Raw genomic sequence first — 142,868 nt, 5'->3', positions numbered from 1 at the left:
CTCTAAAAGCAATGAATATTGTTATGAACACACTAAAACTCTGTGACTGATTAATTTAAAATAATGTCTTTGTTTCAGTGATTTAAATATGTAGTCATCTGGAATGATTACTTTATGAAGGCTTAAGAGTACAGTTAAAAAATAAAACAAGCGTATAAATACTGATTAAGAAAATGTAAAACAGAGAAGAGCTGCATCATGTATTCCATAATATTTAATGTTGTATTCGGCAGGACAGCTGACTTGCCCTTACTACAAAGATTTTTCAAATAAATCTTTGACAAACTTCAGGGTATATCAAAATACCTGAGACTGACATTTTTTATTCCTAAATTTAGTGCTTTTAATTAGGTACCTTCTGCATGTCCAGTCTTCACCTTCTGGCATGCAGTGGAAAACATGCTCCATTTTCTTTGGAAAAAAAACCCCCCACTCTTCTGCAATTTCTTTCTAATGTCATTTGCTTCTTTTGGGTTCAGGGATTTGGCTGGAAGGGGATGAGGAGGGAGTGGAGTGGAAGAGCGGAGGGAGACAGTGGGGAGGGGCGGGGCCTGGACAGAGTGGGGGAGGGGCCTGGGGTGGAGCAGGGGTGAAGTATGGGCGGGGCCACAGGCAGAAGAGGTGGGCTGGGGAGCTATCCTGGGAAAGTACCAGATTAAATCGGGGAAAGTATCAGATTTAAGATGGATTCCAGTATCATGTGACATGGTCACATGTCCTGTGAGACCCCCTAGTCTCCATTCCTCCAGGGCTGGCCCACACGTACCGGGAAGGTTTGCAAGTAAACAGAGCCATTTACAGGTGATTGATTCTGAAGCACCCTTAATGGCTTCCACGTAACATGTGCACATCAGTATACAAGTTTATATCTTATTCTCCTAACTCCAAACATAGAAATAATACATGCAAACAAATGGGATGAACACACTCAGTAGATCCTAAGCTTTGTAATGATACCTTACAAGAGACCTTTTGCGTAAAGCATATTTCAGAAACATCATAGTTACACTCATAAGCATATTTTCATAAAACATTATGGAGTGCAACGTCACGCGCACATTCTGCGTAGGGAGAGGGTACTGGGGTCTCTGTGGGGAACTGTGACTCTCCACCTCTGTGAGGCGGGCCGGGTGGCTCAGTATCCTTGCTGCCTCGTCCTTCTCCCCCCACCCACAGCTTGACTATGAACCACGGATAACTAATCTCTGGGAACGATTTTCCAACCAGTTATGCACCCACCTAAAAGTGGCTCCATCTAGGTTGTATTTGCCTAGTTTGTTTATGGGAAGTCTCAGAAGCCTTAGGGTTTGTCTACACTGGCAATTTACGGCGCTGAAACTTTCTTGCTCAGGGGTGTGAAAAAACACCCCCTGGAACACAGCAAGTTTCAGCGCTATAAAGCGCCAGTGAAGCAGTGCACCAGGTAGCTACGCCTCTCGTGGAGGTGGGTTTTTTAAAGTGCTGGGAGAACTCTCTCCCAGCGCTCTGCTGCGACTACACAAGCCGCGGTAAAGCGCCGCGATGGCAGCACTTTAGCATTGCCAGTGTAGACGAGCCCTTACTAAAGTCAAGAAATACCACATCTACCTTGTCACCACCATCCACAAGGCTTGTTACCCTGTCAAAGAAAGCTATTAGGCTGGCTTGACATGATTTATTCTTGACAAATCCATGCTGACTGTTATTTATCACCTTTTTATCTTCTAGGTGTTTGTAAACTGATTGCTTAATTATTTGCTCCATTATCTTTCCGGATACGGAAGTTAAGCTGACCGGTCTGTAATTCCCCGGGGTGTCCTTACTTCCCTTTATTTCCCATGTAGCATCTCAGCGCTCACTGGTGAGTCTCCCTTTGCTGTGTTACAGGAGAGTTATCCACTGACCTCGTCACCTACGTGGGACTGACCTTCTCCCTGCTGTGCCTCCTCCTCGCCATCCTCACCTTCCTCCTTTGCCGCTCCATCCGCAATGTCAGCACCTCCCTCCACCTGCAGCTCTGCCTCTGCCTCTTCCTGGCCGACCTGCTCTTCCTCACCACGGTGACCCGCACCCGCAGTCGGGTCTGTTACCCACTTTTATTCTTGGTTTAAAATTGAGCTGTGTCCAGATCCTCTGTCAGCATTTCTAAAGCTCCCCTCACTCCAGCAGCTTTTTATACCCTCAGCTGGATGGTAACATTTATTCCATGCTCTTTAGTCCCGCAGAAATAATTATTTACTCCCCTCCAAAAGAAATCTCTCTGGGTGAAACCAGTCCTTCCCTTTCCCTTGTGGGCTCCATCCTTCATCAGACAAAGGAACCTCGATTTCCAGGGTCACAGTCCCCTGCCTGTCCTCTCTCCCTCCACACTGATGGGCAGATGCAAGGCACCTATATCTTGAAGCAGATACAGAGAAGAGAACCTACACCCTCCAGGTCTCTCCCTATTATGAGGACCGGGAACTTGTTTATGTCCCTGCTCCCTATCCTAGGATTCCTCACAGTATCCAACAATTTCCACGATTCATTTGGGAACTACAACCCCCAGAAACCATCTTTGCTGAGTGGAGATCAGGACAAGCTTGGACTCTGAATGATTGAAAGGGCCAGCCAGCTTGCCCTTAGACAAGCCCTCGTAGACTGAAGAATGTATTTTCTCTTGGGAGAGAGCCGTAACTGGAGAGATGTGTTAATAAAGAGCCCTATATGATCCTCACAAAAGTCCCCCCACCTCCAAATTCAGTGTTTCCCTTCCCAGAAGCAGTGTCCCAGAGCTCTCTCTCGTCCTGCCCTCAGGTGGTGTGTGCTGTCATTGCTGGCTTCCTACACTACCTCTTCCTGGCCGGCTTCACCTGGATGTTCCTGGAGGGGCTGCACCTCTTCCTCACCGTCCGGAACCTGAAGGTCGTGAATTACACCAGCGCCAGCCGGTTCAAGAAGAGATTTATGTACCCGTTTGGCTACGGATTCCCAGCCCTGGTGGTGGCTATTTCTGCAGCAGTGAATCCTGGAGGCTACGGAACTTCCAACCAGTAAGTGCAGTGCCCATCCCGAAGGGGAGCTGGGATGTGGCTTCCATGTGGTTGTCTGGCTCATCCCAGGACTGACTTGAACCGAGATTTCCCTGCCTGGGAGCTGACTGTGACACTGACCTGCCCTGAGCGCTGTAGTTGAGTTGCCCACCTGTCAGACATCTACACTCCTCGCCCCACTGATGATGCGGAAGAACAAGCCAGAAAGATCCCAGCTTGACTTCCAGCTCCCAGGCTGGGTTTGTGGCATTGGTGGGTAGGAAACAAATGCACCTTCTTACTGTGGGCAAATCCCTGAGGATCCCCTCTCTCAAGTGAGCAACTCCACTAAAACAGGGCATGGCAGGTTCTAGACACCCCAGGCTAGATCCTCAGCTGGTGTAAATCAGGGTAGCTTCACTTCCTTCAGTGCAGCTAGGCACATATACATCCGCTGCATGTCTGGCCCTCCCTCAATACTGTGCTCATCCACCAGAAAGGGTCATTTGAGGAGGTGGAAGAGGAAGTGGAGGCTGAAAGCAGGAGCTGCTGAGGTAGATGGGGAGAGCTGTTAGCCTGCAGTCAGCAGGAGAGTCGGCCATGTCACAGGCTGGCTCAGATCCATCTTGCTTTCGAGAGCCAGCTGCCCTGTGACACCCTCTCTCTGCCCGCGGTGCTGAAAAAGGGTCATAATCCCATTAAAGTCACCTTCTTCTTGCTCCCTGCCTGTAGCTGCTGGCTCAGCCTGGAGAGAGGATTTCATTGGAGCTTCCTGGGACCAGTCTGTGCCATAATCCTGGTGGGTACCTCACAGAGCCATAGGGCCCCATTCTCCTCTCTCCTCTGCGACCCTGTGGAGTCCAGTGGAGCCAAGAGAGGAATATCTCCCAGAGAATTTAAGATGAAAGAGTCCTAGAAGATCCCATTTCATTCATCCCTCTTTGGCCAGTGCAGGATTTCCCAGTAACAGAATAGCCTACGTTCTATGGAGGCAGTCCGGGCGAATGGGTCGGGCACTGGGTTGCGAGTCAGGGGACCTGACTCTGCCACTGGCCTGCTGTGTTAACTTGGGAAGTAGCTTCCCCTTGCTGTACCTCTGTTTCTCCTCCCACCCTTTGTCTGTCTTGCCCACAGGCACCGAAAAAAATAGCGGATGCTCAGCACCCACTGGCAGCCAGCTCCCCACTGCCGGCGGCCGTGCCGATCAACTCCTCCCGCTCCATCCCAGTGCCTCCCGCAGTCAACTGTTCTGTGGTGTGCAGGACACGCGGTGGGGGAGGGGGCGGAACTGGGTTGGAAGAGGTGGGCTGAGGGTGGGAAGAGGCAGGTGTCACGGAGTCCCCGGGCGATGCTCTGGAACTGCTCCCTAAAAAGCCAGGCAGGACTCTGGGGAAGTCTCCTTTTTGGGAGCAGACTATCTTCAGGACACACAGCTCACACAGCTTCCACCTTCCTGGGTCTGACCTCAGAGCATTCAGCATCCTCTGCCCCTCCGTGCGCTTCCCACAGCGAGTCCACCCAGGCAGGGCTCCTGGAGAAGTCAGAGGGTCAACTCCGCAGTCAGACGTGACTCTCAGCCAGCCAGTAAAACAGAAGGTTTATTAGACGACTGGAACATCGTCTAACACAGAGCTTGTAGGTAGAGAGAACAGGACCCTTCAGCTGGGTTCATTTTGGGGGGCAGTGAGCCAGACAACCATGTCTGCACTTCACTCCATGTCCCCAGCCAGCCCCAAACTGAAACTCTCTCCAACCCCTCCTCCCCTGGGTTTTGTCCCTTTCCCGGGCCAGGAGGTCACCTGATCTCTTTGTCTCCAACCCTTTAGCTCTCACCTTGCAGGGGGGAAGGGCCCAGGCCATCAGGTGCCAGGAAACAGGGTGTTGGCCATTCTCTGTGTCCAGACCCCTGCACACACCTGCCCTCCAGGGCTCTTCAATGATCATACACCCTTATCCCACCATCTAGATACTTAAGAACTGCATAGGGGAAACTGAGGCACCCCCACAATATTCAGAGGAAACATTAAGAACAGTTCCACTTCGTCACATCTCTCCCCCCTTCGAGACCGAACTGAGTGGGGTCACTTTAGCCAGTGACCTGGGGAAGTTCGAACCCACCAACGTTCCCATAGACGCCCCAGCATCTCTTGGAGAAGGAGTGGGGTGGGGGCGGGGTGTGGGGTGGGGTGGGGTGGGCGGTTGAGTGGCCCAGAGGAAGCCAGTCCCTGTGGTCTTGCCTAGTTATTTTGCAAACAAATGCTCCAGGACAGGGGCTGCCCCTTTCTAGGTGTGAGAACAGAACCCAGTGCAGTCTCAGTTGGAGCCTCTGGGTGCTACCACAATATGATTAATATAATATGTCATTACTCATGCAATGCTGCCATGGAAGCAAGTGGGACCTCTGCCGGAATGAGGATAGTTTTGTCCCGTGCCTTGTACAGCCTGGCTGGTAAATAACCCAAGTGATGGGGGAAGGGAAGGTGGCTGCAGTGTGGGGAGTTTGGGGAAGGAAGGGAACATGTGTTGTAAGAGATAAAGGTAGCAAATGTCCTTGGAGATTCCTCCCCATCTCAGGCAGCGAGTTAAGAATTAATTTCAGTCTCAGAATTGAAGGGAATCCTCTATAGACAGGACCTAGAAGCTTTGGGCCAAATCACACAGCTCTAAATCTGGAATCAGTGGAGTCACTCCAGATTCAGATAAGAGCAGAATGTGGCCCTCTGGCTGTATGATCACATGTGATGCATTGCAGCCCTGCCTTTGCCAACTGTTCCCTGCATGGCCTGGGACCAAGATCTGGTAGCGAATGGTATATGACCCACCTTGACGAGCAGTCACTGGTCTGCAGCAGTCTGATCCCATAGGATTGTTCTGTGCCTCAGGCAGAGAGACTGGCCTTGGCTAGCATGTTTTACAAGGAATATTTCATGCTGTTTCCACAGATAAATTTAACATTTTTTATTGTAACCCTCTGGATCCTGAGAGACAAACTCTCCTCCCTTAATGAAGATGTGTCCACTCTCAAAGACACCAGGTAGGACAGCACTATATCTACTAGAACAGGGGTGGGCAAACTTTTAGGCTCGAGGGCCACGTCTGGGTGGGGAAATTGCATGCAGGGCCATGAAAGTAGGGCTGGGACAGAGGTTGGGGTGCGGGAGGGAGTGTGGGGTGTGGGAGGGGATTCGGTGTGCAGTAAGGGGTTCAGGGCAAGGGGTTGGGGTGGAGGAGGGTGTGAGGTGTATGATGGGGCTCAGGGCAGGGGGTTGGGGTGCAGGATGGAGTGCAGAGTGGGGGAAAGGGCTCAGGGCAGGGGTGCAGGGAGGGGTCCGGAGTGCGGGAGGGGGCTCAGGAAAGGGAGTCGAGATTTGGGTTACAGGAGGGGTTCGGGGTGCAGGCTCCGGCCCGGCGCCACTTACTAGGAGTGGCTCCGGGGTGGCAGCGGGGCTCAGGCAGGCTCCCTGCCTGCCTGCCCTGGCCCTGCATCGCTCCTGGAAGTGGCCGGCACCAAGTCCCTGCGGCCCCTGGAGGGGAGGGGACAGAGGGCACCATGCGCTGCCCTCGTCTGCGGGTACTTCCCCCAAAGCTCCCATTGGCCATGGTTCCTTGTTCCTGGCCAAGGGGAGCTGCAGGGGGGCAGGGGTAGAGGAGCGGTGTCGGCAGGTGAGGGCAGCGTGCGGAGCCCTCTCCTCTCCCCTTCCCCCAGGGGCTGCAGGGATGTGGTGCCGGCTGCTTCTGGGAGTGGTGCGGGGCCCACGGCACCACAGGGGTGACAATTCGCAGGCTGGATCCAAAGCCGTGATGAGCCAGATCTGGCTCGCGGGCCGTAGTTTGCCCACCCCTGTACTAGAAGGGTCCAGTGAGCCTCCTGTATGGGAATTCCTGTGGGATTCCCCACAGAGTGCTGCTAGAATACAGCTGAGCACATGCCACTGTAGGGTTTCCAGGTTATCTTGGTGACCTTCTGCTTGATGAGAGAGTAACAGTCTCACTGACCAAGGAGCTGATAAACCCTAACTCACATCAGCAGTCCCTTACTCATGAGTCCTAAAGTTGTCCATGGGACCATCTGCCAAAATAAGGACAATTTTGCATGAGTAAGGGTATGCTGGATCAGACCTTAAATTAGACACACCATAGCCAGGGTGGCAAAGGAAGGGTCAGGTTAGGAGAGAGGAGAGGTCTATGGCAGAAAAGGATCATCATGGGAATTACTTTTCTGCCATGTGTATCATCTTCGTCCCTGGATGGATTTTGAGATGACAGTTGCAGTCTGTTCCGAAGCCTGCTGAAGTCAGTGGAAGTATTGGTACGGAAGAGACTGCTAGATCAGAAAGGCTCTTGCAGTAAGTCCTGTGGCACATTCAGATTGTGGCATGCAAATTGTCTTTCAATTAGCTCATTTTGAAATCTGTTCGTTAGGGAGGAACAAGATCAGGGCCGCCAGCTGGGAGTGCTGGGTGGAGACATGAGAGGGGAAAAAGATTTTGGAACCAGTTCAGAATGTTGAGGCTTCAGAAAGCCATGGTGTTACTGCACGTGCGTAGTGCTGTGTAAGGAGAAATGCAAGTCTGTGCTGATAGTGAGAGCTGGGCCGTGTGCTACTTAGGGAGGAAACTCATCTCTTTTCCCTGTGGTTGTGGATACTGTCGAGGTAAAGTGCCATCCATTGAGGAGGAAGGCAAGTGTGGCTTACTGTTGCTCTGTAGCAACCCCTCTGTCTATCTATGGACCAACATAGATGGGTTCCCGAGAGCCCAATATCCTGTTCCCTCTTGATTGTCACATTGCCAGGGCCTGATGTGAAGGGATTAAAAACAAAACATGTGAAGAGATTAAAAATAAAACCGTAATGAGAGGTTGAACCATTGGCTTTGGAAGAGCCACCTGTGGGAGGTTAAGGTGTGTGTGTGGGGGGGGAGATGGTTGGGCACAATATTGTATTTTGGATTCATAGGCGTAAGTTGCCGTTGTGTTCATCTTGACAGTACCCCTAAGTCACAGTAAAGCGGGTGCCAGCTGTTTCGTCCCACACAGCCTGCAGGGAGCCTTCATCTTCCTGGTGCATTGTCTCCTCAATCGCCAGGTAACGCCCATGGTGTGTCATCAGCCACCCAGTGACTTCACGGGACTAGCAGTGGCCTATCTGAGGGTGTTAGTAACATGATGTAGTGACCATGTCCCTTATTCTCCAGGTGAGAGAGGAGTACAGGAGATGGATTAAAGGAACAAGAAAACCCAGCCCCACAACTCAAATGTTTAGTCCGTCTGTGTCCACTGTCACTACCAACACCAAGGTGGTAAGAGATCCTCTATTCTGTTCCAATACTAGCATCCAAAATCACCTCTCCAACCAACGATGTTTATCATACAGCTGGCTTTGCTGTGCCAGCGGGGCAGTTGCCGGTTCTTCATCCCAACTACATACAAAACCTGGAAGGGGAAGTGGGATTGGACAAAATCCTCTCTCTAATCCAAATCCAAAACTCCTACTGAATTCAAAGGCCACCCTAGTGTTTTAGCTGCTTGTGTCTCCCAGATTTAAAGGGCCAGATCCCAGGTCAGAGAGCAGTTATTTCTTAGGGAAAGCACAACATGTGGGGGAGTTGGGGGGTGGGAGGCGATTTGCAGAGGCCTCGCGTGCTGTGTGTGTGAGCTAGCTCTGCTGTTTCACTGTAATGCGTAAATAATAAAATAACCTGCTTATGGACCTTGGTTGGTTCTTTGGTTTGAGGGTTTGCTGTCAGGTTCTGCCTGTCCTGGAAACCTAGGGCCCAGTTCTAAAGCCTCTTTATGCCAATCTGGCTTAAAGGTGTAAAGGGACTTTAAAGTGGGCAGCAATGGCCCTGTGATTAGTCCTCCTGGGCAGGAATCCTTCCTGGCTGCTGTGGAACTGGCATAAAATCTCTCCATTAGCCCTGCTCCCAGCCCCTGGCATGGGGGTTGTGACTGGTGGGGTGGAGGTGCTGCTGAGGGCATGGCTGAAGCACACTGCTTCGTGGCTATTGTCTGCTTCCCAAGGCCCCGAAGGACCCTTGGAAATGCACGAGTTTACACCAGCTGAGGACCTGGCCTGTAACCGCGTTTCAGCTTCAGCGATGTCACTGCACCACTAAATGCTCTTGACGTTACCTGGCGATTGAGGAGACACTGCACCCAGGAAGATGAAGGCTCCCTGCAGGCTGTTGACGATGGGGACTGCTGGGCCGACTTGGAGGAGACCAAAGCTCCATGTGCAGCCCAGAAGGAAGAGCTGGGCAATAGCTTTAAAGGTCAGTAACCTGGATACAGGCAGATGGAGAGATCCCGTTACAATAACCCTATGGAGAGCAATTGGGTCAGGAGGATCTGGGCAGAGTGGCGTGGAGCTACCAGCCCCTGCTTCCTGTGTGGGACAGGGCTACTGTCAATGAGAACACATTGGGAATTTGTTCCCATGGATCCTAGATATGCTGTTCCCCTCCTGCAATCCCTCACACCCTCCGCATGCCAAGGACCTTCCAAACCAAGGCATTTGACCCACCAGGGTTGCTTTGTTGCCTTCTCAACTGTGGTCTCCGAGATTGGACACATCTGCGCCGAGGGAGGAGAGTCTGTTTCTCAAGATCCACTGGGTCGGGGTAAAGAACGTCGCATTTATCTGTGGAAACAGCTGAAAATATTTCTTATGAAACGTTTCATCCGGGGCCAATGACTTGAGCTGAGGCAGAGAACGATCCCAGGGGACAGATCTGAACACTGCAGAACCAGGGACCATTGATCCCCTCTTCTGTAATATCCTCTGGCAGCTCTCGGTCCCTCCCCATGCACAGAGCTGATGGCACAGCCAGGGCTGAGATGGATCAATGGGATCACAGAGGCCAGATTCTGCTTAGAGTTAAAAATGAAGTGACTCCAGCGGGCTCAGTTTACGCCAGTGTAACTGAGAGCAGGATCTGAGTCAGTTTCCAGCGCCTGTCTTTAGGCTCTTCCCTGCCACTTTCAGGCTGCAACTAATCTCCCCATCCCGGGCTCTGGGAAGAAACCGCATGGACTTTTGTCATCTTCACTCCACCCAATGTAGATCCTTTCCCCCACCAAACACTTGCATGGTGCAGCCCCTCCCTTCCTCATTCCTTGCATCAGTAACTGGATTAGACCAAACTCTTGCTGTCCTCAAGGTAAGCTCCCACTGGTTTCTGGGATTATGGCACAGACTGGACCCAGGAAGCTCCAATGACAGGCTCTCTACAGGCTGAGCCAGCAGGTACAGGCAGGGAGGAAGAAGAAGCGCATTATCCCAGCTGAGTGACATTAATATGAGTCTATTACCCCTTTTCAGCCACTGGAGCAGAGATGGGGTGTGACGGGTTGGGTCACAGAAACCCCTTTGGGAACTGCCACCTGATGTGCTGTGATTACCTCTGAGCTGGTTTTCCTTGGCATCTTGGGACTTCAATGCCTTGCTTGGTTGTGCCAGACACACTAGCCTGCTACAAACACAGACCCAGGTCCAAACCACATCCCCCAAAAGCTGCAGGCTTTACTGAAAACAGCTTAAGAAGTGCTCCTGTCTCCAACACCCAGATACCCAGTTCCCAATGGGATCGAAACCCCGAATAAATCCGTTTTACTCCGTACAAAGCTTATACAGGGTAAACTCATAAATTGTTCGCCCTCTGTAACACTGATAGAGAGAGATGCACAGCTGTATGCCCTCCCAAGTATTAATACATACTCTGGGTTAATTAATAAGTAAAAAGTGATTTTAGTAAATATAAAAAAGTAGGATTAAGTGGTTCCAAGTAATGACAGACAGAACAAAGTGAATTACCAAGCAAAATAAAACAGAAACTCACAAGTATAAGCCTAATACAGTAGGAAACTAAATGCAGGTAAATCTCACTCTCAGAGATGTTCCAATAAGCTTCTTTGACAGACTAGACTCCTTCCTAGTCTGGGTCCAGCAATCACTCATACCCCTGTAGTTACTGTCCTTTGTTCCAGTTTCTTTCAGGGTGGAGAAGCTCTCTCTTGAGCCAGATGAAGACAAAATGGAGGGGTTTCCAAGGGTCTTACATAGTCTCTTTTATGGGTGGAAACCCCTTGCGTTTTACTATGCAGAATCACAGCTACAAGATGGAGTTTTGGAGTCACATGGGCAAGTCACATGTCCACGCATGACTCAGTTCTTTACCGGCCGACACCATTGACTACATGTTAGTTTGAACGTTCCCAGGAAACTCAGCTGTGGATTGGCATCTTTCAGTGTTCGTTGTTAGTTAAGTACTCCTAATTAATAAGTAATTAATAAGTGGAATAAGTAATACAAGCAACAGCCGTGAAACCTGTTGGAACAGGAGATGATACCTCATTCTGGACATAGGGATGCTGAAGTTGAAGAAAGAGCCAGCCAGGTGCAGCTAACAGGGAATTTCAGAGAGCATAGCTGCAGAGCCTATGGTTGGAGTTAGAGGGACTTGGTGAGCTGTTCGGTGGTGGTTTGTCTCCATGTAGCTGGAATTTGGGGCCCCTGGAGATGTCGGGTGAGAGAAGTCTGTTCTTGTCTCTGTGGGGGGCAGAAGAACCACCAACATCTGGAAGCTGAAGCCAGACAAATTGAAACTGGAAATCAGACACCACAGCAAGAGCAATTAACCATTGGAACAAACTCCCAAGGGAAGTAGTGGATTCTCCACCCCATGCTGTCTTCAAATCCAGACCGACTGCCCTTCTGGAAGGCACCAGGCAATTTAGACAAACGCAAGTTATTGGGCTCAATTCACGGGGCCAGTTCTATGCAGAAGGTCAGACCAGATGATCCAATGGTTCCTTCTGGCCTTAAACTCTATGAGACACCCAATGACCAGTGAGACTGTGGCAGAAATGGGCATCGAACTCAGGAGTCCTGCCTAATCACTGGAGCAGGCTACCTCCCCGGTCTGAGGCCAGAGAAGCATTCCATCTTGGAAACATTAAGCTGCAGAAAGCCGAGGCGAAGACATGACTTCTCAGTGAAGACAAGCAGAGAAGTTGGTCAGGGAGGAGCTTTCCCTGGTGCTGGAGGATTCGGGAGCAGTATCAGGACTTGTCTACTCTGCAAGTTACTGTGCTGCAAGCAAGGTGGAGAATCTATGGCGCACCAGCTTGCTGAGCAATAACATCCCTTGCAGGCACTGCTGTAGCACGCTGAACTGCAGCAATGCTGACAGGGGATTTTACTGACCCGCAAGCTGGTACGCTGGAGATTCACAACCTGGCTTGCAGTGCAGCATCTTGCCATGTAGACAAACTCTCAGTTAGGTCGTATGAGCCTGAAAGTGGGAGTTGAGGGGAAATGTTATTCTGGTTCCCACCAAGGGAGATGCTCATCTCCAGCCTGGGGTTTAGCTGGCTAAGAATCCCCTCCCCTTTCCATTCATACCACAGAGGCCCTCTGCTGAGCCATCTCCCCTCGGAGCCCCCACCTCTGTGAGACAAGCAGAAATGAAGGCGTCTGCACAGTCCCATGGCCAACAGCCTGAGAACCACTGGCACAGTCAGCAAGGTCCCCACTAGTGCTGGAGCCAGAGACGAGGCTCCTGGCCTGGGGATCCACGGGGACAGAGCAAGAATAGAACCAGGACGGGGGTTTGGTGCCTGGGAATCGCTCTGTGCTGCAGTTTGGTCCCTGGGCATCTCCATCTCCTGGATGGTACCTTGTGTGGTTGCCATGGTGACTGTATCACAGGGAATGTCCATCGTCTCCTCCTGAGCTCTCAGCCTGAGGCCCCGCTGTCTGCACTGCAGTTCCCTGTGACACGCGAGTCTCAGTACCTTGTGGGAGGGGAGGGGGGAGAGGAAGTGACAGAGCTTCCCACACTGAAACCACTTCCCCAGGAATCTGTCCATTCTTGCCCAGATCCTTACCCCTCTCCCACTCTGCCTGGGGTGTGAAGGTTTTTGGGGTTCTTCCCTGTTGGGGAAGGGGATGGTTTGGGGCTCCCCCTCTCTGCCTCCCCTTGGCCCATCTCCACGTATCCCCTCCCCACTTGCTGGCTGTATCTCCCTGGGGGTTCTGCATCCCCTCTGCACTCACCCAGCTGGTGGAGTGGCGTTTGGGGTGGGGGCAGAATGGGGGGAGAAGTGCCTGGCTCAGCATAGCTGACCCTAGGGGCAGACTGCAAGTATTGCATTGAAAACCTCAGGCATTTTCTGATACACCTCAGGGCACTGGCTGGGCTGGATTAAAATTCCTGGGGCAGGGGGCAGTGCTGTTCTGTATCTGTTTTAAATGCACTGTATAATCTTCTATCCCCCAGCAGCTGAGAGCCAGATGGCCCCTTCACCTGTAGATCCTGTCCTCCCGTTCTGAGTCTTCATCTCTGGAGACCGGAGCAGAGTGGCCAGCATGGCCTGTTTCACGGCCTGCATCAGGAGCGTCACAGCCGATGCCACCTCTCCCTTGCTGGCACCGGCCCGGAGGGAGCTGCTGTTCAGGAGGGAGTCGAAAGGGCGAGTTGCTTCCTAGTGATGGGGCAAGACACACCTTGTGAGTGAGGAATCTGGGGGCTCCAGTGCCACATCCCGTGTGGGGACAGTGACGTTGCTTGGGGACACTGGGGGTCAGACTGGCCTTTCCCAGCTAGGGGTGCTGCACGCAGATGGACACTCACCACTAGAGCATGCATGCACACACATCCCCAGTGGAAGGCATAGATATTTTCTGAAGAGTATCTATCTGCACCTCTTCCTGCTGTGAGACCCCTACATGAACTAAGGGGTCACTGGGCTCTGGGGCACACCCAGGGCAGACCCTCTCACCTGTAATGGTAACGCCACACTCCACATGTGGATATGAAAATCTTTACAGTTGAATTCATGAAAGAGTAAAAACCCCACAGCTGCTGCTGCTCATCTCTCCCTGCAGAGAGACCCAGGGCAAAGGGTGAGTTCTGCAGGCACTGGAGGGCAGTGCAGAACTGAGGCAGGTGTCTCCTCATTGCCATTTGGCATAGACACATGCAGAGGCCTGATCCTGCCAACCCTAACTGTAGGCATAGAGCTTTTCAGGATTGGGCCCCAGCTATGAAAGGTACAAACAAAAAGGCAAGATTGGTGATTTGGCGTCACTGGAAGGGCAGAGTTAAGCTTGTTGGTGCCTGAGCTGTGCATTTCTGGCCTTTCTGATAAGTAGGTTTCCTTTCAGTTTAGTCGGGTCTGGCCCATGCTGAAGGACAATGGCTTTGGGGGTAAGGCACAGGACTGGTACTCAGGAGATCTGGGTTCAGCTCCTGGCTCTGATGTTGACTCTGGGTGCTCCTGGGCCGATCCCATAATCTCTCTGCACCTCAGTTTCCTCTTAAGCAAAGCATGGATAATCATCCTTCCTCTATTTGGTTTGCAAGCGCTTGAGGACAAGAAGTGTCTGTGACTCGCTCTTTGGAAGGGCCTAGCACAATGGGGAGCTGATCTTGGCTGGTGCTTCTAGGCACTACCGTAATACAAACACCAAAGCTTTTAGTCTCAACGTTTCTGTAGTGTTGGCAGAAACACTGAGCAAAACACCCAACAAATGAATGATCAGTTCAAAGGTACCTGCAGAGAGAAGTTCCTGCACCTCTCTAGGGTCCCCCTCTGTCTCCCCAGCTGCTCACCGCACCCAGCTCCAGACTGCTCCAGCCCCAGTTCCACCACTCGGTCTCTGCACTGCTGCTGCTCTGCCTCCAGCTCCCTGGGCTGCTTCTCTGGCCCCTCTGGCTCTGGTTGCTGCAGCTCTGCTCCCAGGACAAGTCTGCTCTGCAGGCTGCTTCTGTGACTCTGCTCCCAGCACTGACCTGCTTCGTGGGCTAATTTTCTGGCCCCTCTGGCTCTGGTTGCTGCAGCTCTCCTCCCAGGACAGGTCTGCTCTCTCTGGGCTGTGCCTCTGGCTTGGGGCTGCAGCTCTGCTCCCAGGACAGGGTCTGCTCTCTCTGGGCTGCTTTTCTGGTCCCTCTGGATCTGGCACAGCTCTGCTCCCCAGCTTACCTTGGGCCCCTGCTTTCTCCTTAGCTCGGCCCCACTCTGTCCGACCCAGGCAATTCCAGCTCACGAGGAGGATGGGACCTCCCTGGCCTCCTGACTCCCTGATTAGCCTGCTCGCCCTGTCATTCAGGCTGACCTGGAGCATTGGCCTCTCCCCATTGTTCCTGGGGACTGTCAGTCTCAGGGTCCTGATTCCCCATCAACCCTTCCCCCTTTTTAGTACTGGGAGCTAGCAACTAAAACACCCCCATTGAATGTTGGTAAGGGGGCAACAGTCCTCTTACACAAGCACAAAGACATTCCCTTTTATAGCCCAGCTGCACTGACCTGGGACATGGAACCCAGGTGTCCAGGGCCCTGAGAAGTCAGTTAGAAAGGACCCAGAGGGGCTTTCCGGTGAGCTGGAGACAGTGAAACCAGCTGGAAACCCGGGGAGGTGGAGCCAGTGCAGAGGGTTTGCACAGGAAGCAGGATGCCTGGGGGGACACGGCTTTGGGATTCAGGATCCTGGGCTCCCGGGCAGGTGTCAGCCTCTTTCTGCTGCTGCAGTTGGAGGGAGGGGGGTTGCAGGGTGTGATGGGATGAAATCCATGTTGATGAGTGACCCCGGTCGGAGCAGAGATCTCTCCAGTCTATCATGAGCCAACTCCTCAGGTCAGGAGTCTCTGTGGGGCTGGAGAACAGGGATGGGGACCTGAGGGGCTCTTCTTTTGCCCCATCACCTTGGATGGTGTCTGCTATCATCAGGTGCTAATGGACGCAGCATCACATTGGGCCCCATTCTTCTCTCACTGTTGATCTCAGCCAAGTCAATGGAAAGCAGAAGTGTCATGGCCTCACTCTCCCGAAAGCTCCTGAATCAAAAGGGTTGTGAAGTGATGCAAGAATAGTCACATCTGTTTTTTGCTATACTTGCCCAAGGCTAGCCCTACCCTGAGAGGGGCCAGTCACCTCCAGGAGGCACTGGTGAGCAACCTCAATTCCTTCTGAGTGAAGGAAACTCCGCGTTTCCCAGAGGACACTCAGAACCTCACAAACTTTCTAGCAAACACATGGAACTTGGAGTTTGGAGGAGTCTCATAGACTTTAAGGTCAGAAGGGACCATTATGATCATCTAATCTGATGACCTGCACAACGCAGGCCACAGAATCTCACCCATCCACTCCTGTAACAAACCTCTGACCTAACTTTGAGCTATTGAAGTCCTCAAATCATGGTTTAAAGACTTCAAGGTGCAGAGAATCCTCCAGCAAGTGACCCGTACTCCACACTGCAGAGGAAGGCGAAAACCCCCCAGGGCCTCTGCCAATCTGCTCTGGAGGAAAATTCTTTCCCGACCCCAAATATGGCTAAACCCTGAGCATGTGGGCAAGACTGAGCAGCCAGACACCCAGGAAAGAATTCTCTGTAGTAACTCGGATCCCACTCTATCCAGTGTCCCATCACAGGCCATTGGGCATATTTACCGCTAATAGTCAAACATCAATTAATTGCTAAATTAGGCTACCCCATCCTACCATCCCCTCCATAAATTTATCAAGCTTAGTCTTGAAGCCAGATATGTCTTTTGCCTCCACTGCTCCCCTTGGAAGGCTATTCCAGAACTTCACTCCTCTGATGGTTAGAAACCTTCATCTAATTTCAAGTCTAAACTTCCTGATGGCCAGTTATTCTTGTGTCCACATTGGTACTGAGCTTAAATAATTCCTCTCCCTCCCTGATATTTATCCCACTGATTTATAGAGAGCAATCATATCTCCCCTCAACCTTCTTTTGGTCAGGCTAAACAAGCCAAGCTCTTTGTGTCTCCTTTCATAAGACAGGTTTTCCATGCCTCGGATCATCTTAGTAGCCCTTCTCTGTACCTGTTCCAGTTTGAATTCATCCTTCTCAAACATGGGAGACCAGAACTGCACACAATATTCCAGATGAGGCCTCACCAGTGCCTTGTATAACGGTACTAACACCTCCTGATCTCTTCTGGAAATACGTCAACTGATGCATCCCAGGACCGCATTAGCTTTTTTCATGGCCACATCACATTGGCGACTCATAGTCATCCTGTGGTCAACCAATACTCCGAGGTTCTTCTCCTCCTCTGTTACTTCCAAGTGATGCGTCTCCAGTTTAGAACAAAAATTCTTGTTATTAATCTCTAAATGCATGACCTTGCACTTTTCACTATTAAATTTCATCCTATTACTATTAGTCCAGTTTACAAGGTCATCCAGATCTTCCTGTAGGATATCCCAGTCCCCCTCTGTATTGGCAATACCTCCCAGCTTTGTGTCATCCGCAAACTTTATTAGCACATTCCCACTTCTTGTGCCAAGGTCAGTAATAAAAAGATTAAATAAGATTGATCCCCAAACCGATCCCTGAGGATCTCCACTAGTAACTTCCTTCCAGCCTGACAGTTCACCTTTCAGTTTGACCCGTTGTAGTCTCCCCTTTAAACAGTTCCTTATCCACTTTTCAATTTTCATATTGATCCTCATCTTTTCCAGTATAGCTAATAATTCTCCATGTGGGACCGTATCAAATGCCTTACTGAAATTGAGGTGAATTAGATCCACTGCGTTTCCTTTGTCTAACAAATCTGTTACCTTCTGAAAGGAGAAGATCAGGTTGGTTTGGCACAATCTACCTTTTGTAAAACCATGTTGTATTTTGTCCTAATTACCATTGACCTCAATGTCCTTAACTACTTTCTCCTTCCAGGCACCTGGAAGTCAGTCTGTGCGCACATGGCTGGAATTCTAGCTGTGGTGGTCACACATCTGAAATAGTTGTCTTGATAAAAAAGCAGTTTAGTTTTACAAGCATGGAATCCTCTCCTGTTATTACCCAACATGCAGAAAAAACAAAGCAGCACCTAGAAACGGAGCAAACAGCCACTAAACCAATTCCTGCTCCAGGGCTGGCTACTTCACAAGGAGTAAGTACCACAGGCACTCACTCCCAACCAACAGGTGAGGGACTGAGCAGTGATCCCAGGTGTGAGTAGGAGCAGGGAGGCGATTTCACCTTTGCATATGGCATTGAGGAGGCACAAACTGGAATACTGCCTCCCATTCTGAGGTCCACATTTGGAAAAGGATGTTGAACAATTGGAAAGGGTGCAGAAAAGAGCTACAAAAATGATTGAAGAGCTGAAGAAATGCCTGACAGTGAGAGCTCAATCTGTTTAGCATATCAAAATGAAGATCAAGAGGGGAATTTGCCAGCTCCTGAGTCTTCAAATCCAGACTGGCTGCCTTTCTGGAAGATGCTTTACTCAAGCACCTCTTTCTGGGCTGAATAGAGGGTAACTGGATGAAATTCTATTGTCTGTGTTACACAGGAGAGGAGACTTGATGATCTAATGATCCTTTTTGGCCTTAAAATCTGTGACTCTGAACAATTCCTCTTGGCACAGACACACCAGAGAATCTAGGCCGGTGAATCTAAGGTTTCACTGTCAGGACAGTATCTCAGTTGGTGGAACATTCATATTGGAGGGACCAGAAGTAATTGTATATTACATCGACTTAGACCCTTCTGGACTCTCCTAATCCATCCCTGAATTCATCCCACTGACTTCATTCCACTCACTGGACAGAGTCCTGTCACCTCGGCTTCCCACGGCGACTCAGAGGCTATCAGGAAAGGACGAGCGCTGAGGCTTCTGAGCTTTGCAGATCCCTTATCTCAGAAAAACAACACAGGAAGCCAACCTGATGCACATCTTGTTACATGCCATCATATCAGCCAAAAGTATTGCAGACAGGAAAGAGCTATCTTCCCACCCTGCCTTGCTCACACTTCCTGCTGCCCCACCTCACCGCCCAGCCTGGGCACCTCATAATCATTTGCTTCCCCAAGTAACTTATTCCTCATGGGTGAAATTTACCACAGTGCAGAGGGCTCAGCACCATTTGAGTCCTGGCCTCAACGGAACGTACGTACTGCCCAGACTGAGCATTGCTTACCATCAGAATGGACTGAGATTTCAGTGTCTTGGTGTCTTTAACTATTCATCCTAAGGCAGTACAAATATAATGCTTAGGTCACTTATATACACTCTCCTAAACCCAGGAATACACTTTCTGGAACATAACATATCTTAATAAAAAGCCAGACCTTCATCCAGATGGCAGTGTGGCTCCTTATCAGTGAGAAGGTGTGGGTTCTAGCTCACATCTGCAACTGTCTCCTTCAAGAAGCAGATTGTCAATGCGCCAGATCCCCAGCTGGTGTAAACCAGCATCACTCCACTGGAGTCAACGGGGCCAGATCCCCAGCTGGTGTAAACCAGCATCACTCCATTGGAGTCAACAAGGCCAGATCCCCAGCTGGTGTAAATGGGCAAAGCTCCATTGGAGTCAACGGGGCCAGATCCCCAGCTGGTGTAAACCAGCATCGCTCCATTGGAGTCAATGGGGCCAGATCCCCAGCTGGTGTAAATGGGCAAAGCTCCATTGGAGTCAACACATCCATTCTCACCCTCTGAGGATCTGGCCCTGTATGATGAGCTTCCACACACTCGGGCGTAGGATCATGTCCAGAACTAGTGCAGGGATGAGATGGGGTGATTAACGAGAATGAGGAAGCTCTTGAAAAGTGTTCTATGTCTAACCTGGGGGAGTTAAACTCAGGCTCAGCACAGAGGCTGTTTGAGCCAAAACACTGAGCTGGTGTAGGAGACCAAGCCCAGACTGAAAGGGCTAGTGAGGCTCCCAGCATAGGCTGAGCTACACGTCCCCCACACAACGTGGACCATGCATTCTAACTGTCCCCGCGCCAGAGCAGTTCTTCCCCAGCAGCACTAGTGTTGTGGATGTTCGATGCAGTGGCTGGTTGTGTCGGGAGCACTGAGTGCACCCAGCTGATGAAAGGCTGGCGTTTCGGGGGGGGCTTGTGGGGCACGGAAGCTGTGGTAATGACACAGTGTGACTGTGCTGGAGAAGTTGGAGCCATGTCATGGGAACTGGCTGTGCTTTTTATTTCCTTTCTTTTGTGGGTTTCATTGTGAACGTGTTTCAATGTAACAGCCATGATGAAGTGAGCTGTAGCTCACAAAAGCTCATGCTCAAATAAATTGGTTAGTCTCTAAGGTGCCACAAGTACTCCTTTTCTTTTTGTGTTTCAATGTGTATCATTACAAAGCTTATAATCTACTGTGTGTTCATCCTATTTCTATGTATTATTCTTGTATCTAAAACTAGAAATATGAAGTATAATTCTGAATAATTCCAATGGGACTTCAAAGTGTGGGCCATTAATTATGGCTTGGAATCTTGATGGCTCCCATTAATTAGAACAATTGACTGTAGATGGCTCTGTTTACCTGCAAGCCTGGTGACATTGTAACTAGGTTGCATCCAGTTAAAGATGCAAACAGAACAAAGGGATCCCAGTCATGTGGAATCCCCTGCTTTTCACATAAGATGCCTGCTGGAACTAACAAGGTCTATACTGGGGGAAGGATTGGGCCCAGACTAAGAAGGAGTCTAGTCTGTGAAAGAAGCTTATTGGAACATCTCTGTGGGTGAGATTTACCTGTATTAAGGTTCTTAAATGTATTAGGCTTAGATTTGCATGTTTTGTTTTATTTTGTTTGGTCACTTACTTTGTTCTGTCTGTTATTACTTGAAACCACTTGCATCCTACTTTTTATACTTAATAAAATCACTTGTGTTTATTAATCTGTGCCTAGATGATCCTTGACCTCCACTCCATCCTCAGTGTTTAGATTTTTTCTTTGTTTTCTTCTTACTTATATGGCTATAGAACCTTTTACTATTGGTTTTAATTCCCTTTGCAAGGTCCAACTCTACTTGACTTTTAGCCTGTCTCACTTTATCCCTACATGTTCTGACCCCAATAAGGTAGCTTTCCTTGCTGATCCCTCCCATCTTCCACTCCCTGTATGCTTTCTGCTTTTTCTTAATCACCTCTCTGAGATGCTTGCTCATCCAGCTTGGTCTACAACTCCTGCCTGTGAATTTTTTCCCCGTTCTTGGGATGCAGGCTTCCGATAGCTTCTGCAGCTTTGATTTAAAGTAATCCCAGGCCTCCTCCTAGTTGCAGATTCATTTTTGTTAATCATTCCGTTCAGTTTGAACTGAATTAGCTCATGATCACTTGAACCAAGATTGTCCCCTACAACGATTTCTTCCATGGGGTCCTCACTACTCACCAAAACCAAATCTAAAATGGCATCCCCTCTAGTCAGTTCAGCAGCTACTTGATGAAGGAATCCATCAGCTATCGCATCTAGGAAAATCTGAGCCCTATTATTATTACTAGCACTTGTCCCCCAGTCTATATCTGGAAAGTTAAAGTCTCCCATGATCACTCAGTTTCCATTAGTATTTACTTCATTAAAAATATTAAAGAGGGCTCTATCCATATCCAAATTAGATCCCGGCGGTCTATAGCACACCCCAAATGCTATCCCAGGGGAGGCTCTAGTAGTTTTCTTCCCCCATGTAATTTTTGCCCAGAGTGACTCCGTCTTATCCATTCCTTTGCTTCTTATTGCTTTACATTCTACCTCATCATTGATATACAATGCTACAACTCCACCTTTATCTTACCTTTATTTCGATCTTTCCTAACAGCACATACCCTTCAATACCTGTAGTCCAGTCCTGACTACTATTCCACCATGTTTCTGTTATCCCTATAATATCTGGTTTCACTTCCTGAACCAGTAGATCTAGTTCCTCCATTTTGTTACTTAGGCTCCTCGCATTGGTGTACAAACATCTTAATTTTTGCCGTTTGGCCTCGCTCACATTCTGTACTCTATTAGGCACGGTCATTCTACAGCCAGTATAACCTATTAGACTGGTATCCACACTGCCCTTCCTCCTTATGCCCATTCTCCTACCCACGGCTGTATCCTTTCTTACTTCGTTTTCTTCCCCCTCAATGCTAAAATCCAGCATAGAGATTACCTGGACATCTCCCAACCATCTCCCCCAAATTCCTAGTTTAAAGCTGTCTTAATCAGTTGTCTCAGCCTCCATCCTCAAAGTCTATTTCCTTCCTTACTCAGATGAAGTCCATCCCAAGAGAACTGTCCTCTGTCCATGAATGCCTTCCTGTGGCCATACATCCCAAAGCCCTCCTTATAGCACCACTGCCTAATCCATCTGTTGATAGTCATAATCTTGTCACACCTTTGTTGCCCTTCTCTAGGAACAGTCAGAATCCCACTAAAGATCACCTGAGCCTCGATTTCCTTAAGCATCTTCCCCAGCCTAGCATAGTCTCTCTTAATACTCTTCTATTCTCTGGATCAGCTCTAGTTACAGGCCTGTCTATTCTTCTCAGTAGAGTCGATCACATAGACCTGCCTTTTCCTGGTGACGGTGCTATTCTCCAGTCTATCCCCTGTTCCCTCTGGCTGCAAGTTCTTCCCATTCCTATTCTCCCTTGTAATCCTCTTCAACCCATCCTGTATCCTCCTGGGGCTCATATTTGGTGTTGTCTCCATTGACTCTTCCCCTTTTCCTAGCCACTCTTCTCTTCTTTCTTCGCCCTTCCACCTTCAGTGACTACCTGCTGAGCCCCTTCTTCATTTTCCAACTCTGCAAACCTGTTCTTGAGCTCTATTTCTCCTTCACTAGCCCATCTTTTCCTCTGCCTGGTTCTTTTAGTCACATGCTTCCACTGACCACTTTCCTCACCCAGCAGTCTCCTCTCAGAATTCCTCAGTCCTGCTTCCATCTGCAAGTCTGAGCTTTTCCCTTCAGATACCTCATGTCTTTGCTCCATAATCTGCTCGAACTCCTTTCTAAACTCAACCAGACTTTCCACCTGCATCTCCAAACCTCAGATCTTTTCCTCCATCAGCTCTCTCAGATGGCATTTCATGCAGACAAAAACTCTTACCAGGTACTCCCTCCAGGACCATGTACATACCGCAGCTTCCCACATCCAGTCATCTTCATTGTGTCTTCCACTGCCTGGGTCACTCCCACTGCTGCTTCTGTGTCTGTCATCGCCTTCCTACCTAAATCCTGTTAATCTGGGAAACACAAACCACACCAAAACACCACCCCCCACAGCAAAAACAAACCCCAAACAAGCACCACAAACACAAACTACCCTTACAAACTCCCCCTGAAACTCCCCTGTTTACAGCTCTGTTTGCTGGCTCCCGTGCCGCTACAGGAGTCTGTATCTTTAAATATTCATGGTAAACAGGCCCAATGGCCTGTGAGGGGATGTTAGATGGGGTGGGATCCGAGTTACTGCAGAAAATTCTTTCCTGGGTATCTGGCTGGTGAATCTTGCCTATATGCTCAGGGTTCAGCTGATCGCCATATCTGGGGTCGGGAAGGAATTTTTCTCCAGGGCAGATTGGAAGGGGCCCTGGAGGTTTTTCGTCTTCCTCTGTAGCATGGGGCACGGGTGACTTGCTGAAGGATTCTCTGCTCCTTGAAGTCTTTAAACCATGATTTGAGGACTTCAATAGCTCAGACATAGGTGAGAGGTTTATCGCAGGAATGGGTAGGTGAGATTTTGTGGCCTGCGTAGTGCAGGAGGTCAGACTAGATGATCATAATGGTCCCTTCTGACCTTAGTATCGATGAATCTATGAATTAACCCAGAGTAAGTAATTAATGCCTGGGGGAGTAAACAGCTGTGCATATCTCTGTCAGTGTTATAGAGGGTGGACAATTTATGAGTTTACTCTGTATAAGCTTTATACAGATTAAAAACAGATTTATTTGGGGTTTGGATGCCATTGGGAGCTGGGTGTCTGGGTGCTGGAGACAGGAGCACTTCTTAAGCTATTTTCAGTTAAGTCTGCAGCTTTGGGGGCGTGGTTCAGACCCTGGGTCTGTGTTGCAGCAGGCTTGCATATCTGTCTCAACAAGGCAGGGTCATGAAGGCATACTGCGGCAAGGTGAGATACCATCTCATCAGCTGTGTGTTGGCAGTTTTCATGTTGCCCAACCACCCTAAGGGCTCATGATCGGTTATCAGAATGAAGGGTTTCCCAAAAAGATAGTATCTAAGGACCTCAATCACCCATTTGATGGTGAGGGTCTCCTTTTCTATAAATCGCATTGTGGCATTCTCTGGGGAAGAGCTTCCGGCTAATGTAGAGGACAGGGTGCTCCTCCCCATCCACCTCCTGGGACAAGACCGCCCCCAGCCCCACCTCCAAAGCATCCGTCTGGACCAGGAACTCTTGGTCAAAATTGGGGCTAAATAGTACAGGTTCCTGACACAGGCTCTCCTTGAAGGTTTGGAATGCCTCTTCGCATTCCACAGACCAATGTACTCGACGTGGGCTGTCCTTAGTTAAAAGAACCGTGATGGATGTGAACTGGGAGATGAAGCGTCAATAGTATCCTGCTACGCCCAAACACTGCTGTACCTGCCATTTTGTAGTTGGCACTGGGCAGGCCTGCAGGGCTTGAACTTTCCCTACGAGGGGCAGTACGAGGCCTCACCCTAGGGTATAACCCAGGTAGGTAGTTTCCTGCCATCCAATCCAACATTTCTTCGGGTTGGCCATGAGGCCTGCTTTCTGAATGGTCTGCAGGACAGCTGCTACCCAGGCTAAGTGTTCTTCCCAGTGGGGACTATTGATAACAATGTTGTCTAGGTAAGCAGCTGCTTAGGTATGCAGAGTCAGGAGGTGATCCATCATGCTCTGAAAGGGAGCCGGGGCCCCATGGAGGCCGAAGGGCATCCAGACAAATTGATACAGCCCCGTTCGGGTGGCGAACACTGTCTTCTCTCTGGAACACAAAGGTCCAGGGAGATCTGCCAATACCCTTTTGTGAGATCAAGTGTGGTGATGTAATTCACAGTTCCCAGATGGTCGAGGAGCTCATCAATCCGGGGCATTGGATAGGCGTCAAACATCGAGACTGCATTTACCTTCTGAAAGTCGATACGGAGGTGATGGCTCCCATCAGGTTTTGGGACCAGTACAATGGGGCTGCGCCACTCAATGACTCCCAATTCTACCATTGTTTGGACTTCCTTCTCCATGATCTCTTGCATCTGCCATGGGAGGGGGCGGGCCGCTTCCCGGACCACCTGTCCCGGGGTTGACTGGATTGTGTGCCGTACGATGGTGGTCTGGCCAGGCTGTGTGGTGCAAGTCTTCTGGAAGGCTTCCAGGAGGCACTGAGCTTCTTTCCGTTGATCAGCTGATATCGTGTCACCCAACTGGGGCTCCTCCATTTGTTCAACTCAGGCACTTGGGGCTGGTTCTGGTGGGTAGGGGGCGATGAGCAATCCTTCCCAGGCATGCCAGGGTTTCAAGAGGTTCATGTGGTACACCTGTTTCTTCTTCCGCCAGTGGTGCTGGTGAACCTCATAGGTGACAGGCCCTACCTGATGGACAATTTTGTATGGGCCTTGCCACCGGCCCAGGAGTTTTGACTCTTCTGATGGGAGGAGTAGAAGTACCTGGTCCCTGGGTGCAAAGCTTCTTGATCGGACCCCGTGGCTATAGCACCGCTCCTGGGTCCCTTGGGCCACCTGAAGATTTTCTCGGGAGTGGGTCCTGGCTCGGTCAAGCTGGTCTCACAATTGCAGTACATATTGGTGAATCCCCATGATAGATGAGGGGGTGTACTCCCAGGCCTCTCTCCTCAGATCCAATACCTCACGGGGCTGGTGTCCATACAAGAGTTCAAAGTGGGAGAACTTGGTGGATGACTGGGGTACTTCGTGGATGGCCAGGAGCAACGGTGGAACTAGCTAGTCCTACCGTCACAGTTCTTGAGGAGGAAACTTCCTCAGCATTGTCCTGAGCATTTTATTAAAGCGCTCGATGAGCCCATCCATCTGCGAATGGTATATAGACATTTGCAGCTTCCGAAGGCCGAGCAGGGCGTACACTTGACGGAGTAACTGGGATGTGAAATTGGTCCCCTGGTCAGTGAGGAGCTCTCTGGGAAAACGTTCACCAGCTCAGCCGCGATAGTGTGGGGCTGGAGTTCCACAGCGGGATGGGCTCAGGGAAGCCGGTGGCATAGTCCAGGACGACAAGGATATGATGGAACCCAGCCTTGATCTTGGACAGGGGCCTGATCAGGTCCGTGGCAACTCGCTCAAAGGGCACTGCCACCACAGGCAAGGGAACAAAGGGTCCCTTTGACACCCCAGGGTTGGTGGCCAACTGGCAGTCTGGCCATGAGTGGCAATAGTCCCTTACATCCCAGTGAACTCCCGGACAATAGAAGCGGGATAAGACCCAAGCCAGGGTCTTTTCTTGTCCCAGGTGGCCGGCCACAGGGATGTCGTGAGTGAGCTTCAGAACACTTCTCCTATGGCACTGGGGAACGACCAGCTGGGTCTGGACCTCCTGGGTCTGGGGGTCCCGCTCTACCCAAGAGAGGCGATCGGCTGTGAGCTCAAACTGTGGCAACTGTAGTGCTCTCTGGGGGTTTACTACAGTCCCATTGACGTGGGACACTTGGTTATAGGCATGTTCAAGGGTGGGGTCATCCCATTAGTCTTGAGGGAAGTCGGGTAGGGAGGTTCTCGGAGGGTGTTCCCCCCACTGGATCTGGGGGCCAGGTTTGGGTCCGGGACTCATCAGGGTTTTCTTCTCCCTGTTCCTCTTCCTCTGGTTCACGGTGTTGCTCTTAATTGGCCTCAAGATCCTGGTCTGCTACTACATCTTCCCCTAGAGCTGTCAGAGGAAGAGTCCCCCGAAGGCTGGCCTCCCAGAGAAGGTCATTAAAGCCCAGCCAGTTCCGGCCAAGAATGACGGGACAGGCAAGGGCGGGGGCCAACTCTACCATCATCTCCTCGGTCACCCCATTTATCGTTAAAAGTACCTGGACCCGTGGGTACACTTTATGTCTCCGTGACCATACTGGAGTCAAATCTCTCCGTCGGTCCTTTTTGGGTTCGGGATGACTCCCTGCCATATGAAGGTGTGCCCACATCCTGAATCCAGGAGGGCCGTGACTGGCTTGGGGCCTACTTCCACTGGCGTTGTCAGCTTCGGGGAGGATGGCTTGCGGGTCTGGGATTCCCTGGCGCAGACCTGGCCAAAGCTACAATCCATCTCAGGACATTAGTGCTGTAAGTGCCCGAAATGGCCACACGTGAAGCAGGGCCCCATGTCTGAGTGTGCTGGCAGAGACACTGCTTCTAGAGGTAGGCTCCGATGATAGTCTGGGCCCACCAGGCTCAAGGCTCCCCGAGAAGCGTGCCCTGTGGATGATTGGGTGGGGAGTTACAGGTGCGGTTCTCTGAGTTGCGGGCACCTGGGTGCTGCTCAGGTCTGGGTTCGGGTGTTTGGGTTGATACTGGCTGCCAACTAGACATCGAACCGTTGATCACTACCCATTGAGCCCGACAATCTAGCCAGCTTTCTATTCACCTTATAGTCCGTCCATACAATCCATACTTCTTTAACTTTCTGGCAAGAATACTGTATCAAAAGCTTTGCTAAGGTCAAGATATATCACATCCACTGCTTTCCCCATATCCACAGAGCCAGTTATCTCATCATAGAAGGCAATTAGGTTGGTCAGGCATGACTTGCCCTTGGTGAATCCATGTTGACGGTTCCTGGTCACTTTCCTCTCCTCCAAGTGCTTCAAAATGGATTCCTTGAGGACCTGCTCCATGATTTTGCTGGGGACTGAAGTGAGGCTGACCAGTCTGTAGTTCCCTGGGTTCTCTTTCTTCCCTTTTTAAAATATGGGCATTATATTTGCCTGTTTCCAATTGTCCGGGACCTCCCCCCATTAACCACAAATTTTCAAAGATAATGGCCAATGTCTCTGCAATCACATCAGCCAACTCCCTCAGCACTTTTGGAGCCATTAGATCTGGACCCATGGACTTGTGCATGTCCAGCTTTTCTAAATAGTCCTTAACCTGTTCTTTCACCACTGAGGGCTGCTCACCTTCTCCCCATACTGTGCTGCCCAGTGCAGCAGTCTGGGAGCTGACCTTGTCTGTGAAGACCGAGGCCAAAAAAACCCCCAAACCCAAACCCAAAACCAAAAAAAAAACAACCCAAAAAACCCGACAACCACATTGAGAACTTCTGCTTTTTCCACATCCTCTGTCACTAGGTTGCCTCCCCCATTCAGTAACGTTCCCTGACCACCTTCTTGTTGCTAACATACCTGTAGAAACCCTTCTTGTTACCCTTCACATCCCTGGCTCGCTGCAACTCCAATTGTATTTTAGCCTTCCTGATTACACCCCTGCATGCTCGAGCAATATTTTTATACTCCTCCCAAGTCATCTGTCCAAATATCCACTTCTTGTAAGCTTCCTTTATGTGTTTAAGCTCACCGAAGATTTCTCTGTTAAGCTAAACTGGTTGCCTGCCCTATTTGCTATTCTTACTGCACTTCGGGATGATTTGTTCCTGCCCCCTCAATAAGGCTTTTTTAAAATACAGCCAGCTCTCATGGACTCCTTGCCCCCACATATTAGCCTCCCAGGGGATATTGCCCATCAGTTCCCTAAGGGAGTTTAAGTCTGCTTTCCTGAAGTCCAGGGTCTGTATTTTGCTACTCTCCTTTCTTCCTTTTTTCAGGATCCTGAACTCAACCATCTCATGGTCACTGCTGCCCAGGTTGCCACCCACTTCTACTTCCCCTATCAATTCTTCACTGTTTGAAAGCAGCAGGTGAAAAGGAACATGGCTGCATGTCGGTTCTTCCAGCACTTGTACCAGGAAGTTGTCCCCAACACTCTCCAAAAACTTCCTGGATTGTCTGTGCACTGCTGTATTGCTCTCCCAGCAGATGTCGGGGTGATTGAAGTCCCCCATTAGAACCAGGGCCTGTGATCTGGAAACTTGTCATAGTTGTCTGAAGAAAGCCTCGTCTATCTCATCCTTCTGATCCGGTGGTCTATAGCACACGCCCACCACCACACCACTCTTGTTGCTCTAGCCTCTAAACTTAATGCAAAGACTCTCAACAGGCTTTTCTCCAGTTTTAAACTGGAGCTCTGAGCAATCACACTGCTTTCTTACGTACAATGCAAGTCCTCCACCTTTCCTCCCATACCTGTCCTTCCTGAACTGTTTATACCCATCCATGACAGCGCTCCAGTCATGTGAACTGCCCCACCAAGTTTCTGTTATTCCAACCACATCATAGTTCCTTGAGTGTGCCAGGACTTCCTATTCTTCCTGCTTGTTTCCCAGGCTTCTTGCGTTCATGTACATGCACCTAAGAAAACTAGCTGATTGCCCCTACTTTCTCAGTATGAATCAGGAGGCTTCCCATCATGTACACTCCTCCTTGTGTTTCGTCCTGGTATCCCACTCCTCCACTTACCTCTGGGCTCAGGTCACCATCCCCCGCTGAACCTAGTTTAAAGCCCTCCTCACTAGGTTAGCAAGCCTGCCTGCAAAGATGCTCTTCCCTTTCTTCGTTAGGTGGATCCCATCTCTTCCTAGCAATCCTTCTTCCCAGAACAACATCCCATGGTCTAAAAATCCAAAGTCCTGTCTCCGATACCACCTGCGTAACCACACATTCACCTCCACAATTTGACAGTCCCTACCTGGGCCTATTCCCCAGCCCCACCCCAGAGCCTGAACCCCCAGCCAAAGCCCTCAGCCCCCGACCCCAGCCCAGAACTCCTTCCTGCACCCCAAACCACTCATCCCTGGCCCCACCCCAGAGCTTTCATCTCCAGCTGGAGTTCCCACCCCTTCCTGCACCCAACCGCTTGGCCCAGCCTAGAGCTCCCTCCCGCACCCTGAACCCCTCATTTCTGGCCCCGTCCCAGAGCCGACACCCCCAGCTGGAGCCCTCACCCCCTCCTGCCCCCCAACTCCCTGCCCCAGCCTGGTGAAAATGAGCGAGTGAGTGAGGGTGGGGGAGAGCGAGCGACAGAGAGAGGGGGGATGGAGCGAATGAGAGGCAGGGCCTTGGAGAAGGGGCGGGACAGGGGCAGCGCCTCGGGGCAGGGGCAGGGCAGGGGATAGGGCTAGGGTGTTCGGTTTTGTGCTATTAGAACTTTGGCAGCCCTAACTACATACTATCAGTACCATTCTAAGGTGCCTGACGGGTTCTTTAAAATAGTTATACCAGCAAACCCTTCCTAGTGTAGACAAGGCCTTAGTTCCAATCAGTTAGATTTGCGCAAAACTTTTGAAGACAATGGGGTTGCTCCGGTGTCACTGAGGTAATTCAGATTTATACCAGTGTAAATAAGATCAGGAGAATTTCCAGTAAAAGCTGGATGTAAATGACAGGAGACTAAAGCCCAGACACTCTGTTTTTTCCATTCAGGTCTCATCCTCTGATATTGCTCTGGGGCATGGGTCTGAGGGGTTTTTCATTCTCCTAGCACTGCAAGTTTTGAGGATGAGACAGGGCTTTCCCTGTGTGCCCTTATTCATTTGGCCTCTGGTTACACAGGACCCTCCCATCCACTCCTCATTGCTCAGTGGGGGAGCACAAAGATTTCTATTAGGGATCAGGAAGACATCTTACCTCTAGTTGTCTTCTATGGGGAAAGAAGACCTTAAAACTCTTCTCTCCTTGTATTTTCAGGAGATGACTTAATGGGATGATTTAATTGGGGATTGGTCCTGCTTTGAGCAGGGGGTTGGACTAGATGACCTCCTGAGGTCCCTTCCAACCCTGGTATTCTATGATTCTATCATTCTATGACTGCTTGCCCACTCCCAAGTTTGCAGCTTCTGGTCTCCTGCACTACCCATACCATATGTCTTTGTGAGGAACATCTACTCGGCCAATACCCCTTCAAACCCTCCTGCCTGCACCCCTCTTTCTATGGGAGCATAGCTAGAAACACTCCCAGGTCCTGCTCCTGCTGCATATGGGTCCTGTGACATTCAGGGAATGTCTACACTGCATTCAGGAGATAAAAGCTAGCTTGAGTAACAATAGCAGTGTCGTCACTGCATTGGGTAGCTCTAATATGGACAGGGCAGTACAGAAAGAAAGTTTAAGGTGAATATTGGAGAATACCAGCAGACAATAGAGCTGGCTGACTTTTTTCAAAGTTTTGACAAAAATGCTGTCAAGGCTGATTCCACACTCTGGTACTTCAAGTGTGGAAGGTGGGGCCTGCTAGGATTTTAAAAATTAATACTTGCCACTCCACGCTTGTATTAAATTCCCAAAGTTACAGCTCCTCTCTGACCTTGGCTTGGTAAACACTTCCACCACGCAAATGCAAAACCCCTTTTGGAATCCAGGAAGACACACTTGGGAATTCCTTCCTGTGGGGTACCCTCAAGCCCTTTCACCTCCTCCCCCCTCTGTGAAGAGCTGAGAAAGAAAACAAAGGAAATTAGCTGTTGCTACCAGCTAATTAAACAACATATGCACAAACCTCTTAGGACACCAAAAATCCAACCCTGTTCTTTAAAACAGGTAAATAGTATTAAAAACAGAAAAGAAAGAAAAATGCATCTGTAATTTAGGCATTTGCTAGATTCCAAAAATTAAGCACCCAAACTAGCTTTCTTGAGGGTTCAGCTTAAAGGTTACAAGCAAACAAAAGCATCTGGGGTTAGCACAGAGGAGACCATTAGCCATAAGAAATAAACAGAAATAACCCTAATTGGGTCTTTCTAAACATTCCTGATCCACTTACACATTTTGGAGTTCCAAATAAGTAGTTCTAGGTATGATCTGATGATTTATGATCATACCTGGCTTAAAGCTTCTCATAGCATAACTGCTCCCTGTTCCCCTCTTTCCCAGAGCAATAACAACAGAGACATAAAGGGGAAGTTTTTTCCCCATTTGAAAAAGTTCTAGCCTTCCCATTGGCTCTTTTGGTCAGGTGCCCACTCCCGTTTCTTCACCTGGGGGACTTTGTTAACCCTTTACAGGTAAAGCAAGCAGAGAACAGCCACCAAAAGGGACTTTTTAGCTAATTGGCTGGCTGGGTGTCCATAAAAGAGAGCTCCCCCCCCCCCGCCCTTCATTTATCACAAATGCATTGAAACCGTAAACTTTAACCAAAAAAAGGAGTGGGGAAAGAATCAAGAACATTTTGAATTTCAACAAAAGGGGGACGGGGGAGAATGTAGGGAGGAAAAATGTCAAAGTTTTTATAGTTTTTGAGCAACTATGTAGCTGGCTGAAATTTTTTATATTTCAAAATTTCATTGAATAAGTACAGACAATTTTTCAACAATTTTGTTGTTGCATCTTCCCCACCCCACACAGCTTTAGTGGGAAGTGACTATCAAAATAGTAACTGTAGGGGACTTAGGCACCAGAATTTAAGAGTTTGAAATAAGACTGGGTGACTTAAGCAATCAATTAAAACAGCTTGAGAACTGAACATCGAATAAGTCATTCAGCAAAATTATTCCATGGATAATGTTGAACCATGACTATATTCAAGGGAATTGATTTCAGAGGGGTAGCGGTTTTAGTCTGTATCAGCAAAAACAACAAGGAGTCCTTGTGGCACCTTAGACACTAACAGATTTACTTCAACATAAGCTTTCGTGGGCTATAACCCACTTCATCAGGTGCATCAGATACATGAAAGCTTATGCCCAAATAAATGCATTAGTCCCTAAGGTGACACAAGGACTCCTTGTTGTTTTTATTCAAGGGAATTGCAATCCATTTGGGGGAAATTTTCAAACAGGCAAAGTTAATTTAGGGCCAGATTCTATAACTCATTTAGGCTCCCAAGCCCCTTCTCTCTTCCCAGGGGCAAAATGGGATCCTCCCTTCCCACCAGTTTTAAACCCCTCTTTCTGTGGCCTGCCGTCAATAGACGCCTGAGTCTGTTCGAAGGCATCAGCTAAAAGAGCCATCTCATCCACAGACTTGACATCTTCGTCCCATAGACACTGGTTTACTTCAGCCTTATATATGCTTAAGAAATGCTCTTGAGCAACAAGATCAAGCATTCCTTGAAAACTTGCCACCTCTTTACCCCTCACCCATTTCCCCAACAAATCTTTCATTTTGTTTACATATTCCCCATTACTCGTCCCAATATCCCTCTTAAGATTCCTAAATGTAACTCTATATGTTTCAGGGGTAATCTGAAATCTTCGCAAAACAGTATCTTTAAATTTACAGTAGTCTAAAGCATCTTCAATAGGCATTCCATTGAATACACTTCGAGCTTTACCAGTTAATTTCGCAATCAGGGTAGGAACTCTCTTATTATTTCATGTATTACACACAGCCTTTCAAAGGTAGTCAGATATTCAGCAATATCATCCTGTATGCAAGACATAAGAGTTCCCATTTGTGGATTTTTGGAGTGATGAGAGTTGTTGGGGTCGGGGGGTTCTGGTTCTGCTTCTCTAGCAGGTCCAGTTGGTGTTTTCGCTCTCTCTCTCTCTCCCTCTGTTCTCTTTCTTCCCACTCTCTTTCTCTTTCTTCCCTCTCTTTCTCTTTTTCTTCTATGGCCCTTCTGTGTGTAATCTCCTCTGCCTTCCTGGCTGCCTCTGCTTCCATAGTTTCCCTGGCTGCAGTTGCTTCTTTGAGCCTCATTTCTGCCTGCCACATTTGAAACTCGCAGTCCTTTGCCTTCTCTTCCGCTTCCAGTCTGGCCAGATCTAGTTTTTTAGCTGCCTCACTGGTAGTCATATTTCTGCTTTCTTGTGCTTATTTCCCTTTCCCGAAATAAACAAACAGAAAATAACAAAATTGTGACCTCCTCCTGACTGTTTTTAGCCAGTGCACTTAAGACTCAGTTAAAATCACAAATATCGGTGCTTAAAGTGTGAACTCTACTTGGAGTAACAAGCTGCACATACAACCCTGCTCTCTGCCCCACTGTGATGTTCCCCTCTGGTGTTATCTGGACCGGTGATCTGCTAGATCAGTCCAATTCTTTGACTCTAGGAGCCAGCCTTACCCTGCTCTGCTGTGAGAACCCCCACTCTTGGGCTGTTCACACACAGCCTCTGGCATATAAGCTGCTCCTTGGATTGTGCAACCGAATGACACTAGCCAATATCTCCGGTCCCAGACACAAACCTAGGAACCTCTGTCTTGCAGTGTCCAGTTATGCCTGCTGGACGCTGCAAGCTTATATAAATTCGTCAGTGCAACAAAGAAATTGATATGCACCAGGCTTGTTATTCCAAGGAGAGTCTCTGACATGCTTCAAACCAAACACACTGCTTCAGTAGAATAAACAAAGAGATTTATTAACTACAAAGATAGATTTTAAGTGATTATAAGTCAAAGCAAAACAAGTTGGATTTGGTCAAATGAAATAGAAACAAAACACATTCTAAGCTGATCTTAACACTTTCAGTGTCCTTACATATTTAGCTGCTGCTCACCATGGGCTGGCTGGTTGCCTTCAGCCAGGCTCTCCGCTTTGATCAGTGCTTCAGTCACTTGGTGGTGATGTCTGTAGATGGAGGTGGAAGAGAGAGGAAGACCATGGCAAACATCTCTCCCTTTTATCATGTTCTTTCTTCCCTCTTGGCTTTGCCCCCCTCTTTCAGACTCAGGTGAGCATTACCTCATCGCAGTCCCAAACTGACCAAAGGAAGTGGGGTGACTCACTCAAGAGTCCAACAGACCCTTTGTTGCTGCCTAGGCAAGTGTCCTTTGTTCCTTTGAGGCTGGGCTGGGTTTGTCCCATACATGCCCTGATGAGGTGTGAACTGCCCCTCTGCTCTTGGAGAGTTTTGCCTGGGCCTATTTTAAGCCATGAGGACACACTGTCATCCTCATAACTATATATATGAATTTACAGCCCATAACATTACTATACCATTACTGTAACAACAATTACTATAACATCACTATATAGCATCATGAGCCTTCCGAAGATTCCCAATATGACATACTTTGCATTGGATACCACACAGTCATATTATAAGGATGAACATGGAGGTGCAGGGTGTTCCCCCGAGGTACAGAACGTCACACCTCCCCCATTAGCTTACTGCAAGAGGGTTAGTCACTGACGAGCTCAAAGGTAGTTTGTGTTATTGTTCTCTTGGCACCCAGCCATCAAGGCCATCAGGCGGCGTGCCTCAGTTTCCTCATTCACACACAGCAAACCAGGTTTTTTATGGTTTCTCTGCTGTGATAAGCTTTAAACCTGTTTAGAGGTATTAATTGAAAAGTAGCATTATCATAAGGTTTAACATCCATGTCAAAATTTTTATCCTAAAACTTAACATTAATACCAAAATATTTATCTCAGATGTACGTTTACCAGTATCTTTATGATATCACACCCTCTTTTCAGGTAGCGTAGTGTAAGGTTAGTTTGTTCATTACTCATGCTGTCCTTTGACTCTCTCCAATGTAATCAGTCACTGGCTTTTCTTTCCCTCCAGCATTCCCCTCTGTGTGGGCTCTTAATATAATCATGTTTCTGGAATTTTGGTGCCTCAGAGTCTGGCAAGATAGGTGTTCAGGGGGATCCTGCACATTGGCTGGCCCTTTGGGGAGTGGTCTCCCAATCCCAGGACTGTACATAGGTAGAAAATCCAGCTCCCCTTTTGGGGTTAGCCAGTGTTTCCTCCTCCCAGCACTGAGTCCTTCCCTGCCCCCTAGTGGGCTGTGATCAGGGCTCTCTGGGCGAGGTGTGTTTACCCTTCGATCAGATTCACCTTCTCCCAGCAACCTTCCCGTAACTGCTCCCTGTCTCTCACCAGCCTGGGGGAAAACACCCCCTTCTCTGTCAGTTGGGTCATTTGTATTCTGGCAAACTACCCGCTGGCAATTTCCTGGTCCCAACTCCTCAGTTATCACAGGCATTGGAGCTGCATCTTGATTTAAAGAGACACGGTTACTTTCCAAAAACTTATCAGAAATAGCATCCTGAAGAACAGGGACCTGGATTGGGGTACCCTCCGCCACCCCTTTCTCTGTCCCTGAGAAGTCAGCTGTGTGACTGCTCCCCTCCAGGAGGCTCCTTGTCAAAACCTGGGTCACAGACTGAGTGCCTGGGTGCATAGATCCTGACCCAGCCACCCTCCTAGTGTCCTGGGCATCCTGCGCCGAGTGACTAGTGAGGAGACATTCCTGTACCCCCATTATTCCTTCCCCAGTTCCCTCCTCTGGGCCCTCTCCTAAGACACATTCTACTGTGGGTCATCAGCAGGGATTGTACCTAGAATCTTCTGCACTGAAAGCATGAGCCTTGTACCCTTTTAGCTAAGGGATATGCAGCATAAGGACTGTCTGATTCCCTGTTGGCCTGTGAGGGCACTGTGATGAAGCGGGACTGTTCTTAACGTTTCCTCTGAATATTGTGGGGGTGCCTCAGTTTCCCCTATGCAGTTCTTAAGTATCTAGGTGGTGGGATAAGGGTGTATGATCATTGCAGAGCCCTGGAGGGCAGGTGTGTGCAGGGTCTGGACACAGAGAATGGCCCACACCCTGTTTCCTGGCAACTGGTGGCCTGGGCCCTTCCCCCCTGCAAGGTGAGAGCTAAAGGGTCGGAGATAAAGAGATCAGGTGACCTCCTGGCCCGGGAAAGGGACAAAGCCCAGAGGAGGAGGGGGAGAGAGTTTCAGTTTGGGCCTGGCTGGGGACATGGAGTGAAGGGCAGACGTGGTTGTCTGGCTCACTGCACCCCAAAATGGACCCAGCTGAGGGGTCCTTGTTCTCTGCACCTACAAGCTCTGTTTAGATTATGTTCCTGTCGTCTAATAAACCTCTGTTTTACTGGTGGCTGAGAGTCACGTCTGACTGTGGAGTTGACCCTCTGGCTTCCCCAGGAGCCCCGCCTGGGCGGAGTCGCTGTGGGAAGCGCACGGAGGGGCAGAGGATGCTGAATGCTCCGAGGTCAGACCCAGGAAGGTGGAAGCTGTGTGAGCTGTGTGTCCTGAAGACAGTCTGCTCCCAGAAAGGAGACTTCCCCAGAGTCCTGACTGGTTTCGTAGAGAGCAGTTCCAGAGCATCGCCCGGGGACTCCGTGACAGGCACCTAGCACACTTCAGGGGTTGGGGAAGATAATAAATAATAAAGGGCCCGTCCCCTTAGTGGGATCAGCTGCTGACTTCCGTGAGGTGAACTTGGCCCATAGACTCTGTTTCCAGACACCAGAGATAAGGGGACTAAAGAGGAAGTTGCTGTGAGCGAGTTTGTGTCAGTTCTGCTTGTGGGTTTGTTTCGGGTTAATAAGGAAGGTGCCAGGGTCAGAATCCCAGAGCTTGTCTTCTGAGCAGCCATGGCACACCGAGGCTTCGCGTTTCCTCCAAGTAAGTAGAACCGAGTTAGTGATGACAGAGCCGTGGTGTATGGGAGAGTGTGGCAGGCAAGCCACTATCCGCTGAATAGCTGGGAGTAGCCAGCTGGCAACTTATTGGAGATGCCAGGGAGGGGAAGTTAGAAGGGTTCTGTCCTGAAATACTTCAGAGGTTCCCTGGCCTATCAGGGTACATCTACACAGCCTGTGGCAGGGACCCTCCAAGCCCACCTTGACAGACTCAGGCTTTTGCTACCATGATAAAAAGAGTGGTGTAGTCAGCACTTTTAAGTTGTGGTTTGGACCAGCTGAGGCCCATTCCTTTCCCCAGACTTCAGAGCCTGACCTCCAGTCCAAGCCACCCGCAACTTAGAAGCTCTGTGTACTCAGCTACTTTTAGCACAGGAGCCCGAGCCCGAGTCTGTCGAGCTGGGTTCTGAGCCCTGCTGCTGCAGTCTGCTGCGCGGTGTAGATGTACATTCTGTTACCAGCTGGGCTTCACAGGTGGACAGAGCAGCTGCAGCACCAACTCTTGGCTAAACAGATTAGCAAGATACATGCTCTCCTGCAAACTTATGGTGCATCTTGCCCCTCTCTAGGGCGTGTGTTTGTTTCCTTGCTGAGCATTGGACATGCTGACCCATGAGGAACAGATGGGAGAAGGTTATATCTGACAGAACCCAAATGACAAGGGCAAAGGGGGAAAGCCCTGTGTGGTGATTGTGTGAATTTTGGTAATGATTTATGATTCCTGTGCATGCTTCAGTTTCCCTCCGGCCTTTGCATTTCTGTGCATTGAGCGTAAAGGGATATGATGTGGTATTTGACTCAACAGTCTGGCTGGAGACAAGAGTCATTAACAAACTAAGTAAAGAAAATTTACACCTGTGAATGGAGGGTCTGGAAAAGACAGCGGAAACCCCAGTGGCCAGGACATTCACTCCTTGTGACCAACAGCTGAGAGGAAGGAGATTTCCTGGAGGCTTGCAGGGCAGCAAACCAAATGCACTGAGCGGGAGAACAAAGGGGAAAGGTGACAGGTGGCTGGGTTTAGAGCTGAGCTTTCAGAGACACAGGAAACACACCTGGAACTAAAGGAAAAGAAACGGTGAGAGAGCACCAAGATGGTTTGTTCCTACAGCAGCCTGACTCATGGGAGCCCTGGCATTGGTCAGCATGGCCCATGTCTTAACCTGTGCCTCTCTATGCTACAGTAAGGACTGTTGGATTCTGTAGCCCAGGTGGCTAATACATTCTTAGCTTGTTTTGAAAAGGCTGCCTGGCATTACTGAAAATACTCACTGAGAGCATTGTTCCCTGAAGGAGTAAAGAACAAACCTCGCACTGGAGTCTGGCTCTGCTGGTCTTACTACTGGGAGCCATGGAAAATGATGGGGATTGCTGGCACCCAAAGGCCTAGTTTTGGAGGCCACGGGTCTGCCCCTGTGGAACTGTGTAGATCCTTGGGGCCCAGCACACTACAGGGATCTCTCCAAAGGGACTGGTTACAGGCTGTGGCATAGACCAGACCCTGTGACTCCATGACACCCTGCCTCAGGCCATTGAGAAGCTACTCAGACTCCAGCCTCCCAGCTGCCTCCTACAGGGCATCAGAGGATGAGACTAGAATGGAAAAATCCAGTGTCTACCTTCCATTCTCCCCACATCAATGAGGTCCAATGCCCTGATCCTATTTCTGATCTCCTAAATCCCAGGATAAATTCAGGATTACGCCAATAAAAGTAAATCAATGGAGTCATTCCAAATTGACACCAGTGTAACTGAGATTAGGGTCAGACTCATACAAAGGTGCTTAGACTCCTTTATTTAGTAATGTCTCCCTGTGTTGTTTATTGCCATAGCTTAGATTTTAAACAAATTTTGTTCATCTTCTCTCAAGTGTTTTTCCTCCTTGGACTGTTCTGGTTTCTACCACCAGCAAGCGCCCAGATGACAAACAGAATTGGTAAATTCTCAGGTTAGTGAAACATAATGCCTTGTGTAACGTTTCTGTGCCCATAATAAGTGAGTATCATATAGAGTGTCTGCCATGAAGCTGGTATTGGCTTGGCAGCTCTCAGCAGCATTCTCTGGACTCTAATGTGGGGGTTCACTGCATCTGGGTCATTAGGCGCAGCGGAATGCCCAGAGGGGTGGGTCCACCTCAGGTTCTAAACAGACCCTGAAGGGAAAACCCAGAATTTTGAGAACAGGGAAGATTGGGTGTCAGGGATAATTCCTCCTTCTCTGTGTTCATTTATTCATTCACTCCCTCTTTCTCCCTCTGTCACTCCTTAGGGTATTCTAGTTTTAGTCTGCTCACACTCTGTCCCATGGTGGACAAGAACCTCTTTCTGCTTCCATGTCCCACAGAGAGGTCTTTTAATAGTGTCACTAGGCCATACTGAAAAGCCAGAGGTGGGCCCAGAAAGCGGTAGCTGGTGACTTCCTATACTGGACTGCAGTTCCTGGAAGTCTGTCAGAAAGGAGCGAGAGAGAATGAAGTAGCAGTAACTCTGGATCTGTCATTTTGGCAGCTTCCTCTTTAAGGAGCTGTGAGTATTACAGAATTGCAAATGAAAATTGGGAGGGATCCTGATCAATTTCATGTAGAAACTAGAAGCGCGGGGAAATTCTTATTGCCAAGAAGGCCAGTGGCACATTGGGCTGTATTAGTGGGAGCAGTGCCAGCAGATTGAGCGAAGTGATTATTCCCCTCTATTCAGCACTGTTGAGGCCACAGATAGAATCATAGAATATCAGGGTTGGAAGGGACCTCAGGAGGTCATCTAGTCCAACCTCCTGCTCAAAGCAGGACCAATCCCCAACTAAATCATCCCAGCCAAGGCTTTGTCAAGCCTGACCCTTAAAAATCTCTAAGGAAGGAGATTCCACCACCTCCCTAGGTAACGCATTGCAGTGCTTCACCATTCTCCTAGTGAAACAGTGTTTCCTAATATCCAACCTACACCTCCCCGACTGCAACCTGAGACCACTACTCCTCATTCTGTCATCTGGTACCACTGAGAACAGTCTAGATCCATCCTCTTTGGAACCCTCTTTCAGGTAGTTGAAAGCAAATCCCCCCTCGTTCTTCTCTTCTGTAGACTAAATAATCCCAGTTCCCTCAGCCTCTCCTCATAAATCACGTGCTCCAGCCCCCTAATCATCTTTGTTGCCCTCCGCTGGACTCTTTCCAATTTTTCGACATCCTTCTTGTAGTGTGGGGTCCAAAACTGGACACAGTACTCCAGATGAGGTCTCACCAATGCCGAATTGAGGGGAACGATTATGTCCCTCTATCTGCTGGCAGTGCTCCTACTTATACAGCCCAAAATGCTGTTAGCCTTCTTGGCAACAAGGGCACAATGTTGACTCGTATAAAGCTTCTCATCCACCGTAACCCCTCAGTTCTTTTCTGCAGAACTGCTTCCTAGCCGCTCAGGCCCTAGTCTGTAGCGGTGCATGGGATTCTTCCGTCCTAAGTGCAGGACTCTGCACTTTTCCTTGTTGAACCTCATCAGATTTTTTTTGGCCCAATCCTCTATTTTGTCTAGATCCCTCTGTATCCTATCCCTATCCTCCAGCGTATCTACCACTCCTCCCAGTTTAGTGTCATCTGCAAACTTGCTGAGGGTGCAATCCACGCCATCCTCCAGATCGTTAATGAAGATATTGAACAAAACCAGCCCCAGGACCGACTCTTGGGGCACTCCGCTTGATACCGGCTGCCAGCTAGACTTGGAGCCATTTATCACTACTTGTTGAGCCCAAGGATCTAGCCAGCTTTCTATCCACCTTATAGTCCATTCATCCAGCCCATACTTCTTTAACTTGCTGGCAAGAATACTGTGCGATACCGTGTCAAAAACTTTGCTAAAGTCAAGGAATAACACTTGGAGTATTGCAAACAGTTTTGGTCCCCCCACTACAGAAGGGATGTGGACACATTGAAGAGAGTTGAGTGCAGGGCAATGAAAATGATTAGGCGGCTGGGGCACATGACTTACGAGGAGAGGCTGAGGGAACTGGGGTTAATTTAGTCTGTAGAAGAGAAGAGTGGGGGGGCGGGATTTGATAGCAGCCTTCAACTACTTGAAGGGGGGTTCCAAAGAGGATGGAGCTCGGCTGTTCTCAGTGATGGCAGATGACAGGAAAAGGAGCAATAGTCTCAAGTTGCAGTGGGGGAGGTGTATGTTGGATGTTAGGAAACACTATTTCACCAGGAGGGTGGTGAAGCACTGGAATGGGTTCCCTAGGGAGGTGGTGGAATCTCCCTCCTTAGAGGTTTTTAAGGCCTGGCTTGACAAGCCCTGGCTGGGATAGTTTAGTTGGTGTTGGTCCTGCTTTGAGCAGGGGATTGGTCTAGCCCAGTGCTTCTCAAGCTATCCGATGTGGGGGACCGGCAATTTTTTTTTCCAATGTGTGCGCAGACCGGCAGCTGATGGCTTGCAGACCAGTGCCGGTCCGCGGACCACCACTTTGAGTAGCACTGGTCTAGATGACCAACTCTTCCAACCCTAATATTCTATGATTCTATGATCCTACAAATGGAGCCAAATCCTGAGAGGCATTGAGGACCAGCAGCAAGGGCCGGCCCTAGACCAAATGGTGTGCACCCCCTTCCATTTGTAAACCTTTATATACCTTATCTTTGATTGCATTTGTAGTCCATTTCATGACTTTGATGCATGATTTGTATGCATGATTTATCCCTGTCTCATGAGATTAACGGTTGATACTAGGTTTGCCAGGCATCCGGTTTTCAACTGAAACGCCCAGTCGAAAATGGGCCCTGGCGGCTCCAGACAGCACCACTCACCGGGCTATTAAAAGTCAGGTCAGTGGTGCAGTGAGGCTATGGCAGGCTCCCTGCCTGCCCTGGCTTTACGTAGCTCCCTGGAAGCAGCCAGCATGTCCGGCCCCTAGGCTCAGCGGTGATCAGAGAAGCTCCAAGTGCTGCCGCTGCTCCCAGGGCCAGCTCTGCAGCTCCCATTGGCTGGGAACTGTGGCCAATGGGAGCTGTGGAGGCAGCGCCTGTGGGCATGGGCAGTGCACACTGCACAGAGCCACCTGGCTGCACCTCTGCCAGGGGGCAGAACATGCTGGCCACTTCTGGGAGAAGTGTGGAGCCAGGGCAGGAAGGGAGCCTGCCTTAACCCTGCTGCGCCACCGACTGGGAGCTGCCTGAGGTAAGCGCCGCCCAGCCAGAGCCCCTACCCTGAACCCACTACCCTAGGTTGGAACCGCATCCTGCACCCAAACCCCCTCCCAGACCCCGCACCCCTACCTGCACTCCAACTCCCTGCCGCAGGTCAGAACCCAATTCTGCACCCTAATTCCCTCCCAGACCCTGCACCCTCACCTGCATCCCAAATCCTTGCCCCAGGTTGGAACCCCCCCCATACCCAAACTCCATCCCAGAGCCTGCACCCCCAGATAGAGCTCTCACCCCCTCCCACAACTCGACCCTCTGCCCCAGCCTAGTGAAAGTGAGGGAGGGAGGCAGAGAGCGACCAATGGAGGGAGGGAGGCTGGAATGAGTGGAGAGCAGGGCCTTGGGGAAGTGGCGGGGCTTGGGGAAGGGGGCAGGGGCCAGGGTGTTTGGTTTTGTGCAATCAGAAAGTTGCCAACCCTTGGTGCTGCCCTGCTCCGTGTATAGTCGCAAGGGCATGGCTGACAACAATCTAGGAGGCTGGAGGAAAATGTAGTTCTCAGAAAATCTGGAAGGTTCCATGAGATCCTATAAAGGTCCAGAACATTCTAGGAGGCTAGTGAAAAATGAATCCATATATGGAATACCTGAAACATTTTACTTCAAACATTCTGTTTTCCCTTTTGTCGCTAACAACCAAAACAGCACCCCGAGCCCGGTGCCCCCCAAACCTGGCGCCACCGGTGGTTGCCTGGGTCACCTGCCCCTAAATCCAGCCCTGCCGCCAGCTCTCATTCAGGCTAAGAATGATGGGCCTCATTCTCTTCTCATGTACATCAATGTAAATCAGGAGAAATGCACTGAAATCAATGGCGGTCATATGGTGTAAGGGACAGGAGAAGGAGTCCCAGCATTTCACAATATCTCCCCTCACTGATCGTATTAAAGGGCCTGAAGCTAGACAGTCAGATTCTCAGCTAGTGGAAATTTGAGAAGCTATAATACATTTGGCCTTAATTTTCTTTCCACTCAGGGCAGAGAGAGAGCTCTGGGAGTGAGGATAAAATGTTTATTGAGGGATATGATGTTTCTGGATCTCTCTATAAAGAGCCAAGTGGGATGTCAGCTGGGGGGTAATGGGCAGAATCCTCATGTTTTGTAAATCAGCAAAGGTCTGTTTTTAGTCAGTGGTGCTACACTGATTTACACTATTTGAAGATCTGGTCCTATATAATTAAAAGAGAAATAAAGGAAACTTATTAAATTAAAGTTTTATTTAACTTTTTAAATCGTAATTTTATTTATCTGTTTCTTATGTGTGTTTAATAAAGAATTCTCTCTCTCTCTTTCTGTGTGTGTGTATATATATATATATATATATATTTAACAGTGGTGGTTACAAAAGGAGACCGTGCCAGTGATAATTTGACACAAGACCCCAAACCACACGTATGTGTTTAATGTTGTAATAGTACAAAGGGGTTTTATTACTACTGTACCCCAATAGGTCCAAGGCACCTACCCTTCTCAACACAACAGACTAAGGTTCTATTCCCAACGCTGGGAAGGGTTGTAGGTTTTAATGCTCAGAGCACAAGAGACTGAGAGTCAGGAAACCTGGGTTCTATTCTTATTCTACTGCTGATTTGTGGGGTTACTTTGAGCAAGCTCCTAACCCTCTCTGTGCCTTAATTTCCCCCTCAGTGCAATGGGGACAGTAATATTGACCCATCTCCTGGTGGGACTGAGAATTTTTTAAAGTGTTTTGAGCTTAGACAGGAGGTGCTAGGGGAGGGCAAACAATTATTCTTAGAACTGAGTCCAAATCATTAAGTGTGCATCTGGATCTGACATTTTTCTGTGTTTCCATGAGTGTTTGGATCCAGGATTCTGTCTAAGTTGTGCTTGTTTATTATTTAAAATAATGTTTACTATTGATAAAAATTATTTTCATTTAGATTAAAAATATAATGGGGAAAATTTGCATTAAGCTGCATTAAGATTTTCAAGCTCCTTTTCTTTTTTACTGGGCCTTAATTTTTGGCCTGAACAAAGTTGATCCAGTCCCTTTTACTCTATCCACCTCTTGACAGTGTCTCTCTCCACCTCTAACATTTTATTGCTATTTTTCCTTGCAGGCACATGTCAGACTGAGACTCTGGGAAGAGAATTCATCACCTCCTACATGGAGGACTGTGGGAACTCGAGTCAATTTGAAGTGCAAATTACTGGTTACTTTGCCTTCACTTCAGTGTCTGTTTCCATCTCCAATTACACGGGTGATGGGGCAAAGTTTGAGAATAAGACTATGGTAAATCAGGGAGAGATGGTGCCGGTCAGGCTACCAGAGTCAGTGGGAGTTAAGGGCAGTACCAAGTTCTCCAAGGTGGTCCTAGTCAAGGCTGACAAAGATATCTCGGTAGTGTCTGTCAGCAACAAACATGTGAGCCCTGAGACCACTGTGCTGTATCCTGTCTCCAGCTTGGGAAATGAACACTACGTAGTGACTCCCTTCACGGAATCCTTCAAGAGTTATCCAGAGTTCTCTATTATAACGTACCAGGAGCCCAACTCCGTGGACGTCCATGTGAAAGGCAAGTTACATTACCTAACACAGGTCTACTCCACTGGCAACAAACTGGGAATTAAGCTCCCCAGTTTCCAAGGCATCCAGTTACAAGGCATAGAAGATCTGTCTGGCACCAGGATTGTCTCAGAAAAGCCAGTGGCCGTCTTGGTTGGCCAGGTGTGTTTTTGTAATAGCACAAAATGCAACCACGTCTTTGAGCAGCTCCTACCAGTCTGCAGCTGGGGTACAACATACATCATTCCTCCCTTACCCTGGCAGAAAGTAGATGACATAGTCTATATCACTGCTTCCCAGAGCACGACTGTGTTGTATCAACGAGGGGACAAGCAAGAGAATGTTACTCTAACAGGAGGCAATGCACTCCAACTTCCTGTCAAGCCCTCAATCCCAGTCTACATCTCTGCTAACGTGGGCATCCAGGTGGTGTTCTACAGCCTGGGCGCAGCTATCCCTAATTCCTCCCACGCCTTCCTGATGAATGTTCCAGATGTTGCCAGTTACTGCCTGATGTATTCTATAAATGAGCAGGAGGGCTTTGAGAACTTTGCCTTGATGGTGGCCAATACATCAGAGACTGGCGCCATCATCTTAGACAATCAGCCTCTAAGGGATGTGGAGTGGAACCGAGTCCCCGGCACTGAGTTCGTTTGGGGCATGCATACGCTTGGACCTGCCATGAGATCCCATGCTGTGGAACATGCCAGTTCTCCATTCGCACTCCTGAGTGTTGGCACTGCTGCCATGGACAGCTATGGGATTCCGGGTTCCTGCAGGAAGGGTGAGTAGCCTGGGTTTTAAATCTATTTTGACCACGTTTTCTGTGCATGCTGCAAAGAAAACAGTGTCACAACCAGGGAGGCAACCATGGGCCTGGTGTAAAGTCTGTTGATTTTGATGGGGCTCCATTGAGTTACACCAGCTGAGAATTTGGCCCAGCATGCCATCCTAGGCCACCACTAGCCACAGTTACTCAGGGTATGTCCATACTACAGAAGCTACAGCAGCAGGTACGGCGCTGCAGATGTGCCTCTGAAGCACTGTCGTGTAGACACTTGGTCCAGCGATGGAAGGGGTTTTTCTGTCGCTGTAGTTAATCCACCCCGCCGAGAGCTGGTATCTGGGTTGACGGAAGAATTCTTTTGTCAACCTAGTGGTGTCGACACTGGGCTTTGGACGCCTTAACTACGTCTCTTAGGGGGTGTAAATTTTTCACACCGCTCAGTGACATAGCTAGATCTACCTAAGTTTTAGGCGTAGTCCAGGCCTAAGATTGTACCTGTGTTGCTAGCTGCACTCAACTAGTTTCCGCCCAGCTCATGCAGTTAGGCAGCTGCTCGCCAGCTGGTCTGAATTGGTTTAAGGACCATTGCACTTTTCCTCCTACACTTGGTTGTGATGCCCTCTGGGTACCCAAGGGAATTTTGTGCCTGATTCTTACTTATGCCACTCCTGTGCTTGCACCGGGGAAGACTATAGAAGACTTCTTCTTTTGTCCTAGCTACCACCTCTAAGAGGCGGATTTACTACAGCAATGGAAGAACCCTTCCATCACCATCGTCAGTGTCTACACTACAGTGACACAGCTGCAGCTGCACCACTTTAGCGTTCCTAGTGTAGACATACCTTGATGAGACTCAGGCCTTTTAGAAGTACAAGAGCAGGCTTAGAACAGTTCTTGGGAAGGGAAACTTCTTGAGTATTGATGTAACAACTGTCATCTTGGTAACCCCAAGGATCAAACCCAGGACCTTTTAACTCCATGACCCACTCCTGATTGAGCTAAGAGACAAACTCCCATAGCTAGGAGCTGTAGCAGAACCAGACCTTTGGTGGAGCAGCCCCAGAGGACACATAAGACACACTGATCAATGAGACACACAGACAAAGCTTAAGTGAGTATTAACCAGGTGATGTGTGGACACACACCAGGCTTTTAGGGCTGAATGTATTGCTAACTGATTATAAACTCAGTTGAAAGTTGTCAGACAGGGCTAAAGGGATCAATGGAGCTAAAGGGAGAAAACACCTGCTGGGTTTCAGGAGATCATCAACTTTGTATTCTGGAAGGAAGAAAGGATGGCCTTTGTGGCTAAAATGTTAGGCTGGGACTCAATTGATCAAGCTTCCATTTCCAGCTCTGTCATAAAGTCCGTGTGAGTGTGGTCTTAGGTGTGTCACTTTGGCCAAGATTTTCAAAATCGCCTTGTGATTTTGGTTGCCCAACCTGACACCTTAAAGGGGCCTGATTTTCAGAGGGTGAGTGCTCAGCACTTTTGAAAGTCAGGGCCCTTTTAAGATGTCTGAAATCACGAGACACTTTTGAAAACCTTAGCCCTGCAGATGTTGACTTGATGTAATTGTCCGTGCCTCTCTTTGTGTTGCTAGATGTTACCTTTAAATGCCAGACTGAAACTCAACAGATAAGAGAGCAGTTGAAGAAGTGCAGAGATGTCTTTCAGCAGGTACGTGTAAGGGGTTTATTTGGGCTTTGAGGGTTTTCACAAAGAGTACACAGAAAACTTTGAGCCTGAGGATTCTCTGTTTATCCAAGGTTTACCACTGACTTCAGTGGGAGCAGAATCAGTCCAACACAAAGTGCTTTTGAAAACTCAACCTTCAATACTATGTGAAATATCAGCATGTCCGTGGGCTTCAGCACACTTAGCCTTAACATGTCTTAATCTGTGGACATTGTAGTGGGACAGCCAGCCAACCATAGGTCAAAGCAAGATCACGATGAGGAACCATTTACCTTAATTTTGGGTGGCCTTTCCATGCTTGTAGAAATAACCCATTTCCTCTGATTGTTCTGCAGGGCAACACCAGTGAATTTTGCTCCTTCATGAATTCAACCTTAGTGAATTTGGAGACCATGTGTGCAGAGGACAGAGCAGCATCGCTGGAGGTTAGAGGTTCTGCCCCTACGTGGGTGGGCGCTCTATGGCCAAATGCCCTGCGCATTGGTATAGCCCTCTCACTTTGGGGGAAATTGTAGCTGCTCTTCAGAAAAGGGGTGTGTGCGCATGTGCATGATCTCTAGCTGAAGTGGCAGGGGATCTGGGTTCTGTCCCCACTGCTCCTAGGAAGATCCAAATTGCTTCCGGGGGCAACACAGAGAGAACCGAGATGTCTGCTGATTGGTTGTAATGTTCTCTGGCACCTACACTGAAGGGACCAGGGATGAGGAGCGAATGACACACGGTGTTAGACGTACCCTGGCTTCAGTTTACTGTGAAGTCCTGAGCAAGCCTCAGTAGCCTCACTCGCTCAGTAAAGGGCTCCCTCTTGGAGAATGGTGCAGTCCCTCTGAGTGGGAAGGTCACTATGAACCCGTATGTCCCTAAGAGGGTCATTGTTTCCCTGGGAGTCTGAAGAATGTGGCTCATGAACCACTGAAATCCTCCGTCCTTCTCAGGGTGTTTCCTTTCCCAATCCCAGGAAGTTGCTCGCCCCTTTGGTTCCTTGCTGAATAGCTCCTTCCTCAGTGCTGGTGGGACTGAGAGCAAGAGGGACGTGGCCTCCGCTGTGACCTTCCTCCTGCGGAGTGTGGAATTGGCTGCACTGACGGTTGCTTTGCGGTCTCCGGAGAAGAAGACCCAGAACGTGACAACCGAGTGTATGGGTGAGGAGGATGAGAGGCTCCCACATCGCCTTGTGGCAGCTGTGAGATGGGGGTTATACTCTTTTCAGTGCAGAACACCACTGCAGCCTCACTGCCCCTCCCTCAGGGTTTAAAACCCAGCCATGGGCGGCAGGTGAATGAGCCACTGAGAGAGGTTAACCATTGAGAGAAACTAGCCCCAGGCCCCTCCCTCTCTGCCCAAGGCCTATCCCCTCCTCTTCCATCCCCCATCTTCCACTAGAGCCCAGAGAAACCTGCCTCGCACCCCGCGCTACCCCAGACCCGGAGCGTCAGATGGCTACTGCAGCCAGAGCACCCCCAGCCCTAGAGTGCTGGGCAGCTGGAGCATCCCCAACTCCAGCGCCGGGCAGATGGGCAGACAGCGTGACGTGGCATGGCCCCAGCCCCAGCGCCCCCAGCCCTGGGCCTTGTGAGCACCTGCCTGCCCCAGCCTGCCTGCCCCAGCCTCTCAGCCATGGAAGAGTCGGAAGGGAACTGGAAGCAGGCAGGAGGGAGCCTGGGGGCAAAGCATGGGCTGGGCCATGCCAGGCTGTTTAGGGAGGCACAGCCTTCCCCGGCCTATGCTACCCACCACCCATAAACCCAGCCCTGGGGCTTTGCAGCAATGGCAGCTGCCTGAGAGGGGTTTAAAAGCAATGCCAATCTCCTGTCGCCACAGGCAGCTGCCATTAGTTCCTCCTTTCACTCCCTGCCCCAGCAATACCCCTTCTTGCTGCTTCCCCTGCTACAGCGCAGAGGTGAGGCAGCAGGGAGAAGTTGCCTTCTGCCTCTTGGCACAGTGGCATCTTCATGGGGGCGCAGGCATGATGGATCACAGAAGGTCAGCCAGAGGGGCTCAGGGAAACGCAGAGAGATGGAGGTGAGGAGGAAGGGGGAGGGGTGGTGGGACTCAGAGATAGTGGAGCTCCAAACCTGCCTTGCCCTTGCAGCAAGAGGCGTTGCCATTTCCCTCCACAGCTATCGAGACGCTCCTCATCCCAGCTGCAAGTCGCTGTGATGGGGTCTTCAGGCTGAGAGGTCAGGAGGAGACAATGGACATTCACTGCAATGCCGTCACCAGAGCAGCCACAGAAGGTACCATCTTGGTGCTTCCCAGGCACTCACCCCTTTAGACACCAAACCCCAGCCCTAGTTCTCCCCTTCCTCTCGCCCCACGCTGGCTTGCTTGCCTTTGTTATCCTGACACTACTGTGGACCTTGTTGGCTGAGCCAGTGTTTCTCAGGCTGTTGATCTCTGCAGAGCCCTTCATTCCTGGCTGTCCCGCAGCATGAAAACCAACCCATGTGGGGCAGGGAGGAGAGAGAAGCTTTGATGGGCATATGAATTGGTCCAGAGAATGGAAAGATCAGAGATCCGTTGGCCCAACACATGATGTCCTGATGATGAGCCCAGCTAGGCCCCAGGTTGACGTGTGTGACTTCCTGGAATGGAACCAGGATAATATTGACCAATTTTACTCCAATTTTCAGGCCAGTATGACGTAACTGGGACTGGTTCTTAATTCTTTAGCCCCAGGGAAAGCTCCTCACTAACCAACCTCGCTGCCTCTCCTAACCAAGAAAAACTATGGCTTCACCTCCGTGCCTTTCACCTAGGGCTGTGTACCGAGCTGGATAAGGTGCAGTATGGGGGTATGATTTCTAAAGAGCACTAACTAACTGTGCATTAATAGGTCCGTATAGACCCTACTAGTGTGCACTAAAGGTTCCCTAGTGTGCTTTAATGTACGTTAGTGCACTTTAGGAATCACACTCCCATAGTGCACGCCAGATGTTTCCAACACAGAAGTGCTTCTGTGGAAGAAGAGGGAGGAGGCAACATATTCGAGTGGTTAAAGCTCAAAATGCTAGCCAGGACTCCTGGGTTCTTTTCCCAGCTCTGCCCCAGACTCGCTGTGACCTTTGGCACCTGGATTGCTCTTTCTTTGTCTCAGTGTCCCTGTCTCTACGATGAGGCATCATTTCATGTTTTCAGATCCTTGGGCTGTTGCTTTTATTTCTTACTCCACCCTGGACTCCATCATTAACACGACATTACTTGATGAGGGAGATCTAATGGCTGATGAGAAAATGAGGAATTTTCACCTGAATTCCAGGGTGGTGAGTGGGGCTATCGGAGATGGGAGGCCCATGTACCTCTCCAGACCTGTGAATTTCACCCTGCACCATAGACAGGTGAGTGTAGATCTTTTTACTTTGCTGTGTGCCCGGGATTCCAGCTGGTCACTTGAAAGGTGCGTCTCCTGCAGGGCATTTGAGTTCTGCTGCCTTTCTGGACTGAGAAACAGTTATCTGAGAAATAGAGGGAGCTTCTTCAGTCCTGATGCTGGGGCTGTTTTGATGGAGGACATTACGTAGGGTTCACGCCAGGCCTGATTATGATTAATCATGTAAAATGCTCAGGAATAACAAATGTGCCTGGCTCACCCCTTAGAGCAGGAATAAATGGAAGGCAATTCCCTATAGCAGTGGTCCCCAAAGTTTTGAGGGTCACACCCTCCCTTACCCCATTCACAGCCCTCCCCCTGAGCCAGGGCCGGGAGCGGGGCCATGGCTCGGGGGCAGGAGGAAAGGACACAGACAGGGGTAAGGGGGCCAAGGCTGGGACTGCAGCTGGTGGTGGGTCTGGGTCTGGAAGCAGGGCCAGAGCCGTAGCCGGGAGCTGAGGCTAGGAGCAGGAATGGAGCAGGAGGCAGGCTGCGGTGGGGGCCAGCAGCTGAGTCCATGGCGAGGTGCGGCTCCACTCCCAGCCCCGCCCCTTCCCCCAGCCTGGGCCGGGAATGGAGCTGCAAGAGGCTGGGGCTGGGAGTGGAGCCATGCTGAAGCTGGGGACGGTGCCAGACATGGGGCTGGAAGTCAGGGATGCGACTACTGGTGGGACCAGAGCAGAGCTCAGGGTGGGGAGGGGCTGGGTGGTGCTCCCTCTCTGCCCCCCATGGGGGCTGACCCAGGACCTGTCATTTCCCTCCAAAGGGGGGCGCACCCCACAGTTTGGGGACCTCTGCCCTATAGATAGAAGAGTTCAGGGAAACGGCATGAGATGGTGCCGTCTTTGAGAAAGTAATGAACTTGCTAGAGTGCATGTGGGTATTTGTGGGCGGGTGTGTGAATGCCTTTTAACGGCTCAAATCAAAACTTCACAATTGTGTGTCATAGACCCCACAGTGCCCAGAGTTAAGGGAATTACCACTTTAGCTCTGGGGTCAGGGACTTGTGCTATTGGAGCGGGAGGATCTCGCTTGTATTTCCACTGCCAATGGGAAGTCCCAAATGGCTGTTACGTGCAGCACAATGAGAGTCATGAAGCCGTTGGTGACTTCAGGTTTATTATTGTCTATTAGAAACGTGTGACAAAAGAAACAGTATTCTACCCATGACCCAGTGAGGACGATGATGGGGTGTTTTGGTTTCCAGGCAAAGAAAGAGGAGGAAGAGACTCGCTGCGTTCACTGGAAATTCATTGCTGGGAAAGGCACCTGGGCTGAGGATGGCTGCAAAAGTCTCCAGACGAACAGCACTCACACCATCTGCAGCTGTGACCATCTCTCCAGCTTCGCACTCCTGATGGGTCACACCGGAGTGGAGGTATCTCAGTGTCAGACAAAATCAGTGGGAATTTTGCCTGAATGACCGCTGAGTAGGAACCTCAGGGTATAATCTGTGGCCATACAGGATGGGTGGGGTTTTGATCTGAGGTGCCTAGAGTAGCCCACACTGAAAATGCCAAGGTCACGGCAGGCTGCAAAAAGGAGAGCAGATTTCCCCAAAACTGCTGGTTAACAGTGTAGTTAGAATCACCAACCAGTCACAATCTGTGCTCCAGATCCCCAACACTGGTTACTGAGAAGCTGAAAAAAAGAAATCAAACAGCCCCCTTTATTGCATTCCAGTCTCTGACTCCCAATCAGCAGATAGGGCCAGTAAAATGAGAAGTTACTTAAAAGCTCTATTCAGTTAACAAAATGTTCTTCTGATCTCCCAAGGGGCAGCCACATTGCCAGGTCAATATCAGTTTGGCTCTTACCCAAAATACCATGCTGCCAGTCAATCCTTTAGTATCTAAAACTAAAGGTTTTTATTATAAATGAAAAGAAAAGAAAGAGAGTTGTTAAATGATCAAAGCAATCTGATACATATGACTTCAAGGTCCATATATCAGGTTCTTAGCAGCGTTGGTGAGTTTGCTGGCTTGTAAAGTCCCTCTGGAACACATCCAAAGCTGAGATGGGTCTATCAGACCTTTGTTCAAAGCTTCAGTCTGTCGAGAAGTTACTCCAGAGGTGAGAAGCAGGATTGAAGACAAAATGGAGGTGATGCAGCTGCCTTTTTCTATCCTTTTCCATGTGGCTTGTACTTCCTCTGTCCCAAAGAGAAGATCACAGCACATGGGCATGGAAAGGTACTTGGAGTCTCCTGTTCATAGGCATGTCCCTACATGTCCTGCTGACTCTTGGACATAGCCCCTGGCTTCTCTCAATACGTTCATTCTAGAGCTCAGCGATTCTCAAACTTTAGGAACCTGAGGACCACCATTTTAATTTAAAATTTTTCGCAGACCCCCAACCCCCTGCTCAGACCCAGGCCCCACCCCCATTCCATCTATTCCTCTAAGGCCCCACCCCACCTCTTCCCGCCCCCTGTCTACTCCTGCTCCTCCTCTTCCCTGTGTCTTTCTGCCTCCTCCCCTGAGCGCCCCCCATGCCCACTCCTTCTCCTCCGTCCCAGTGCCTCCTGCATGCTGCTGAACAGCTGTTCTCCGGCATGCAGAAGGCACTGGGAGGGAGGTGGAGGACTTGGTCAGCAGGGTCTTCGGACCCCCTGGAGTGTCCTCGCGGACCCCCGTTTGAGAAACGCTGGTATGTTACACTAATAAAAATGATACCAACAGGATCTTGTAAGAGGGACAAGGCAAATTGCCACGTTTATTGTAAATACAACAAAATATTCCTATATGCAATTTCTATATAGATCCAAAAAGAAAAGGAGTACTTGTGGCACCTTAGAGACTAACCAATTTATTTGAGCATGAGCTTTCACGAAAGCTCATGCTCAAATAAATTGGTTACTCTCTAAGGTGACACAAGTACTCCTATTCTTTTTGCGAATACAGACTAACATGGCTGTTACTCTGAAACCTATATAGATCCAATCACACACACAGACATTCACACACAGGTTCTACATAAAGGTTGTTATAGTTACCAGCCTAGATGTTGCTCGTGCCAAGTCACTGGCCAGGTGGCCTGGACACGAAAGTGGAGCCGAGTCATTGTCAGATGCGCATCCGATGCTCCTGGAGGGTGGTCGTAGAACCAGACTCAAAGAACACAGTCCCTGGACCCAATTTTTATAGGTCTCTGGTTCAATACAAGTCTATGGAAGATGCTTCATCATGCTGAATTTACAATTGAGATGACCATCAATCAGCTCAATCAGCAGGTGGTACATCCATGACGGCTCCATGATGGCTAAGTGTTATCTTCTTGCTCTTCCTTGATGCGTTTTGGGTGGATTCTGGTTCGCCCTCCAGGGGTCACCTGGTTATCTCCACTTTGCATATTCTTCGGCCCACGGATATCAAGGTTGAAATTCTTAGGATTAGGCTGGCAACATTTATTAACCAATTATTTTCCTGCTTCAGGCTCTCAATTCCATGCACTCATCATTCATTCTTTTGCTTAACACAATCTATGACTCTTGATTCATTTAACAAGTTTTATCCCACTATCTATTTTTCCCTCTTTGGATACCAAGATTTACATAGGCATGACAAGGAGCCCCTGCGGGGGAAGAGCATCAGGGTGTTGTTTTAAAGAACAGCATTTGTTTCCTCAAAGTTCTTATCACTTTCCAGCACAGACTCTTTGTCCTGTATCAGCCTGAAATAATTAGCACTTTGGCCTTGCATTTGTTACAGAGTGAAATTCAACGGCACGGAGCTGATGTTCATACCTTTTTACAATACCTATATACTCTTTTGTCTATCTTTATTTCTACTACTACATAATTATAATTCTATCCTACTTATATAGCTTTGAGGGCGACCCAACAGGTATAGCTGATTACCCTTGATGGGCCATCAAACAAATTGGATAGTGCTGATGCCAATCTGTCTGGGTGTGTCACCCAGAAACACAGCACAGACATATCACACATTTATAACTCACGATGCAAAGATGATACATACATATAAACAAGATGTTCATACTTACAAATCGTAACTTTTCGACTGATACCTTACATGGTAAGGTAAGATTCACTGAAATTTTGTAATATTGTTACACATATAAATGGTCACCCATATTCTATAGAATCATAGAACTGGAAGGGACCTCAAGAAGTTATTTAGTCCAGTCCCCTGCACTCAAGGCAGGACTAAGTATTTTCTAGACCATCCCTGACAGCTGTTAGTCCAACCTGCTCTTAAAAATAATGATGGAGATTCCACAACCTCCCTAAGCACTTTATTCCAGTGCTTAACCACCCTGACAGTTAGGAAGTTTTTCCTAATGTCCAACCTAAACTGCCCTTGCTGCAATTTAAGCCCATTGCTTCTTGTCCTATCCTCAGAGGTTAAGAACAATTTTTCTCTCTCCTCCTAGTAACAAACTTTTATGTATTTGAAAACTGTTATTATGTCCCCTCTCAGTCTTCTCTTCTCCAGACTGGACAAACCCATTGTTTTCACTCTTCACGCATAGGTCACGTTTTCTAGACCTTTAATCATTTTTGTGGCTGTTCTCTGGACTTTCTCCGATTTATCCACATCTTTCCTGAAAGTTGGCGCCCAGAACTGGACACAATTTTCCAGCTGAGGCCTAATCAGCGTGGAATAGAGCGGAACAATTACTTCTCATGTCTTGCTTACAATACTTCTGCTAATGCATCCCAGAATGTTTGCTTTTTTTGCAACAGCGTTACACTGTTCACTCATATTTATTCTGTGATCCACTCAGGGCCGTCCTTAGGCATACGTAGCTGCATATGTGGCTGTGTAGGGCACCTGAAAATTTGGGGCACTGCTGGGGCTTAGTGTCCACCCTTCTGCCTCTTCCTATCCCTGTTCTGACCCTTCCTGCAGGCTCACACAGCTAGCTGCTGCAGCCTGGTGACTCTACTCTGGAGGGGAACAATTTCCATCCTACCACCAACCTCAGCCTGGTCCAGTCCACACAAGAGATCCACTTCCTGGACACTACAGTGCTAATAAACAATGGTCACATAAACACCACCCTATACCGGAAACCTACTGACCGCTATTCCTACCTGCATGCCTCCAGCTTTCACCCTGACCACACCACACGATCCATCGTCTACAGCCAAGCTCTGCGATACAACCGCATTTGCTCCAACCCCTCAGACAGAGACAAACACCTACAAGATCTCTGTCAAGCTTTCTTACAACTACAATACCCACCTGCGGAAGTAAAGAAACAGATTGATAGAGCCAGAAGAATTCCCAGAAGTTACCTACTACAGGACAGGCCTAACAAAGAAAATAACAGAACGCCACTAGCCATCACCTTCAGCCCCCAACTAAAACCCCTCCAATGCATTATTAAGGATCTACAACCTATCCTAAAGGATGACCCAACACTCTCACAAATCTTGGGAGACAGGCCAGTCCTTGCCTACAGACAGCCCCGCAACCTGAAGCAAATACTCACCAACAACCACATACCACACAACAGAACCACTAACCCAGGAACTTATCCTTGCAACAAAGCCCGTTGCCAATTGTGCCCACATATCTATTCAGGGGACACTATCACAGGGCCTAATAACATCAGCCACACTATCAGAGGCTCGTTCACCTGCACATCCACCAATGTGATTTATGCCATCATGTGCCAGCAATGCCCCTCTGCCATGTACATTGGTCAAACTGGACAGTCTCTACGTAAAAGAATAAATGGACACAAATCAGATGTCAAGAATTATAACATTCATAAACCAGTCGGAGAACACTTCAATCTCTCTGGTCACGCAATCACAGACATGAAGGTCGCTATCTTAAAACAAAAAAACTTCAAATCCAGACTCCAGCGAGAAACTGCTGAATTGGAATTCATTTGCAAATTGGATACTATTAATTTAGGCTTAAATAGAGACTGGGAGTGGCTAAGTCATTATGCAAGGTAGCCTATTTCCTCTTGTTTTTTCCTACTCCCCCCCCCCCAGATGTTCTGGTTTAACTTGGATTTAAACTTGGAGAGTGGTCAGTTTGGATGAGCTATTACCAGCAGGAGAGTGAGTCTGTGTGTGTATGGGGGTGGGTTTTTGGAGGGGGGTGAGGGAGTGAGAGAACCTGGATTTGTGCAGGAAATGGCCCAATTTGATTATCATGCACATTGTGTAAAGAGTTGTCACTTTGGATGGGCTATCACCAGCAGGAGAGTGAATTTGTGTGTGGGGGTGAAGGGTGAGAAAACCTGGATTTGTGCTGGAAATGGCCTAACCTGACGATTACTTTAGATAAGCTATTACCAGCAGGACAGTGGGGTGGGAGGAGGTATTGTTTCATATTCTCTGTGTATATATAAAGTCTGCTGCAGTTTCCACGGTATGCATCTGATGAAGTGAGCTGTAGCTCACGAAAGCTCATGCTCAAATAAATTGGTTAGTCTCTAAGGTGCCACTAGTACTCCTTTTCTTTTTTTAAAAGTGAAAGCCTCTAGTCTGCCAGACCTATTAGCACAACACTGAAACTGTTAAAGAGCCATTCAAGTGGTAATGAAGCCATTTAACAGGCATTTGCCAACCCCTAGGTATATACTGTCAGTTTCTGAATTTACTGACAAAAACAGTTGTGCATTACTGTAATATTTACTCAGAACACATTAGTCTACAGGACCTTAGTTTAAAATGTGCTTTAAAAGTATTTCATTACAAGATTGCTGAAGATCATAAAATCACATCTCTAAAGAATCCTTGCATAGATTTTAAGATCCACAATCGGAGTATTCATCTTTAGCTTTAAATGCTTGGATCATCAGACATCTAGTTTTTAAAATAAATCGTTCAAACAACCACTCTTATCTAAAATACACATTTTAATTTTAATTACTATAGTACAAAAAACTTACTTCCAAAGTCTTCCTGTCTATCCCTTTCTCCCCCACCCCTCATTGAAGAGAGGCTAGCTTTTAAAGGGACAACACCCCCTTCCTTCCAAATAGCTGGACAAACGAGTTTCCCTTTCTTTACTTCTGACTATTTGATGAACTAGTTTTAAGAGAACCATCCAGCGAAATCAGTACCTTAGTAAGATATAAAATCCTTTGTTATGCCTAAAATCTTTGGAAACATATTTTTTAAAGTTGGTGAAATTTTATAAATGTGTCTGTTGTTATGGAGATCACACAAAGTAAATTAGTTTTCCCTTTCTCTAAAAGCAATGAACATTGTTATGAACACACTAAACCTCTGTGACTGATTAATTTAAAATAATATCTTTGTTTCAGTGAGTTAAATATGTAGTCATCTGGAATGATTACTTTATGAAGGCTTAAGAGTACATTTAAAATATAAAACGAGCGTAGAAATACTGATTAAGAAAATATAAAACAGAGAAGAGCTGCATCATGTATTCCATAATATTTAATGTTGCATTTGGCAGGACAGCTGACTTGCCCTTAGTACAAAGTTTTTTCAAATAAATCTCTGACAAACTTCAGGGTATATCAAAATACCTGAGACTGACATTTTTTATTCCTAAATTTAGTGTTTTTAATTAGGTACCTTCTGCATGTCCAGTCTTCACCTTCTGGCATGCAGTGGAAAACATGCTCCATTTTCTTTTGAAACCCCCCCCCCCTCTTCTGCAATTTCTTTCTAATGTCATTTGCTTCATTTGGATTCAGGGATTTGGCTGGAAGGGGATGAGCAGGGAGTGGAAGGGAAGAGAGGAGGGAGACAGTGGGGAGGGGCGGGGCCTGGACAGAGTGGGGGCGGGGCCTGGGGTGGAGCAGGGGTGAAGTATGGGCGGGGCCACAGGCAGAAGAGGTGGGCTGGGGAGCTACCCTGTGAAAGTACCAGATTAAATCTGGGAAAGTACCAGATTTAAGATGGATTCCAGTATCATGTGACATGGTCACATGTCCTGTGAGACCCCTAGTCTCCATTCCTCCAGGGCTGGCCTGCAGGTACCGGAAGGTTTGCAAGTAAACAGAGCCATTTACAGGTGATTGATTCTGAAGCACCCTTAATGGCTTCCACTTAACATGTGTACATCAGTGATACAAGTTTATATCTTATTCTCCTAACTCCAAACATAGAAATAATATATGCAAACAAATGGGATGAACACACTCAGTAGATCCTAAGCTTTGTAATGATACCTTATAAGAGACCTTTTGCGTAAAGCATATTTCAGAAACATCATAGTTACACTCATAAGCATATTTTCATAAAACATTATGGAGTGCAACGTCACGCGCACATTCTGCGTAGGGAGAGGGTACGGGGGTCTCTGTGGGGAACTGTGACTCTCCACCTCCGTGAGGCGGGCCGGGTGGCTCAGTATCCTTGCTGCCTCGTCCTTCTCCCCCCACCCACAGCTTGACTGTGAACCACGGATAACTAATCTCTGGGAACGATTTTCCAACCAGTTAGGCACCCACCTAAAAGTGGCTCCATCTAGGTTGTATTTGCCTAGTTTGTTTATGGGAAGTCTCAGAAGCCTTAGGGCTTGTCTACACTGGCAATTTACGGCACTGAAACTTTCTTGCTCAGGGGTGTGAAAAAACACCCCCTGGAACACAGCAAGTTTCAGCGCTATAAAGCGCCAGTGAAGCAGTGCACCAGGTAGCTACGCCTCTCGTGGAGGTGGGTTTTTTAAAGTGCTGGGAGAACTCTCTCCCAGCGCTCTGCTGCGACTACACAAGCCGCGGTAAAGCGCCGCGATGGCAGCACTTTAGCATTGCCAGTGTAGACGAGCCCTTACTAAAGTCAAGAAATACCACATCTACCTTGTCACCACCATCCACAAGGCTTGTTACCCTGTCAAAGAAAGCTATTAGGCTGGCTTGACACGATTTATTCTTGACAAATCCATGCTGACTGTTATTTATCACCTTATTATCTTCTAGGTGTTTGTAAACTGATTTCTTAATTATTTGCTCCATTATCTTTCCGGATACGGAAGTTAAGCTGACTGGTCTGTAATTCCCCGGGGTGTCCTTACTTCCCTTTATTTCCCATGTAGCATCTCAGGGCTCACTGGTGAGTTTCCCTTTGCTGTGTTACAGGAGAGTTATTCACTGACCGTCGTCACCTATGTGGGACTGACCTTCTCCCTGCTGTGCCTCCTCCTCGCCATCCTCACCTTCCTCCTTTGCCGCTCCATCCGCAATGTCAGCACCTCCCTCCACCTGCAGCTCTGCCTCTGCCTCTTCCTGGCCGACCTGCTCTTCCTCACCGCGGTGACCCGCACCCGCAGTCGGGTCTGTTACCCACTTTTATTGTTGGTTTAAAATTGAGCTGTGTCCAGATCCTCTGTCAGCATTTCTAAAGCTCCCCTCACTTCAGCACCTTTTTATACCCTCAGCTGGACAGTAACATTTATTCCATGCTCTTTAGTCCTGCAGAAATAATTATTTACTCCCCTCCAAAAGAAATCTCTCTGGGTGAAACCAGTCCTTCCCTTTCCCTTGTGGGCTCCATCCTTCATCAGACAAAGGAACCTCGATTTCCAGAGTCACAGTCCCCTGCCTGTCCTCTCTGCCCCCACACTGATGGGCAGATGCAAGGCACCTATATCTTGAAGCAGATACAGAGAAGAGAACCAACACTATCCAGGTCTCTCCCTATTATGAGGACCGGAAACTTGTTTATGTCCCTGCTCCCTATCCTAGGATTCCTCACAGTATCCAACAATTTCCACGATTCATTTGGGAACTACAACCCCCAGAAACCATCTTTGCTGAGTGGAGATCAGGACCGGCCTGGTCTCTGAATGATTGAAAGGGCCAGCCAGCTTGCCCTTAGACAAGCCCTCGTAGACTAAAGAATGTATTTTCTCTGGGAGAGAGCCGTAACTGGAGAGATGTGTTAATAAAGAGCCCTATATGATCCTCACAAAAGTCCCCCCACCTCCAAATTCAGTGTTTTCCTTCCCAGAAGCAGTGTCCCAGAGCTCTCTCTCGTCCTGTCCTCAGGTGGTGTGTGCTGTTATTGCTGGCTTCCTACACTACCTCTTCCTGGCCTGCTTCACCTGGATGTTCCTGGAGGGGCTGCACCTCTTCCTCACCGTCCGGAACCTGAAGGTCGTGAATTACACCAGCGCCAGCCGGTTCAAGAAGAGATTTATGTACCCGTTCGGCTATGGATTCCCAGCCCTGGTGGTGGCTATTTCTGCAGCGGTGAATCCTGGAGGCTATGGAACTTCCAACCAGTAAGTGCAGTGCCCATCCTGAAGGGGAGCTGGGATCTGGCTTCCATGCAGGTGTTCGGCTCACCCCAGGTCTGACTTGAACCTAGATTTCCCTGCTCACCCTGCCTGGGAGCTGACTGTGACACTAGGCTGCCCTGAGCGCTGTAGTTGAGTTGCCCACCTGTCAGACATCTACACTCCTCGCCCCACGGATGATGCGGAAGAACAAGCCAGAAAGATCCCAGCTTGACTTCCAGCTCCCAGGCTGGGTTTGTGGCATTGGTGGGTAGGAAACAAATGCACCTTCTTACTGTGGGCAAATCCCTGAGGATCCCCTCTCTCAAGTGAGCGACTCCACTAAAACAGGGCATGGCAGGTTCTAGACACCCCAGGCTAGATCCTCAGCTGGTGTAAATCAGGGTAGCTTCACTTCCTTCAGTGCAGCTAGGCCAATGTACATCCGCTGCATGTCTGGCCCTCCCTCAATACTGCGTCCATCCACCAGGAAGGGTCATTTGAGGAGGTGGAAGAGGAAGTGGAGGCTGAAAGCAGGAGATGCTGAGGTAGATGGGGAGAACTGTTAGCCTGCAGCCCGCAGGAGAGTCGGCCATGTCACAGGCTGGCTGAGATCTATCTTGCTTTTGAGAGCCAGCTGCCCTGTGACACCCTCTCTCTGCCCGCGGTGCTGAAAAAGGGTCGTAATCCCATTAAAGTCACCTTCTTCTTCCTCCCTGCCTGTAGCTGCTGGCTCAGCCTGGAGAGAGGATTTCATTGGAGCTTCCTAGGACCAATCTGTGCCATAATCCTGGTGGGTACCTCACAGAACCACAGGGCCCCATTCTCCTCTCTCCTCTGCGACCCTGTGGAGTCCTGTGGAGCCAAGAGAGGAATATCTCCCAGAGAATTTAAGATGAAAGAGTCCAAGAAGATCCCATTTCATTCCTCCCTCTTTGGCCAGTGCAGGATTTCCCACTAACAGAATAGCCTACGTTCTATGGAGGCAGTCCGGGCGAATGGGTCGGGCACTGAGTTGTGAGTCAGGGGACCTGACTCTGCCACTGGCCTGCTGTGTTAACTTGGGAAGTAGCTTCCCCTCGCTATACCTCTGTTTCTCCTCCCACCCTTTGTCTGTCTTGCTCAGAGGCACCGAAAAAAATAGCGGATGCTCAGCACCCACTGGCAGCCAGCTCCCCACTGCCGGTGGCCGTGCCGATCAACTCCTCCCCCTCTATCCCAGCGCCTCCTGCAGTCAGCTGTTCTGTGGTGTGCAGAACGTGCGGTGGGGGAGGGGGTGGAACTGGGTGGGAAGAGGTGGGGTGGGGGTGGGAAGAGGCAGGTGTCACGGAGTCCCCGGGCGATGCTCTGGAACTGCTCCCTACGAAGCCAGTCAGGACTCTGGGGAAGTCTCCTTCCTGTGAGCAGCCTGTCTTCAGGACACACAGCCCACACAGCTTCCACCTTCCTGGGTCTGACCTCGGAGCATTCAGCATCCTCTGCCCCTCCGTGCGCTTCCTACAGCGAGTCCACCCAGGTGGGGTCCTGGGGAAGCCAGAGGGTCCTGCACCCCAACTTCGCAGTCAGACGTGACTCTCAGCCAGCCAGTAAAACAGAGGTTGAAGGGAATCCTCTATAGATAGGACCTAGAAGCTTTGGGCCAAATCACACAGCTCTAAATCTGGAATCAGTGGAGTCACTCCAGATTCAGATAAGAGCAGAATGTGGCCCTCTGGCTGTATGATCACATGTGATGCATTGCAGCCCTGCCTTTGCCAACTGTTCCCTGCATGGCCTGGGACCAAGATCTGGTAGCGAATGGTATATGACCCACCATGACGAGCAGTCACTAGTCTGCAGCAGTCTGATCCCATAGGATTGTTCTGTGCCTCAGGCAGAGAGACTGGCCTTGGCTAGCGTGTTTTACAAGGAATATTTCATGCTGTTTCCACAGATAAATTTAACATTTTTTATTGTAACCCTCTGGATCCTGAGAGACAAACTCTCCTCCCTTAATGAAGATGTGTCCACTCTCAAAGACACCAGGTAAGACAGCACTATATCTACTAGAACAGGGGTGGGCAAACTTTTAGGCTCGAGGGCCACATCTGGGTGGGGAAATTGCATGCAGGGCCATGAAAGTAGGGCTGGGACAGAGGTTGGAGTGTGGGAGGGAGTGCGGGGTGTGGGAGGGGATTCGGTGTGCAGGAAGGGGTTCAGGGCAAGGGGTTGGGGTGGAGGAGGGGTGTGAGGTGTACGATGGGGCTCAGGGCAGGGGGTTGGGGTGCAAGAGGGAGTGCAGAGTGGGGGAAAGGGCTCAGGGCAGGGGTGCAGGGAGGGGTCCGGAGTGCGGGAGGGGGCTCAGGAAAGGGAGTCGAGATTTGGGTTATAGGAGGGGTTCGGGGTGCAGGCTCCGGCCCGGCGCCACTTACTAGGAGTGGCTCCGGGGTGGCAGCGGGGCGCAGGCAGGCTCCCTGCCTGCCTGCCCTGGCCCTGCACCGCTCCCGGAAGTGGCCGGCACGAAGTCTCTGCGGCCCCTGGAGGGGAGGGGGCAGAGGGCACCGTGCGCTGCCCTCGTCTGCGGGTACTTCCCCCAAAGCTCTCATTGGCCATGGTTCCTTGTTCCTGGCCAAGGGGAGCTGCAGGGGGGCAGGGGTAGAGGAGCAGTGTCGGCAGGCGAGGGCAGCGTGCGGAGCCCTCTCCTCTCCCCTTCCCCCAGGGGCTGCAGGGATGTGGTGCCGGCTGCTTCTGGGAGTGGTGCGGGGCCCACGGCACCACAGGGGTGACAATTCGCAGGCTGGATCGAAAGCCCTGATGAGCCAGATCTGGCTCGCGGGCCGTAGTTTGCCCACCCCTGTACTGGAAGGGTCCAGTGAGCCTCCTATATGGGAATTCCTGTGGGATTCCCCAGAGAGTGCTGCTAGAATACAGCTGAGCACATGCCACTGTAGGGTTTCCAGGTTATCTTGGTGACCTTCTGCTTGATGAGAGAGTAACAGTCTCACTGACCAAGGAGCTGATAAACCCTAACTCACATCAGCAGTCCCTTACTCATGAGTCCTAAAGTTGTCCATGGGACCATCTGCCAAAATAAGGACAATTTTGCATGAGTAAGGGTATGCTGGATCGGACCTTAAATTAGACACACCACAGCCAGGGTGGCAAAGGAAGGGTCAGGTTAGGAGAGAGGAGAGGTCTATGGCAGAAAAGGATCATCATGGGAATTACTTTTCTGCCATGTGTATCATCTTCGTCCCTGGATGGATTTTGAGATGACAGTTGCAGTCTGTTCCGAAGCCTGCTGAAGTCAGTGGAAGTATTGGTATGGAAGAGACTGCTAGATCAGTGAGGCTCTTGCAGTAAGTCCTGTGGCACATTCAGATTGTGGCATGCAAATTGTCTTTCAATTAGCTCATCATGAAATCTGTTTGTTAGGGAGGAACAAGATCAGGGCCGCCAGCTGGGAGTGCTGGGTGGAGACATGAGAGGGGAAAAAGATTTTGGAACCAGTTCAGAATGTTGAGGCTTCAGAAAGCCATGGTGTTACTGCCCGTGCGTAGTGCTGTGTAAGGAGAAATGCAAGTCTGTGCTGATAGTGAGAGCTGGGCCATGTGCTACTTAGGGAGGAAACTCATCTCTTTTCCCTGTGGCTGTGGATACTGTCGAGGTAAAGTGCCATCCATTGAGGAGGAAGGCAAGTGTGGCTTACTGTTGCTCTGTAGCAACCCCTCTGTCTATCTATGGACCAACATAGATGGGTTCCCGAGAGCCCAATATCCTGTTCCCTCTTGATTGTCACATTGCCAGGGCCTGATGTGAAGGGATTAAAAACAAAACCGTAATGAGAGGTTGAACCATTTGCTTTGGAAGAGCCACCTGTGGGAGGTTAAGGTGTGTGTGTGTGGGGGAGATGGTTGGGCACAATATTGTATTTTGGATTCATAGGCGTAAGTTGCCATTGTGTTCATCTTGACAGTACCCCTAAGTCACAGTAAAGCGGGTGCCAGCTGTTTCGCCCCACACTGCCCGCAGCCCCCTGACTCAGTCACTCATCAGAGGATCGTTATAATGGGATCTCTCCATCTGCCTTTATCCAGATTACTGACTTTTAAAGCTATCGCCCAACTATTCATTCTGGGCTGCACATGGAGTCTTGGTCTCTTCCAAGTCGGCTCAGCAAAAATGGTCATGGCGTATTTATTCAGCATTGTCAACAGCCTGCAGGGAGCCTTCATCTTCCTGGTGCACTGTCTCCTCAATCGCCAGGTAACGCCCATGGCATGTCATCAGCCACCCAGTGACTTCACGGGACTAGCAGTGGCCTGTCTGAGGGTGTTAGTTACATGATGTAGTGACCATGTCCCTTATTCTGCAGGTGAGAGAGGAGTACAGGAGGTGGATTAAAGGCACAAGAAAACCCAGCCCCACAACTCAAACATTTAGTCCGTCTGTGTCCACTGTCGCTACCAACACCAAGGTGGTAAGAGATCCTCTATTCTGTTCCAATACTAGCATCCAAAAGTCGCATCCATCTGGTTCTGTCAGAGCTGCTGAGATGCCTTGTCCCCTGAGTGACACATGCTTGTTTTAACCCATCTGAGAACGGCATTGGGAGTCTTAGTGAAATTCAATTGCGTCCAAATTAAGGGGGAATCCCAGGTCTCCTAGAACCCAGCACAGAACTCCTTTTTTCTTGCGCACCTCTACGTTCCCTTCCCTTTGCTTCTTTGCAAGCTCCATGCATCACTCGCTGTGGAATGGGCTGGGATACAAATTCAGGTAATTATCCAATTGGGGAAGTTTGCAAACCAAAACCTGGGTGGAAATCTTCCCAGTGTAGATGGGCCAGGCCAACGAAGAGTTAGCACTGGATGGAATTTCCTCTGGCTCCGTTACCACTACTGGGAAAGAATCCAGAAACTTTGTCTGGAGCGAAAAATGGAGACTTATATCTGGGAAAATCTCCCTGCTCCAGTCCCAGCATGAGGCACCACATCCTTTATCTGGAAGTACACATTTCTGGTTTATTTAGAGCAGCCTCTATTAAGTGCTACTTTATGGCTTACCTGTGCATGGGTTGGGGAAGGGAGCGGGCTTTGTCTACACTTGTTTAGTTATTTTCCTGCACGTGATGTCACTTCAGTGGAGGCTGGCTGAATTTTGCAGACTCTGCACTATTCCTGAATGAGGACCCAGTCCTGATCCCATTGAAGTTGACTGGAGTTTTCCCATGGGATTGGCACTCAATATATATTTGTTTTGCTGGCAGGTGAGTTGGGGAGTGCCCTCCACTTCGTCTCTGTGAAACAATCACCTCTCCAACCAACGATGTTTATCGTACAGCCAGCTTTGCTATGCCAGCGGGGCAGTTGCCGTTCTTCATCCCAACTACATACAAAACCTTGAAGGGGAAGCGGGATTGGACAAAATCCTCTCTCTAATCCAAATCCAAAACTCCTACTGAATTCAAAGGCAACCCTAGGGTTTTAGCTGGGTGTGTCTCCCAGATTTAAAGGGCCAGATCCCAGTTCAGAGAGCAGTTATTCCTTAGGGAAAGCACAACATGTGGGGGAGTTGGGGGGTGGGAGGCGATTTGCAGAGGCCTCGCGTGCTGTGTGTGTGAGCTAGCTCTGCTGTTTCACTGTAATGCGTAAATAATAAAATAACCTGCTTATGGACCTTGGTTGCTTCTTTGGTTTGAGGGTTTGCTGTCAGGTTCTGCCTGTCCTGGAAACCTAGGGCCCAGTTCTAAAGCCTCTTTATGCCAGTCTGGCTTAAAGGTGTAAAGGGGCTTTAAAGTGGGCAGCAATGGCCCTGTGATTAGCCCTCCTGGGCAGGAGTCCTTCCTGGCTGCTGTGGAGCTGGCATAAAATCTCTCCATTAGTCCTGCTCCCAGCCCCTGGCATGGGGGTTGTGACTGGTGGGGTGGAGGTGCTGCTGAGGGCATGGCTGAGGCACACTGCTTCGTGGCTATTGTCTGCTTCCCAAGGCCCCGAAGGACCCTTGGAAATGCACGAGTTTACACCAGCTGAGGACCTGGCCTGTAACCGCGTTTCAGCTTCAGCGATGTCACTGCACCACTAAATGCTCTTGACGTTACCTGGCGATTGAGGAGACACTGCACCCAGGAAGATGAAGGCTCCCTGCAGGCTGTTGACGATGGGGACTGCTGGGCCGGTTTGGAGGAGACCAAAGCTCCATGTGCAGCCCAGAAGGAAGAGCTGGGCAATAGCTTTCAAGGTCAGTAACCTGGATACAGGCAGATGGAGAGATCCCGTTACAATAACCCTATGGAGAGCAATTGGGTCAGGAGGATCTGGGCAGAGTGGCGTGGAGCTACCAGCCCCTGCTTCCTGTGTGGGACAGGGCTACTGTCAATGAGAACACATTGGGAATTTGTTCCCATGGATCCTAGATATGCTGTTCCCCTCCTGTAATCCCTCACACCCTCTGCATGCCCAGGACCTTCCAAACCAAGGCATTTGACCCTCCAGGGTTGCTTTATTCCCTTCTCAACTGTGGTCTCTGAGAGTGGACACATCTGCGCTGAGGGAGGAGAGTCTGTTTCTCAAGATCCACAGGGTCGGGGCAAAGAATGTCACATTTATCTGTGGAAACAGCTGAAAATATTTCTTGTGAAACGTTTCATCCGGGGCCAATGACTTGAGCTGAGGCAGAGAACGATCCCAGGGGACAGATCTGAACACTGCAGAACCAGGGACCATTGATCCCCTCTTCTGTAATATCCTCTGGCAGCTCTCGGTCCCTCCCCATGCACAGAGCTGATGGCACAGCCAGGGCTGAGATGGATCAATGGGATCACAGAGGCCAGATTCTGCTTAGAGTTAAAAATGAAGTGACTCCAGCGGGCTTAGTTTACGCCAGTGTAACTGAGAGCAGGATCTGAGTCTGAGTTTCCAGCGCCTGTCTTTAGGCTCTTCCCTGCCACTTTCAGGCTGCAACTAATCTCCCCATCCAAGGCTCTGGGAAGAAACCGCATGGACTTTTGTCATCTTCACTCCACCCAATGTAGATCCTTTCCCCCACCAAACACTTGCATGGTGCAGCCCCTCCCTTCCTCATTCCTTGGGTCAGTAACTGGACTAGACCAAACTCTTGCTGTCCTCAAGGTAAGCTCCCACTGGTTTCTGGGATTATGGCACAGACTGGACCCAGGAAGCTCCAATGAAAGGCTCCCTACAGGCTGAGCCAGCAGGTACAGGAGGAAGGAAGAAGAAGAAGCGCAGGCTGTAGCTCACGAAAGCTCATGCTCAAATAAATTGGTTAGTCTCTAAGGTGCCACAAGTACTCCTTTTCTTTTTGCGAATACAGACTAACACGGCTGTTACTCTGAAACCTGTCATTATCCCAGCTGAGTGACATTAATATGAGTCTATTACCCCTTTTCAGCCACTGGAGCAGAGATGGGGTGTGACGGGTTGGGTCACAGAAACCCCTTTGGGAACTGCCACTTGATGTGCTGTGAGTACCTCTGAGCCCGTTTTCCCTGGCATCTTGGGACTTCAGTGCCTTGCCTGGTTGTGCCAGACACACTAGCCTGCTACAAACACAGACCCAGGTCCAAACCACGTCCCACAAAAGCTGCAGGCTTTACTGAAAACAGCTTAAGAAGTGCTCCTGTCTCCAACACCCAGATACCCAGTTCCCAATGGGATCCAAACCCCAAATAAATCTGTTTTACTCCGTACAAAGCTTATACAGGGTAAACTCCTAAATTGTTTGCCTTCTATAACACTGATAGAGAGAGATGCACAGCTGTATGCCCTTCCAAGTATTAATACATACTCTGGGTTAATTAATAAGTAAAAAGTGATTTTATTAAATATAAAAAGTAGGATAAGTGGTTCCAAGTAATGACAGACAGAATAAAGTGAATTACCAAGCAAAATAAAACAAAAACACACAAGTATAAGCCTAATACAGTAGGAAACTAAATGCAGGTAAATCTCACTCTCAGAGATGTTCCAGTAAGCTTCTTTGACAGACTAGACTCCTTCCTAGTCTGGGTCCAGCAATCACTCACACCCCTGTAGTTACTGTCCTTTGTTCCAGTTTCTTTCAGGCATTTCTTTGGGGTGGAGAAGCTCTCTCTTGAGCCAGATGAAGACAAAATGGAGGGGTTTCCAAGGGTCTTACATAGTCTCTCTTATGGGTGGAAACCCCTTGTGTTTTACTATGCAGAATCACAGTTACAAGATGGAGTTTTGGAGTCACATGGGCAAGTCACAAGACCATGCATGACTCAGTTCTTTACAAGCCGACACCATTGACTACATGTTAGTTTGAGCGTTCCCAGGAAACTCAGCTGTGGATTGGCGTCTTTCAATGTTCATTGTTAGTTAAGTACTCCTAATTACTTGAATAACCACTTCACACTATGTTGACCACATCTGTTTTATGTGCTTCCTACAGCAAACACTTTAAATACAAGCATAGAGCCAACGCTCATAATTTCATATATAAAAAAGATACATGCATACGAATAGGAAGAATACATTCAGTAGAACATAGCCTTTGCAAAGATATGTTACGTGGCGTATGTAGCAAAAACATATTCCAGTTATGTCATATATACATTCATAAGCATATTTCTATAAAGCATTATGGGGTGCAATGTCACATGGGGATTGTGTCCTGAAACAAAAAATGGATTAGACTGAAAACCTTGAACACAGTCCCAGAGCCAGGTGTGGGCCCCAGTTATACCAGTGTAAATCCAAAGACACGCCATAAGAATCCATGGAGTTTATCCTGATTTACGCAGGTGTAAACACTCAGAGCTCAGATACCATGGTGATGGGTGTGGAATAAGAACCTGGGGGGGTAGAGAGAGATTAGAGAGAGATGTGAGCAAGTCTGGCTTGCTGGTGCCAACAGAGTATGCAGATTACTCTCTCTCTGGCAGATGCATGTAGTATTGATGGAGAGCCAGAGATTCAGCTGATGTAAATCGGCTTAGCTGCATTGAAAGCAGCAGAGCTACCTGTTTTACACCATCCGAGGATATCGCCGGGAGTGTCTAGAAGAAGGCAAACCCTTTTTAGTGGAAGTTCCTCATGCTAGAGGAGGGAGAAGGGAGTGGGGATCCTAAGGGCTTTGTACACAGGAAGAAAGTTGTTGGTTTCCTATCCACCAGCACCACAAACCCAGCCTGGGACCTAGGCGTCCAGTTAGGATCATTAGTGGGGTGAGGTCTGTAGATGTATGGCAGTTGGGCAACTCATCTATAGCACTCGGGGCAGCTTAGTGTCACTGGGGAGGGTCTGCATTTACTATCAGGAAGTTCCGTAGCCATCTGGGTTGAATACTGCAGAAATAGCCACCACCAGGCTGGAAATCCATAGCCGAACGGGTACATGAATCTCTTCTTGAACCGGCTGGCACTGGTGTAATTCATGACCTTCAGGTTCCCGATGGTGAGGAAGGAGGTGTAGCCCCTCCAGGAACATCCAGGTGAAGCAGGCCAGGAAGAGGTAGTGTAGGAAGCCAGCAACGACAGCACATGCCACCAGGGGGAGATAGAGAACCCAGGGACACTGCAGTGGGGAAGGGAAATGCTGAGTATGGGGGAGACCTGTCAGGGGGTCAGAGTGGGATTCTTGTTAGCACAGATCTCCAGTTATAGTGCTCTGTGACCCAGAGACGGCAGGTTCCTCGGTCTATGGAGGGTCCTATGGCTGCACATTGCTGATGCAGGAAGGGAGCAGAGATTAGTGGTTAGAGTAGGGGAGCAGGGCTCAGGGGATCCTGGTTCTGTTCCCAGCCCTGCCACAGATTCCCTGGGATAGTGGGCAAATCACTTAGTCTCCCTCTGCCTCAATTCCTCTCCTGTGACATAGGCAGAGAACTGGCCAAACTTCTGGGGATGGGGAGACTGAGGCCACTGTGCCCAGTTTGAAGGGGCTTAACAGGGGGTGGAAACGTCCCCCCGGGAATCCCCTCTGCGTCCTGCACAGCCAGAATACAGGGAGCACAAAGGGGTTCAAAGCCACACACCCCAGCCCTGCTGCGAGTGGAGAAACAGAGCAGGGGAGAATCAGGCCGTACACGACTGCAGGTGCGGGTCACCACAGTGAGGAAGAGCAGGTAGGCCAGGAAGAGGCAGAGGTAGAGCTGCAGGTGGAGAGAGGTGCTGACTGTGATGGGGCAAGGCCAGCTGGCTATAGGAAAGTAGTGGGAGAAAGATATATTAGCCCAGGCTAAACAAATCCCTGTTACCAGGGTAAGCAAATGGCAGTTGCTCCAGATCAATTAAGGCACCTGGGGCCAATTAAGATCCTTCCAGAAAGCAGGTAAGATAGCTAGGTTGATTGGGACACCTGAAGCCAATCAGGGGCTGGCTGAAACTAGTTAAAAGCCTCCCAGACAGGTGGGGGCGCATGTGTCAGGAGCTGTAGGAGGAAGCTGCGCTACTGGAGAAATGGAGCAGTACAAACCCTATCAGGCACAAGGAAGGAGGCCCTGAAGTAAGCGTGATGTAGATATTGAGGAAGTGGGGGCTGCTGTGGGGAAGTGGCCTTGGTAATCGTACTTGTCCTGTTTCCAAAAAGTCAGCTACCAAGAGCTGCTACTATTAGGAGCCTGGAGTAGAGGGTGGGCCCAGGCTTCCTCATCCCTTCCCTGACTAATCACTGAGACTGGGAGACAACAGAGACTGTGGGAGGGAGTGTAGCTTCTCCTCCCCTTCCTTGTTGGCTTATGATGAAAATGGCTCAGTAGGCTGTGACCCTTGCCTCTAGAGGGAGAAGGGCTATGTAGAGGGTCACAGTGAGCCTCTGAGGCTAGTGAAATCCGCCAGAAAGCACAGGACTCACTGAGACAAGGTCAGAGCTTTGCCACATGACGTTGTGGATGGAGCAGCACAGGAGGAAGGTGAGGATGGCGAGATCCTGAGGTTCCTACTCAGACATTACCCCAGCAAAGCCACCAATGGCTCAGAGTCCAGCCCTCTGAGCTGAGTCTGAGAGTGAGATACCTGCAGTGTTGTGGGACCCATAAGGAGAGCGAAGCTGGAGAGATGGTCACAGCTGCAGGTGGTGTGAGTGCTGTTTGTGTGCAGAGCGGTGCAGCTGGCTGGAGAGTAGGTGCCTTTCCCAGCGATGAATTTCCAGTGGATGCAGAGAGCCTCTTCCTTGGCTGTCTTTGCCTAGAAACACAATAGCACCATCCTCATGAGATCACCGAGATAATGTTGTTTCAGTTATTGTGTGTCTATATCCCACGCAGTAACAAACCCAAGGCCACGTAGTGCTCCACGGTTCTCCCCACGCAGCACCCAGTGCCCATGGGTCATTTGATGATGACAGTGGAGAGAGAACTCCCATCCCAGAGCTCTAAAAGCAAAGGCCCTGCTACCTGAGAGCCCTTGTTAGCTGGCAGACTACAGGGCATGTGGCACATGGCCAAGCCTTTCTCCTTCCATCCAGCAGAGGGCAGTGGTACAACTCCCCCCGCAAGCTGATTTCTGTATCAAAGAAAGCACTGTTTCATGCTGATTCCCTGAACTGCATAAGGTATAGGAAGCTGCTTTCTCATTAGTTTGGATCAGGGGTGACCCAGGCAGAGCTGTTAAGCACTTTCCACGATGAATCATAACTCAGTGTGACACGGTGCAAACCCTCATAACCTCCCCCAGTAAAACAGCTCCAGTGCATCAGGAATAAGGAGGTCTCTCCACTTCTCAGACACAGTGGGAGCCCAGAAAGGCAGCACAATCCAAAGGCTCAGCAGGTGAGCCCCCGACAGGGAGCAAAGTGAGGGGATCCCCACACCTCTCTATGGTGCAGGGTCAAGTTCACAGCTCTGGAGAGGTGAAGAGGTCTCCCATCTCTGATGGCCCCACTCACCACCCTGGAGTTCAGCTGAACATTCCTCAGCCTCTCACCAGCTGGTAGATTCCCCTCACTGAGAAATGTCTTGTTAATGATGGAGTCTGGGGTGGAATAAGTAATACAAGCAACAGCCGTGAAACCTGTTGGAACAGGAGATGATACCTCGTTCTGGACATAGGGATGCTGAAGTTGAAGAAAGAGCCAGCCAGGTGCAGCTAACGGGAATTTCAGAGAGCATAGCTGCAGAGCCTATGGTTGGAGCTAGAGAGACTTGCTGAGCTGTTCTGTGGTGGTTTGTCTCCATGTAGCTGGAATTTGGGGCCCCTGGAGAGGTCGGGTGAGAGAAGTCTGTTCTTGTCTCTGTGGGGGGCAGAAGAACCACCAACATCTGGAAGCTGAAGCCAGACAAAATGAAACTGGAAATCAGACACCACAGCAAGAGCAATTAACCATGGGAACAAACTCCCAAGGGAAGCAGTGGATTCTCCACCCCATGCTGTCTTTAAATCCAGACCGACTGCCCTTCTGGAAGGCACCAGGCAATTTAGACAAGCACAAGTTATTGGGCTCAATTCATGGGGCCAGTTCTATGCAGAAGGTCAGACCAGATGATCCAATGGTTCCTTCTGGCCTTAAACTCTATGAGACACCCAATGACCAGTGAGACTGTGGCAGAAATGGGTATCGAACTCAGGAGTCCTGCCTAATCACTGGAGCAGGCTACCTCCCCTGTCTGAGGTCAGAGAAACATTCCATCTTGGAAACATTAAGCTGCAGGAAGCCGAGGTGAAGACATGACTTTTTTCAGTGAAGACAAGCAGAGGAGTTGGTCAGGGAGGAGCTTTCCCTGGTGCTGGAGGATTCGGGAGCAGTATCAGGACTTGTCTACACTGCAAGTTACTGTGCTGCAACCGAGGTGGAGAATCTATGGCGCACCAGCTTGCTGCGCAATAACATCCCTTGCAGGCACTGCTGTAGCACGCTGAACTGCAGCAATGCTGACAGGGGATTTTACTGACCCGCAAGCTGGTACGCTGGAGATTCACAACCTGGCTTGCAGCGCAGCATCTTGTCATGTAGACAAACTCTCAGTTAGGTCGTATGAGCCTGAAAGTGGGAGTTGAGGGGAAATGTTATTCTGGTTCCCACCCAGGGAGATGCTCATCTCCAGCCTGGGGTTTAGCTGGGCTAAGAATCTCCTCCCCTTTCCATTCATACCACTGAGGCCCTCTGCTGAGCTGTCTCCCCTCGGAGCCCCCACCTCTGTGAGACAAGCAGAAATGAAGGCGTCTGCACAGTCCCATGGCCAACAGCCTGAGAACCACTGGCACAGTCAGCAAGGTCCCCACTCGTGCTGGAGCCAGAGACGAGGCTCCTGGCCTGGGGATCCACGGGGACAGAGCAAGGATAGAACCAGGACGGGGGTTTGGTGCCTGGGAATCGCTCTGTGCTGCAGTTTGGTCCCTGGGCATCTCCATGCCCTGGATGGTACCTTGTGTGGTTGCCATGGTGACTGTATCACAGGGAATGTCCATCGTCTCCTCCTGAGCTCTCAGCCTGAGGCCCCGCTGTCTGCACTGCAGTTCCCTGTGACACGCGAGTCTCAGTACCTGGTGGGAGGGAGGGGGGAGAGGAAGTGACAGAGCTTCCCACACTGAAACCACTTCCCCAGGAATCTGTCCATTCTCGCCCAGATCCTTACCCCTCTCCCACTCTGCCTGGGGTGTGAAGGTCTTCGAGGTTCTTCCCTGTTGGGGAAGGGGATGTTTGGGGCTCCCCCACTCTGCCTGCCCTTGGCCCATCTCCCTGTATCCCCTCCCCACATGCTGGCTGTACCTCCCTTGTGGGTTCTGCAACTCCTCTGCACTCACCCAGTTGGTGGAGTGGCATTTGGGGTGGGGGCAGAATGGGGGGAGAAGTGCCTGGCTCAGCATAGCTGACCGTAGGGGCAGACTGCAAGTGCTGCATTGAAAACCTCAGGCATTTTCTGATACACCTCAGGGCACTGGCTGGGCTGGATTAAAATTCCTGGGGCAGGGGGCAGTGCTGTTCTGTGTCTGTATTGAATGCACTGTATAATCTTCTATCCCCCAGCAGCTGAGAGCCAGATGGCCCCTTCACCTGTAGATCCTGTCCTCCCGTTCTGAGTCTTCATCTCTGGAGACCGGAGCACAGTGGCCAGCATGTCCTGTTTCATGGCCTGCATCAGGAGCGTCACAGCCGATGCCACCTCTCCCTTGCTGGCACCGGCCCGGAGGGAGCTGCTGTTCAGGAGGGAATCGAAAGGGCGAGTTGCTTGGGGACACTGGGGGTCAGACTGTTTTTTCCCAGCTAGGGGTGCTGCACGCAAATGTACACTCACCACTACAGCGTGTCTGTGACTCGCTCTTTGGAAGGGCCTAGCACAATGGGGAGCTGATCTTGGCTGGTGCTTCTAGGCACTACCGTAATACAAACACCAAAGCTTTTAGTCTCGACGTTTCTGTAGTGTTGGCAGAAACACTGAACAAAACACCCAACAAATGAATGATCAGTTCAAAGGTACCTGCAGAGAGAAGTTCCTGCACCTCTCTAGGACTCCTGCAAACTCAGGGCTGCGGTTATGGATGGGCACTTGGAGCAATGGAAAGAGAGGCGCAGATATTAGAGCTTTTACATCAGATCACACTGGGGGAAAAATCCCCTTATCTTCCCAACCCCGAAGGCTGCCCTCGGTCTGCCTGCCAGTCCTGTGCTGCCGATAGTCTAGTAAGTGCCTGCTGCAAAAATCCTCTCCCTTCCTCCCCCTCTCACTCTGCCTTTCTCTCCTCCATTTACACTCCCCTGTCTCCCTTTCCCTGCTCCTGGTCCTTTGATCCCTCACATGAGCCTGGGCTTCTGCCTCCCTTCAGCTGATCAGAGTGTTTCACAGGGTGACGGAAGGAATTTAAGGCACACTCCCTACAAACACAGGGGAGCTGGTGGCCTTGAGCCTGTGCCTCAGCGCTAGAGAGCACCCTGTCTGGGAGGGTGGGAGAAACTAATTCTTACCCCATCCTCCTACCGCACCTGCAAGCCAGCTTCATAGATCTCTTGATGGGTTTCCATCTACCCCACAGACAGACCTGCTGGATACAGACACCTCTGCTCGCTGGGGGAGAACTCACCTTTACATGTGTTTTTTTCTGTATGCAGGTCCCGACCCCGGTGGAAGCGATGCGACCAGTTGGGCACTCACACCAGTGACCCGTCAATGGTGTTGATGCATCAGGCTCCCGGCCCGGCTGGGGATCTGCTGCATTCATTAAAATCTGGGAAGGGAAATGAGAGACGTCCCACTGAGAAGCTGTTTTGAATCACTGACCATGGAGTTGTTATCAGCAGTGTTTTGATCCCAGACTTTCAGCATCACAGTGCAGGCCTCAACCATGCAAGTTAAAGGAATAGTTTCAATAGCTGGCAGCAGCAGCAGGTTGTTATCCTCCTGGTGGACAGACGCAAGATGGGGACATCGGCCAATTCCGCAAGATGGGCTCACTGCCTGGTTACTGTCCATCCCAGGACTTTGCTATCAGGCTGCCTAGAAATTGCCTAATGGACTCTGGTATCTCTCCTCACCTCGAGGACACGAGTGGTGGGGATCATTGTTAAATGGTCTCACCTGTCCTATCTATGCAGAGTTTGAAAATATCCTTGTGATTTTGCCCAAATCCCGAGTGACATTTACAAGTGTCATTTCCAGGAGTGTTGATGCATCTCCCATGCGGTTCACAGAGGGTGGCATTTTGTTGACACTTATCCCTTTTCTCATAGCAGATATTGACAAAACTGTCAGTGAGACCTTGGGCCCAATTCAGTGACAATGGAAAGGCGGGAGCAGAGCAGAGCTGGTCCCAAAATGGGGTTATTCCTACAGAATTTGTCAACAAAATCAAACAAAAAAGTTAACCAAGGGCAGCCAGGCAGCAGGGAGGGATGGCGGGGACCTCACCCTGGCAGGTGTTCTCACTCACATCCGTGAAATTCCCTTTCATGGGATCAGGCTTTTATCCATCTACACAGATGCAGTGGGAACTTCCAGTGATATTGTGGCACTTTGTGAAGGGTCTGCACACGAGGGGACCCCGGTCATTTCCAAGTGTATGCGGGAGAATAGTCCCGCTATTGTGGGGAACTTTCCCGGCTTCTGCACTACCCCGGTGAAGTGGTCTAGCAAAAGGATCTGAGTCCTCGCTCCCGCTTCCTTTACCCAGTGGCCTTCCTGCCCTTGAGGACTCCCCTTCCACTCTCCTGTCTGGCAGAGTCCTCGTAACCCCAACAAGGCTGGGCCCAGGATTCCTGGGGGGCTCGACCCCCAACCCTGCTGTGGTCACCTAGGACAGGGGCTAGGGTGTCCCCAATCCGGGGTACTCTCTCTGCACTGGGCACTTCTCTGACCCACTGACCATTACATATAAGTTACAAGTTATTTAATCAACAATTAATTTTAAAAAGAATAAGGAAAAATGAGAAAGGTTAAAGGAAACACATCAACCTGCCCTGTGGCAGGGAACATCACATACAGGGTCTCTGGGATGTCAGGGCAGTTCACAGTCTGTTCCTTGTAAGTCCCATCCCAGGAAGTTCCTCACCTACAAGGCAGGCAAAGATACTGAGGCCTTCTTAGAAAACTTTGAAAGGGTGTGCCTTGGGTACAGCATCTCTACCGACCAATACATGGTAGAGCTGAGGCCGCAGCTCAGTGGACACTTAGCTGAGGTGGCGGCTGAAATGCCTAAAGAACACATGAAGAAGTATGAACTGTATGAACTGTATGAATCCAAGGCGAGAGTCAGAATGGGGATAACACCCGAGCATTCTCGTCGGAGGTTCAGAGCCCTAAGGTGGAAACCAGACGTGTCATTTACCTGACATGCCTACCACATTGTGAAACATTGGGATGCCTGGATATCAGGAGCAAGTGTTGAATCTCCAGTTATTTTGCCCTTCCTAATGCAGTGTCAGCTATCCATGCTTCCTTAGTGGACCCCAATTTAATCAACCCAGAGATCCAAGTGACGATTCAACCTTCAAGTCCAACTCTTTCAATTTGCCTACAGACAAGTTGCCTGTCCAGTACCAGGGCTGGTCAGGAACGTGGACTTTTGCAGTCTATGATGATTATCCCATCCCCATGCTGTTGGGGGAAGACTTGGCCAGTCATGTGAAGCGAGTCAAGAGGGTGGGAATGGTCACCCGCAGCCAGGCTAAACAAGCCGTGAGGCCTAGCTCTGTTCCGGAAACTTCTATCAGGACCCGGTCAGAGGTGATGGACCCGGACGCCAGGCCAAGGTCTGCAACAGCAGTAGTGGATCCAGTCCCAGAGACCCAGACGGAACCAGTCCCAGAACTTGAACCAGCAGAACAACCAGCACCAGACCCATTGCCAGCACTGAATCCAGTACTTGCAACCTCAACACCAGAGGGCCCCACCGAACCTGAACTTGCAGCAGCCCATAACCCTATACAAGAGGCTCAGCCAGAGCCTGAACCCCAACAGAGTGTCCCAGCGGAAAGCGGTTCACAGTCAACGGAAACAGCCCCATCCCCTACATCGCTTCCAGAGGGATCAAGCATAGGTCCACAATCCAATGAGGAACTGATGTCTCCAGCATCAAGGGAACAGTTCCAGGTCGAACAGGAAGCAGATGAAAGCCTCCAGAGAGCTTGGACAGCGGCACGGAGCAACTCACTACCTCTCAGCTCTTCTAATCGATCCAGGTTTGTTGTAGAAAGAGGACTTTTATACAAGGAAACTCATTCTGGTGGACACCAGGAAGACTGGCATCCTCAGAGACAGTCGGTAGTTCCAACTAAATACTGGGCCAAGCTCTTGAGCTTAGCCCACGATCATCCTAGTGGCCATGCTGGGGTGAACAGGACCAAAGACCGTTTGGGGGGGTCATTCCACTGGGAGGGAATGGGCAAGGATGATTCTACCTATGTCCATCTTGTGAAGTATGCCAAAGAGTGGGAAAACCCCAAGACCAGGTCAAAACCCCTCTCCAGACACTCCCCATCATTGAAGTTCCATTTCAGTGAATAGCTGTGGATATTCTGGGTCCTTTTCTGAAAAAGACACTCAGAGGAAAGCAGTACATACTGACTTTCATGGATTTTGCCACCCAATGGCCGGAAGCAGTAGCTCTAAGCAACACCAGGGCTAAAAGTGTGTGCCAGGAACTAGCAGACATTTTTGCCAGGGTAGGTTGGCCCTCTGACATCCTCACAGATGCGGGGACTAATTTCCTGGCAGGAACTATGGAAAACCTTTGGGAAGCTCATGGGGTAAATCACTTGGTTGCCACTCCTTACCACCATCAAACAAATGGCATGGTGGAGAAGTTTAATGGAAGTTTGGGGGCCATGATACGTAAATTCGTAAATGAGCACTCCAATGATTGGGACCTAGTGTTGCAGCAGTTGCTCTTTGCCTACAGAGCTGTACCACATCCCAGTTTAGGGTTTTCACCGTTTGAACTTGTATTTGGCCGTGAGGTTAAGGAGCCATTACAGTTGGTGAAGCAGCAATGGGAGGGATTTACACCTTCTCCAGGAACTAACATTCTGGACTTTGTAACCAACCTACAAAACACCCTCCGAACCTCTTTAGCCCTTGCTAAAGAAAACTTACAGGATGCTCAAAAAGAGCAAAAAGCCTGGTATGATAAACATGCCAGAGAGCATGAGCTTTCGTGAGCTACAGCTCACTTCATCAGATGCATACCGTGGAAACTGCAGCAGACTTTATACATACACAGAGAATATGAAACAATACCTCCTCCCACCCCACTGTCCTGCTGGTAATAGCTTATCTAAAGTAATCTTCAGGTTAGGCCATTTCCAGCACAAATCCAGGTTTTCTCACCCTCCACCCCCCCACACAAATTCACTCTCCTGCTGGTGATAGCCCATCCAAAGTGACAACTCTTTACACAATGTGCATGATAATGAAGTTAGGCCATTTCCTGCACAAATCCAGGTTCTCTCACTCCCTCACCCCCCTCCAAAACCCACCCCCATACACACACAAACTCACTCTCCTGCTGGTAATAGCTCATCCAAACTGACCACTCTCCAAGTTTAAATCCAAGTTAAACCAGAACATCGGGGGGGGCGGGGGGGGTAGGAAAAAACAAGAGGAAATAGGCTACCTTGCATAATGACTAAATAATAAATAATAAAGAATAAAGAATAAATGGACACAAATCAGATGTCAAGAATTATAACATTCATAAACCAGTCGGAGAACACTTCAGTCTCTCTGGTCACGCAATCACAGACATGAAGGTCGCTATCTTAAAACAAAAAAACTTCAAATCCAGACTCCAGCGAGAAACTGCTGAATTGGAATTCATTTGCAAATTGGATACTATTAATTTAGGCTTAAATAGAGACTGGGAGTGGCTAAGTCATTATGCAAGGTAGCCTATTTCCTCTTGTTTTTTCCTACCCCCCCCCGCCCCAGATGTTCTGGTTTAACTTGGATTTAAACTTGGAGAGTGGTCAGTTTGGATGAGCTATTACCAGCAGGAGAGTGAGTTTGTGTGTGTATGGGGGTGGGTTTTGGAGGGGGGTGAGGGAGTGAGAGAACCTGGATTTGTGCAGGAAATGGCCTAACTTGATTATCATGCACATTGTGTAAAGAGTTGTCACTTTGGATGGGCTATCACCAGCAGGAGAGTGAATTTGTGTGGAGGGTGAGAAAACCTGGATTTGTGCTGGAAATGGCCTAACCTGAAGATTACTTTAGATAAGCTATTACCAGCAGGACAGTGGGGTGGGAGGAGGTATTGTTTCATATTCTCTGTGTATATATAAAGTCTGCTGCAGTTTCCACGGTATGCATCTGATGAAGTGAGCTGTAGCTCACGAAAGCTCATGCTCAAATAAATTGGTTAGTCTCTAAGGTGCCACAAGTACTCCTTTTCTTTTTGCGAATACAGAGTAACACGGCTGTTACTCTGAAACATGCCAGAGAGCGTTCCTTCAAAGTAGGGGACCAGGTCATGGTCTTAAAGGCGCTCCAGGCCCATAAAATGGAAGCATCGTGGGAAGGGCCCATTCACGGTCCAGGAGCGCCTGAGAGCTGTTAATTATCTCATAGCATTCCCCACCTCCAACCAAAAGCCTAAGGTGTACCATATTAATTCTCTAAAGCCCTTTTATTCCAGAGAATTAAAGGTTTGTCAGTTTACAGCCCAGGGAGGAGACGACGCTGAGTGGTCTGAAGGTGTCTACTACGAAGGGAAATGTGCTGGTGGTGTGGAAGAGGTGAACCTCTCCATGACCCTTGGGCGTGTGCAGCGACAGCAGATCAAGGAGCTGTGCACTAGCTACGCGCCAACGTTCTCAGCCACCCCAGAACTGACTGAACGGGCATACCACTCCATTGACACAGGTAATGCTCACCCAATTAAAGTCCAACCTTCCTGGGTGTTTCCTCAGGCTAAAACTGCTATAGACCGGGAGATCCAGGATATGTTACAAATGGGTGTAATCCGCCCCTCTGGAAGTGCATGGGCATCTTCAGTGGCTCTAGTTCCCAAACCAGATGGGAAGATACGTTTTTGCGTGGACTACCGTAAGCTAAATGCTGTAACTCGCCCAGACAACTATCCAATGCCATGCACAGATGAACTATTAGAGAAACTGGGACGGGCCCAGTTCATCTCTACCTTGGACTTAACCAAGGGGTACTGGCAGGTACCGCTAGATGAATCCGCCAAGGAAAGGTCAGCCTTCAGCACACATGTTGGGCTGTATGAATTTAATGTACTCCCTTTTGGGCTGCGAAATGCACCCGCCACCTTCCAAAGACTTGTAGATGGTCTCCTAGCGGGATTAGGAGAATATGCAGTCGCCTACCTTGACGATGTGGCCATATTTTCGGATTCCTGGGCAGAACACCTGGAACATCTACAAAAAGTCTTTGAGCGCATAAGGGAGGCAGGACTAACTGTTAAGGCTAAGAAGTGTCAAATAGGCCTAAACAGAGTGACCTACCTTGGACACCAGGTGGCTCAAGGAACTATCAGCCCCCTACAAGCCAAAGTGGATGCTATCCAAAAGTGGCCTGTCCCAAAGTCAAAGAAACAGGTTCAATCCTTCTTAGGCTTGGCCGGTTATTACAGACGATTTGTACCGCAATACAGCCGAATCGCCTCCCCACTGACAGACCTAACCAAAAAGAAACAGCCAAATGCAGTGGACCGAAGAGTGTCAGAAGGCCTTTAACCAGCTTAAAGCGACACTCATGTCTGACCCTGTACTAAGGGCCCCAGACTTTGACAAACCGTTCCTAGTAACCACAGATGTGTCCGAGCGTGGTGTGGGAGCAGTTTTAATGCAGAAAGGACCGGATCAAGAATTCCACCCTGTTGTGTTTCTCAGCAAAAAACTGTCTGAGAGGGAAAGCAACTGGTCAGTCAGTGAAAAAGAATGTTACGCCATTGTCTACGCTCTGGAAAAGCTACGCCCATACGTTTGGGGACGGCGTTTCCACCTGCAAACCGACCATGCTGCGCTACAGTGGCTTCATACCGCCATGGGAAATAACAAAAAACTTATTCGGTGGAGTTTAGCTCTCCAAGATTTTGATTTCAACATCCAACACATCTCAGAAGCTTCTAACAAAGTGGCTGATGTACTCTCCCATGAAAGTTTCCCAGAATCAACTGGTTAAAATTGTCCTTGAGATGTGGAAAATATTGTTAGTCTTTATGTACTTGGTAGTATATTTAGAGGTGCATGTGTCTTATTAACTCTGTTTTTTCCTAGAGCTCCAGGAAGAAATCCCAGCCAGCGTTTCACCCTAGCTGAGATTTGGGGGGTGTGTCATAAATATAAAGGGAAGGGTAAATCCCTTTAAAAATCCCTCCTGGCCAGAGGAAAAAATCCTCTCACCTGTAAAGAATTAAGAAGCTAAAGGTAACCTTGCTGGCACCTGACCAAAATGACCAATGAGGAGACAAGATACTTTCAAAAGCTGGGAGGAGGGAGAAAAACAAAGGGTCTGTGTCTGTCTGTGTGATGCTTTTGCCGGGGACAGAACAGGAATGGAGTCTTAGAATTTAGTAAGTAATCTAGCTAGGTATGTGTTAGATTATGATTTCTTTTAATGGCTGAGAAAATAGCTGTGCTGAATAGAATGTCTGCGTGTCTTTTTTGTAACTTAAGGTTTTGCCTAGAGGGATTCTCTATGTTTTGAATCTAATTACCCTGTAAGGTATCTACCATCCTGATTTTACAGAGGTGATTCCTTTTTACTTCTATTAAAAGTCTTCTTGTAAGAAAACTGAATGCTTTTTCATTGCTCTAAGATCCCAGGGTTTGGGTCTGTGGTCACCGATGCAAATTGGTGAGGATTTTTACCAAACCTTCCCCAGGAAGAGGGGTGCAAGGGTTGGGAGGATTTGGGAGGGAAAGACATGTCCAAACTCCGATTTTTCAGGAACCCAGATAAAGTTTGGTGGTAGCAGTGGAAGTCCAGGGGCAAAGGGTAAAATAGTTTGTACCTTGGGGAAGTTTTAACCTAAGCTGGTAAAAGTAAGCTTAGGAGGTTTTCATGCAGGTCCCCACATCTGTACAACTAGAGTTCAGAGAGGGGAAGGAACCTTGACAGCTGGAGACAATGAAACCAGCTGGGAACCCAGGGGAGGTGGAGCCAGTGCAGAGGGTTTGCACAGGAGGCAGGATGCCTGGGGGAACACAGCTTTGGGATTCAGGATCCTGGGCTCCCGGGCAGGTGTCAGCCTCTTTCTGCTGCTGCAGTTGGAGGGAGGGGGGTTGCAGGGTGTGATGGGATGAAATCCATGTTGATGAGTGACCCCGGTCGGAGCAGAGATCTCTCCAGTCTATCATGAGCCAACCCCTCAGGTCAGGAGTTTATGTGGGGCTGGAGAAAAGGGATGGGGACCTGAGGGGCTCTTCCTTTGCTCCATCACCTGAGATGGTGTCTGCTATCATCAGGTGCTAATGGACACAGCATCACACTGGGCCCCATTGTTCTCTCACTGTTGATCTCAGCCAAGTCAATGGAAAGCAGAAGTGTCATGGCCTCACTCTCCCGAAAGCTCCTGAATCAAAAGGGTTGTGAAGTGCTGCAAGAATAGTCACATCTGTTTTTTGCTATACTTGCCCAAGGCTAGCCCTACCCTGAGAGGGGCCAATCACCTCCAGGAGGCACTGGTGAGCAACTTCAATTCCTTCTGAGTGAAGGGAACTCCGCGTTTCCCAGGGGACACTCAGAACCTCACAAACTCTCTAGCAAACACATGGAACTTGGAGTTTGGAGGAGGCTCATAGACTTTAAGGTCAGAAAGGACCATTATGATCATCTAATCTGACGACCTCCACAACGCAGGCCACAGAATCTCACCCACTCACTCCTGTAACAAATCCCTGACCTACGTTTGAGCTATTGAAGTCCTCAAATCGTGGTTTAAAGACTTCAAGGTGCAGAGAATCCTCCAGCAAGTGACCTGTACCCCACATTGCAGAGGAAGGCGAAAACCCCCCAGGGCCTCTGCCATTCTGCCCTGGAGGAAAATTCCTTCCCGACCCCAAATATGGCTAAACCCTGAGCATGTGGGCAAGACTGAGCAGCCAGACACCCAGGAACGAATTCTCTGTAGTAACTCGGATCCCACCCTATCCAGTGTCCCATCACAGGCCATTGGGCATATTTACTGCTAATGGTCAAAGATCAATGAATCGACAAATTAGGCTACCCCATCCTACCGTCCCCTCCATAAATTTATCAAGCTTAGTCTTGAAGCCAGATATGTCTTTTGCCTCCACTGCTCCCCTTGGAAGGCTATTCCAGAACTTCACTCCTCTGATGGTTAGAAACCTTCGTCTAATTTCAAGTCTAAACTTCCTGATGGCCAGTTTATACCCATTTATTTTTGTGTCCACATTGGTACTGAGCTTAAATATTCCTCTCCCTCCCTGATAGATTTATAGAGAGCAATCATATCTCCCCTCAACCTTCTTTTGGTCAGGCTAAACAAGCCAAGCTCTTTGTGTCTCCTTTCATAAGACAGGTTTTCCATTCCTCGGATCATCTTAGTAGCCCTTCTCTGTACCTGTTCCAGTTTGAATTCATCCTTCTTAAACATGGGAGACCAGAACTGCACACAATATTCCAGATGAGGCCTCACCAGTGCCTTGTATAACAGTACTAACACCTCCTGATCTCTTCTGGAAATACCTCAACTGATACATCCGAGGACTGCATTAGCTTTTTTCATGGCCACATCACATTGGCGGCTCATAGTCATCCTATGGTCAACCAATACTCCGAGGTCCTTCTCCTCCTCTGTTACTTCCAAGTGATGCTTCCCCAGTTTAGAACAAAAATTCTTGTTATTAATCTCTAAATGCATGACCTTGCACTTTTCACTATTAAATTTCATCCTATTAATATTAGTCCAGTTTACAAGGTCATCCAGATCAAATGCCTTACTGAAATTGAGGTGAATTAGATCCACTGCATTTCCTTTGTCTAACAAATCTGTTACCTTCTCAAAGGAGAAGATCAGGTTGGTTTGGCATGATCTATCTTTTGTAAAACCATGTTGTATTTTGTCCTAATTACCATTGACCTCAATGTCCTTAACTACTTTCTCCTTCCAGGCACCTGGAAGTCAGTCTGTGTGCACATGGCTGGAATTCTAGCTGTGGTGGTCACACATCTGAAATAGTTGTCTTGATAAAAAAGCAGTTTAGTTTTACAAGCATGGAATCCTCTCCTGTTATTACCCAACATGCAGTACATGAAAACTGGTGGCTGGGGTCTGCCTAGTGAGACCCGCAGCTCAGAAGAGTGTGTTTAACAGAAAAAACAAAGCAGCACCTAGAAACAGAGCAAACAGCCACTAAACCAATTCCTGCTCCAGGGCTGGCCACTTCACAAGGAGTAAGTACCACAGGCGCTCACTCCCAGCCAACAGGTGAGGGACTGAGCAGTGATCCCAGGTGTGAGTAGGAGCAGGGAGGCGATTTCACCTTTGCATATGGCATTGAGGAGGCACAAACTGGAATACTGCCTCCCATTCTGAGGTCCACATTTGGAAAAGGATGTTGAACAATTGGAAAGGGTGCAGAAAAGAGCTACAAAAATGATTGAAGAGCTGAAGAAATGCCTGACAGTGAGAGCTCAATCTGTTTAGCATATCAAAATGAAGATCAAGAGGGGAATTTGCCAGCTCCTGAGTCTTCAAATCCAGACTGGCTGCTGTTCTGGAAGATGCTTTACTCAAGCACCCCTTACTGGGCTCAGTAGAGGGTAACTGGATGAAATTCTATTGTCTGTGTTACACAGGAGAGGAGACTTGATGATCTAATGATCCTTTTTGGCCTTAAAATCTGTGACTCTGTGAACAATTCCTCTTGGCACAGATACACCAGAGAATCTAGCCTGGGGAATCTAAGGATGTTTCACTGTCAGGACAGCATCTCAGTTGGTGGAACATTCATATTGGAGGGACCAGAAGTAATTGCAAATTACATCAACTTAGACCCTTCCGGACTCTGCTAATCCACCCCTGAATTCATCCCACTGACTTCATTCCACTCACTGGACAGAGTCCCGTCACCTCGGCTTCCCATGGGGACTCAGAGGCTATCAGGAAAGGACGAGCGAGCGCTGAGGCTTCTGAGCTTTGCAGATCCCTTATCTCAGAAAAACAAACACAGGAAGCCAACCTGATGCACATCTTGTTACATGCCATCATATCAGCCAAAGTATTGCAGACAGGAAAGAGCTATCTTCCCACCCTGCCTTGCTCACACTTCCTGCTGCCCCACCACACCGCCCAGCCGGGGTGCCTCATAATCATTTGCTTCCCCAAGTAACTTATTCCTCATGGGTGAAATTTACCATAGTGCAGAGGGCTCAGCACCATTTGAGTCCTGGCCTCAACGGAACGTACGTAATGCCCAGACTGAGCATTGCTTACCATCAGAATGGACTGAGATTTCAGTGTCTTGGTGTCTTTAATTATTTAACTATTTCCCACTTTTGGGGGAAATTTGAAAACAGGCAAAGTTAATTTAGGGCCAGATTCTATAACTCGTTTAGGCTCCCAAGCCCCTTCTCTCTTCCCAGGGGCAAAATGGGATCCTCCCTTCCCACCAGTTTTAAACCCCTCTTTCTGTGGCCTGCTGTCAATAGATGCCTGAGTCTGTTTGACGGTATCAGCTAAAAGAGCCATCTCATCCACAGACTTGACATCTTCGTCCCATAGACACTGGTTTACTTCAGCCTTACATATGCTTAAGAAATGCTCTTGAGCAACAAGATCAAGCATTCCTTGAAAATTTGCCACCTCTTTACCCCTCACCCATTTCCCCAACAAATTTTCGATCAGATTCACCTTCTCCCAGCAGCCTTCCCGTAACTGCTCCCTGTCTCTCACCAGCCTGGGGGAAAACACCCCCTTCTCTGTCAGTTGGGTCATTTGTATTCCAGCAAACTACCCCCTGGCAATTTCCTGAACCCAACTCCTCTGTTATCACAGGCATTGGAGCTGCATCTTGATTTAAAGAGACATGGTTACTTTCCAAAAACTTATCAGAAATAGCATCCAGAAGAACAGGGACCTGGATTGGGGTACCCTCCGCCACCCCTTTCTCTGTCCCTGAGAAGTCAGCTGTGTGACTGCTCCCCTCCAGGAGGCTCCTTGTCAAAACCTGGGTCACAGACTGAGTGCCTGGGTGCATAGATCCTGACCCAGCCACCCTCCTAGTGTCCTGGGCATCCTGCGCCGAGTGACTAGTGAGGAGACATTCCTGTACCCCCATTATTCCTTCCCCAGTTCCCTCCTCTGGGCCCTCTCCTAAGACACATTCTACTGTGGGTCATCAGCAGGAATTGAACGTAGAATCTTCCGCACTAAAAGCATGAGCCTTGTACCCCTTTAGCTAAGGGATATGCAGCATAAGGACTGTCTGATTCCCTGTTGGCCTGTGAGGGCACTGTGACGAAGCGGGACTGTTCTTAATGTTTCCTCTTAATATTGTGGGGGTGCCTCAGTTTCCCCTAAGCAGTTCTTAAGTATCTAGGTGGTGGGATAAGGGTGTATGATCATTGCAGAGTCCTGGAGGGCAGGGGTGTGCAGGTGTCTGGACACAGAGAATGGCCAACACCCTGTTTCCTGGCAACTGATGGCCTGGGCCCTTCCCCCCTCCAAGGTGAGAGCTAAAGGGTTGGAGAGAAAGAGATCAGGTGACCTCCTGGCCCGGGAAAGGGACAAAGCCCAGAGGAGGAGGGGCTGGAGAGAGTTTCAGTTCGGGGCTGGCTGGGGCCATGGAGTGAAGTGCAGACGTGGTTGTCTGGCTCACTGCCCCCAAAATGGACCCAGCTGAGGGGTCCTTGTTCTCTGCACCTACAAGCTCTGTTTAGACCATGTTCCTGTCGTCTAATAAACCTTCTGTTTTACTGGCTGGCTGAGAGTCACGTCTGACTGCGGAGTTGACCCTCTGGCTTCCCCAGGAGCCCTGCCTGGGTGGACTCGCTGTGGGAAGCACACAGAGGGGCAGAGGATGCTGAATGCTCCGAGGTCAGACCCAGGAAGGTGGAAGCTCTGTGAGCTCTGTGTCCTGAAGACAGTCTGCTCCCAGAAAGGAGACTTCCCCAGAGTCCTGACTGGTTTCGTAGGGAGCAGTTCCAGAGCATCGCCCGGGGACTCTGTGACAGGCACCTAGCACACTTCAGGGGTTGGGGAAGATAATAAATAATAAAGGGCCCGTCCCCTTAGTGGGATCAGCTGCTGACTTCCGTGAGGTGAACTTGGCCCAAAAGACTCTGTTACCAGACACCAGAGATAAGGGGACTAAAGAGGAAGTTGCTGTGAGCGAGTTTGTGTCAGTTCTGCTTTTGGTTTTGTTTCGGGTTAATCTGGAAGGTGCCAGGGTCAGAATCCCAGAGCTTGTCTTCTGAGCAGCCATGGAACACCGAGGCTTCGCGTTTCCTCCAAGTAAGTAGAACCGAGTTAGTGATGACAGAGCCGTGGTGTATGGGAGAGTGTGGTAGGCAAGCCGCTATCCTCTGAATAGCTGGAGGCTTGCAGGGCAGCAAACCAAATGCACTGGGCGGGAGAACAAAGGGGAAAGGTGACAGGTGGCTGGATTTAGAGCTGAGCTCTCAGAGACACAGGAAACACACCTGGAACTAAAGGAACAGAGACGGTGAGAGAGCGCCAAGATGGTTTGTTCCTACAGCAGCCTGACTCATGGGAGCCCTGGCATTGGTCAGCATGGACCATGTCTTAACCTGTGCCTCTCTATGCTAAAGTCAGGAGTGTTGGATTCTGTAGGCCAGGTGGCTAATACATTCTTAGCTTGTTTTGGAAAGGCTGCCTGGCATTACTGAAAATACTCACTGAGAGCATTGTTCCCTGAAGGAGTAAAGAACAAACCTCTCACTGGAGTCTGGCTCTGCTGGTCTTACTACTGGGAGCCATGGAAAATGATGGGGATTGCTGGCACCCAAAGGCCTAGTTTTGGAGGCCACGGGTCTGCCCCTGTGGAACTGTGTAGGTCCTTGGGGCCCAGCACACTACAGGGATCTCTCCAAAGGGACTGGTTACAGGCTGTGGCATAGACCAGACCCCGTGACTCCATGACACCCTGCCCCAGGCCATTGAGAAGCTACTCAGACTCCAGCGTCCCAGCTGCCTCCTACAGGGCATCAGAGGATGAGACTAGAATGGAAAAATCCAGTGTCTACCTTCCATTCTCCCCACATCAATGAGGTCCAATGCCCTGATCCTATTTCTGATCTCCTAAGTCCCAGGATAAATTCAGGATAATGCCAATAAAAGTAAATCAATGGAGTCATTCCAAATTGACACCAGTGTAACTGAGATTAGGGTCAGACTCATACAAAGGTGCTTAGACTCCTTTAATTAGTAATGTCTCCCTGTGTTGTTTATTGCCATATCTTAGATTTGAAACAAATTTTGTTCATCTTCTCTCAAGTGTTTTTCCTCCTTGGACTGTTCTGGTTTCTACCACCAGCAAGCACCCAGATGACAAACAGAATTGGTAAATTCTCAGGTTAGTGAAACATAATGCCTTGTGTAACGTTTCTGTGCCCATAATAAGTGAGTATCATATAGAGTGTCTGTCATGAAGCTGGTATTGGCTTGGCAGCTCTCAGCAGCATTCTCTGGACTCTAATGTGGGGGTTCACTGCATCTGGGTCATTAGGAGCAGCAGAATGCCCAGAGGGGTGGGTCCACCTCAGGTTCTAAACAGACCCGGAAGGGAAAACCCAGAATTTTGAGAACAGGGAAGATTGGGTTTCAGGGATAATTCCTCCTTCTCTGTGCTCGTTTATTCATTCACTCCCTCTTTCTCCCTCTGTCACTCCTTAGGGTATTCTAGTTTTAGTCTGTTCACACTCTGTCCCATGGTGGACAAGAACCTCTTTCTGCTGCCATGTCCCCCTGAGAGGTCTTTTAATAGTGTCACTAGGCCACACTGAAAAGCCAGAGGTGGGCCCAGAAAGCGGTAGCTGGTGACTTCCTATACTGGACTGCAGTCCCTGGAGATCTGTCAGAAAGGAGCGAGGGAGAATGAAGTAGCAGTAACTCTGGATCTGTCGTTTTGTCAGCTTCCTCTTTAAGGAGCTGTGAGTATTACAGAATTGCAAATGAAAATTGAGATCCTGATCAATTTCATGTAGAAACTAGAAGCGCTGGGAAATTCTTATTGCCAAGAAGGCCGGTGGCACATTGGGCTGTATTAGTGGGAGCAGTGCCAGCAGATTGAGCGAAGTGATTATTCCCCTCTATTCAGCACTGGTGAGGCCACACATAGAACCATAGAATATCAGGGTTGGAAGGGACCTCAGGAGGTCATCTAGTCCAACCCCCTCCTCAGAGCAGGACCAATCCCCAACTAACTCATCCCAGCCAGGGCTTTGTCAAGCCTGACCCTTAAAAATCTCTTAGCAAGGAGATTCCACCACCTCCCTAGGTAACGCATTGCAGTGCTTCACCACTCTCCTAGTGAAACAGTGTTTCCTAATATCCAACCTACACCTCCCCCACTGCAACCTGAGACCACTACTCCTCATTCTGTCATCTGGTACCACTGAGAACAGTCTAGATCCATCCTCTTTGGAACCGCCTTTCAGGTAGTTGAAAGCAAATCCCCCCTCATTCTTCTCTTCTGCAGACTAAATAATCCCAGTTCCCTCAGCCTCTCCTCATAAATCACGTGCTCCAGCCCCCTAATCATTTTTGTTGCCCTCCGCTGGACTCTTTCCAATTTTTCTACATCCTTGTTGTAGTGTGGGGTCCAAACTGGACACAATACTCCAGATGAGGTCTCACCAATGCCGAATCGAGGGGAACGATCACGTTCCTTGATTTGCTGGCAATGCTCCTACTTATACAGCACAAAATGCCTTTAGCCTTGTTGGCCACAAGGGCACACTGTTGACTCATATAAAGCTTCTCATCCACTGTAACCCCTAGGTCCTTTTCCGCAGAACTGCTGCCTAGCCGCTCGGTCCCTAGTCTGTAGCGGTGCATGGGATTCTTCCGTCCTAAGTGCAGGACTCTGCACTTGTCCTTGTTGAACCTCATCAGATTTCTTCTGGCCCAATCCTCTAATTTGTCTAGGTCCCTCTGTATCCTATCCCTACTCTCCAGCGTATCTACCACTCCTCCCAGTTTAGTGTCATCTGCAAACTTGCTGAGGGTGCAATCCACACCATCCTCCAAATCATTAATGAAGATATTGAACAAAACCAGCTCCAGGACCGACCCTTGGGGCACTCCGCTTGATACCGGCTGCCAGCTAGACATGGAGCCATTTATCACTACCTGTTGAGCCTGAGTATCTAGCCAGCTTTCTATCCACCTTATAGTCCATTCATCCAGCCCATACTTCTTTAACTTGCTGGCAAGAATACTGTGGGAGACCGTGTCAAAAACTTTGCTAAAGTCAAGGAATAACATTTGGAGCATTCCAAACAGTTTTGGTCCCCCCACTACAGAAGGGATGTGGACACACTGAAGAGAGTCGAGTGGAGGGCAATGAAAATGATTAGGGGGCTGGGGCACATGACTGACGAGGAGAGGCTGAGGGAACTGGGGTTAATTTAGTCTGCAGAAGAGAAGAATGAGAGGGGATTTGCTTTCAACTCCCTGAAAGGGGGTTCCAAAGAGGATGGAGCTCGGCTGTTCTCAGTGATGGCAGATGACAGGAAAAGGAGCAATGGTCTAAAGTTGCAGTGGAGGAGGTGTATGTTGGATGTTAGGAAACACTATTTCACCAGGAGGGTGGTGAAGCACTGGAATGGGTTCCCTAAGGAGGTGGTGGAATCTCCCTCCTTAGAGGTTTTTAAGGCCTGGCTTGACAAGCCCTGGCTGGGATAGTTTAGTTGGCGTTGGTCCTGCTTTGAGCAGGGGATTGGTCTAGCTCAGTGCTTCTCAAGCTATCTGATGTGGGGGACCGGCAATTTTTTTTTCCAATGTGCGCGCAGACCGGCAGCCAATGGCTTGCAGACCAGCGCCGGTCCACGGACCACCACTTTGAGTAGCACTGGTCTAGATGACCTCCTGTGGTCTCTTCCAACCCTAATATTCTATGATTCTATGATCCTACAAATGGAGCCAAATCCTGAGAGGCATTGAGGACCAGCAGCCAGGCCCAGCCCTAGACCAAATGGTGTGCACCCCCTTCCATTTGTTAAACCTTTAAATACTTTATTTTTGATTGCATTTGTAGTCCATTTCATGACTTTGATGCATGATTTGTATGCATGATTTATCCCTGTCTCATGAGATTAACGGTTGATACTAGGGTTGCCAGGCATCCGGTTTTCAACTGAAACGCCCAGTTGAAATTGGGCCCTCGCGGCTCCGGACAGCACCACTCACCGGGCCATTAAAAGTCAGGTCAGTGGTGCAGTGAGGCTATGGCAGGCTCCCAGCCTGCCCTGGCTTTACGTAGCTCCCTGGAAGCAGCCAGCACGTCCGGCCCCTAGGCTCAGCGGTGATCAGAGAAGCTCCAAGTGCTGCCGCTGCTCCCAGGGCCAGCTCTGCAGCTCCCATTGGCTGGGAACTGTGGCCAATGGGAGCTGTGGAGGCAGCGCCTGTGGGCATGGGCAGTGCACACTGCACAGAGCCACCTGGCTGCACCTCTGCCAGGGGGCAGAACATGCCGGCCACTTCTGGGAGCTGCAGGTCAGAACCCAATTCTGCACCCTAATTCCCTCCCAGACCCTGCACCCTCACCCGCATCCCAAATCCTTGCCCCATGTTGGAACCCCCTCCCACACCCAAACTCCATCCCAGAGCCTGCACCCCCAGATGGAGCCCTCACCTTCTCCCACAGCTCAACCCTCTGCCCCAGCCTAGTGAAAGTGAGTGAGGGTGGCAGAGAGCGACCAATGGAGGGAGGGAGGCTGGAGTGAGTGGGGGGCAGGGCCTTGGGGAAGTGGCGGGGCTTGGGGAAGGGGGCGGGGGGCCAGGGTGTTTGGTTTTGTGCAATCAGAGAGTTGCCAACCCTTGGTGCTGCCCTGCTCCGTGTATAGTCGCGAGGGCATGGCTGACAATATTCTAGGAGGCTGGAGGAAAATGTAGTTCTCTGAAAATCTGGAAGGTTCCATGAGATCCTATAAAGGTCCAGAACATTCTAGGAGGCTAGTGAAAAATGAATCCATATATGGAATACCTGAAACATTTTACTTCAAACATTCTGTTTTCCCTTTTGTCGCTAACAACCAAAACAGCACCCCGAGCCCAGCGCCCCCCAAACCTGGCGCCACCAGTGGTTGCCTGGGTCACATGCCCCTAAATCCAGCCCTGCCGCCAGCTCCCATTCAGGCTAAGAATGATGGGCCTCATTCTCTTCTCACGTACATCAATGTAAATCAGGAGAAATGCACTGAAATCAATGGCGGTCATATGGTGTAAGGGACAGGAGAAGGAGTCCCAGCATTTCACATCTCCCCTCACTAATCGTATTAAAGGGCCTGAAGCTAGACAGTCAGATTCTCAGCTAGTGGAAATTTGAGAAGCTATATTACATTTGGCCTTAATTTTCTTTCCACTCAGGGCAGAGAGAGAGCTCTGGGAGTGAGGATAAAATGTTTATTGAGGGATATGATGTTTCTGGATCTCTCTATAAAGAGCCAAGTGGGATGTCAGCTGGGGGGTAATGGGCAGAATCCTCATCTGTTGTAAATCAGCAAGGTCTGTTTGTAGTCAGTGGTGCTACACTGATTTACACTATTTGAAGATCTGGCCTTATATAACTAAAAGAGAAATAAAGAAAACTTATTAAATGAAAGTTTTATTTAACTTTTTAAATTGTAATTTTATTTATCTGTTTCTTATGTGTGTTTAATAAAGAATTCTCTCTCTCTCTTTCTGTGTGTGTATATATATATATATATATTTAACAGTGGTGGTTACAAAAGGAGACCGTGCCAGTGATAATTTGACACAAGACCCCAAACCACACATATGTGTTTAATGTTGTAATAGTACAAAGGGCTTTTATTACTACCGTACCCCAATAGGTCCAAGGCACCTACCCTTCTCAACACAACAGACTAAGGTTCTATTCCCAACGCTGGGAAGGGTTGTAGGTTTTAATGCTTAGAGCACAAGAGACTGAGAGTCAGGAAACCTGGGTTCTATTCTTATTCTACTGCTGATTTGTGGGGTTACTTTGAGCAAGCTCCTAACCCTCTCTGTGCCTTAGTTTCTCCCTCAGTGCAATGGGGACAGTAATATTGACCCATCTCCTGGTGGGACTGAGAATTTTTTAAAGTGTTTTGAGCTTAGACAGGAGGTGCTAGGGGAGGGCAAACAATTATTCTTAGAGCTGAGTCCAAATCATTAAGTGTGCATCCGGATCTGACATTTTTCTGTGTTTCCATGAGTGTTTGGATCCAGGATTCTGGTTCTCAACAATTATAGAGATCAGGGACAATCATGGAGTTCTGATTCAGATTGGAACGTTCCCCGAAGTCGTGTTTGGTTCCAAGGTCTTTGTTGGGTTCTAAGCTGTCTAAGTTGCGCTTGTTTATTATTTAAAATAATGTTTACTATTGATAAAAATTATTTTCATTTAGATTAAAAATGTAATGGGGAAAATTTGCATTAAGCTGCATTAAGATTTTCAAGCTCCTTTTCTTTTTTACTGGGCCTTAATTTTTGGCCTGAACAAAGTTGATCCAGTCCCTTTTACTCTATCCACCTCTTGACAGTGTCTCTCTCCACCTCCAACGTTTTATTGCTATTTTTCCTTGCAGGCACATGTCAGACTGAGACTCTGGGAAGAGAATTCATCACCTCCTACATGGAGGACTGTGGAAACTCTAATCAATTTGAAGTGCAAATTACTGGCTACTTTGCCTTCACTTCAGTGTCCGTTTCCATCCCCAATTGCAAGGGTGACGGGGCAAGGTTTGAGAATAAGATTATGGTAAATCAGGGAGAGATGGTGTGGGTCAGGCTACCAGAGTCAGTGGGAGTAAAGGGCAGTACCAAGTTCTCCAAGGTGGTCCTAGTCAAGGCTGACAAAGATATCTCGGTAGTATCTGTCAGCAACAAACATGTGAGCCCTGAGACCACTGTGCTGTATCCTGTCTCCAGCTTGGGAAATGAACACTACGTAGTGACTCCCTCCACGGAATCCTTCGATAGTTACCCAGAGTTCTCTATTATAACGTACCAGGAGCCCAACTCTGTGGACGTCCATGTGAAAGGCAAGTTACGTTACCTAACACAGGTCTACTCCACTGGCAACAAACTGGGATTTCAGCTCCCCAGTTTCCAAGGCATCCAGTTACAAGGCATAGAAGATCTGTCTGGCACCAGGATTGTCTCAGAAAAGCCAGTGGCTGTCTTGGTTGGCCAGGTGTGTTTTTGTAATAGCACAAAATGCAACCACGTCTTTGAGCAGCTCCTACCAGTCTGCAGCTGGGGTACAACATACATCATTCCTCCCTTACCCTGGCAGAAAGTAGATGACATAGTCTATATCACTGCTTCCCAGAGCACGACTGTGTTGTATCAACAAGGGGAACAGCAAGAGAATGTTACTCTAACAGGAGGCAATGTACTCCAACTTCCTGTCAAGCCCTCAATCCCAGTCTACATCTCTGCTAACGTGGGCATCCAGGTGGTGTTCTACAGCCTGGGCGCAGCTATCCCTAATTCCTCCCACGCCTTCCTGATGAATGTTCCAGATGTTGCCAGTTACTGCCTGATGTATTCTCTAAATGAGCAGGAGGGCTTCCAGAACTTTGCCTTGATGGTGGCCAATACATCGGAGACTGGCGCCATCATCTTAGACAATCAGCCTCTAAAGGATGTGAAGTGGAACCCAGTCCCTGGCACTGAGTTCGTTTGGGGCATGCATACGCTTGGACCTGCCATGAGATCCCATGCTGTGGAACATGCCAGCTCTCCATTCGCACTCCTGAGTGTTGGCACTGCTGCCATGGACAGCTATGGGATTCCGGGTTCCTGCAGGAAGGGTGAGTAGCCTGGGTTTTAAATCTGTTTTGACCACGTTTTCTGTGCATGCTGCAAAGAAAACAGTGTCACAACCGGGGAGGCAACCATGGGCCTGGTGTAAAGTCTGTTGATTTTGATGGGGCTCCATTGAGTTACACCAGCTGAGAATTTGGCCCAGCATGCCATCCTAGGCCACCACTAGCCACAGTTACTCAGGCTATGTCCTTACTACAGAAGCTACAGCAGCAGGTACGGCGCTGCAGATGTGCCTCTGAAGCACTGTCGTGTAGACACTTGGTCCAGCGATGGAAGGGGTTTTTCTGTCGCTGTAGTTAATCCACCCCGCCGAGAGCTGGTATCTGGGTTGACGGAAGAATTCTTTTGTCAACCTAGTGGTGTCGACACTGGGCTTTGGATGCCTTAACTACGTCTCTCAGGGGTGTGAATTTTTCACACCGCTCAGTGACATAGCTAGATCTACCTAAGTTTTAGGCGTAGTCCAGGCCTAAGATTGTACCTGTGTTGCTAGCTGCACTCAACTAGTTTCCGCCCAGCTCATGTAGTTAGGCAGCTGCTCGCCAGCTGGTCTGAATTGGTTTAAGGACCATTGCACTTTTCCTCCCACACTTGGTTGTGATGCCCTCTGGGTACCCAAGGGAATTTTGTGCCTGATTCTTACTTATGCCAGTCCTGTGCTTGCACCAGGAACAGAAATGGTGGAGGAACAGGTCACTTTGAGCCACCTTTGTGCTCTGTGCATTCTGGGACCATGCAGGGTTGCTGTAATTTACCCTCTGCTTCCCATGGCCCCTGAGAACTAGAAAGTAGCTGTAGCATGGTATGTTCTGACCACATCCTTGATCTGCCTTGCAGATGAAGCCAAGATCATGTAAAGGCCCTTATACCAGTTCCACACGCGCTGTGGAGGGTCCCTCCACAGGGAACATTCTTAGAAGCCTTTTCCAGCCACTTGAACTGCCTTTTCCAGGCCAGAACAACGTAAGGCTTTTAGTGTAACTGAGGCCTGCTCAACACCTAAAACTTCAGTCAATCATAAGGCAGCCTAAGCCTCAGGGTAGGCAACACAAGGTCAACAGAAGACTTCTTCTCTTGTCCTAGCTACCACCTCTGAGAGGCAGATTTACTACAGCAATGGAAGAACCCTTCCATCACCATCGTCATGTAGACATACCTTGATGAGACTCAGGCCTTTTAGAAGTACAAGAGGAGGCTTAGAACAGTTCTTGGGAAGGGAAACTTCTCGAGTATTGATGTAACAACTGTCATCTTGGTAATCCCCAAGGATCAAACCCAGGACCTTGTGACTCCATGACCCACTCCTGATTAAGCTAAGGGACGAACTCCCATAGCTAGGAGAAAAGGAGTCCTTGTGGCACCTTAGAGACTAACCAATTTATTTGAGCATGAGCTTTCGTGAGCTACAGCTCACTTCATCAGATGCATACCGTGGAAACTGCAGCAGACTTTATATATACACAGAGAATATGAAACAATACCTCCTCCCACCCCACTGTCCTGCTGGTAATAGCTTATCTAAAGTGAGCATCAGGTTAGGCCATTTCCAGCACAAATCCAGGTTTTCTCACCCTCCACCCCCCGACACAAATTCACTCTCCTGCTGGTGATAGCCCATCCAAAGTGACAACTCTTTACACAATGTGCATGATAATGAAGTTAGGCCATTTCCTGCACAAATCCAGGTTCTCTCACTCCCTCACCCCCCTCCAAAAACCCACCCCCATACACACACAGACTCACTCTCCTGCTGGTAATAGCTCATCCAAACTGACCACTCTCCAAGTTTAAAACCAAGTTAAACCAGAACATCTGGGGGGCGGGGGGGTAGGAAAAAACAAGAGGAAATAGCCTACCTTGCATAATGACTTAGCCACTCCCAGTCTCTATTTAAGCCTAAATTAATAGTATCCAATTTGCAAATGAATTCCAATTCAGCAGTTTCTCGCTGGAGTCTGGATTTGAAGTTTCTTTGTTTTAAGATAGCGACCTTCATGTCTGTGATTGCGTGACCAGAGAGATTGAAGTGTTCTGGTCACGCAATCACAGACATGAAGGTCGCTATCTTAAAACAAAGAAACTTCAAATCCAGACTCCAGCGAGAAACTGCTGAATTGGAATTCATCTGCAAATTGGATACTATTAATTTAGGCTTAAATAGAGACTGGGAGTGGCTAAGTCATTATGCAAGGTAGGCTATTTCCTCTTGTTTTTTCCTACCCCCCCGCCCCCCAGATGTTCTGGTTTAACTTGGTTTTAAACTTGGAGAGTGGTCAGTTTGGATGAGCTATTACCAGCAGGAGAGTGAGTCTGTGTGTGTATGGGGGTGGGTTTTTGGAGGGGGGTGAGGGAGTGAGAGAACCTGGATTTGTGCAGGAAATGGCCTAACTTCATTATCATGCACATTGTGTAAAGAGTTGTCACTTTGGATGGGCTATCACCAGCAGGAGAGTGAATTTGTGTGGGGGGGTGGAGGGTGAGAAAACCTGGATTTGTGCTGGAAATGGCCTAACCTGATGCTCACTTTAGATAAGCTATTACCAGCAGGACAGTGGGGTGGGAGGAGGTATTGTTTCATATTCTCTGTGTATATATAAAGTCTGCTGCAGTTTCCACGGTATGCATCTGATGAAGTGAGCTGTAGCTCACGAAAGCTCATGCTCAAATAAATTGGTTAGTCTCTAAGGTGCCACAAGGACTCCTTTTCTTTTTGCGAATACAGACTAACACGGCTGTTACTCTGAAACATAGCTAGGAGCTGTAGCAGAACCAGACCTTTGGTGGAGCAGCCCCAGAGGACACATAAGACACACTGATCAATGAGACACACAGACAAAGCTTAAGTGAGTATTAACCAGGTGATGTGTGGACACACACCAGGCTTTTAGGGCTGAATGTATTGCTAACTGATTATAAACTCAGTTGAAAGTTGTCAGACAGGGCTAAAGGGATCAATGGAGCTAAAGGGAGAAAACACCTGCTGGGTTTCAGGAGATCATCAACTTTGTATTCTGGAAGGAAGAAAGGATGGCCCTTGTGGCTAAAATGCTAGGCTGGGACTCAATCGATCAAGCTTCCATTTCCAGCTCCGTCATAGAGTCCGTGTGAGTGTGGTCTTAGGTGTGTCACTTTGGCCAAGATTTTCAAAATCGCCTTGTGATTTTGCTTGCCTAACCTGACACCTTAAAGGGTGAGTGCTCAGCACTTTTGAAAGTCAGGGCCCTTTTAAGATGTCTGAAATCACGAGACACTTTTGAAAACCTTAGCCCTGCAGATGTTGACTTGATGTAATTGTCCGTGCCTCTCTTTCTGTTGCTAGATGTTACCTTTAAATGCCAGACTGAGACTCAGCAGATAAAAGAGCTGTTGAAGATGTGCAAAGATATCTTTCAGCAGGTACGTGTAAGGGGTTTATTTGGGCTTTGAGGGTTTTCACAAAGAGTACACAGAAAACTTTGAGCCTGAGGATTCTCTGCTTATCCAAGGTTTACCACTGACTTCAGTGGGAGCAGAATCAGTCCAACACAAAGTGCTTTTGAAAACTCAACCTTCAATACTATGTGAAATACCAGCATGTCTGTGGGCTTCAGCACACTTAGCCTTAACATGTATAATCTGTGGGCATAGTAGTGGGACAGCCAGCCAACCATAGGTCAAAGCGAGATCATGATGAGGAACCGTTTACCTTAATTTTGGGTGGCCTTTCCATGCTTGTAGAAATAACCCATTTCCTCTGATTGTTCTGCAGGGCAGCACCAGTGAATTTTGCTCCTTCATGAATTCAACCTTAGTGAATTTGGAGACCATGTGTGCAGAGGACAGAGCAGCATCGCTGGAGGTTAGAGGTTCTGCCCCTACGTGGGTGGGCGCTCTATGGCCAAATGCCCTGCGCATTGGTATAGCCCTCTCACTTTGGGGGAAATTGTAGCTGCTCTTCAGAAAAGGGGTGTGTGCGCATGTGCATGATCTCTAGCTGAAGGGGCAGGGGATCTGGGTTCTGTCCCCACTGCTCCTAGGAAGATCCAAATTGCTTCCGGGGGCAACACAGAGAGAACCGAGATGTCTGCTGATTGGTTGTAATGTTCTCTGGCACCTACACTGAAGGGACCAGGGATGAGGAGCGAATGACACACGGTGTTAGACGTACCCTGGCTTCAGGTTACTGTGAAGTCCTGAGCAAGCCTCAGTTGCCTCACTCGCTCAGTAAAGGGCTCCCTCTTGGAGAATGGTGCAGTCCCTCTGAGTGGGAAGGTCACTATGAACCCATATGTCCCTAAGAGGGTCATTGTTCCCCTGGGAGTCTGAAGAATGTGGCTCATGAACCACTGAAATCCTCCGTCCTTCTCAGGGTGTTTCCTTTCCCAATCCCAGGACGTTGCTCGCCCCTTTGGTTCCTTCCTGAATAGCTCCATCTTCAGTGCTGGTGGGAGCAAGAGCAAGTGGGAGGTGGCCTCCACCGTGACCTTCCTCCTGCGGAGTGTGGAATTGGCTGCACTGACGGTTGCTTTGCGGTCTCCGGAGACTAAGACCCAGATCGTGACAACAGAGTTTATGGGTGAGGAGGATGAGAGGCTCCCACATCGCCTCGTGGCAGCTGTGAGATGGGGGGTTATACACTTTTCAGTGCAGAACACCACTGCAACCTCACTGCCCCTCCCTCAGGGTTTAAAACCCAGCCCTGGGCGGCAGCTGAATGAGCCACGGAGAGACGTTAACCATTGAGAGAAACTAGCCCCAGGCCCCTCCCTCTCTGCCCAAGGCCCATCCCCTCCTCTTCCATCCCCCATCTTCCACTAGAGCCCAGAGAAACCTGCCTCGCACCCCGCGCTACCCCAGACCCGGAGCGTCAGATGGGTAGTGCAGCCGGAGCACCCCCAGCCCTAGAGTGCTGGGCAGCCGGAGCATCCCCAACTCCAGCGCCGGGCAGATGGGCAGACAGCGTGACGTGGCATGGCCCCAGCCCCAGCGCCCCCAGCCCTGGGCCTTGTGAGCACCTGCCTGCCCCAGCCTGCCTGCCCCAGCCTCTCAGCCATGGAAGAGTCGGAAGGGAACTGGAAGCAGGCAGGAGGGAGCCTGGGGGCAAAGCATGGGCGGGGCCATGCCAGGCTGTTTAGGGAGGCACAGCCTTCCCCGGCCTATGCTACCCACCACCCATAAACCCAGCCCTGGGGCTTTGCAGCAATGGCAGCTGCCTGAGAGGGGTTTAAAAGCAATGCCAATCTCCTGTCGCCACAGGCAGCTGCCATTAGTTCCTCCTTTCACTCCCTGCCGCAGCAATACCCCTTCTTGCTGCTTCCCCTGCTACAGCGCAGAGGTGAGGCAGCAGGGAGAAGTTGCCTTCTGCCTCTTGGCACAGTGGCATCTTCATGGGGGCGCAGGCATGATGGATCACAGAAGGTCAGCCAGAGGGGCTCAGGGAAATGCAGAGAGATGGAGGTGAGGGGGAACGGGGAGGGGTGGTGGGATTCAGAGATAGTGGAGCTCCAAACCTGCCTTGCCCTTGCAGCAAGAGGCGTTGCCATTTCCCTCCCCAGCTATCGAGACGCTCCTCGTCCAAGCTGCAAGTCGCTGTGATGGGGTCTTCAGGCTGAGAGGTCAGGAGGAGACAATGGACATTCACTGCAATGCCGTCACCAGAGCAGCCACAGAAGGTACCATCCTGGTGCTTCCCAGGCACTCACCCCTTTAGACACCAAACCCCGGCCCTAGTTCTCCCCTTCCTCTCGCCCCACGCTGGCTTGCTTGCCTTTGTTATCCTGACACTAGTGTGGACCTTGTTGGCTGAGCCAGTGTTTCTCAGGCCGTTGAGCTCTGCAGAGCCCTTCATTCCTGGCTGTCCCTCAGCATGAAAACCAACCCATGTGGGGCAGGGAGGAGAGAGAAGCTTTGATGGGCATATGAATTGGTCCAGAGAATGGAAAGATCAGAGATCTGTTGGCCGAACACATGATGTCCTGATGATGAGCCCAGCTAGGCCCCAGGTTGAAGTGTGTGACTTCCTGGAATGGAACCAGGATAATATTGACCAGTTTTACTCCAATTTTCAGGCCAGTATGACGTAACTGGGACTGGTTCTTAATTCTTTAGCCCCAGGGAAAGCTCCTCACTAACCAACCCCTCTGCCTCTCCTAACCAAGAAAAACTATGGCTTCACCTCAGTGCCTTTCACCTAGGGCTGTGTACCGAGCTGGATAAGGTGCAGTATGGGGGTATGATTTCTAAAGAGCACTAACTAACTGTGCATTAATTGGTCCGTATAGACCCTACTAGTGTAGGTTCCCTAGTGTGCTTTAATGTACGTTAGTGCACTTTAGGAATCACACTCCCATAGTGCACGCCAGATGTTTCCAACACAGAAGTGCTTCTGTGGAAGAAGAGGGAGGAGGCAACATATTCGAGTGGTTAAAGCTCAAAATGCTAGCCAGGACTCCTGGGTTCTTTTCCCAGCTCTGCCCCAGACTCGCTGTGACCTTTGGCACCTGGCTTGCTCTTTCTTTGTCTCAGTGTCCCTGTCTCTACGATGAGGCATCATTTCATGTTTTCAGATCCTTGGGCTGTTGCTTTTATTTCTTACTCCACGCTGGACTCCATCATTAGCACGACATTACTTGATGAGGGAGATCTAATGGCTGATGAGAAAATGAGGAATTTTCACCTGAATTCCAGGGTGGTGAGTGGGGCTATCGGAGATGGGAGGCCCATGTACCTCTCCAGACCTGTGAATTTCACCCTGCACCATAGACAGGTGAGTGTAGATCTTTTTACTTTGCTGTGTGCCCGGGACTCCAGCTGGTCACTTGAAAGGTGCGTCTCCTGCAGGGCATTTGAGTTCTGCTGCCTTTCTGGACTGAGAAACAGTTATCTGAGAAATAGAGGGAGCTTCTTCAGTCCTGACGCTGGGGCTGTTTTGATGGAGGACATTAGGTAGGGTTCACGCCAGGCCTGATTATGATTAATCATGTAAAATGCTCAGGAATAACAATTGTGCCTGGCTCACCCCTTAGAGCAGGAATAAATGGAAGGCAATTCCCTATAGCAGTGGTCCCCAAAGTTTTGAGGGTCTCACCCCCCCGACCCCATTCACAGCTCTTCCCCTGAGCCAGGGCCAGGAGTGGGGCCGTGGCTCGGGGGCAGGAGGAAAGGACACAGACAGGGGTAAGGGGGCCAAGGCTGGGACTGCAGCTGGTGGTGGGTCTGGGTCTGGAAGCAGGGCCAGAGCCGTGGCCGGGAGCTGAGGCTAGGAGCAGGAATGGAGCAGGAGGCAGGCTGCGGTGGGGGCCAGCAGCTGAGTCCATGGCGAGGTGTGGCTCCACTCCCAGCCCTGCCCCTTCCCCCAGCCTGGGCCGGGAATGGAGCTGCAAGAGGCTGGGGCTGGGAGTGGAGCCATGCTGAAGCTGGGGACGGTGCCAGACATGGGGCTGGAAGTCAGGGATGCGACTACTGGTGGGACCAGAGCAGAGCTCAGGGTGGGGAGGGGCTGGCTGGTGCTCCCTCTCTGCCCCCCATGGGGGCTGACCCAGGACCTGTCATGTCCCTCCAAAGGGGGGCGCACCCCACAGTTTGGGGACCTCTGCCCTATAGATAGAAGAGTTCAGGGAAACGGCATGAGATGGTGCCGTCTTTGAGAAAGTAATGAACTTGCTAGAGTGCATGTGGGTATTTGTGGGCGGGTGTGTGAATGCCTTTTAACGGCTCAAATCAAAACTTCACAATTGTGTGTCATAGACCCCACAGTGCCCAGAGTTAAGGGAATTACCACTTTAGCTCTGGGGTCAGGGACTTGTGCTATTGGAGCGGGAGGATCTCGCTTGTATTTCCACTGCCAATGGGAAGTCCCAAATGGCTGTTACGTGCAGCACAATGAGAGTCATGAAGCCGTTGATGATTTCAGGTTTATTATTGTCTATTATAAACGTGTGACAAAAGAAACAGTATTCTACCCATGACCCAGTGAGGACGATGATGGGGTGTTTTGGTTTCCAGGCAAAGAAAGAGGAGGAAGAGACTCGCTGCGTTCACTGGAAATTCATTGCTGGGAAAGGCACCTGGGCTGTGGATGGCTGCAAAAGTCTCCAGACGAACAGCACTCACACCATCTGCAGCTGTGACCATCTCTCCAGCTTTGCACTCCTGATGGGTCACACCGGAGTGGAGGTATCTCAGTGTCAGACAAAATCAGTGGGAATTTTGCCTGAATGACCGCTGAGTAGGAACCTCAGGGTATAATCTGTGGCCATACAGGATGGGTGGGGTTTTGATCTGAGGTGCCTAGAGTAGCCCACACTGAAAATGCCAAGGTCACGGCAGGCTGCAAAAAGGAGAGCAGATTTCCCCAAAACTGCTGGTTAACACTGTAGTTAGAATCACCAACCAGTCACAATCTGTGCTCCAGATCCCCAACACTGGTTACTGAGAAGCTGAAAAAAAGAAATCACACAGCCCCCTTTATTGCATTCCAGTCTCTGGCTCCCAATCAGCAGATAGGGCCTGTAAAATGAGAAGTTACTTAAAAGCTCTATTCAGTTAACAAAATGTTCTTCTGATCTCCCAAGGGGCAGCCACATTGCCAGGTCAATATCAGTTTGGCTCTTACCCAAAATACCATGCTGCCAGTCAATCCTTTAGTATCTAAAACTAAAGGTTTTTATTATAAATGAAAAGAAAAGAAAGAGAGTTGTTAAATGATCAAAGCAATCCGATACATATGACTTCAAGGTCCATATATCAGGTTCTTAGCAGCGTTGGTGAGTTTGCTGGCTTGTAAAGTCCCTCTGGAACACATCCAAAGCTTAGATGGGTCTATCAGACCTTTGTTCAAAGCTTCAGTCTGTCGAGAAGTTACTCCAGAGGTGAGAAGCAGGATTGAAGACAAAATGGAGGTGATGCAGCTGCCTTTTTCTATCCTTTTCCATGTGGCTTGTACTTCCTCTGTCCCAAAGAGAAGATCACAGCACATGGGCATGGAAAGGTACTTGGAGTCTCCTGTTCATAGGCATGTCCCTACATGTCCTGCTGACTCTTGGGCATAGCCCCTGGCTTCTCTCAATGTGTTCATTCTAGAGCTCAGCGATTCTCAAACTTTAGGAACCTGAGGACCCCCATTTTAATTTAAAATTTTTCGCAGACCCCCAACCCCCTGCTCAGACCCAGGCCCCACCCCCATTCCATCTATTCCCCTAAGGCCCCACCCCACCTCTTCCCGCCCCCTGTCTACTCCTGCTCCTCCTCTTCCCTGTGTCTTTCTGCCTCCTCCCCTGAGCGCCCCCCATGCCCACTCCTTCTCCTCCGTCCCAGTGCCTCCTGCATGCTGCTGAACAGCTGTTCTCCGGCATGCAGAAGGCACTGGGAGGGAGGTGGAGGACTTGGTCAGCAGGGTCTTCGGACCCTCTGGAGTGTCCTCGCGGACCCCCGTTTGAGAAACGCTGGTATGTTACACTAATAAAAATGATACCAACAGGATCTTATAAGAGGGACAAGGCAAATTGCCACGTTTATTGTAAATACAACAAAATATTCCTATATGCAATTTCTATGTAGATCCATTCACTCACACAGACATTCACACACAGGTTCTACATAAGGGTTGTTATAGTTACCAGCCTAGATGTTGCTCGTGCCAAGTCACTGGCCAGGTGGCCTGGACACGAGAGTGGAGCCGAGTCATTGTCAGATGCGCAGCCGATGCTCCTGGAGGGTGGTCGGAGAACCAGACTCAAAGAACACAGTCCCTGGACCCAATTTTTATAGGTCTCTGGTTCAATACAAGTCTATGGAAGATGCTTCATCATGCTGAATTTACAATTGAGATGACCATCAATCAGCTCAATCAGCAGGTGGTACATCCATGACGGCTCCATGATGGCTAGGTGTTATCTTCTTGCTCTTCCTTGATGCGTTTTGGGTGGATTCCGGTTCGCCCTCCAGGGGTCACCCGGTTATCTCCACTTTGCATATTCTTCGGCCCACGGATATCAAGGTTGAAATTCTTAGGATTAGGCTGGCAACATTTATTAACCAATTATTTCCCTGCTTCAGGCTCTCAATTCCATGCACTCATCATTCATTCTTTTACTTAACAACACAATCTATGACTCTTGATTCATTTAACAAGTTTTATCCCACTATCTATTTTTCCCTCTTTGGATACCAAGATTTACATAGGCATGACAAGGGGCCCCTGCGGGGGAAGAGCATCAGGGTGTTGTTTTAAAGAACAGCATTTGTTTCCTCAAAGTTCTTATCACTTTCCAGCACAGACTCTTTGTCCTGTATCAGCTTGAAATAATTAGCACTTTGGCCTTGCATTTGTTACAGAGTGAAATTCAACGGCACGGAGCTGATGTTCATACCTTTTTACAATACCTATATACTCTTTTGTCTATCTTTATTTCTACTACTACATAATTATAATTCTATCCTACTTATATAGCTTTGAGGGCGACCCAACAGGTATAGCTGATTACCCTTGATGGGCCATCAAACAAATTGGATAGTGCTGATGCCAATCTGTCTGGGGGTGTCACCCAGAAACACAGCACAGACATATCACACATTTATAACTCACGATGCAAAGATGATACATACATATAAACAAGATGTTCATACTTACAAATCGTAACTTTTCGACTGATACCTTACATGGTAAGGTAAGATTCACTGAAATTTTGTAATATTGTTACACATATAAATGGTCACCCATATTCCATAGAATCATAGAACTGGAAGGGACCTCAAGAAGTTATTTAGCCCAGTCCCCTGCACTCAAGGCAGGACTAAGTATTTTCTAGACCATCCCTGACAGCTGTTAGTCCAACCTGCTCTTAAAAATAATGATGGAGATTCCACAACCTCCCTAAGCACTTTATTCCAGTGCTTAACCACCCTGACAGTTAGGAAGTTTTTCCTAATGTCCAACCTAAACCGCCCTTGCTGCAATTTAAGCCCATTGCTTCTTGTCCTATCCTCAGAGGTTAAGAACAATTTTTCTCTCTCCTCCTAGTAACAAACTTTTATGTATTTGAAAACTGTTATTATGTCCCCTCTCAGTCTTCTCTTCTCCAGACTGGACAAACCCATTGTTTTCACTCTTCATGCATAGGTCACGTTTTCTAGACCTTTAATCATTTTTGTTGCTGTTCTCTGGACTTTCTCCGATTTATCCACATCTTTCCTGAAAGGTGGCGCCCAGAACTGGACACAATTTTCCAGTTGAGGCCTAATCAGCGCGGAATAGAGCGGAACAATTACTTCTCATGTCTTGCTTACAATACTCCTGCTAATGCATCCCAGAATGTTTGCTTTTTTTGCAACAGCGTTACACTGTTCACTCATATTTATTCTGTGATCCACTCAGGGCCGTCCTTAGGCATACGTAGCTGCATATGTGGCTGTGTAGGGCACCTGAAAATTTGGGGCACTGCTGGGGCTTAGTGTCCACCCTTCTGCCTCTTCCTATCCCTGTTCTGACCCTTCCTGCAGGCTCACACAGCTAGCTGCTGCAGCCTGGTGACTCTACTCTGGAGGGGATCTAGTAACTTAAAAGTGAAAGCCTCCAGTCTGCCAGACCTATTAGCACAACACTGAAACTGTTAAAGAGCCATTCAAGTGGTAATGAAGCCATTTAACAGGCATTTGCCAACCCCTAGGGATATACCAGCAGGACAGTGGGGTGGGAGGAGGTATTGTTTCATATTCTCTGTGTATATATAAAGTCTGCTGCAGTTTCCACGGTATGCATCTGATGAAGTGAGCTGTAGCTCACGAAAGCTCATGCTCAAATAAATTGGTTAGTCTCTAAGGTGCCACAAGGACTCCTTTTCTTTTTGCGAATACAGACTAACACGGCTGTTACTCTGAAACCTAGGTATATACTGTCAGTTTCTGAATTTACTGACAAAAACGGTTGTGCATTAGTGTAATATTTACTCAGAACATATTAGTCTACAGGACCTTAGTTTAAAATGTGCTTTAAAAGTATTTCATTACAAGATTGCTGAAGATCATAAAATCACATCTCTAAAGAATCCTTGCATAGATTTTAAGATCCACAATCGGAGTATTCATCTTTAGCTTTAAATGCTTGGATCATCAAACATCTAGTTTTTTAAATAAATCCTTCAAACAACCACTCTTATCTAAAATACACATTTTAATTTTAATTACTATAGTACAAAAAACTTACTTCCAAAGTCTTCCTGTCTATCCCTTTCTCCCCCACCCCTCATTGAGGAGAGGCTAGCTCTTAAAGGGACAACACCCCCTTCCTTCCAAATAGCTGGACAAATGAGTTTCCCTTTCTTTACTTCTGACTATTTGATGAACTAGTTTTAAGAGAACCATCCAGCGAAATCAGTACCTTAGTAAGATATAAAATCCTTTGTTATGCCTAAAATCTTTGGAAACATATTTTTTAAAGTTGGTGAAATTTTATAAATGTGTCTGTTGTTATGGAGATCACACAAAGTAAATTAGTTTTCCCTTTCTCTAAAAGCAATGAACATTGTTATGAACACACTAAACCTCTGTGACTGATTAATTTAAAATAATATCTTTGTTTCAGTGAGTTAAATATGTAGTCATCTGGAATGATTACTTTATGAAGGCTTAAGAGTACATTTAAAAAATAAAACGAGCGTAGAAATACTGATTAAGAAAATATAAAACAGAGAAGAGCTGCATCATATATTCCATAATATTTAATGTTGTATTTGGCAGGACAGCTGACTTGCCCTTACTACAAAGTTTTTTCAAATAAATCTCTGACAAACTTCAGGGTATAGCAAAATACTTGAGACTGACATTTTTTATTCCTAAATTTAGTGCTTTTAATTAGGTACCTTCTGCATGTCCAGTCTTCACCTTCTGGCATGCAGTGGAAAACATGCTCCATTTTCTTTTGAAAAACCCCCCCTCTCTTCTGCAATTTCTTTCTAATGTCATTTGCTTCTTTTGGATTCAGGGATTTGGCTGGAAGGGGATGAGCAGGGAGTGGAAGGGAAGAGAGGAGGGAGACAGTGGGGAGGGGCGGGGCCTGGACAGAGTGGGGGCGGGGCCTGGGGTGGAGCAGGGGTGAAGTATGGGCGGGGCCACAGGCAGAAGAGGTGGGCTGGGGAGCTACCCTGGGAAAGTACCAGATTAAATCTGGGAAAGTACCAGATTTAAGATGGATTCCAGTATCATGTGACATGGTCACATGTCCTGTGAGACCCCTAGTCTCCATTCCTCCAGGGCTGGCCTGTAGGTACCGGAAGGTTTGCAAGTAAACAGAGCCATTTACAGGTGATTGATTCTGAAGCACCCTTAATGGCTTCCACTTAACATGTGTACATCAGTGATACAAGTTTATATCTTATTCTCCTAACTCCAAACATAGAAATAATACATGCAAACAAATGGGATGAACACACTCAGTAGATCCTAAGCTTTGTAATGATACCTTACAAGAGACCTTTTGCGTAAAGCATATTTCAGAAACATCATAGTTACACTCATAAGCATATTTTCATAAAACATTATGGAGTGCAACGTCACGCGCACATTCTGCGTAGGGAGAGGGTACGGGGGTCTCTGTGGGGAACTGTGACTCTCCACCTCCGTGAGGCGGGCCAGGTGGCTCAGTATCCTTGCTGCCTCGTCCTTCTCCCCCCACCCACAGCTTGACTATGAACCACGGATAACTAATCTCTGGGAATGATTTTCCAACCAGTTATGCACCCACCTAAAAGTGGCTCCATCTAGGTTGTATTTGCCTAGTTTGTTTATGGGAAGTCTCAGAAGCCTTAGGGCTTGTCTACACTGGCAATTTACGGCGCTGAAACTTTCTTGCTCAGGGGTGTGAAAAAACACCCCCTGGAACACAGCAAGTTTCAGCGCTATAAAGCGCCAGTGAAGCAGTGCACCAGGTAGCTACGCCTCTCGTGGAGGTGGGTTTTTTAAAGTGCTGGGAGAACTCTCTCCCAGCGCTCTGCTGCGACTACACAAGCCGCGGTAAAGCACCGCGATGGCAGCACTTTAGCATTGCCAGTGTAGACGAGGCCTTACTAAAGTCAAGAAATACCACATCTACCTTGTCACCACCATCCACAAGGCTTGTTACCCTGTCAAAGAAAGCTATTAGGCTGGCTTGACACGATTTATTCTTGACAAATCCATGCTGTTATTTATCACCTTATTATCTTCTAGGTGTTTGTAAACTGATTGCTTAATTATTTGCTCCATTATCTTTCTGGATACGGAAGTTAAGCTGACCGGTCTGTAATTCCCCGGGGTGTCCTTACTTCCCTTTATTTCCCATGTAGCATCTCAGCGCTCACTGGTGAGTCTCCCTTTGCTGTGTTACAGGAGAGTTATCCACTGACCGTCGTCACCTACGTGGGACTGACCTTCTCCCTGCTGTGCCTCCTCCTCGCCATCCTCACCTTCCTCCTTTGCCGCTCCATCCGCAATGTCAGCACCTCCCTCCACCTGCAGCTCTGCCTCTGCCTCTTCCTGGCCGACCTGCTCTTCCTCACTGCGGTGACCCGCACCCGCAGTCGGGTCTGTTACCCACTTTTATTGTTGGTTTAAAATTGAGCTGTGTCCAGATCCTCTGTCAGCATTTCTAAAGCTCCCCTCACTCCAGCACCTTTTTATACCCTCAGCTGGACGGTAACATTTATTCCATGCTCTTTAGTCCTGCAGAAATAATTATTTACTCCCCTCCAAAAGAAATCTCTCTGGGTGAAACCAGTCCTTCCCTTTCCCTTGTGGGCTCCATCCTTCATCAGACAAAGGAACCTCGATTTCCAGAGTCACAGTCCCCTGCCTGTCCTCTCTGCCCCCACACTGATGGGCAGATGCAAGGCACCTATATCTTGAAGCAGATACAGAGAAGAGAACCGACACCCTCCAGGTCTCTCCCTATTATGAGGACCGGGAACTTGTTTATGTCCCTGCTCCCTATCCTAGGATTCCTCACAGTATCCAACAATTTCCACGATTCATTTGGGAACTACAACCCCCAGAAACCATCTTTGCTGAGTGGAGATCAGGACCGGCCTGGTCTCTGAATGATTGAAAGGGCCAGCCAGCTTGCCCTTAGACAAGCCCTCGTAGACTGAAGAATGTATTTTCTCTGGGAGAGAGCCGTAACTGGAGAGATGTGTTAATAAAGAGCCCTATATGATCCTCACAAAAGTCCCCCCACCTCCAAATTCAGTGTTTCCCTTCCCAGAAGCAGTGTCCCAGAGCTCTCTCTCGTCCTGTCCTCAGGTGGTGTGTGCTGTCATTGCTGGCTTCCTACACTACCTCTTCCTGGCCTGCTTCAGCTGGGTTTTCCTGGAGGGGCTGCACCTCTTCCTCACCGTCCGGAACCTGAAGGTCATGAATTACACCAGCGCCAGCTGGTTCAAGAAGAGATTTATGTACCCGTTCGGCTATGGATTCCCAGCCCTGGTGGTGGCTATTTCTGCAGCGGTGAATCCTGGAGGCTACGGAACTTCCAACCAGTAAGTGCAGTGCCCATCCCGAAGGGGAGCTGGGATCTGGCTTCCATGTGGTTGTCTGGCTCATCCCAGGACTGACTTGAACCTAGATTTCCCGGCTCACCCTGCCTGGGAGCTGACTGTGACACTAGGCTGCCCTGAGCGCTGTAGTTGAGTTGCCCACCTGTCAGACATCTACACTCCTCATCCCACTGATGATGCAGAAGAACAAGCCAGAAAGATCCCAGCTTGACTTCCAGCTCCCAGGCTGGGTTTGTGGCATTGGTGGGTAGGAAAGAAATGCACCTTCTTACTATTGGCAAATCCCTGAGGATCCCCTCTCTCAAGTGAGCGACTCCACTAAAACAGGACATGGCAGGTTCTAGACACCCCAGGCTAGATCCTCAGCTGGTGTAAATCAGGGTAGCTTCACTTCCTTCAGTGCAGCTAGGCCAATGTACATCCGCTGCATGTCTGGCCCTCCCTCAATACTGCGCCCATCCACCAGGAAGGGTCATTTGAGGAGGTGGAAGAGGAAGTGGTGGCTGAAAGCAGGAGCTGCTGAGGTAGATGGGGAGAGCTGTTAGCCTGCAGCCCGCAGGAGAGTCGGCCATGTCACAGGCTGGCTGAGATCTATCTTGCTTTTGAGAGCCAGCTGCCCTGTGACACCCTCTTTCTGCCCGCGGTGCTAAAAAAGGGTCGTAATCCCATTAAAGTCACCTTCTTCTTGCTCCCTGCCTGTAGCTGCTGGCTCAGCCTGGAGAGAGGATTTCATTGGAGCTTCCTAGGACCAGTCTGTGCCATAATCCTGGTGGGTACCTCACAGAACCACAGGGCCCCGTTCTCCTCTCTCCTCTGCAACCCTGTGGAGTCCTGTGGAGCCAAGAGAGGAATATCTCCCAGAGAATTTAAGATGAAAGAGTCCAAGAAGATCCCATTTCATTCCTCCCTCTTTGGCCAGTGCAGGATTTCCCACTAACAGAATAGCCTACGTTCTATGGAGGCAGTCCGGGCGAATGGGTCGGGCACTGGGTTGTGAGTCAGGGGACCTGACTCTGCCACTGGCCTGCTGTGTTAACTTGGGAAGTAGCTTCCCCTCGCTATACCTCTGTTTCTCCTCCCACCCTTTGTCTGTCTTGCTCATAGGCACCGAAAATAAATAGCAGATGCTCAGCACTCACTGGCAGCCAGCTCCCCACTGCCGGCGGCTGTGCCGATCAACTCCTCCCCCTCTATCCCAGCGCTTCCCGCAGTCAGCTGTTCTGTGGTGTGCAGAACGTGCGGTGGGGGAGGGGGTGGAACTGGGTGGGAAGAGGTGGGTTGGGGGTGGGAAGAGGCAGGTGTCACGGAGTCCCCGGGCGATGCTCTGGAACTGCTCCCTACGAAGCCAGTCAGGACTCTGGGGAAGTCTCCTTCTTGTGAGCAGCCTGTCTTCAGGACACACAGCCCACACAGCTTCCACCTTCCTGGGTCTGACCTCGGAGCATTCAGCATCCTCTGCCCCTCCGTGCGCTTCCTACAGCGAGTCCACACAGGCGGGGTCCTGGGGAAGCCAGAGGGTCCTGCACCCCAACTTCGCAGTCAGACGTGACTCTCAGCCAGCCAGTAAAACAGAGGTTGAAGGGAATCCTCTATAGACAGGACCTAGGAGCTTTGGGCCAAATCACACAGCTCTAAATCTGGAATCAGTGGAGTCACTCCAGATTCAGATAAGAGCAGAATGTGGCCCTCTGGCTGTATGATCACATGTGATGCATTGCAGCCCTGCCTTTGCCAACTGTTCCCTGCATGGCCTGGGACCAAGATCTGGTAGCGAATGGTATATGACCCACCTTGACGAGCAGTCACTGGTCTGATCCCAGCAGCAGCAGTCTGATCCCATAGGATTGTTCTGTGCCTCAGGCAGAGAGACTGGCCTTGGCTAGCTTGTTTTACAAGGAATATTTCATGCTGTTTCCACAGATAAATTTAACTTTTTTTATTGTAACCCTCTGGATCCTGAGAGACAAACTCTCCTCCCTTAATGAAGATGTGTCCACTCTCAAAGACACCAGGTAAGACAGCACTATATCTACTAGAACAGGGGTGGGCAAACTTTTAGGCTCGAGGGCCACGTCTGGGTGGGGAAATTGCATGCAGGGCCATGAAAGTAGGGCTGGGACAAAGGTTGGGGTGTGGGAGGGAGTGCGGGGTGTGGGAGGGGATTCGGTGTGCAGGAAGGGGCTCAGGGCAAGGGGTTGGGGTGGAGGAGGGGTGTGGGGTGTACGATGGGGCTCAGGGCAGGGGGTTGGGGTGCAGGAGGGAGTGCAGAGTGGGGGAAAGGGCTCAGGGCAGGGGTGCAGGGAGGGGTCCGGAGTGCGGGAGGGGGCTCAGGAAAGGGAGTTGAGTTTTGGGTTACAGGAGCGGTTTGGGGTGCAGGCTCCGGCACGGCGCCACTTACTAGGAGTGGCTCCGGGGTGGCAGCGGGGCTCAGGCAGGCTCCCTGCCTGCCTGCCCTGGCCCTGCACCGCTCCCGGAAGTGGCCGGCACCAAGTCTCTGCGGCCCCTTGGGGGGAGGGGGCAGAGGGCACCGTGCGCTGCCCTCGTCTGTGGATACTTCCCCCAAAGCTCCCATTGGCCATGGTTCCTTGTTCCTGGCCAATGGGAGCTGCAGGGGGGCAGGGGTAGAGGAGCGGTGTCGGCAGGCGAGGGCAGCGTGCGGAGCCCTCTCCTCTCCCCTTCCCCCAGGGGCTGCAGGGATGTGGTGCCGGCTGCTTCTGGGAGTGGTGTGGGGCCCACGGCACCACAGGAGTGGCAATTCACAGGCCGGATCCAAAGCCGTGATGAGCCAGATCTGGCTCGCGGGCCGTAGTTTGCCCACCCCTGTACCAGAAGGGTCCAGTGAGCTTCCTATATGGGAATTCCTGTGGGATTCCCCACAGAGTGCTGCTAGAATACAGCTGAGCACATGCCACTGTAGGGTTTCCAGGTTATCTTGGTGACCTTCTGCTTGATGAGAGAGTAACAGTCTCACTGTCCAAGGAGCTGATAAACCCTAACTCACATCAGCAGTCCCTTACTCATGAGTCCTAAAGTTGTCCATGGGACCATCTGCCAAAATAAGGACAATTTGCATGAGTAAGGGTATGCTGGATCAGACCTTAAATTAGACACACCACAGCCAGGGTGGCAAAGGAAGGGTCAGGTTAGGAGAGAGGAGAGGTCTACGGCAGAAAAGGATCATCATGGGAATTACTTTTCTGCCATGTGTATCATCTTCGTCCCTGGATGGATTTTGAGTTGACAGTTGCAGTCTGTTCCGAAGCCTGCTGAAGTCAGTGGAAGTATTGGTATGGAAGAGAGTGCTAGATCAGTGAGGCTCTTGCAGTAAGTCCTGTGGCACATTCAGATTGTGGCATGCAAATTGTCTTTCAATTAGCTCATCATGAAATCTGTTTGTTAGGGAGGAACAAGATCAGGGCCGCCAGCTGGGAGTGCTGGGTGGAGACATGAGAGGGGAAAAAGATTTTGGAACCAGTTCAGAATGTTGAGGCTTCAGAAAGCCATGGTGTTACTGCCCGTGCGTAGTGCTGTGTAAGGAGAAATGCAAGTCTGTGCTGATAGTGAGAGCTGGGCCATGTGCTACTTAGGGAGGAAACTCATCTCTTTTCCCTGTGGCTGTGGATACTGTCGAGGTAAAGTGCCATCCATTGAGGAGGAAGGCAAGTGTGGCTTACTGTTGCTCTGTAGCAACCCCTCTGTCTATCTATGGACCAACATAGATGGGTTCCCGAGAGCCCAATATCCTGTTCCCTCTTGATTGTCACATTGCCAGGGCCTGATGTGAAGGGATTAAAAACAAAACCGTAATGAGAGGTTGAACCATTTGCTTTGGAAGAGCCACCTGTGGGAGGTTAAGGTGTGTGTGTGTGGGGGAGATGGTTGGGAACAATATTGTATTTTGGATTCATAGGCGTAAGTTGCCATTGTGTTCATCTTGACAGTACCCCTAAGTCACAGTAAAGCGGGTGCCAGCTGTTTCGCCCCACACTGCCCGCAGCCCCCTGACTCAGTCACTCATCAGAGGATCGTTATAATGGGATCTCTCCATCTGCCTTTATCCAGATTACTGACTTTTAAAGCTATCGCCCAACTATTCATTCTGGGCTGCACATGGAGTCTTTGTCTCTTCCAAGTCGGCTCAGGAAAAATGGTCATGGCGTATTTATTCAACATTGTCAACAGCCTGCAGGGAGCCTTCATCTTCCTGGTGCACTGTCTCCTCAATCGCCAGGTAATGCACATGGCGTGTCATCAGCCACCCAGTGACTTCACGGGACTAACAGTGGCCTGTCTGAGGGTGTTAGTTGCATGATGTAGTGACCATGTCCCTTATTCTGCAGGTGAGAGAGGAGTACAGGAGATGGATTAAAGGCACAAGAAAACCCAGCCCCACAACTCAAACATTTAGTCCGTCTGTGTCCACTGTCGCTACCAACACCAAGGTGGTAAGAGATCCTCTATTCTGTTCCAATATCAGCATCCAAAAGTCGCATCCATCTGGGTCTGTCAGAGCTGCTGAGATGCCTTGTCCCCTGAGTGACACATGCTTGTTTTAACCCATCTGAGAACGGCATTGGGAGTCTTAGTGAAATTCAATTGCATCCAAATCAAGGGGGAATCCCAGGTCTCCTAGAACCCAGCACAGAACTCCTCTTTTCTTGCGCACCTCCACGTTCCCTTCCCTTTGCTTCTTTGCAAGCTCCATGCATCACTCGCTGTGGAATGGGCTGGGATACAAATTCAGGTAATTATCCAATTGGGGAAGTTTGCAAACCAAAACCTGGGTGGAAATCTTCCCAGTGTAGATGGGCTAGGCCAACGAAGAGTTAGCCCTGGATGGAATTTCCTCTGGCTCCATTACCTCTACTGGGAAAGGATCCAGAAGCTTTGTCTGGAGCGAAAAATGGAGACTTATATCTGGGAAAATCTCCCTGCTCCAGTCCCAGCATGAGACGCCACAACCTTTGTCTGGAAGTACACATTTCTGGTTTATTTAGAGCAGCCTCTATTAAGTGCTACTTTATGGCTTACCTGCATGGGTTGGGGAAGGGAGCGGGCTTTGTCTACACTAGTTTAGTTATTTTCCTGCACGTGATGTCACTTCAGTGGAGGCTGGCTGAATTTTGCAGACTCTGCACTATTCCTGAATGAAGACCCAGTCCTGATCCCATTGAAGTTGACTGGAGTTTTCCCATGGGATTGGCACTCAATGTATATTTGTTTTGCTGGCAGGTGAGTTGCGGAGAGCCCTCCACTTCATCTCTGTGAAACAGTCATCTCTCCAACCAACGATGTTTATCGTACAGCCGGCTTTGCTGTGCCAGCGGGGCAGTTGCCGTTCTTCATCCCAACTACATACAAAACCTGGAAGGGGAAGCGGGATTGGACAAAATCCTCTCTCTAATCCAAATCCAAAACTCCTACTGAATTCAAAGGCCACCCTAGGGTTTTAGCTGGGTGTGTCTCCCAGATTTAAAGGGCCAGATCCCAGTTCAGAGAGCAGTTATTTCTTAGGGAAAGCACAACATGTGGGGGAGTTGCGGGGTGGGAGGCGATTTGCAGAGGCCTCGCGTGCTGTGTGTGTGAGCTAGCTCTGCTGTTTCACTGTAATGCGTAAATAATAAAATAACCTGCTTATGGACCTTGGTTGCTTCTTTGGTTTGAGGGTTTGCTGTCAGGTTCTGCCTGTCCTGGAAACCTAGGGCCCAGTTCTAAAGCCTCTTTATGCCAATCTGGCTTAAAGGTGTAAAGGGGCTTTAAAGTGGGCAGCAATGGCCCTGTGATTAGCCCTCCTGGTCAGGAATCCTTCCTCGCTGCTGTGGAGCTGGCATAAAATCTCTCCATTAGCCCTGCTCCCAGCCCCTGGCATGGGGGTTGTGACTGGTGGGGTGGAGGTGCTGCTGAGGGCATGGCTGAGGCACACTGCTTTGTGACTATTGTCTGCTTCCCAAGGCCCCGAAGGACCCTTGGAAATGCACAAGTTTACACCAGCTGAGGACCTGGCCTGTAACCGCGTTTCAGCTTCAGCGATGTCACTGCACCACTAAATGCTCTTGACGTTACCTGGCGATTGAGGAGACACTGCACCCAGGAAGATGAAGGCTCCCTGCAGGCTGTTGACGATGGGGACTGCTGGGCCGACTTGGAGGAGACCAAAGCTCCATGTGCAGCCCAGAAGGAAGAGCTGGGCAATAGCTTTAAAGGTCAGTAACCTGGATACAGGCAGATGGAGAGATCCCGTTACAATAACCCTATGGAGAGCAATTGGGTCAGGAGGATCTGGGCAGAATGGCGTGGAGCTAGCAGCCCCTGCTTCCTGTGTGGGACAGGGCTACTGTCAGTGAGAACACATTGGGAATTTGTTCCCATGGATCCTAGATATGCTGTTCCCCTCCTGCAATCCCTCACACCCTCCGCATGCCAAGGACCTTCCAAACCAAGGCATTTGACCCACCAGGGTTGCTTTGTTCCCTTCTCAACTATGGTGTCTGAGAGTGGACATATCTGCGCCGAGGGAGGAGAGTCTGTTTCTCAAGATCCACAGGGTCGGGGCAAAGAACGTCACATTTATCTGTGGAAACAGCTGAAAATATTTCTTGTGAAACGTTTCATCCGGGGCCAATGACTCGAGCTGAGGCAGAGAACGATCCCAGGGGAGAGATCTGAACACTGCAGAACCAGGGACCATTGATCCCCTCTTCTGTAATATCCTCTGGTAGCTCTCGGTCCCTCCCCATGCACAGAGCTGATGGCACAGCCAGGGCTGAGATGGATCAATGGGATCACAGAGGCCAGATTCTGCTTAGAGTTAAAAATGAAGTGATTCCAGCGGGCTCAGTTTACAGCAGTGTACCTGAGAGCAGGATCTGAGTCAGAGTTTCCAGCGCCTGTCTTTAGGCTCTTCCCTGCCACTTTCAGGCTGCAACTAATCTCCCCATCCAAGGCTCTGGGAAGAAACCGCATGGACTTTTGTCATCTTCACTCCACCCAATGTAGATCCTTTCCCCCACCAAACACTTGCATGGTGCAGCCCCTCCCTTCCTCATTCCTTGGGTCAGTAACTGGACTAGACCAAACTCTTGCTGTCCTCAAGGTAAGCTCCCACTGGTTTCTGGGATTATGGCACAGACTGGACCCAGGAAGCTCCAATGAAAGGCTCTCTACAGGCTGAGCCAGCAGGTACAGGCAGGAAGGAAGAAGAAGAAGCGCAGGCTGTAGCTCACGAAAGCTTATGCTCAAATAAATTGGTTAGTCTCTAAGGTGCCACAAGTACTCCTTTTCTTTTTGCGAATACAGACTAACACGGCTGTTACTCTGAAACCTGTCATTATCCCAGCTGAGTGACATTAATATGAGTCTATTACCCCTTTTCAGCCACTGGAGCAGAGATGGGGTGTGACGGGTTGGGTCACAGAAACCCCTTTGGGAACTGCCACTTGATGTGCTGTGACTACCTCTGAGCTGGTTTTCCTTGGCATCTTGGGACTTCAGTGCCTTGCCTGGTTGTGCCAGACACACTAGCCTGCTACAAACACAGACCCAGGTCCAAACCACGCCCCCAAAAGCTGCAGGCTTTACTGGAAACAGCTTAAGAAGTGCTCCTGTCTCCAACACCCAGATACCCAGTTCCCAATGGGATCCAAACCCCAAATAAATCCGTTTTACTCCGTACAAAGCTTATCCAGGGTAAAGTCCTAAATTGTTCACCTTCTATAACACTGATAGAGAGAGATGCACAGCTGTATGCCCTCCCAAGTATTAATACATACTCTGGGTTAATTAATAAGTAAAAAGTGATTTTATTAAATATAAAAAGTAGGATTAAGTGGTTCCAAGTAATGACAGACAGAATAAAGTGTTCCTGGTGGCATGTGCTCAGTCTCAGGGGGTGCAAACATCCCCCCGGGAATTCCGCTCTGCGTCCTGCACAGCCAGAATACAGGGAGCACAAAGGGGTTCAAAGCCACACACCCCAGCCCTGCTGCGATTGGAGAAACAGAGCAGGGGAGAATCAGGTTGTACACGACTGCAGGTGTGGGTCACCACAGTGAGGAAGAGCAGGTAGGCCAGGAAGAGGCAGAGGTAGAGCTGCAGGTGGAGAGAGGTGCTGACTGTGATGGGGCAAGGCCAGCTGGCTATAGGAAAGTAGTGGGAGAAAGATATATTTGCCCCAGGCTAAACAAATCCCTGTTACCAGGGTAAGCAAATGGCAGTTGCTCCAGATCAATTAAGGCACCTGGGGCCAATTAAGATCCTTCCAGAAAGCAGGTAAGATAGCTAGGTTGATTGGGACACCTGAAGCCAATCAGGGGCTGGCTGAAACTAGTTAAAAGCCTCCCAGTCAGGTGGGGGCGCATGTGTCAGGAGCTGTAGGAGGAAGCTGCGCTGCTGGAGAAATGGAGCAGTACAAACCCTATCAGGCACAAGGAAGGAGGCCCTGAAGTAAGCGCGATGTAGATATTGAGGAAGTGGGGGCTGCTGTGGGGAAGTGGGCCTTGGGAATCGTACTTGTCCTGTTTCCAAAAAGTCAGCTACCAAGAGCTGCTACTATCAGGAGCCTGGAGTAGAGGGTGGGCCCAGGCTTCCCCATCCCTTCCCTGACTAATCACTGAGACTGGGAGACAACAGAGACTGTGTGAGGGAGTGTAGCTTCTCCTCCCCTTCCTTGTTGGCTTATGATGAAAATGGCTCAGTAGGCTGTGACCCTTGCCTCTAGAGGGAGAAGGGCTATGTAGAGGGTCACAGTGAGCCTCTGAGGCTAGTGAAATCCGCCAGAAAGCACAGGACTCACTGAGACAAGGTCAGAGCTTTGCCACATGACGTTGTGGATGGAGCAGCACAGGAGGAAGGTGAGGATGGCGAGATCCTGAGGTTCCTACTCAGACATTACCCCAGCAAAGCCAAATGGCTCAGAGTCCAGGCCTCTGAGCTGAGTCTGAGAGTGAGATACCTGCACTATTGTGGGACCCATAAGGAGAGCGAAGCTGGAGAGATGGTCACAGCTGCAGGTGGTGTGAGTGCTGTTTGTGTGCAGAGCGGTGCAGCCGGCTGGAGAGTAGGTGCCTTTCCCAGCGATGAATTTCCAGTGGATACAGAGAGCCTCTTCCTTGGCTGTCTTTGCCTGGAAACACAATAGCACCATCCTCATGAGATCACGGAGATGATGTTGTTTCTGTTATTGTGTGTCTATATCCCACGCAGTAACAAACCCAAGGCCACGTAGTGCTCCACGGTTCTCCCCACGCAGCACCCAGTGCCCATGGGTCATTTGATGATGACAGTGGAGAGAGAACTCCCATCCCAGAGCTCTAAAAGCAAAGGCCCTGCTACCTGAGAGCCCTTGTTAGCTAGCAGACTACAGGGCATGTGGCACATGGCCAAGCCTTTCTCCTTCCATCCAGCAGAGGGCAGTGGTACAACTCCCCCCGCAAGCTGATTTCTGTATCAAAGAAAGCACTGTTTCATGCTGATTCCCTGAACTGCATAAGGTATAGGAAGCTGATTTCTCATTAGTTTGGATCAGGGGTGACCCAGGCAGAGCTGTTAAGCACTTTCCACGATGAATCATAACTCAGTGTGACACGGTGCAAACCCTCATAACCTCCCCCAGTAAAACAGCTCCAGTGCATCAGGAATAAGGAGGTCTCTCCACTTCTCAGACACAGTGGGAGCCCAGAAAGGCAGCACAATCCAAAGGCTCAGCAGGTGAGCCCCCGACAGGGAGCAAAGTGAGGGGATCCCCACACCTCTCTATGGTGCAGGGTCAAGTTCACAGCTCTGGAGAGGTGAAGAGGTCTCCCATCTCTGATGGCCGCACTCACCACCCTGGAGTTCAGCTGAACATTCCTCAGCTTCTCACCAGCTGGTAGATTCCCCTCACTGAGAAATGTCTTGTTAATGATGGAGTCTGGGGTGGAATAAGTAATACAAGCAACAGCCGTGAAACCTGTTGGAACAGGAGATGATACCTCATTCTGGACATAGGGATGCTGAAGTTGAAGAAAGAGCCAGCCAGGTGCAGCTAACGGGAATTTCAGAGAGCATAGCTGCAGAGCCTATGGTTGGAGCTAGAGAGACTTGCTGAGCTGTTCTGTGGTGGTTTGTCTCCATGTAGCTGGAATTTGGGGCCCCTGGAGAGGTCGGGTGAGAGAAGTCTGTTCTTGTCTCTGTGGGGGGCAGAAGAACCACCAACATCTGGAAGCTGAAGCCAGACAAAATGAAACTGGAAATCAGACACCACAGCAAGAGCAATTAACCATGGGAATAAACTCCCAAGGGAAGCAGTGGATTCTCCACCCCATGCTGTCTTCAAATCCAGACCGACTGCCCTTCTGGAAGGCACCAGGCAATTTAGACAAGCACAAGTTATTGGGCTCAATTCACGGGGCCAGTTCTATGCAGAAGGTCAGACCAGATGATCCAATGGTTCCTTCTGGCCTTAAACTCTATGAGACACCCAATGACCAGTGAGACTGTGGCAGAAATGGGCATCGAACTCAGGAGTCCTGCCTAATCACTGGAGCAGGCTACCTCCCCTGTCTGAGGTCAGAGAAACATTCCATCTTGGAAACATTAAGCTGCAGGAAGCCGAGGTGAAGACATGACTTTTTTCAGTGAAGACAAGCAGAGGAGTTGGTCAGGGAGGAGCTTTCCCTGGTGCTGGAGGATTCGGGAGCAGTATCAGGACTTGTCTACACTGCAAGTTACTGTGCTGCAAGCGAGGTGGAGAATCTATGGCGCACCAGCTTGCTGCGCAATAACATCCCTTGCAGGCACTGCTGTAGCACGCTGAACTGCAGCAATGCTGACAGGGGATTTTACTGACCCGCAAGCTGGTACGCTGGAGATTCACAACCTGGCTTGCAGCGCAGCATCTTGTCATGTAGACAAACTCTCAGTTAGGTCGTATGAGCCTGAAAGTGGGAGTTGAGGGGAAATGTTATTCTGGTTCCCACCCAGGGAGATGCTCATCTCCAGCCTGGGGTTTAGCTGGGCTAAGAATCTCCTCCCCTTTCCATTCATACCACTGAGGCCCTCTGCTGAGCTGTCTCCCCTCGGAGCCCCCACCTCTGTGAGACAAGCAGAAATGAAGGCGTCTGCACAGTCCCATGGCCAACAGCCTGAGAACCACTGGCACAGTCAGCAAGGTCCCCACTCGTGCTGGAGCCAGAGACGAGGCTCCTGGCCTGGGGATCCACGGGGACAGAGCAAGAATAGAACCAGGACGGGGGTTTGGTGCCTGGGAATCACTCTGTGCTGCAGTTTGGTCCCTGGGCATCTCCATCCCCTGGATGGTACCTTGTGTGGTTGCCATGGTGACTGTATCACAGGGAATGTCCATCGTCTCCTCCTGAGCTCTCAGCCTGAGGCCCCGCTGTCTGCACTGCAGTTCCCTGTGACACGCGAGTCTCAGTACCTGGTGGGAGGGAGGGGGGAGAGGAAGTGACAGAGCTTCCCACACTGAAACCACTTCCCCAGGAATCTGTCCATTCTCGCCCAGATCCTTACCCCTCTCCCACTCTGCCTGGGGTGTGAAGGTCTTCGAGGTTCTTCCCTGTTGGGGAAGGGGATGTTTGGGGCTCCCCCACTCTGCCTGCCCTTGGCCCATCTCCCTGTATCCCCTCCCCACATGCTGGCTGTACCTCCCTTGTGGGTTCTGCAACTCCTCTGCACTCACCCAGCTGGTGGAGTGGCGTTTGGGGTGGGGGCAGAATGGGGGGAGAAGTGCCTGGCTCAGCATAGCTGACTCTAGGGGCAGACTGCAAGTGCTGCATTGAAAACCTTAGGCATTTTCTGATACACCTCAGGGCACTGGCTGGGCTGGATTAAAATTCCTGGGGCAGGGGCAGTGCTGTTCTGTGTCTGTATTGAATGTACTGTATAATCTTCTATCCCCCAGCAGCTGAGAGCCAGATGGCCCCTTCACCTGTAGATCCTGTCCTCCCGTTCTAAGTCTTCATCTCTGGAGACCGGAGCAGAGTGGCCAGCATGGCCTGTTTCACGGCCTGCATCAGGAGCGTCACAGCCGATGCCACCTCTCCCTTGCTGGCACCGGCCCGGAGGGAGCTGCTGTTCAGGAGGGAATCGAAAGGGCGAGTTGCTTGGGGACACTGGGGGTCAGACTGTTTTTTCCCAGCTAGGGGTGCTGCACGCAAATGTACACTCACCACTACAGCGTGTCTGTGACTCGCTCTTTGGAAGGGCCTAGCACAATGGGGAGCTGATCTTGGCTGGTGCTTCTAGGCACTACCGTAATACAAACACCAAAGCTTTTAGTCTCGACGTTTCTGTAGTGTTGGCAGAAACACTGAACAAAACACCCAACAAATGAATGATCAGTTCAAAGGTACCTGCAGAGAGAAGTTCCTGCACCTCTCTAGGACTCCTGCAAACTCAGGGCTGCGGTTATAGATGGGCACTTGGAGCAATGGAAAGAGAGGCGCAGATATTAGAGCTTTTACATCAGATCACACTGGGGGAAAAATCCCCTTATCTTCCCAACCCCGAAGGCTGCCCTCGGTCTGCCTGCCAGTCCTGTGCTGCCGATAGTCTAGTAAGTGCCTGCTGCAAAAATCCTCTCCCTTCCTCCCCCTCTCACTCTGCCTTTCTCTCCTCCATTTACACTCCCCTGTCTCCCTTTCCCTGCTCCTGTTCCTTTGATCCCTCACATGAGCCTGGGCTTCTGCCTCCCTTCAGCTGATCAGAGTGTTTCACAGGGTGACGGAAGGAATTTAAGGCACACTCCCTACAAACACAGGGGAGCTGGTGGCCTTGAGCCTGTGCCTCAGCGCTAGAGAGCACCCTGTCTGGGAGGGTGGGAGAAACTAATTCTTACCCCATCCTCCTACCGCACCTGCAAGCCAGCTTCATAGATCTCTTGATGGGTTTCCATCTACCCCACAGACAGACCTGCTGGATACAGACACCTCTGCTCGCTGGGGGAGAACTCACCTTTACATGTGGTTTTGTTCTGTACGCAGGTCCCGACCCTGGTGGAAGGGATGCGGCCAGTTGGCCACTCACATCAGTGACCCCCCAATGGTGTTGATGCATCAGGCTCCCGGCCCACAGATGGCTGGGGATCTGCTGCATTCATTAAAATCTGGGAAGGGAAATGAGAGACGCCCCATTGAGAAGCTGTTTTGAATCACTGACCATGGAGTTGTCATCAGCAGTGTTTTGATCCCAGACTTTCAGTACCACAGTGGAGGCCTCAACCATACAAGTTAAAGGAGTAGTTTCAATAGCTGGCAGCAGCAGCAGCAGGTTGTTATCCTCCTGGTGGACAGACGCAAGATGGGGACATCGGCCAATTCCGCAAGATGGGCTCACTGCCTGATTACTGTCCATCCCAGGACTTTACTATCAGGCTGCCTAGAAATTGCCTAATGGACTCTGGTATCTCTCCTCACCTCGAGGACACGAGTGGGGGGGATCATTGTTAAATGGTCTCACCTGTCCTATCTTTGCAGAGTTTGAAAATATCCTTGTGATTCTGCCCAAATCCCGAGTGACATTTACAAGTGTCATTCCCAAGAGTGTTGATGCATCTCCCATGCGGTTCACAGAGGGTGGCATTTTGTTGACACTTATCCCTTTTCTCATAGCAGATATTGACAAAACTGTCAGTGAGACCTTGGTCCCAATTCAGTGACAATGGAAAGGCGGGAGCAGAGCAGAGCTGGTCCCAAAATGGGCTTATTCCTATAGAATTTGTAATAAAATCAAACAAAAACGTTAACCAAGGGCCGCCAGGCAGCAGGGAGGGATGGCGGGGACCTCACCCTGGCAGGTGTTCTCACTCAGATCCATGAAATTCTCTTTCACGGGATCAGGCTTTTATCCATCTACACAGATGCAGTGGGAACTTCCAGTGACATTGTGGCACTTTGTGAAGGGTCTGCACACGAGGGGACCCCGGTCATTTCCAAGTGTAAGCGGGAGAATAGTCCCGCTATTGTGGGGAACTTTCCCGGCTTCTGCACTACCCCGGTGAAGTGGGCTAGCAAAAGGATCTGAGTCCTCACTCCCACTTCCTTTACCCAGTGGCCTTCCTGCCCTTGAGGGCTCCCCTTCCACTCTCCTGTCTGGCAGAGTCCTCGTAACCCCAACAAGGCTGGGCTCGACCCCCAACCCTGCTGTGGTCACCTAGGACAGGGGCTAGGATGTCCCCACTCCGGGGTACTCTCTCTGCACTGGGCACTTCTCTGACCCACTGACCATTACATACAAGTTACAAGTTATTTAATCAACAATTAATTTTAAAAAGAATAAGGAAAAATGAGAAAGTTTAAAGGAAACACATCAACCCGCCCTGTGGCAGGGAACATCACAAACAGGGTCTCTGGGATGTCAGGGCAGTTCACAGTCTGTTCCTTGTAAGTCCCATCCCAGGAAGTTCCTCACCTACAAGGCAGGCAACAATACTGAGGCCTTCTTAGAAAGCTTTGAAAGGGTCTGCCTTAGGTACAGCATCTCTACCGACCAATACATGGTAGAGCTGAGGCTGCAGATCAGTGGACCCTTAGCTGAGGTGGCGGCTGAAATGCCTAAAGAACACACGAAGAAGTATGAACTGTTTAAATCCAAGGCGAGAGTCAGAATGGGGATAACACCCGAGCATTCTCGTCGGAGGTTCAGAGTCCTTAGGTGGAAACCAGACGTGTCATTTACCCAACATGCCTACCACATTGTGAAACATTGGGATGCCTGGACATCAGGAGCAAGTGTTGAATCTCCAGTAATTTTGCCCTTCCTAATGCAAATGGAACAATTCTGAGGGTGTTCCTGAGGAAATAGAAAGATACATCCTAGATGGGAAGCCCAAAACTGTAATCGAGGCAGGAGAGATTGGAGCCAGATGGGTGGAGGTGGCAGAGAAGAAGAAAACGGGTCGCAGTTGGAGTGGAGACCAGAAGGGACAACCCCAGACCACACCCTATTACCGGGGGCTGCCCAAGGCCCCACCTACCTCCCAAAGAACCCTCCAGACACCTTATCGTCCCACCACCCCGTTCTCCAGCAACCCGCCTCGCCCCAGTGACCCGTCAGCTGGACGATGTTTTAAATGTAACGAGCTGGGGCATGTAAAGGCCAACTGCTCCAAGAACCCCAACAGATTACAGTTCATTGCACCGGAATCACACCAGAGATCTGCAGGCCCAGATACTTCCCAGATACCCTTGGAGCGGAGGGAAACTGTGAGTGTGGGCGGGAAGAAGGTCACCGCGTGGAGGGACACCGGAGCACAAGTGTCAGCTATCCATGTGTAACCCTTCTGCCCGTCAGAGTTGGCAGCAACAAGGGCCGGGTTCAATATCTAGGGGATCCATTCCAATAACACAATGCAAACCGGCTCGAGCCCCTACCCAGTGACCTAGGACAAATATATACCACCCCCGCTGGGCGCCTCCAAGAGGCAATACTTCCCCTCTCACAAGCACCTAGTCTGAGTGTAGCAAAAAGCCTTTTAATAACAGAGAGAAACAATGTGGCATTATGTTGGGGAAACACCATCAACAGGATTCATAACACAACCCATGAGCAAAAAACCCACCCCAAGCAAATTGGGGCATGCCCTTTCCCTTTTGTTCTTGAGTCCAGCAACCCCAAATCACCCAAAGTCCCAAAAGTCCAATGACCCAAAAGTCTCTGTCCCTGGTCAGGGCAGCCCCAGAGTTCAAAAGTTTATCTACTGAGCTTTACCTCCCAACCTGGGTGGAGATGGGGGCGGAGGTAAGAGGCACCTTACATGATCTGAAGCTGACCGCCCCACAGCTCCATAGGCCTTCGCTCCGCTCTGCCAGCCGCCCCACAAACTGCTTTGCTCAGCTCCGCTCTGCTCTGCGGCCCAAACGCAGCTCCAGCCGTCCCACGAACTGCTCCGCGTCCCACCAGCAGCTCCCGCCGTCCTATGAACTGCTCCACCAGCCTGTCCACAAGGCACTCCAGCCATCCCGCAAACTGCTCCACAATATATCTTCAGGCTCCCCCACTACTTAACACAATGGTCAGTGATTTCAGCTCTTAGTCAGTTCAGCTCTTTGGTGAATTCAGCTTGTAGTAGGGGAGCCTCAGTGCTGGTGCACTATTAGCCCAAAGTGAGCTCAGCAGCCTGTAACTAGACTTCTAATGAAATCAAAATTAGCTCTGATATTCCACAGTGAAGAGAGGAAGAAGTCTAATTAGCATGTAAGACCCTCACCAAGGGGCCCATTCCACCAAGTATTAATACTTATCCCCAGCCTCTCTCCATTCACAGAGTTTTAGAACCCATGACCCTTGCCTAGCGAGTGCTACTTAGTTGATGGTGAGTCCCTCCATCATAACAAAAGGCCAAGTACAGTTCCAAGCACAGTTCCCATAATCAGGGTAATAACAATTTATTCTTTCTGCCCCAATAACAGAGACACTGGGGATCCCACAGCAGCCAAAGTGACCATTTGGGCAGCTATGGCCTCATTCTAGGCAGGGTGGGTGTGCCTATGCAAATGAGATCGGCCCCTGAAGTTCTTTTCCACAACTTGCCACACCTCACCACCAGATGTCAGGGTGGAGCTCATCCTGACACTGCTTACACATCCCAATTTAATCAACCCAGAGATCCAAGTGACGATTCAACCCTTCAAGTCCAACTCTTTCAATTTGCCTACAGACAAGTTGCCTGTCCAGTACCAGGGCTGGTCAGGAACATGGACTTTTGCAGTCTATGATGATTATCCCATCCCCATGCTGTTGGGGGAAGACATGGCCAGTCATGTGAAGTGGGTCAAGAGGGTGGGAATGGTCACCCGCAGCCAGGCTAAACAAGCCATGAGGCCTAGCTCTGTTCCGGAAACTTCTATCAGGACCCGGTCAGAGGTGATGGACCCAGACCCCAGGCCAATGTCTGCAACAGCAGTAGTGGATCCAGTCCCAGAGGCCCAGACGGAACCAGTCCCAGAACCGGAACCAGCGGAACAACCAGCACCAGACCCATTGCCAGCACTGAATCCAGTACTTGCAACCTCAACACCAGATAGCCCCACCGAACCTGAACCGGCAGCAGCCCATAACCCTACACAAGAGGCTCAGCCGGAGCCTGAACCCCAACATAGTGTCCCAGCGGAGAGCAGTTCACAGTCAATGGAAACAGCCCCATCCCCTACATCGCTTCCAGAGGGACCAAGCATAGGTCCACAATCCAATGAGGAACTGATGTTTCCAGCATCAAGGGAACAGTTCCAGATTGAACAGGAAGCAGATGAAAGCCTCCAGAGAGCTTGGACAGCGGCACGGAGCAACCCACCACCTCTCAGCTCTTCTAACCGATCCAGGTTTGTTGTAGAAAAAGGACTTTTATACAAGGAAACTCTTTCTGGTGGACACCAGGAAGACTGGCATCCTCAGAGACAGTTGGTAGTTCCAACTAAATACCGGGCCATGCTCTTGAGCTTAGCCCACGATCATCCTAGTGGCCATGCTGGGGTGAACAGGACCAAAGACCATTTGGGGGGGTCATTCCACTGGGAGGGAATGGGCAAGGATGTTTCTACCTATGTCTGGTCTTGTGAAGTATGCCAAAGAGTGGGAACAAGGCCAGGTCAAAGCTCCTCTCCAGCCACTCCCCATCATTGAAGTTCCATTTCAGCGAGTAGCTGTGGATATTCTGGGTCCTTTTCTGAAAAAGACACCCAGAGGAAAGCAGTACATACTGACTTTCATGGATTTTGCCACCCAATGGCTGGAAGCAGTAGCTCTAAGCAACACCAGGGCTAAAAGTGTGTGCCAGGCACTAGCAGACATTTTTGCCAGGGTAGGTTGGCCCTCCGACATCCTCACAGTTGCGGGGACTAATTTCCTAGCAGGAACTATGGAAAACCTTTGGGAAGCTCATGGAGTAAATCACTTGGTTGCCACTCCTTACCACCATCAAACAAATGGCATGGTGGAGAAGTTTAATGGAAGTTTGGGGGCCATGATACGTAAATTTGTAAATGAGCACTCCAATGATTGGGACCTAGTGTTGCAGCAGTTGCTCTTTGCCTACAGAGCTGTACCACATCCCAGTTTAGGGTTTTCACCACTTGAACTTGTATTTGGCCGTGAGGTTAAGGGGCCATTACAGTTGGTGAAGCAGCAATGGGAGGGATTTACACCTTCTCCGGGAACTAACATTCTGGACTTTGTAACCAACCTACAAAACACCCTCCGAACCTCTTTAGCCCTTGCTAAAGAAAACTTACAGGATGCTCAAAAACAGCAAAAAGCCTGGTATGATAAACATGCCAGAGAGCGTTCCTTCAAAGTAGGGGACCAGGTCATGGTCTTAAAGGTGCTCCAGGCCCATAAAATGGAAGCATCGTGGGAAGGGCCATTCACGGTCCAGGAGCACCTGGGAGCTGTTAATTATCTCATAGCATTCCCCACCTCCAACCAAAAGCCTAAGGTGTACCATATTAATTTTCTAAAGTCCTTTTATTCCAGAGAATTAAAGGTTTGTCAGTTTACAGCCCAGGGAGGAGACGATGCTAAGTGGCCTGAAGGTGTCTACTACGAAGGGAAAAGTGCTGGTGGTGTGGAAGAGGTTAACCTCTCCATGACCCTTGGGCGTATGCAGTGACAGCAGATCAAGGAGCTGTGCACTAGCTACGCACCGACGTTCTCAGCCACCCCAGAACTGACTGAACGGGCATACCACTCCACTGACACAGGGAATGCTCACCCAATTAGGGTCCAACCTTACTGGGTGTCTCCTCAAGCTAAAACTGCTATAGACCGGGAGATCCAGGATATGTTACAGATGGGTGTAATCCGCCCCTCTGGAAGTGCATGGGCATCTTCAGTGGTTCTAGTTCCCAAACCAGATGAGGAGATATGTTTTTGCGTGGACTACCGTAAGCTAAATGCTGTAACTCGCCCAGACAACTATCCAATGCCATGCACAGATGAACTATTAGAGAAACTGGGACGGGCCCAGTTCATCTCTACCTTGGACTTAACCAAGGGGTACTGGCAGGTACTGCTAGATGAATCCACCAAGGAAAGGTCAGCCTTAACCACACATGTTGGGCTGTATGAATTTAATGTACTCCCTTTTGGGCTGCGAAATGCACCCGCCACCTTCCAAAGACTTGTAGATGGTCTCCTAGCGGGATTAGGAGAATATGCAGTCGCCTACCTTGACGATGTGGCCATATTTTCGGATTCCTGGGCAGAACACCTGGAACATCTACAAAAAGTCTTTGAGTGCATAAGGGAGGCAGGACTAACTGTTAAGGCTAAGAAGTGTCAAATAGGCCTAAACAGAGTGACTTACCTTGGACACCAGGTGGGTCAAGGAACTATCAGCCCCCTACAGGCCAAAGTGGATGCTATCCAAAAGTAGCCTGTCCCAAAGTCAAAGAAACAGGTTCAATCCTTCTTAGGCTTGGCCGGTTATTACAGACGATTTGTACCACAATACAGCCTAATCACCGCCCCACTGACAGACTTAACCAAAAAGAAACAGCCAAATGCCGTTCAGTGGACCGAAGAGTGTCAGAAGGCCTTTAACCAGCTTAAAGCGACATTTATGTCTGACCTTGTACTAAGGGCCCCAGACTTCGACAAACCGTTCCTAGTAACCACAGATGTGTCCGAGCGTGGTGTGGGAGCAGTTTTAACGCAGAAAGGACCGGATCAAGAATTCCACCCTGTAGTGTTTCTCAGCAAAAAACTGTCTGAGAGGGAAAGCAACTGGTCAGTCAGTGAAAAAGAATGTTACGCCATTGTCTACGCCCTGGAAAAGCTACGCCCATATGTTTGGGGACGGCGTTTCCACCTGCAAACCGACCATGCTGCGCTACAGTGGCTTCATACCGCCATGGGAAATAACAAAAAACTTATTCAGTGGAGTTTAGCTCTCCAAGATTTTGATTTCAACATCCAACACATCTCAGGAGCCTCTAACAAAATGGCTGATGCACTCTCCCGTGAAAGTTTCCCAGAATCAACTGGTTAAAATCGTCCTTGAGATGTGGAAAATATTGTTAGTCTTTATGTACTTGGTAGTATATTTAGAGGAGCATGTGTCTTATTAACTCTGTTTTTTCCTAGAGCTCCAGGAAGAAATCCCAGCCAGCGTTTCACCCTAGCTGAGATTTGGGGTGTGTGTCATAAATATAAAGGGAAGGGTAAACCCCTTTAAAATCCCTCCTGGCCAGAGGAAAAAATCCTCTCACCTGTAAAGAGTTAAGAAGCTAAAGGTAACCTCGCTGGCACCTGACCAAAATGACCAATGAGGAGACAAGATACTTTCAAAAGCTGGGAGGAGGGAGAAAAACAAAGGGTCTGTGTCTGTCTGTGTGATGCTTTTGCCGGGGACAGAACAGGAATGGAGTCTTAGAATTTAATCCAGCTAGGTATGTGTTAGATTATGATTTCTTTAAATGGCTGAGAAAATAGCTGTGCTGAATAGAATGAATATTCTTGTCTGCATGTCTTTTTTGTAACTTAAGGTTTTGCCTAGAGGGATTCTCTATGTTTTGAATCTAATTACCCTATAAGGTATCTACCATCCTGATTTTACAGAGGTGATTCCTTTTTACTTCTATTAAAAGTCTTCTTGTAAGAAAACTGAATGCTTTTTCATTGTTCTAAGCTCCAAGGGTTTGGGTCTGTGGTCACCGATGGAAATTGGTGAGGATTTTTACCAAACCTTCCCCAGGAAGTGGGGTTCAAGGGTTGGGAGGATTCTGGGGGGAAAGACGTGTCCAAACTCCATTTTTTCAGGAACCCAGATAAAGTTTGGTGGTGGCAGTGGAAGTCCAGGGGCAAAGGATAAAATAGTTTGTACCTTGGGGAAGTTTTAACCTAAGCTGGTAAAAGTAAGCTTAGGAGGTTTTCATGCAGGTCCCCACATCTGTACCCTAGAGTTCAGAGTGGGGAAGGAACCTTGACAGCTGGAGACAGTGAAACCAGCTGGGAACCCAGGGGAGGTGGAGCCAGTGCAGAGGGTTTGCACAGGAGGCAGGATGCCTGGGGGGACACGGCTTTAGGATTCAGGATCCTGGGCTCCCGGGCAGGTGTCAGCCTCTTTCTGCTGCTGCAGTTGGAGGGAGGGGGGTTGCAGGGTATGATGGGATGAAATCCATGTTGATGAGTGACCCCGGTCGGAGCAGAGATTTCTCCAGTCTATCATGAGGCAACCCCTCAGGTCAGGCGTTTCTGTGGGGCTGGAGAAAAGGGATGGGGACCTGAGGAGCTCTTCCTTTGCCCCATCACCTGGGATGGTGTTTGCTATCATCAGGTGCTAATGGACACAGCATCACATTGGGCCCCATTCTTCTCTCACTGTTGATCTCAGCCAAGTCAATGGAAAGCAGAAGTGTCATGGCCTCACTCTCCCGAAAGCTCCTGAATCAAAAGGGTTGTGAAGTGCTGCAAGAATAGTCACATCTGTTTTTTGCTGTACTTGCCCAAGGCTAGCCCTACCCTGAGAGGGGCCAATCACCTCCAGGAGGAACTGGTGAGCAACCTCAATTCCTTCTGTGTGAAGGGAACTCCGCATTTCCCAGGGGACACTCAGAACCTCACAAACTCTCTAGCAAACACATGGAACTTGGAGTCTGGAGGAGTCTCATAGACTTTAAGGTCAGAAGGGACCATTATGATCATCTTATCTGACGACCTCCACAACGCAGGCCACAGAATCTCACCCATTCACTCCTGTAACAAATCCCTGACCTAAGTTTGGGCTATTGAAGTCCTCAAATTGTGGTTTAAAGACTTCAAGGTGCAGAGAATCCTCCAGCAAGTGACCTGTACCCCACAATGCAGAGGAAGGTGAAAACCCTCCAGGGCCTCTGCCATTCTGCCCTGGAGGAAAATTCCTTCCCGACCCCAAATATGGCTAAACCCTGAGCATGTGGGCAAGACTGAGCAGCCAGACACCCAGGAACGAATTCTCTGTAGTAACTCGGATCCCACCCTATCCAGTGTCCCATCACAGGCCATTGGGCATATTTACTGCTAATGGTCAAAGATCAATGAATCAACAAATTAGGCTACCCCATCCTACCATCCCCTCCATAAATTTATCAAGCTTAGTCTTGAAGCCAGATATGTCTTTTGCCTCCACTGCTCCCCTTGGAAGGCTATTCCAGAACTTCATTCCTCTGATGGTTAGAAACCTTCATCTAATTTCAAGTCCAAACTTCCTGATGGCCAGTTTATACCCATTTATTCTTGTGTCCACATTGGTACGGAGCTTAAATATTCCTCTCCCTCCCTGATATTTATCCCGCTGATAGATTTATAGAGAGCAATCATATCTCCCCTCAACCTTCCTTTGGTCAGGCTAAACAAGCCAAACTCTTTGTGTCTCCTTTCATAAGACAGGTTTTCCATTCCTCGGATCATCTTAGTAGCCCTTCTCTGTATCTGTTCCAGTTTGAATTCATCCTTCTTAAACATGGGAGACCAGAACTGCACACAATATTCCAGATGAGGCCTCACCAGTGCCTCGTATACGGGTACTAACACCTCCTTATCTCTACTGGAAATACCTCAACTGATACATCCGAGGACCGCATTAGCTTTTTTCATGGCCACATCACATTGGCGGCTCATAGTCATCCTGTGGTCAACCAATACTCCAAGGTTCTTCTCCTCCTCTGTTACTTCCAAGTGATGCGTCCCCAGTTTAGAACAAAAATTCTTGTTATTAATCTCTAAATGCATGACCTTGCACTTTTCACTATTAAATTTCATCCTATTACTATTAGTCCAGTTTACAAGGTCATCCAGATCTTCCTGTAGGATATCCCAGTCCCTCTCTGTATTGGCAATACCTCCCAGCTTCGTGTCATCTGCAAACTTTATTAGCACGTTCCCACTTCTTGTGCCAAGGTCAGTAATAAAAAGATTAAATAAGATTGGTCCCCAAACCGATTCCTGAGGAACTCCACTAGTAACTTCCTTCCAGCCTGACAGTTCACCTTTCAGTTTGACCCATTGTAGTCTCCCCTTTAACCAGTTCCTTATCCACTTTTCAGTTTTCATATTGATCCCCATCTTTTCCAGTTTAGCTAATAATTCTCCATGTGGGACTGTATCAAATGCCTTACTGAAATTGAGGTGAATTAGATCCATTGCGTTTCCTTTGTCTAACAAATCTGTTACCTTCTCAAAGGAGGAGATCAGGTTGGTTTGGCACGATCTACCTTTTGTAAAACCATGTTGTATTTTGTCCTAATTACCATTGATCTCAATGTCCTTAACTACTTTCTCCTTCCAGGCACCTGGAAGTCAGTCTGTGCGCACATGGCTGGAATTCTAGCTGTGGTGGTCACACATCTGAAATAGTTGTCTTGATAAAAAAGCAGTTTAGTTTTACAAGCATGGAATCCTCTCCTGTTATTACCCAACATGCAGTACATGAAAACTGGTGGCTGGGGTCTGCCTAGTGAGACTCGCAGCTCAGAAGAGTGTGTTTAACAGAAAAAACAAAGCAGCACCTAGAAAAGGAGCAAACAACCACTAAACCAATTCCTGCTCCAGGGCTGGCTACTTCACAAGGAGTAAGTACCACAGGCGCTCACTCCCAACCAACAGGTGAGGGACTGAGCAGTGATCCCAGGTGTGAGTAGGAGCAGGGAGGTGATTTCACCTTTGCATATGGCATTGAGGAGGCACAAACTGGAATACTGCCTCCCATTCTGAGGTCCACATTTGGAAAAGGATGTTGAACAATTGGAAAGGGTGCAGAAAAGAGCTACAAAAATGATTGAAGAGCTGAAGAAATGCCTGACAGCGAGAGCTCAATCTGTTTAGCATATCAAAATGAAGATCAAGAGGGGAATTTGCCAGCTTCTGAGTCTTCAAATCCAGACTGGCTGCCTTTCTGGAAGATGCTTTACTCAAGCACCCCTTACTGGACTCAATAGAGGGTAACTGGATGAAATTCTATTGTCTGTGTTACACAGGAGAGGAGACTTGATGATCTAATGATCCTTTTTGGCCTTAAAATCTGTGACTCTGTGAACAAGTTCTCTTGGCACAGACACACCAGAGAATCTAGCCTGGGGAATCTAAGGATGTTTCACTGTCAGGACAGCATCTCAGTTGGTGGAACATTCATATTGGAGGGACCAGAAGTAATTGCAAATTACATCAACTTAGACCCTTCTGGACTCTCCTAATCCACCCCTGAATTCATCCCACTGACTTCATTCCACTCACTGGACAGAGTCCCGTCACCTCGGCTTCCCATGGGGACTCAGAGGCTATCAGGAAAGGACGAGCGCCGAGGCTTCTGAGCTTTGCAGATCCCTTATCTCAGAAAAACAACACAGGAAGCCAACCTGATGTACATCTTGTTACATGCCATCATATCAGCCAAAGTATTGCAGACAGGACAGAGCTATCTTCCCACCCTGCCTTGCTCATACTTCCTGCTGTCCCACCACATCGCCCAGCTTGGGCCCCTCATAATCATTTGCTTCCCCAAGTAACTTATTCCTCATGGGTGAAATTTACCACAGTGCAGAGGGCTCAGCACCATTTGAGTCCTGGCCTCAACAGAACGTACGTAATGCCCAGACTGAACATAGCTTCCCATCAGAATGGACTGAGATTTCAGTGTCTTGGGGTCTTTAACTATTCATCCTAAGGCAGTACAAATATAATGCTTAGGTCATTTATATACACTCTCCTAATCCCAGGAATACACTTACTGGAACGTAACATATCTTAATAAAAACCCAGACCTTCATCCAGATGGCAGTGTGGCTCCTTATCAGTGAGAAGGTTATCTCAGCTATGGTTATCTCAGCTATGGTTATAGCTCACATCTGCAACTGTCTCCTTCAAGAAACAGATTGTCAATGCGCCAGATCCTCAACTGGTGTCAATCAGCGTCGCTCCATTGGAGTCAATGGGGCCAGATCCCCAGCTGGTTAAATGGGCAAAGCTCCTTTGGAGTCAACACACCTGTTAGAGGGCTTATTCCTTCACCCACTTACTTCCCTGGTCCTTCTCGCATGAACAGAGAGCAACAATACCCGAAGTCCAAAGGTGCAAACAATTCAATGTTTATTGGGGTGAACTTCCAGCAAGCATGATTCCAGTTTCCTTCCTTAGTATCTTCCTTCCCAGCTCTGACACCACAGAGCCTTATACCTGTGTCCCTGTTCCCATTCCTGCCCTTAGCCAAACAGGATTCCAGTTTCCCCACTCCCATTCCCTGTTCCCATCTCCCCCTTTAGCAAAACATGATTCCAATTTCCTTACCCCCATTCCCTGCTCCCATCTCCCCCACACACACCCACCCACACACTTCCTGATTGACTGCAGACTATATAGTAAAACTTGACTTCTGCTTTGCTATACCTTAACCAATCATGTTCCTGAAATTTAACTAACCAATCCTAACATATTGTAACATGATTATGTAACCAATTATATCCCACCACCTTAATTAGTTTACACCCAGCAAAATATTAATTATACAGCAGACAGGAACAATCACAGAACCAGACAGAGATTATACAGACAAACAATAGCAAAGTGGGAACTATAATGACAAAACAATACAGAAGTGAGGATTTCACATCTCAGCTAGTGATAAGTGAGTTCTTGCCAGACAGGATGCTATCAAACTAAGTTTCCTTTTACATCTTCTAGGCACTTCCCTTTCTCTGGAGGCAGTAGGCATTATCACAACAGGATTGTGTTCCTAACAGCCCAATAGCACCTTATTTCAATGTGACTAGTTTGGAATGTGAGGAGGTGACCGGTCGCTTCCCAGCTTATGGCTGCCTCTGCTGCTCAGCCAAAGGCCTAGCCTAAGAACAGGGCCTCAGACTGTAACAGTAAGAGAAGGCCCTTACACCAGCAGACAGTGATTTTAATTCTTTTATATCTCTATAACTAGCCAAGTGATAAGAATACACCTAAATTCTTAGAGTATAGGCCTTTACAGACAGACCTGAATATCTATATCCTAACACTCCACCCTTTTTTTTCCTTTTGGGATCCTCCTGCCCAGGTATCCCTGGAAAAGCATAGGACATATGGCGACACATTTCCTGATAGGGCCAGGCATCAAGGTGGAAGGTGTCGATATTCCATTTGTCCCACTGCCCCTTGTGCAGTATAGTGCCCTGCAGCTTCTCTCGTACGGGCATACCACACCTATTCCAATTAGTGTTCCAGACTTCCCATTAGAGTGGGCCCAAGAAGGCTGGGTCCGGGTTGTCTAGTACACTGTAGGGTTTGGAGGACTTATTACATTACTTATAGGTTATCTCCATATGCAACGTAATACAAGTACAGTTAACAATACAAAATCCACAGCAACACTGAGTCCTGACCAGTGCAGTATGGTCCAACATCTGAGACACCCCCAAAACTCTGCCTCTCCTCCTTCGACGAGGTCACGATCTTATGTGTCCTGTTGCTGGTAGTTGCAACAAGCTGCCCCTGCAGATTTTGCTTGCTTTTGTCCATACCATAAGTCCATTGAATGTTCACAGAGAAATGGGATATTGTCCAAACCAGCTTGACCACTTGGTATGGAATCAGGCAGTAGGCCCTGGCTTCTTCACAGCAATAAGATTCACAGATCCATTTGTGTACCAAAGTCCAGATAGCAGCATGTAGATGTGTGTAGTTTGGTTATGGGCTGGTGTAATTGTGCCCCCAGTAATATGTACATTCCCAGCAAAACCCCTTATACACAGTACACCCAATTGTCCACCCCTTGCATAGGCCATTGATTCTGCTCCTCTATAGTCATAGGAGAGGGGCACATCCAAACATCTTCTATTGATTTACACTATTTGACACACCCCTCCATTGATTCCCAGTGAGCTCCTCCCCTTCTCATTAGTTCCATAGGGCTTGTGGGGGCCACCTTAGTTGCCATTCCATTTGCAGGTACCACGGTAGCTATTACACAGGGGCTGGCCTCCTCGTGGAGCATTTTGCATTCCCATACACATCTCCCCCCAGGGTCAGCCTTTTGAAGCCATCCCCCACCCACGTCATGCGGTTTTCTGTTCATTAAAACACAGCAATGCTAGCAACAAGACAAACACCACAGACAAACACCACAAAACACAGATCCATGGTATTCTGAGTTATTCTTCTGCTGGTGCCAGCTTGCTTGTAGAGTGTCTGAAAAACAAAAGAAACAATTTCCACCCCCCTGGTGGGGACAGACGATTGCTTACTAATAATACCACTTTCTTTTAGAAATTTCCTTGCTAATTGCAGGAAAAACAGAAGAATTACCTCCAGGCTGTACTTATTTTGTTCTACAGTCAGGCTGTTCTATAGTCAAGCTAGTGAATTACCCCACTCACTGGTCATTTATGAAATTCATGAGGTGGTGTACCTCAGTTTCCCCTCTTATACAACAGACCAAGTTTGCAATAGTTTCTCTGCTGTACCAAGCTTTAAGTTTATTCTCAGGTAATAGCTGAGACACAGCTTCACATTCTAGCACTGTACACACACACACCCCTTAAGGTTAACCTGTCCCTTATTTTCAGGCTTGACTTGTTTTTTCACCTCCCTTTCCTGGAGGAAATGTGTTGCCATAGTCTTCTAGTAGCTTGTTTGCTGACCAGATGTATTCGTTATTTGCAGTTCCTTTGTGCCCATCAGCTAGGTAATTTGCATACACACAGAGGCTTACTGGCTTGCTTTGGATCCAAAGCTGTTAGCAGTTTAGAGAGTGTCTTAAAAGGGAAACATTCCACTTCCACTAGAGTTCTGATTACTTTCCACTTTCATCTCCTGCTTCAAAACACAGAGATCTGAAAAAGAAAGCACAACCTATTGTGGCTCCTTTTGGAGCCCTATTAGGATTTTAGTGAAGTAACATGTTTTATTTGCATTTCTTTTACCCCTTCTCCAATATACACTGCACACATCCTGGGAAAATGCAAATTCCTTCCATATAGTTTAACCTCTATAACATTATATTAGCCATATTAATTTTACACAAGGTTTAACTGCCTCCCCCATGCCTAGAGTTTTCATGCACACCCACCAAAGCCACAATCTGATCCCCCAGAGACACCCCAAGGCTCAGAGTTCCCATCATTCCTCCCCTTTTCCTTTTCTTTTTCCCATGCACACACACAAAATTCTCTTTTGCCTAACATCCTTTGCACTGTGATTACTCTTTTACACAACTGTACCCCGATTACATTGCCATCTTGTACAACTAGACACAACCAGGGGCAGCTAAGTTAAGTTCCAATAGAAACCCCTTCCGTCCTTTAGTGATTTTGATTACATTACCCCAAAGTCAAATCATTTGGATCAGATTCTCTCTCCACCTGCTGCCTGCAGCAGTCCCCTATAGACCATTTCTGTGGGAAAAGGGCCCATTTTCCCTCAGAATAGCTGTAAAGGCTTCTGGGGACAGAAACGTAGTGGTGGTAGTAGCCACTCTACCTGACCCCCTTGGATAATTTAATGACCAAGCTTCCATCCAATGTGACTGCACAGAGTTGCACATACAGTTACATTGATAGAACTGGGTTTTATCATTAAACAAAAACTTCTTTCTTGACATCTCACATAAGTATCCAAAGTACCCTCCATTAAAACGTCAGAAAAACAAAAGAGTGTGGAAAGGCAGGTTGCACTTTGAAACTTTCTTCTTTTTTTTTTTTCTTTTTTTTTATTCCCCTTCTTTCTCTCCACTCCCCCAGGACCAAGTCCCAGCTCCAGTCTCTAAAGGTAGTCTGTTAACTCTCTGTTGTGCCAAATCATCTTTCACTACCCCTAACTAATTTACAACCCTTCAGCAGCCCTTGCTGAAGCAGCACCAAACTTGAAAGATTACTGGCAGCTTCCCATAATGCTGCCCTTACTTCAAACCTCTCACGAGCGGCCTGAAGTGCCTCCTTTCCCTGGAAGGCATTCAGTCCCATGGGCAGGGACCTTCTTCCACTACCCATATATCAAGGAGGGTGGGCTCCTCAGCCACCCCCCATCCCTCTGGGTCCCCTAACACTTCCTCCATTTCCTTTTTAATCTCATTCCAGATTGACCCCTGCATCTGATATTGGCCCTGGTTCTTCCTTATCCATTTATCCAAAAAAAAATCCTTTACCCTGGCTTGCCAGAACCCGCAACTACCATCACGAGAGTTGGCGATACCCCCTCCAAGCAGCTGTGCGGACTGTTGGGAAGGGGGACTTACAGGCTGCCACTCACCTATCCAATGCGATGCATCCGGGTCACCGGCACCAAGATGTTAGGGGGCTTATTCCTTCACTCACTTACTTCCCTAGTCCTTCTCACATGAACAGAGAGCAACAATACCCGAAGTCCAAAGTCCGACGTCCAAATTGCAAACAATTCAATGTTTATTGGGGTGAACTTCCAGCAAGCATGATTCCAGTTTCCTTCCTTAGTATCCTCCTTCCCAGCTCTGACACCCAGAGAGCCTTACACCTGTGTCCCTGTTCCCATTCCTGCCCTTAGCCAAACAGGATTCCAGTTTCCCCACTCCCATTCCCTGCTCCCATCTCCCCCTTTAGCAAAACATGATTCCAATTTCCTTACCCCCATTCCCTGCTCCCATCTCCCCCCCCAAACCCACCCACACACTTCCTGATTGACTGCAGACTATATAGTAAAACTTGACTTCTGCTTTGCTATACCTTAACCAATCATGTTCCTGAAATTTAACTAACCAATCCTAACATATTGTAACATGATTATGTAACCAATTATATCCCACCACCTTAATTAGTTTACACCAGCAAAATATTAATTATACAGCAGACAGGAACAATCACAGAACCAGACAGAGATTATACAGACAAACAATAGCAAAGTGGGAACTATAATGACAAAACAATACAGAAGTGAGGATTTCACATCTCAGCTAGTGATAAGTGAGTTCTTGCCAGACAGGATGCTATCAAACTAAGTTTCCTTTTATATCTTCTAGGCCCTTCCCTTTCTCTGGAGGCGATTGGCATTATCAGGACAGGATTGTGTTCCCAACAACCCAATAGCACCTTATTTCAATGTGACTAGTTTGGAATGTGAGGAGGTGACCGGTCGCTTCCCAGCTTATGGCTGCCTCTGCTGCTTAGCCAAAGGCCTAGCTTAAGAACAGGGCCTCAGACTGTCACAGTAAGAGAAGGCCCTTACACCAGCAGACAGTGATTTTGATTCTTTTATATCTCTATAACTAGCCAAGTGAAAAGAATACACCTAAATTCTTAGAGTATAGGCCTTTACAGACAGACCTGAATATCTATATCCAAAGAACACCCATTCACACCAGCTGAGGATCTGGCCCTGTATGATGAACTTCCACACACTCGAGCGTAGGATCATGCCCAGAACTAGTGCAGGGACGAGATGGGGTGATTAACGAGAATGAGGAAGTTCTTCAGAAGTGTTCTATGTCTAACCTGGGGGAGTTAAACTCAGGCTCAGCACAGAGGCTGTTTGAGCCAAAACACTGAGCTGATGCAGGAGACCAAGCCCAGACTGCAAGAGCTAGTGAGGCTCCCAGCATAGGCTGAGCTACATGTCCCCCACACAACACAGACCACACACTGCAACTGGAACGCTGTCCCCTCGCCAGAGCAGTTCTTCCCCAGCAGCACTAGTGTTGTGGATGTTCGATGCAGTGGCTGGTTGTGTCGGGAGCACTGAGTGCACCCAGCTGATGAAAGGCTGGCATTTTGGGGGGGGCTTGTGGGGCACGGAAGTTGTGATAATGACACAGTGTGACTGTGCTGGAGAAGTTGGAGCCATGCCATGGGAACTGGCTGTGCTTTTTATTTCCTTTCTTTTGTGGGTTTCATTGTGAACGTATTTCAATGTGTATCATTACAAAGCTTATAATCTACTGTGTGTTCATCCTATTTCTATGTATGTATTATTCTTGTATCTAAAACTAGAAATATGAAATATAATTCCGAATAATTCCAATAGGACTTCAAAGTGTGGGCCATTAATAATGGCTCGGAATCTTGATGGCTCCCATTAATTAGAATAATTGACTGTAGATGGCTCTGTTTACCTGCAAGCCTGGTGACATTGTAACTAGGTTGCATCCAGTTAAGGATGCAAACAGAACAAAGGGGTCCCAGTCATG

General features: G+C 49.1%; 2 protein-coding genes and 2 pseudogenes across 4 annotated transcripts; 3 read left to right on the top strand and 1 right to left on the bottom strand.

The window, feature by feature from the left end:
- LOC144277901 (putative adhesion G protein-coupled receptor E4P) overlaps positions 1-9,270 on the top strand; it is an 11,129-nt pseudogene extending 1,859 nt beyond the window's left edge.
- Positions 9,271-37,043: 27,773 nt separating this feature from the next.
- On the top strand, positions 37,044-66,610 carry LOC144277802 (adhesion G protein-coupled receptor E1-like). 3 transcript variants are annotated; one of them, XM_077838795.1, is made up of 16 exons: positions 37,044-37,120; positions 39,008-39,085; positions 44,401-45,630; positions 47,238-47,314; positions 47,668-47,757; positions 48,291-48,474; positions 49,453-49,569; positions 50,471-50,670; positions 51,910-52,080; positions 59,745-59,939; positions 60,654-60,889; positions 61,610-61,676; positions 62,817-62,908; positions 64,960-65,128; positions 65,238-65,342; positions 66,132-66,608. In XM_077838795.1, the coding sequence occupies exons 1-16, from the start codon at positions 37,090-37,092 to the stop codon at positions 66,165-66,167; spliced, it is 3,078 nt and encodes a 1,025-aa protein (XP_077694921.1). In that variant the 5' UTR covers positions 37,044-37,089; the 3' UTR covers positions 66,168-66,608. The 3 variants fall into 3 exon arrangements, with proteins under 3 accessions (XP_077694921.1, XP_077694922.1, XP_077694924.1); XM_077838796.1 differs by lacking the exon at positions 59,745-59,939 and having other exon boundaries at positions 66,132-66,610; XM_077838798.1 differs by lacking the exons at positions 61,610-61,676; positions 64,960-65,128; positions 65,238-65,342; positions 66,132-66,608.
- A 3,548-nt stretch (positions 66,611-70,158) lies between these two features.
- On the bottom strand, positions 70,159-76,338 carry LOC144277900 (adhesion G protein-coupled receptor E3-like; annotated as a pseudogene).
- Positions 76,339-88,602: 12,264 nt separating this feature from the next.
- LOC144277793 (adhesion G protein-coupled receptor E1-like) lies at positions 88,603-117,890 on the top strand. Its single transcript, XM_077838786.1, has 16 exons — positions 88,603-88,715; positions 89,719-89,796; positions 95,018-96,247; positions 99,583-99,659; positions 100,012-100,101; positions 100,635-100,818; positions 101,798-101,914; positions 102,809-103,008; positions 104,247-104,417; positions 110,604-110,798; positions 111,513-111,748; positions 112,469-112,535; positions 113,687-113,778; positions 115,829-115,997; positions 116,107-116,211; positions 116,999-117,890. Exons 1-16 carry the CDS (start codon positions 88,685-88,687, stop codon positions 117,032-117,034), a joined length of 3,078 nt encoding a protein of 1,025 aa, XP_077694912.1. The 5' UTR covers positions 88,603-88,684; the 3' UTR covers positions 117,035-117,890.
- The last annotated feature ends 24,978 nt before the right edge of the window (positions 117,891-142,868 follow it).

The sequence above is a fragment of the Eretmochelys imbricata genome, chromosome 20 (genome assembly GCF_965152235.1).
Source record: "Eretmochelys imbricata isolate rEreImb1 chromosome 20, rEreImb1.hap1, whole genome shotgun sequence".
Classification (NCBI taxonomy): domain Eukaryota; kingdom Metazoa; phylum Chordata; order Testudines; family Cheloniidae; genus Eretmochelys; species Eretmochelys imbricata.
Note: the sequence above shows the minus strand (reverse complement) of the source record. Positions and strands in the feature narration are given on the sequence as shown.

Bases quoted from the DNA above. Each gene is read 5' to 3' on its own strand.
- LOC144277802 (XM_077838795.1), top strand. From the start codon at position 37,090: ATGGCACACCGAGGCTTCGCGTTTCCTCCAA. The intron at 49,570-50,470 runs GTACCATCTTGG...TCATGTTTTCAG, and splicing joins CACCAGAGCAGCCACAGAAG to ATCCTTGGGCTGTTGCTTTT. The intron at 50,671-51,909 runs GTGAGTGTAGAT...TTTGGTTTCCAG, and splicing joins TCACCCTGCACCATAGACAG to GCAAAGAAAGAGGAGGAAGA.
- LOC144277793 (XM_077838786.1), top strand. From the start codon at position 88,685: ATGGAACACCGAGGCTTCGCGTTTCCTCCAA. The intron at 89,797-95,017 runs GTTAGTGAAACA...TTTTCCTTGCAG, and splicing joins CAGAATTGGTAAATTCTCAG to GCACATGTCAGACTGAGACT. The intron at 96,248-99,582 runs GTGAGTAGCCTG...TTCTGTTGCTAG, and splicing joins TCCGGGTTCCTGCAGGAAGG to ATGTTACCTTTAAATGCCAG.